The sequence below is a fragment of the Perognathus longimembris genome, unplaced genomic scaffold, assembly GCF_023159225.1.
Source record: "Perognathus longimembris pacificus isolate PPM17 unplaced genomic scaffold, ASM2315922v1 HiC_scaffold_5318, whole genome shotgun sequence".
NCBI classification, from domain to species: Eukaryota; Metazoa; Chordata; class Mammalia; order Rodentia; family Heteromyidae; genus Perognathus; species Perognathus longimembris.
In genome coordinates this window covers 1-116,637 of record NW_025960732.1, presented here as the reverse complement: position 1 = coordinate 116,637, position 116,637 = coordinate 1, and the positions used below count along the sequence as shown (strand labels likewise).

General features: G+C 52.4%; 6 protein-coding genes across 10 annotated transcripts; 2 read left to right on the top strand and 4 right to left on the bottom strand.

The window, feature by feature from the left end:
- Positions 1-7,319: 7,319 nt before the first annotated feature.
- Positions 7,320-39,177, bottom strand: LOC125345114 (serine/threonine-protein kinase OSR1). Its single transcript, XM_048337355.1, has 18 exons — positions 38,804-39,177; positions 30,467-30,579; positions 28,917-29,025; positions 27,213-27,354; positions 25,050-25,105; positions 23,438-23,547; positions 22,328-22,429; positions 19,657-19,790; positions 16,723-16,771; positions 15,633-15,698; positions 15,394-15,516; positions 14,859-14,891; positions 14,066-14,212; positions 12,366-12,430; positions 11,853-11,905; positions 11,277-11,345; positions 9,710-9,774; positions 7,320-8,990 (listed from the first exon to the last, which is right to left on the bottom strand). The coding sequence occupies exons 1-18, from the start codon at positions 38,871-38,873 to the stop codon at positions 8,916-8,918; spliced, it is 1,581 nt and encodes a 526-aa protein (XP_048193312.1). The 5' UTR covers positions 38,874-39,177; the 3' UTR covers positions 7,320-8,915.
- Positions 39,178-44,004: 4,827 nt separating this feature from the next.
- Positions 44,005-47,629, bottom strand: LOC125345116 (myeloid differentiation primary response protein MyD88). 3 transcript variants are annotated; one of them, XM_048337358.1, is made up of 6 exons: positions 47,115-47,629; positions 46,746-46,880; positions 45,454-45,634; positions 45,240-45,331; positions 44,523-44,718; positions 44,380-44,391 (listed from the first exon to the last, which is right to left on the bottom strand). In XM_048337358.1, exons 1-5 carry the CDS (start codon positions 47,566-47,568, stop codon positions 44,564-44,566), a joined length of 1,017 nt encoding a protein of 338 aa, XP_048193315.1. In that variant the 5' UTR covers positions 47,569-47,629; the 3' UTR covers positions 44,380-44,391; positions 44,523-44,563. The 3 variants fall into 3 exon arrangements, with proteins under 3 accessions (XP_048193314.1, XP_048193316.1, XP_048193315.1); XM_048337357.1 differs by having other exon boundaries at positions 44,005-44,718; XM_048337359.1 differs by lacking the exon at positions 47,115-47,629 and adding an exon at positions 46,971-46,992 and having other exon boundaries at positions 44,005-44,718.
- Positions 47,630-49,243: 1,614 nt separating this feature from the next.
- Positions 49,244-58,484, top strand: LOC125345115 (3-ketoacyl-CoA thiolase B, peroxisomal-like). Its single transcript, XM_048337356.1, has 12 exons — positions 49,244-49,479; positions 49,699-49,792; positions 51,554-51,611; positions 52,884-52,963; positions 53,384-53,426; positions 55,445-55,543; positions 55,768-55,848; positions 56,380-56,570; positions 56,666-56,845; positions 57,462-57,517; positions 57,603-57,748; positions 58,141-58,484. The coding sequence occupies exons 1-12, from the start codon at positions 49,291-49,293 to the stop codon at positions 58,214-58,216; spliced, it is 1,293 nt and encodes a 430-aa protein (XP_048193313.1). The 5' UTR covers positions 49,244-49,290; the 3' UTR covers positions 58,217-58,484.
- Positions 58,485-58,621: 137 nt separating this feature from the next.
- On the bottom strand, positions 58,622-86,957 carry LOC125345117 (deleted in lung and esophageal cancer protein 1-like). The gene is made up of 37 exons (XM_048337360.1): positions 86,583-86,957; positions 85,291-85,441; positions 84,121-84,231; positions 83,412-83,620; positions 82,920-83,140; positions 81,932-82,010; positions 81,373-81,460; positions 74,269-74,442; positions 73,722-73,858; positions 73,382-73,474; positions 72,871-72,961; positions 72,430-72,592; positions 71,938-72,130; positions 71,544-71,602; positions 70,913-71,084; positions 70,487-70,580; positions 69,974-70,104; positions 69,704-69,862; positions 69,489-69,628; positions 69,129-69,282; positions 68,589-68,699; positions 68,290-68,420; positions 67,709-67,891; positions 66,464-66,534; positions 65,266-65,417; positions 64,694-64,812; positions 63,753-63,823; positions 63,099-63,304; positions 62,886-63,002; positions 62,665-62,790; positions 61,645-61,739; positions 61,435-61,519; positions 61,125-61,325; positions 59,840-60,001; positions 59,462-59,615; positions 58,963-59,086; positions 58,622-58,871 (listed from the first exon to the last, which is right to left on the bottom strand). Exons 1-37 carry the CDS (start codon positions 86,955-86,957, stop codon positions 58,751-58,753), a joined length of 5,223 nt encoding a protein of 1,740 aa, XP_048193317.1. The 3' UTR covers positions 58,622-58,750.
- Positions 86,958-91,035: 4,078 nt separating this feature from the next.
- Positions 91,036-107,853, top strand: LOC125345118 (1-phosphatidylinositol 4,5-bisphosphate phosphodiesterase delta-1). 3 transcript variants are annotated; one of them, XR_007209704.1, is made up of 16 exons: positions 95,652-95,754; positions 98,198-98,362; positions 100,473-100,701; positions 101,809-101,938; positions 102,256-102,487; positions 102,857-103,058; positions 104,441-104,585; positions 104,742-104,891; positions 105,021-105,179; positions 105,307-105,466; positions 105,592-105,708; positions 106,387-106,565; positions 106,938-107,070; positions 107,153-107,302; positions 107,445-107,587; positions 107,622-107,853. XR_007209704.1 is itself a non-coding variant. In XM_048337362.1 (15 exons), exons 1-15 carry the CDS (start codon positions 91,069-91,071, stop codon positions 107,528-107,530), a joined length of 2,274 nt encoding a protein of 757 aa, XP_048193319.1. In that variant the 5' UTR covers positions 91,036-91,068; the 3' UTR covers positions 107,531-107,853. The 3 variants fall into 3 exon arrangements, 2 of the variants coding, with proteins under 2 accessions (XP_048193319.1, XP_048193318.1); XM_048337362.1 differs by lacking the exon at positions 95,652-95,754 and adding an exon at positions 91,036-91,105 and having other exon boundaries at positions 107,445-107,853; XM_048337361.1 differs by having other exon boundaries at positions 107,445-107,853.
- Positions 107,854-115,028: 7,175 nt separating this feature from the next.
- Positions 115,029-116,087, bottom strand: LOC125345120 (CTD small phosphatase-like protein; the record flags this gene model as incomplete). The annotated part of the gene is given in 3 exon segments (XM_048337363.1): positions 115,029-115,215; positions 115,870-115,991; positions 115,993-116,087. Coding segments are annotated over 3 exon segments (344 nt in total), but the record flags the coding sequence as incomplete, so codon positions are not given.
- Positions 116,088-116,637: the final 550 nt, after the last annotated feature.

Genomic DNA, 116,637 nt, shown 5'->3' with positions numbered 1-116,637 from the left:
GAACCACAGCTCCATTTCTGGCTTTTTAGCCGTTTATGGGAGATCAGAGTCTCCTAGACTTTCCTGCCCAGGCTGGCTTGGAACCTCAATCCTCAGATCTCAGCCTCCTGAGTAGCTAGGATGACAGGCGCGAGCCACTGGCGCCCTGCTGAGACGTTTTGTCGATTTTTCCATTAACCAGCAAAAGTCTGGAAGCAGGACTGTGGCTCAAGTGATAGGAGTGTCAGCCTTGAATGCAAAAGCCAAATGAGGGGTGCGGTCCTGAGTTCAACCCTCACTACTAGCTCAAATAAATAAGTCTATTATATATTTATATATTATATTATAAGTTATTATATTTATATATGCTTATGTATTTGAGTAAATATTTACAAAATAAGAATATTCACTATTTACAGAAAAATAAGAAACGTGAACAATTTGTAAATGGCCTCGAGGCATGTGTTTGCTCACGACTTACCTGTTCCGTGTCTTCTGGGTTGATCTAGTGAGTCTCTTCGATCTCAAAGTTGTCAGAACCCAGATAACAAATTGGTCATCCTATAAGAAGTTAAAACACAAGAGCATAAGCCAGCAGAGGTCTAAAGCATGAAAAGTTATTCTAGGTAAATATTAAGAGAGATCTGGCTAAGCATGGCTGGCTCGCGCCTGTCATCCCAGCTACTCAGGAGACTGAGATCTGAGGTTCGTGGTTCAAAGCCAGCCTGGCTAGGAAAGTCCAAGAGATTCTTATCTCCAATGTACCAGCAAAAAGCCAGAAATGGAGCTTGTGGCTCAAGTGGTAGAGCACCCGCCTTGAGGGAAAGAGCTAATGGACAATGCTTAGGCCCTGATTTCAAGCTCCAGTATGTAAAAAAAAAATTACATATAGATATTAGTTTACTTCTTTTTTGCCAGTACTTGGACTCAGGGCCTGGGCACTGTCCCTGAGCTTCTTTTTGCTCAAGGCTAGCACTCTACCACTTGAGCCACAGTGCCACTTCTGGCTTTTTCTGTGTATGTGGTATTAAGGAATCGAACCCAGGGCTTCATGCATGCTACGCGAGCCCGCTACCACTAAGCCACCTTCCCATTGTACTTTACTCTGTGCTATAAAATGCTATAGGATTGGACAGAGGATAGTGCACACACCATTAAAAATAGCATTGCCCAAAAGAGTCGTGAGCAAATGCATTTTTTTTCTATCAAAGGAAATTAGCTTTCTTTCTGTGAATCTGGAGAGAATTGTTTTTTCTGAAGGGTTCCTGCCTAGGCCAGGTGGCTTGGCCCTTGTGAGTTGCACTTTAGTGACATCCATCCTTTTCTTGAAGACAGACGTCCTGGGAGGAGCTCCTTGAATTATAGTTCCATCCTGTTAATTCAGCAACATCCTCTGCAGATGGTGAACCCGAGCTCAGCCAATGGGAATAGAGGGGCCTGAGCTCAGCCAATGGGAGCAGAGGGACCTGAGCTCAGCCAATGGGGAGCAGAGTAGTTGAGCTCAGCCAATGGGAACAGAGGGCCCTGAGCTCAGCCCATGGGAGCAGAGGGACCTGAGCTCAGCCAATGGGAACAGAGGGACCTGAGCTCAGCCCATGGGAGCAGAGGGCCCTGAGCTCAGCCAATGGGAGCAGAGGGACCTGAGCTCAGCCAATGGGGAGCAGAGTAGTCGAGCTCAGCCAATGGGGAACAGAAGGACCTGAGCTCAGCCAATGGGGAGCAGAGGGACCTGAGCTCAGCCCATGGGAACAGAGGGACCTGAGCTCAGCCAATGGGAGCAGAGGGGCCTGAGCTCAGCCAATGGGAAGAGAGGGACCTGAGCTCAGCCAATGGGGAGCAGAGGGACCTGAGCTCAGCCCATGGGAGCAGAGGGACCTGAGCTCAGCCAATGGGGAGCAGAGTAGTCAAGCTCAGCCAATGGGAAGCAGAAGGACCTGAGCTCAGCCAATGGGAGCAGAGGGAGCTGAGCTCAGCCAATGGGGAGCAGAGGGACCTGAGCTCAGCCAATGGGAACAGAGGGCCCTGAGCTCAGCCGATGGGAGCAGAGGGACCTGAGCTCAGCCAATGGGAACAGAGGGCCCTGAGCTCAGCCCATGGGAGCAGAGGGCTCTGAGCTCAGCCAATGGGAGCAGAGGGACCTGAGCTCAGCCAATGGGGAGCAGAGTAGTCGAGCTCAGCCAATGGGGAACAGAAGGACCTGAGCTCAGCCAATGGGAGCAGAGGGGCCTGAGCTCAGCCAATGGGAACAGAGGGACCTGCGCTCAGCCAATGGGGAGCAGAGGGACCTGAGCTCAGCCAATGGGAGCAGAGGGACATGAGCTCAGCCAATGGGGAGCAGAGTAGTCGAGCTCAGCCAATGGGGAGCAGAAGGACCTGAGCTCAGCCAATGGGAGCAGAGGGACCTGAGCTCAGCCAATGGGGAGCAGAGTAGTCGAGCTCAGCCAATGGGGAGCAGAAGGACCTGAGCTCAGCCCATGGGAGCAGAGGGTCCTGAGCTCAGCCAATGGGAGCAGAGGGACCTGAGCTCAGCCAATGGGAGCAGAGGGACCTGAGCTCAGCCAATGGGAGCAGAGGGACCTGAGCTCAGCCAATGGAGAGCAGAGTAGTCGAGCCCAGCCAATGGGGAACAGAAGGACCTGAGCTCAGCCCATGGAAGCAGAGGGCCCTGAGCTCAGCCAATGGGAGCAGAGGGCCCTGAGCTCAGCCAATGGGGAGCAGAGGGGCCTGAGCTCAGCCAATGAGAGCAGAGGGCCCTGAGCTCAGCCAATGGGGAGCAGAGGGGCCTGAGCTCAGCCAATGGGAACAGAGGGACCTTAGCTCAGCCAATGGAGAGCAGAGTAGTCGAGCTCAGCCAATGGGGAACAGAAGGACCTGAGCTCAGCCCATGGAAGCAGAGGGCCCTGAGCTCAGCCAATGGGAGCAGAGGGACCTGAGCTCAGCCAATGAGAGCAGAGGGCCCTGAGCTCAGCCCATGGGAGCAGAGGGACCTGAGCTCAGCCAATGGGAGCAGAGGGACCTGAGCTCAGCCAATGGGGAGCAGAAGGACCTGAGTTCAGCCCATGGGAGCAGAGGGACCTGAGCTCAGCCCATGGGAGCAGAGGGACCTGAGCTCAGCCAATGGGGAGCAGAGTAGTCAAGCTCAGCCAATGGGAAGCAGAAGGACCTGAGCTCAGCCAATGGGAGCAGAGGGAGCTGAGCTCAGCCAATGGGAGCAGAGGGACCTGAGCTCAGCCAATGGGGAGCAGAGTAGTCAAGCTCAGCCAATGGGGAACAGAAGGACCTGAGCTCAGCCAATGGGGAGCAGAGAGACCTGAGCTCAGCCCATGGGAACAGAAGGACCTGAGCTCAGCCAATGGGGAGCAGAGGGGCCGAGCTCAACCAATGAGAGCAGAAGGGCCTGAGTTCAGCCAATGGGAGCCAGGAGACCTGAGCTCAACGAATGGGAGCACAGAGGTGGGGCCTGCTAGGTTAAGGATAAAAAGGAAGCAACCTGCTCTCCATTGCTTGTTTGCCAGGTTATTGACTGTTTCACAGGCTGCAGAAGTAAATTTTGTATTGTCAAGTTCCTTTCAAATTGGGGTCCTTGTTCCTATACGACACCCCAACATCCTGAGCTGTATCTAACATAGGTTCAACCTTCCCACCTTTGCACAAACCTTTGGCTATTCTCATCCCCTCTCCCCCCACTATTACAAAAAATTATGTATTAGGGTTCTTTCATAATGTCACACAGCTATTTATTATGTTTTTGTCAGTCAGAGGGCTTGAACTCAGGGCCTGGACATTGTCCTTGAGCTTATTTTAGTTAAAGGCTGGCACTCTATCACTTGAGCCACAGCCCCACTTCAAGATTTTTAGTAGTTAATGGAGATAAGAGTCTCACGGCCTTTACCAACCAGGCTGGCTTTGAACCACAGTTCTCAGATCTCAGCCTCCTGAGTAGCTAGAATGACAGGCGTGAGCCACCGGCGCCTGACCCTTTTGATTTTCTTTTAAGGGTTGTTTGATTTATTTCCAATCACAGTTTTATTCTGAGTTGTTCCTTACCTCTTTGTAAAGCAGTCTCCCAACTGACTAGACCCACAAGAAAGAGTATCTGTCTTTATTCTATAATTCCTTGCATTGGCCTCAGTCCATTTCTCCTGGCAGAGGCCAGGACTTGAACTCAAGTCACCCAGGGCCCGGCACTCAGTGGCTGGTGTTCTACCAACTGAGCCATGCCTCCAACCCTCAAGAGTGTGTTTTTTTAAGTACGGTTTTGCTTTCTATCCATTATGGGAAATCCAGGCGGTGTGCTCACTTCCAGATGGAGCAGCCTTCTGCTGCGACCATCCAAGAGGTGTCTTGCAGGCTTGAGCCAGCTGTACCTGATTCCTTCCTCAGGCTTCCACCTCCCCACCACCTCAGTGTCCCCCACCTCCCAGGGTTACCCCAATACTCAGAGGGTCTTTGAGACACCCCCCCCAAGGTCCCCAAGTCCTGATTTGAGACACTCACATATCCCTAAAGGCCAGCAAGTGCTCGTTTCCAGGACTCTTGGGAACAGAAGTTCTGGAAGCAGAACTTCTCAAGGGTTCTATGCCTGTGGTTCTGTCAGGAGTTGGGGGAACCCTGGCCGTGGCCAGTGTGAAGTCAGATTAAGGCAAATGGTGCAAGGAAACTCCTGTGCCTTTGTGCCATTTTCCTGCTCCTGGAGCCATGTCCAGCCTTCTGCAGGATGTCCCACCCCCTCTGAGGGAAGTTCTGCCATTCTTCCAGCTACTATCCAATGGCCCACAGCATGGCTCCCTAGTTCAGCTAGTGTGTGAGCCAGAGGTGCTGACAGCTGTGGGGCCATTTAACAGGCAGAACCTGGAGGAAATGGAGGAACACCAGGAGAGAGAGAGAGAGAGCGAGAGAGAGCACTGTTCTGTCCAGTGAACACCAAGATGGTGAAGGCTTGCTCCTTCAGTATTATCTATCCATCTTATATGTATGTATCCATCAATCTGCTCACCTATCCATTCATCTATCTGCCTATCTATCCATCCATGTATCTATCATGTCTATCCATCTATCTTTCCACCTATTTATTCATCCACTCATCCATTTCTACCTTTACCTGCCTATCCATCCGCCTATCACCCATCTCTATATCTGTCGATCCATCTGTCTGTCCACCTATCCATTCATCTATCTCTACATATTTCTGTCTATCCATCTACCATGTATCTGTCAGTCCATCTCTCTGTATCCATCCACCTATCTATCCATTCACTTATCTCTACATCTACCTATCAACCCATCTATCTATCCATGTATTTATCATCTATCTACCCACCTATCTCTCTCTTTTTTTTTTTTTTTGGCCAGGCTTGTCTCTGAGCTTCTTTTGCTCAAGGCTGGCGCTCTACCACTTGAGCCACAGTACCACTTCTGGTTTTCTGGTAGTTTCATTGGAGGGAAGTCTCAAGGACTTTCCTGCCCGGGCTGGCTTTGAACCACGATCCTCAGATGTTTCCTGAGGATGACGGGCGTGAGCTACTGGCACTTGGCTTATATGGTGATTTCCAGATGTCCTAGGCAAGTTACAGATACATCTGCAACCATTCCACAGTTCATATCCCCAACTCCTGGAACCAAAGCATAGATCCACACCGTCAAAGACAATTTATCCTTTATTGATTAAAAATGAAGAAAACATGCAGATTTAAAAAATACAATGTCCAACAAAACAAAACCAAACAAAAAAGCCGGGGTGTGGGGGGGGGGGAGTGGAATATTTTACAATGCTCATTATCTAGCGTTCATCTTGAGGAGTCTCCTGGTATGGCTACATCATCATCCTAGCCTCTGGGTGATCAACTATTACGGGCTGGCTCTAGGGCTCGGGTGGAAATAGAAGCAAAAATAGGAAAAAATTAAAAAAACAAAACCCACTCATCAAGAACGAGCAAAGGTTTCACAAATAGCATTGGCACATTTTCCCTTGGTGCTTCGAGTCCATTCTTACTCCAGCCATCAAGAGAGCGTGGGGGGACTGGGGGCTCCCAGGTGACAGGCTATCCCACCTGGGCAGTTCCTGGCTGCTTGCTTTTCTGGGCCTCGCTGAGCCCAGGTAGCAGAAGTGAATGTACCTCCTGCATATGCGGGGGGTACGTTAACACTGTGCCAGGCTTAGCAGCCCACGCCTGCAATCCCATCTACTCAGGGAGGCTGAGACTTGCAGGGGGTAGTTCGAAGCCAGCCTGGGCAGGAGAAATCTCATCTCTAATAAAATCACTAGAAAAAGCCAGAAGTGGGGAGAGTGCTAACCTTGAACAAAACAAAAACACACCTCAGGCACAGCAGCACCTAGGCCCTGAGTTCAAGCCCCAGGACTGGCACCCAAACAACAAACCCTATACTCTATACACTAACGAGCCACAAGTCTTGCTCTACAGAGGGCACGCTGCCTCTGACCCACACCTCGTTCCTACTGGCTAGGCCTCATCTCCTCTACCCCACCAAGACAAGGAAAAGGATTTTCCTTCTACCTCACTCCTCAGCCCCACTGGGTCTCTCCAATCTCCCCTCCCTATCCTGAACGGATCCCCCATTTCTCCCATTCTCCCAACATGCCTAGGCACCCAGAACAACTCTCGAAAAGTCCCTAAGTACAGGTTCAGAATGAGTGAAACCACAAACAGGTAAGTCACGTACAAGGAAAGCTTTTAGCTTTTCCTTTTTTGAATTGCTTGAACGTAGGGCCTGGGTGTTGTCCTTTAGTGTGTGTGTGTGGGGGGGGGGGGGCGGTGGCGGCTCAAGGTTGGGCCCCAGCTCCCACTTCTGGCTTTTGGGGTGTTTCACTGGACTTTGAACCGCGGCCCTCAGACCTCAGCTTCTTGAGGAGTGAGGATTACAGGCATAAGCCACGAGCAGTGTCCAGCTTCAAGTGAGTTTCAGGTTCATGTCCAGCACAGAAACCAAAACAATTAGAAACCAAAACAAAAACCCAGCCCCCCTCCCCGCCCCCCAACAATCTTGTTCATAAGATCAACATAGTAAAGGGCTCAAGTGATTCTATTAAAGGCAGCTCTTCCCTTTTCGTGGGCCCGTGGGCCCATTTTTAAGGCCAGATAAAAGAGTACCTCATTCATCTATAAAACTTGGTCAAAGAGGGTATGGTTATTAGCAGACTACGAAACAGGAGGAGGGGAAAAAATAATCATAAACCTCACAAGAATTATTCACATATTGCATTACAAGTGCTCTTTAAAAAAACCAACTAAAGAATAATTTATATTATTTCTGTAGAAAAAAATCAAACGAACACTAGCTAAAATCTAAATGTCAGGGCACATGTGGCTTTCCCCCCCCCCCCCTCTGTCTGTCGTAAGTCGGGTTCGGTGGGCTGAGACACCCCCACTCCAGAGTCAGTTGCTGGAGAGGGGGCTGAGGGGCGAGCCTATAGTCCCGGCCCAGGGCGAGTCTCCTTTATTGCTGTAGAAATCTCAAGCCTGCACACACAGTGGGCCCGAGGATGGGAGGCCTGGCAAAGGAACTTCCCGAGGACGATCAGAGGGTGGTTTTTTTTCCTTCAGTTTGTTTTTCCTTTTGGTGCCCCTCCTGGGGCTTGAACTCGGGGCCCTAGGCACCGTTCCTTAGCCTTGCTGCTCAAGGCTGGTACTCTACCACTTGAGCCACAGCGCGATTTCTGACTTCTCGGCGGATCAGGAGAGAGTAAATGGTCTCTTGGATTTGTCTGCCTGAGCTGGTTTTGAACTGCGATCCTCCTGTGTCTCAGCCTCCCCGAGTAGTAGCTAGGATGACAGGCGTAAGCTACTGATGGCCCAACTACATGCTGTTTTGCTTTACCTTTGAAAAATGCTTCCCCCTTAGGAGTTTTTGTTTCCTGGTTCAGAAAGTATCCCTGGCCACATTTCCTTTTTTGTAGAAGCTATTCCTTGATGTCTTTTTGTGCAAGGAAAAAACAGACAAACCCAAAACAACAATGATCAACAACAACAACAAAAACCCTTTTGTGAAGGATCTGAGGAAGGCTGAAGTGTGTCCTATTCGGATGTTTTGCAGGAGCTGAGGTTAAGGCTTGGCAGCCCCTTTCTGGAAGAAAAACAGCAGAGGGGGGTGCCTGAGAAACAGCTCCGGCAGAAGACAGGAACCATGGCAACAACAACAACCCAACAACGATGACAACAAATAGGTTTTAGGCTGCCTCCAAAGAGAGGTTGTGCTTTTTTTTATCGCCCCCCCCCAAAAAAAAACCCCAAAGATTGCTAGAATTCACATTAGGTACAAAGCAACAATAATAAAATAAAAATTACATACACAACCAAAACAAAACAAAACAAAAACCACAAAAAAAGCCCCAAACCACGAATCAAATTCTATGGGCTCCAGCTGAACAATCAACTTTGTACTAACACTTCAGTGGGCAGATATATTTCCCCCGGAACGTTCACCTATCCTAGCCCTTGCCCCCCGAAACATCCTGGCAGGTGTTGGGGAGGGGGGCCAGTGGGGTTGGTGGAAACAATCCAATATGGCCACCCAAAATGGCCACCCAGGTATTCCACAGGGGGAGGCCATGGCTTGAGTAAGGCAAGAATGAGCTGAGATTCGTCCTTGGCTGGGCCTTGAGGCACACGGGGGGGGGGGGGGGGGGGGGGGGGGTCCAGATCGGGGAGAGACCGGAAGGGCCGACATTGTAGATAGAAGGTTTAGTAACGGAGAGCTCTTGAGAGGGAATGGTGTTTTGTTTTGTTTTTCCTTTCTCAGTGGGATACAAGGGGGAAATGATGGCAGGACCAACAGAAAGATGAAGGCAGTCGAAAGCTCTCGGCCAGGAGGTTGGTGGCTGGATTCTTTGGCAGTAGTGGATGGAGGCCAAGAGAAGCAAACACAGAGATCCCAGCAGGTGGAATCTGTCGGCCGCCTCTGGGCGGGGCGGCTGGGTTTTAGCTGAGGCTGAGCTGGGCGAATCCTATTAGTTTGCTATCATCCGGGATGTCCGAGCCTTCCACGCCTGATGCCTGAAGAACCAAAGGAAATCACACGTGACAAGGATGACTCCCTCCTGTCCTCCCAGCTACTCAGGATCAGGAGGCTGGGGGTCCTGAGGACCGCAGTTCAAAGCCAGCCCAAGTAGGAAATGTCTGTGAGAGTCTTATCTCCAAGGAACCACCAGGAAGGCAGAAGTGGCGCTGGGGCTCAAAGTGGTAGAGCACTAAGCTGTGAGCACGAAAGCTGAGGGAAAGTATCCAGGTTGTGAGTTCAAGTCCCAAGACTGCCACCAACCAACCAACCAAACCTGATCATAGGATTCTACCAAGAAAGGCAGTGGGCAAAAAGGCCCCTGGGATATAAACAGGAAGCTCATGGCGCTTCCTAGAGAGAAGACATTGCTGGAATCATACTGCCTCATAATTTCTCATTGTGTGTGTGTGTGTGTGTCTTGTCAGTCCTAGGGCTTGAACTCAGGGTTCGTTCGGCACTACGCCTGAGCTTTTTTGCTCAGCGCCACTTCCAGTTTTATGGTGGTTTCTTTGGAGATGAGAGTCTCACAGACTTTCCTACCCAGGCTGACTTTGAACCGCAATCCTCCAGATCTCTACCTCCTGAGTAGCTGGGATGACAGGCGGGAGCCACCGGTACCACTGTACTTTGTCTCCTGGGAACATGAAGGCTGATGTGTGGAGTCTACGGGAGTGTAAAAGGGTAAGACGGCTGATCAGGGAGAGAGGAGGAATACCAGTTTGAAAGTGACAGATCGATTTGATTGAGGTTCTTCCACAATTTTCTGCAAATTAGCTGCCACTGTAATCATACAAACAAAGCAAGCAATGAATGAGAAGCGAAGTAAATTCACCTTCAACATATTTCAAAGCTGAAATGGTGGCAATGAACAGGCTAGAATCGAAGTGGACACCAACAAGATGCACCCACTAGTTCCCACATCCAAGCACCACCTAAGTTCATCTACTAGCTATATAATTAAATCCCCCTCCCTTCCTTCCTTCCCTCCCTCCCTCCCTTTGCTTCCTTCCCTTCCCTTCCCCTCCCTCCCTCCCTTCCTGTCAAAGACTGGAACTCAGTACTTGATGCTTTCACTCACTGGCTAGGACTCTAATCAACTGAGCCATGCCGTCTCACTTGTATTAGTAACTGCTAAATCGGTCTTGATGTAGCTAAGACAAGAGGTGAGGGAGATAGGATTTGTCTGCGAATGGACCAAAGGACCCCAGGCTGAGCCAAATAGGACCTGTGGCCTGTTCTTACAATCTAAGAAAAATGATTTAAGATGGTTTTAACTGACTTGAAAATAGTTTCATGTAGCTGGGTGCGGGTGGCTCATGCCTGTCATCCTAACTGCTCAGGAGGCTGAGATCTGAGGATCGTGCTTCTAAGTCAGGCAGGAAAAGTCCTTGATGCTCTTACTTCCAATGAGCCACTAGAAAACCGGAAGTGGCGCTGTGGCTCAAGTGGAAGAGCGCTAGCCTTGAGCAAAAGCTGCTCAGGGACAGTGCCCAGGCCTTGAGTTCAAGCCCCAGGACCAACAAAAACAAAAACAAAAAAATGAATCCTTAATCCCTTGTGTATCACCTTTATAATAATTAAAAAAAGAAATAGTTCCTGTAATCCCAGCACTCAGGAGGTGAAGGCAGGAAGATCATGGAAGAACTCCAGGCCCACACGGGCTATGTAGAGAGACCTGTCCACCATCTAGTCTTTCACAAGAAAGTTCAGCTGACCTGTTGGAACTTGGTTCTTTTTTCCATCAGTAATATGTACTTGGAGCTTGCCTGAATCTTTTCTTTTCCTTTGTGCTTTTTGAGGAGATTTATTTCTTATGTCTACTCAGTTCTATGTTCCACTGGGTATACCAAAAGAGCTAAGAGATGGCCACATTTCAGCTGTTTTGTTTTTTGCTTTTATGCTGCTCCTGGGGCTTAAACTCAGGGCCCAGATGCTGTCCCTGAGTTTTCTCACTTAGGGTTAGTGCTCTACCACTCCAACCACAGATCCACTTCCAAACTGTTTTTCTTTTGTAGTGGTTCATCAGAGATAAAAGTCTCACAATCTTCACTGCCAGGGCTGGCTTTGAACCATGATCTTCCAGATCTCAGCCTCCTGAGGAGCTGGGATGATAGGCAGGAGCCACTAGCCTTGGTCGTTTTTTTGTTCTGAAATAAAGAACTATCCTCAATACCTTTCATTTCAGTCCAGCAGGCCCAGAACCATTCTATCTACTCAGTGGAATAAACCTGGCTTTCTAGAAAAGAAATGCCCAGTGAGGAAGGAGGAGAAAAGGTAGTTACCGATGACTAGGTCTCGTCCGTCCACCAGGCCGGCAGAGATGAGCTCCTGAGAGACACCCTCAGCTGTATCTGCAAGGACAAAGAAAGACCTTCTAGGTCTTTTGTACCCACGTCACTGGGACCTCCAGCGCCAGCATGGCTGACAGCATACACACCACACACACACACACACACACACACACACACACACACACACGGCAGTTTTGGGGGCTTGAACTTAAGGGCCTGGGCGCTGTCCCTGAGCTCCTCAGCTCAAGGACAGTGCTCCACCACTTTGAGCCACAGTGCCACTTCCGGTTTCCTGGTGGTTTCATTGGAGATGAGAGTCCCATGGACTTCCCTGCCCTGGGTTAGCCTTGAACTGTGATCCTCAGATCTCAGCCTCCTGAGTAGCTGGGATGACAGGCGTGAGTCACTGGTACCTGGCTTCAATGTTTGTTTTGTTTTGTTGGTTTTTTTTTTTAAATCATCCTTTATAAGCAAAACATAGCTAAGGACTAAATCCTCCACATTTAATTAAGAAACAGATTAGAAGGTATTTTTGACTTCCAGTCTTTTTTTTTTTTGACACCTTACCTCTCCCAGGAGTAAATTCAAATCGAATATCATTGAGTTCTTTCTTAGAATTCCTGTAAAGGAAGAACAAAGCAAAGTGAGAATTTCTGCAGAGTCCACCACCTTCCCTCTTCCTACATCCACCAGAACTCTGTGCCTGCAAAGTCCCCATGGCGCCAGAGATGCCGACATCCGGTTGGATGCTTTCTCTAGGGGACGGGGACCCCACACCCCAGCATTCACATGCGATGTACTAGGAGCCTTGGAGCTCTAGGCTTCCACTGATCAACGGGAAATCTCGTGCGCCAGCGGCTCTGAGGACCGCAGTTCAAAGCCAGCCCAGGCAGCAAAGTCCCCATGAGACTCTTATCTCCATTGAAACCACTCCACAACCGGAAGTGGAGCTGTGGCTCAAAGTGGAAGAGCACCAGCCTTGTGCAAAAGAGCTCAGGGGCAGCGCCCAGACAGGCTCTGAGTTCGAGTCCCACGACTGACCAAAAATAACAAGCAGAATCCCCCAGAATGGCTATTTACCTTAATCTTAGTACCAGGCTAATAGGGACCTTGGCTTCCTGAGGACCTGCTCCGGGAGACAGCGCCTACAACGCATGGAAAAGTCCAGTCAGTCCCTGGAACGCTGAGTGTGGAGGAAACCGAGAATCAGCCGAGTGCCGGGTGTGGTGGCTCACACCTGTCATCCTAGTTCCTCCAGAGGCTGAGAGCTGACAATCCTGAGGATCATGGTTCAAGGCCAGCCAGCCCAGGAAGGAAAGTCTGTGAGACTCGTTTTATTTTATTTTTGCCAGTCCTGGGGCTTTGGACTCAGGGCCTGAGCACTGTCCCTGGCTTCTTCCCGCTCAAGGCTAGCACTCTGCCACTTGAGCCACAGCACCACTTCTGGCCGTTTTCTATATATGTGGTGCTGAGGAATCGAACTCAGGGCTTCATGGATATGAGGCAAGCACTCTTGTCACTAGGCCATATCCCCAGCCGTCTGTGAGACTCTTATCTCCAATGAAATAGCAACAAAGCTGGAAGGGGAGCTGTGGCTCGCGTAGACATTTCCTGCTAAGAGGACAGACACACTCAAGAAGCAACAAAGCAGCAAAAACTGACTGCCGGCGGGGGGGGGGGGAGGGGGGCTGGAGGCATGGTTCAGCTGGTAGGGCACCTGCCAGTGAGTGTAAAGGATCCGATGGAGAATTCCAGTCCAGATCTCAGATGGGGAAAAAAAAAAAAATCTAACTGCCAGCCTAATTAGAACGCTAACTCCCACACCTAAGTAAAATATCCTACACAGCCCTATTGACATTTTCTTCTTTTTGAAACCCTAGTCCTTGTCATCAAGAGTGAAAACCAGAAGCTGGATTTCTTACTGAAATAAATTAGCCCAAGCCACACACCGGTGGATCACGCCTGTTATCCCAGCTATGTGGGAGGCTGAGATCTGAGGATTGTGGTTTGAAGCCTCTCCATAGGTGAAAGTCCAAGAGACTCTCATCTCCAGTGAGCCACCATAAAACAAAACAAACAAAAAATCAAAAAAAAACAGAAGTAGAGCTGAGCTTCTACACTCCAGCCTTCAGTGAAAAAGCTAAGGAACAGTGCAGGCCCTGAGTTCAGGCTCCAAGATCAAGCTCCAGTATCACACCCACCCCACCCCCCAAAAAAAAACTGATAGAGGGAGTGAATATGATCACCATATACATGTGTGAAAATGGCATGAAACCTTTTATTGTGCACAATATATACCCCCCACGTCCCCCCCCCCCAAAAAACCTGGCAGTGTAGCACATGGCCATAAAATGGGTAAGGTCTAAACTAGCTGTCCCCCAAAATTCCATTCAACCTAAAGTTCTAGCCCCCCTCCCCTTTTTTGCAATGGTCCTAGGGCTTGAACTCAGGGTCTGGTTGCTGTCCCTTAGCTCTTTTGCTTAAGTCTAGTGCTCAACCACTTGAGCTTCTGGCTTCTTGGTGCTTCATGAGAAATAAAATGAGTTTTGTGGACTTTCTTGCCTCTGCTGGCTTTGAACTCCGATCCCCAGCTCTCAGCCTCCTGAGTGGCTAGGGTGACAGGCGTGAGTCCTAGGCGCCTGACTGAAGACAGGATTTCAAAATCCACCACAAAACCCAATGTGCCAGGGCTGGGTTGCCCGTGGGCGTCTGACTGAGGCCTCCCCGAGAAATATGATGATGATAATGATAACGATAATGATGGAGTGTGTTCACAGTACCTGGGCCGGCCGGGCTGGCTCTGCAGGGGGAGGGAGGGAAATGGGGGTTGGCTGTGGAGGTGTCTGCCCAGCTGGCTGAGGTAGATGAGCAGAGATCTGTTCTGGAACTTGGAGCAAAGTACCCATGGCATCTGCGGACGCGAAGAGCTACAAGAGAGTCACAGGGAAACAACGCTGTCTGAAGGGGCAGGGTAGGCGGCTGCTAACAGCCTTCCTGGGGGACATTTTCTCTATGTGCCTGGTCCTGGGGGACTTGAACTCAGGGCCAGGGGAGGAAGGAGGGAAAAGACAGAATGGGAATCATCATAGTCAGTGGAGATGCTATGAAATGAGGAAAACTGAGAAGATGGGTGGGGTTGGGAGGGATGGGGGAGAATGATGGAAGGGGTTGAAGTCCTGGGGTGGATTCCTCAGCACCACATACACAGAACAAGCTGGAAGTGGCGTTGTGGCTCAAGTGGTAGAGCGTTAGCCTTGAGCAAAAGAAGCTCAGGGACAGTGCCCAGGCCCTGAGTTCAAGTCCCAGGACTGACAAACGTACGCGCACGCGTGTGTGTGTATACACACACACTAGATGTATTATGCAATTACATATATTATTTATATTATACACATTTAACATGTACATATGAGTATATCATGCATTTATATATAAAATATATTATACATTAAACAAATAACACGTGTACATAAATTATCTGTACATTATATCTTATATTAAATATACATGTAAAAAATCTAGTTTTGAAAGCACGTATGCTTTAACTAGGATCCAACAATGGCCATTACTTACCTCAGAATTGGATGTTTCTTTCACTCGAGGAGACTAGAAAAGAACAAACAGAAAAGGCCCTGTGTTCATAACTCGGAGCTTGGGTCACACAGACCCAGCTCTGAGGAACCGCAGGTAATGGGGAAGGTAGACCGCTCCATTCCCATCTCATTCGTACAGTAACTCCTACACAGCTCTGGGGAAAGTTCTGCAAAAGCAAACTGAGATCCCTTGTGGTGGTTGTTTATCAAGTAAACAGAGGGAAGTTTATTTTGAGAGTGACAAGCAAGCCATGGAGGGGAACGGGGGAAGCTCTCGCTCCTGGGCAGAGGGCTCCATGGAGGAGGGGGGCAGGGGTGTGCTCCTCAATGGCCTCCTTGGGGTTCTGCAATGAGCCCCCAGAAAACCCGAAGTGGAGCTGAGGCTTGAACTCAGGGCCTGGGCACTGTCCCTGAGCTCTTCTGCTCAAGGCTAGCGCTCTACCATTGGAGCCACCGCGCCACTTCCGGAAGACACAGGAAGTTGCAGCCTGAGTGTGCAAGTGAACACAACTTACCCTGAGTTGGGAGATGGCCGCTTTCCCCTCCTCACTTTCTTCATCAAACTCGTCATCACTCCACTCCCACCCTCCGTCCTCTGTCTTGTGGAGTCGGCCGCTGGAGCCTGGCACCCTACGAACCTGCCCAGCACAAAGAAACACAGGGGGCTCAGGGGCAGCAAGCCCATGGCTGAAAAAGGAAAAAAAGAAAGAAAGAAAGAAGAAAACGGAGGAAACCCTACCCACCCTCCCGTTACCTTTTTAGATCGTTCCGAAATGGTAGGAGCTCTCTGTAGTATTTTTTCTTGAAGAAATTCTTTATTCTGGGGGGGTGGGGGGGAATCAGAATTTTATTCACATAAGAGAACCAAACTAAAATTCCCCATAGAATATTCCTGACAAGTGTTAATAAAGAGAATGGGGAAAAGTTCTGTTCTACTACCCAGAGCCCTTTTGTACATTACTACTAAAGTTTTTTTCTTATTGTCAGTCATGGGGTTTGAACTCAGGTCTTAAGCGCTATTCTTTAGCTTTTTCACTCAAGGCTGGCACTCTACCACTTGAGCCACAGCTTCACTTCTGCTTTTTGCTGAGTATTTAAGGGTCTCCTACATTCATCAATCCAGGCTGGCTTTGAACTCCTATCCTCAGATCTCAGCCTCTGAGTACTTCGGATTATAGGCATGAGCCACTAGCACCTAGCTGATCATTTTTTAACTGTATTTTTTTTTGTGTGTGTGTGTTTTCTTTTTTGGTACTGGGGATCGAACCCAGGACGTTGCACTTGCTAGGCAAGCGCTTTGCCCCTGAGCTACATCCCAGCCCTAGCTGATCATTTTTGTAATGGCAATAATTATTCCTGAGATATATTTAATCTCACTGAATGCACACAAAATAAAGCTAGTAAATTCCAATGCAACTATCGTAAGTGCCAAAGATGATATACATAATGGCCTCCAGCCATTATTTTATCCCCTATCCTTCTAAACATAACTATCTTAAGAAAGGCAACATGTTGGGTGCTGCTAGGTAGCTCGTGCCTATAATCCCATGTACTCAGGAGGCTGAGATCTGAGGATCAGAGTTCAAAGCCAGCCCAGGCGGGAAAAGTCTGAAAGACTACTTCACACCATCCAATTAACAAGCAAAAAGCTGGAAGTGGTAGAGCATTAGCCTTGAGCAAAAGACGCTGAGAGACAGTGCCCTGGCCCTGAGTTCAAGGCATACAGGCGGGTTCACGCACACGCACACAGAGACACAGAAAATGGCAAATCATGAGTAGCGGACATAACAGGAAGCCTTAAAGAATATCCTATAAACATGTGTAACCAAGCTGCAATTCCTTACCTTTGCTTTCTGGAAAAATTTGTGCCTTAACAATTCTGCTGCTGTGGGTCTAAAATCAGAAAAGAAAGTTTGCACAGTTAATTCAAGTGTTGTGTGAGTGTCCATCTTCACTGGGAAAACCAGTTCAGGAACAGCAAAGTAAAAAATTCAGTGTACGCCACTTCCTTTCACCCGCTGAAATACAAAGGGGAAGGTCATCTTTATACAGGACATGGAGAAGAGTAAGAAACTCAAATGGGTATGTTCGAAGAATTAGAGATTCCTTGAAAAAGTCACCAGTCAAATGCTGATTCTGGAAGAGTCATTTCCTAAGGGCTTACAAAGTATTTTCTACAAGAAGTTAAATCTAAAAGTTTTAGCAAAGCATAAAAATGTGTTTAAACAGAACTGCTTCGAACTCAAGGCAACTACCAATTCTTTAAAAAAAATAAGATTTTACAGTTGAGTGTCAGTGTCTCATGCCTATAATCCTAGCAAGTCAAGAGACTGAGATCTAAGAACCATGCTTCAAAAGCAAACCGGAGAGACTCTTATTTCCAATCAATCAGCAAAACCTGGAACTGGAGGCCCAAGTATTGAGAGTGGAAAAAGCTTATACAAGAACAGAAGACCCTGTGTTCAAGCCCCGGTACCATCACAAATGTTCACACACACTAAAAGCCATTCTCCATCCCGACTGTGCTGTCTCATTTCATCTGAGCAAATTCATCATCATCAACTTTACCAGATACTAAAGCAACAGCGCTCACTCTGGTTGGGAGGCGTGCCTCAGTGGTAAAGCGCCAGCCAGTAGGTCAAAGTGTCAGACACTGAGTTCAAGTTGAGAATTAAAACTTGAAAAAAGAAAAATCACTCCGTATAAGGAATTACACCAAGCCGGGCGCTGGTGGCTCACACCTGTCATCCTAGTGATTCAGGAGGCTGAGACCTGAGGGGCTTGAACTCAGGTACCTGGGAGCTGTCCCTTAGCTTTGTTGCTCAAGGCGGGCGCTCTACAGCTTGAGCCACACCCCTATTCCCAGACTTTTGTGGATTAACTCGAGATAAAAGCCTCTCAGATTTGTCTATTCCCAGCTGGCTTTGAACCTGGATACTGAGCAGCTGGGATGACAGTGGGGCCCTCAGGTGTTTGCAGGCATGTTGCTCATCTTGAGTTTGTCTGTGGTTTTCTCATTTATAGAATCAGAGGAAGAGCACTGCCTAGACCATGAGCTCTTCATACTGCATCTTCTCAGGAGATATGGACATACAGGAGGGTACATTACCCCTCAGTATTAATATTAGGATAAATTAATATTAGGATAATATTTTAATATGCAGGTATAATACAATAAAATATATGAAAGACATAAACATTACTATATATTAATGCTCTGATATAAATATTATTGTATATATGCATGAACATATAATAGAAATATATAAAATGGTAATATATACATTTATATATTACATAAGTAATTTTATATATGTTACTTATATATTTAATAAATTATATTATACATTTGTGCTTTATATGCAATTTATACATATTAATTTATATAATCTATGAATTTATAGTCTATTATATCATATATAATATGTACATAAAGCATGCCGTATATACATACACAATATAGTATATAGAATCATGTAAGTTGTGAATTATAATTATAACAAATTCTGTAAGTATAGTATTATATAAATATTTCTTATGATTATATATTCTCCCTTAACTGTGACCATTTTAGTGGCAAAGGTATTTTCTTTTTTTCTCTAGTTTATGGCTTCCTCTGATTTCTGGTATGCAAGGATCTTTTTTGAAACTTTGTTGTTGTTGTTTTTGTTCCTGACAATCTTCAAGTTATTTCCAGCTAGAAGATATGTTCTTTTTCCTGAACTAAATTGGCAGGCACAAGTGTTCCCTGTCTTTGAGTTTTTTTGTGTGTGTGTCATTTACTCAGAAACAGGGGGAAAAAATGTTTTTTTCCTAGATACATACATAGCAACTTTGCTGCCTGAGTTTCTTACCCTTTCCAATATTTCCAACAGTAAATTCTGAAGCCCCATTACATATACTAGAGACATGATCAAAGTTGTCAAAGGCTTTGACTTTTCTTGACCTTTAGAGAAAACAAAAATTAAAGAATTTTTAGTGCTAAGAAACTTGTGGGGCGTTGGGGGCCGGTGGCTCCCACCTGGCATCCCAGCTACTCAGGAGGCTGAGATCTGGAGGATCACGGTTCAAAGCCAGCCCCAGGCAGGAAAGGCTGTGAGACTCTTTATCTCCAATGAACCACCAGGAAACCAGAAGTGGCGCTGTGGCTCAAAGCGGTAGAGTGTCAGCCTTGAGCAAAAGAATCTCAGGGATAGTGCCCAGGCCCTGAGTTCAAGCCCCAGGACTGGCACAAAAACAAAAACAACATCTACTCATGACTCAAGGATGAAACACTGCACTGGGTGATCCAAACAGTCTACAATGATGCACAATAGACATACAAATGTTTGCTTCTATTTGATTATTTGTGCTGGTACCAGAGTTTGAACTCAAGGCCGAGGAGCTGTCCCTTAGCTTTTTCCCTCAAGGCTATTGCTCTCCCATTTGAACCACAGTTATACCTCTGGCTTTTAATTTGGTGGTTAACTGAACATTAAAAAACAAAAATCTCATGAACTTTTCTCCCTGGGGTAGCTTCGAACTAACATCCTCAGATGGCAGCCTCCCGAGTAGTGGATGACAGGCAGGAGCCACCAGCACCCGGTTTTGTTTTATTTCCCCACCCATCTCTAAAAATATTTTATTTACTTATATCCTTTTTTGTTCTTTTTTTAAAAAGTTGACAATTCAATGCTGGTGCACGTGTACAAATAATGCTCTGTGTTTATATGTATGTGTATGATCCTAGACTTCCCACGTTTGATGGACAAAAAAGTCAAACACTTCTCAGATTTTACCTTTTCTCTGGATCCTTTTGAAGGCACAAGGAAATCATTTTCCTAAATGATTTGCCGTATTTTTTCAGCATTTCTTTATCTTGAACACCAGTCTCCAAAGAAGGAGGGTCGTTCTGCAGTGTCAGCATTAAGACCTGTAGGGATTTTCAACAAAGTTATAAACTTCTGATGAGCACACAAGGGTTCACTAAGTGCTATGGTCAAGATTTTCAGGATGCGTAAATCCTCCTTTCCAATTTATAAGCACTCGGTTTAAATTTTTGCCAGTCATGGGCTTGAACTCTGGGCCTGAGTGCTATCCCTGAGCTCTTCAGCTTAAGGCTAGCACTCTACCACTTGAGCCATAGTACCATTTTCAGTTTTCTGGTGGTTAATTTGAGATCAATCTTATGGACTTTACTGCCTGGGCTGACTTTGAACCATGATCCTCAGATCTCAGCCTCCTGAGTAGCTAGGATGACAGGTGCGAGCCACTGGTGCCCAGCTTTTTTTTTTTCTGTAAACTTTTACTTTAGCTACTCAGGCGGCTGAGATCTGAAGACTGTGGTTTGAAGGCAGCCTGAGTAGAAAAGTCTGTGACACTCTTATCTTCAATTAACTGCCAAAAAAGCAGGAAGTGGTGCTGTGGTGTTAGGGCTAACCTGAAAACTGGAGTAACTAAATATGTTTTAGTGTTAAAATTATAACAGCTTCTAAATCCTGGTGATGACTCCATGATAGAGGGCTGCACCCCCACCTGTGAGACTAGTTTCTTGTAATTTGACATTTAAAAATGTAGGGAGCACTTGTTCACCTCTATACCTAGGTAGCAACCATGGTAACAGACAGTAAAAAATGACCATAGTCATAGCCATGGTAACTGTCAGGTTGGTTTACTTATGATTGAGTACTGGATTGTTTTAGCCTGCTCAAGCTTGCTTAGTGGTAATGAGAAAACATGGTCGCAATTGTTAAAATAAAGTTGGTACTAGGTCAGCCTGACCGCAATATTCTGCTTCTGTAAACGGCTTGCTTAACCCATTTGTGACTTGCTCTACCCCCTGCACTAACCCTCTGCATCAGTGCTACGTGACCACCTGTGGTCAATTCCTGATATCGAGGCCAGTTCCCGCTATCAAAGCCAAAATAGATAACTGAAAGGGGAGATAGCCAATAGAAATAGGACAAGACTTGCTTGCTAAATGCCATCCAATCAAGTATCTGCCAAGTTGGAAATACCCTGCCCCTGTTGTAATCCTAATAAAAACCCTGCCTATCTGAGGGTCGGGGATCTCAATCGAGATCCGCTGCGTCAGTGACGGTTGGGAGTCGAGGCTCGAGGTTGCAATAAAGACTCTCGTGTGTTTGCATCGGTATCGGCTCCTTGGTGGTCTTTTTTTTTTTTTGGCCAGTCCTGGGCCTTGGACTCAGGGCCTGAGCACTGTCCCTGGCTTCTTCCCGCTCAAGGCTAGCACTCCGCCACCTGAGCCACAGCGCCGCTTCTGGCCGTTTTCTGTATATGTGGTGCTGGGGAATCGAACCTAGGGCCTCGTGTATCCGAGGCAGGCACTCTTGCCACTAGGCTATATCCCCAGCCCTCCTTGGTGGTCTTTGGGGACCGGAAATCTAGGCATAACAGTGGCTCAAGTGGTAGAGGGCTAGCCTTAAGTAAAAGAAGCTCAGAGACAGTACCCTGAGTTCAAGCTCCACGACAAGTACCAAAAAAAAAAAAAAAAAGTTTAGCTGAATGTCATCTTATCTACTAAGGATGCTGAGATCAAGGTTTGAAGCCAGTTTGGGCAGGAAAGTCCAGGAGATTCTTCTCTCCAATGAACCACCAGAAAACCACAGTAGAGCTCTGGCTCAAAGTGGTAGAGCACCAGCCTTGAGCAAATAGAGCTCAAGGATAGCACCCAGGCCTTGAGTTCAAGCCCTGTGACCAACACCACCAAAAAAAAAGAAAAAACATAAAGACCAGAGCAAAGTAAGTTGGTAGCCTTGCTAGCTTTACCTATTTCTCCCTGTGCTTCCTTCACTTCTTGTAACGTGGCTTGTTTGTTGTTTGGCCCTCTACCACTTGAGCCATACTTCCTATCTAAAAGATTTTTTTTCACTAGTACTGGGGAATAACTTCTTTTCTGGTTAACTGGAGACCATTATCTCATGGAAAAGTCCTGCCTGACCTAGCATAGAACTGAGATCATGAGATCTCAGTCTCCTGAGTATCTAGGATGACAGGCCTGAACCACCAGCACCTGGCTTGAGTTTGTTGTTGTTGTTTTAAATATGGTGAGAGGGTTCTAGTTTCATTGTATTTTTGTGCCGGTCCTAAGCCTTGAACTTAGGGACTGGGCACTGTCCCTGAACTTTTTTTGCTCAAGGCTAGTGCTCGTTGCTTGAACCACAGCACACTTTTTGAGCAGTTAATTGGAGATAAGTCTCATGGACTTTCCTGCCTGGGTTGGCTTTGAACCACGATCCTCCAGATCTTAGCCTCCTGAGTAGTTCAGATGACAGATGTGAGCCACCAGAGCCTTGCTCATAAATTGTTTTCACATGTTTAAATTTATAAATTTACACACACACAGCCAAAAAAAAAAAACTAGAGGGGAAAAGGATGCTATGGGTAAGATAGGCAAATGAAGAAAGGCTCCAAAATAAAGCTGGGTCTTGAGCTAAGGTAGAACCTTACCTTCATTGGTGGATATTTGTGATATGGAGCTGCCCCTGTGGCTAGTTCAATGGCTGTGATTCCAAAACTCCAGATATCAGCTTTGAAATCATAACCTCGAACCTGCAAAAAACAGAGAAATGTGTGTAGTAACTTAAACAAAACAAAAGGCACTTTTAAAAGGAAGAGAAAAGAGAGGTTGAGCTCCTTGTGTATTCTGGCTCATTAGATCCTTGTTAGTGGTATAGCTGGCAAAGATTTCCATTGTGTAGGCTATCTTTTTTTGGTGCCATCCTAGGGCTTGAACTCAGGGCCTGGGCACTGTCCCTGAGCTACTATTCTAGTGCTCTGCCACTTTGAGCCAAAATTCCACTTCTGACTTTTTCCCCCCCCCCTAGTCATGAGGCTTGAACACAGAGCCTCAACTCTGTCCCTGGCTTCTTACTTTTTGCTCAAGGCTTGCACTCTACCACTTGAGGCACAGCACCACTTCTAGCTTTTTTTTATATATGTGGTGCTGAGGAATTGAACCCAGGGCTACATGTATACGAGGCAAGCACTCTACCACTAGGCCATATTCCCAGCTCCTGACTTTTTTTTTTTAAATAGTTAGTTGGCCCTGAGTTTCACAGGCTTTACTGCTGGGTCTGGCTTCAAACTGTAATCCTCAGATCTCATTCTCCTGGGTAGCTAGGATGACAGGCGTGAGCCACCAGTGCCCAGTCTGAGGATGAATTTTTTTGGTTGTGTTTTAAGAGTAACTAAAGTTTGGGACTGGGAATGTGGCTTAGTGGTAGAGTGCTTTCCTAGCATGCATGAATCCCTAGTTTCGAATCCTCAGTACCACATACACAGAAAACCCAGATGTGGTGCTGTAGCCCAAGTGGGTAGAGTGCTAGTCTTGAGCAAAAGAAGCTCAGGGACAGTGCCCAGGCCCCGAGTTCAAGCCCCAGGATTGGGGAAAAAAAAAAAATTAGGGAGAGAAAATAGTTTCAACCAAGGAACACATAAATACCTACATAACAAGTGATCGTGACTAGGATTTTTCAGGTTCCTAACAAAAACTTCAACCATTAAGAAAAAATATATATGATATATATACATACATATATATATTTAAAATCAGAGTACCTGTTCCATCACTTCTGGTGCCATCCAGCAGGGGGTGCCAACGAAGGTCTTTCTAACTTTATTCCTTGTAATATCACCTCCGGTTGCTAAGAAAGCACTAACCCCAAAGTCTGGAATCAAATGCAACAAAGAGCATGGCATTCATTATAAGATATTTTTAATTGTTATTATAAAGGTGATGTGCTTTATGATGGTCTAAGCAGAAACTGCTCCCTGTAGGCTCCTGTACCAGGGAGCCTGGCTGTCAGATACAGGGCTTTGGGCAAGTGACTGGCACTGATTTGTTCATCGCTTGATTGACTCAGAATCGTGGCATCACTAAGAAGTGGTAAGGCCAGGCGCTGTTGACTCACACCTGTTGTCCTTGCTACTCCAAAAGACTGCAATCTGAGGATGGAGGTTCAAAGTCAACCCAGGCAGGAAAGTCTGAGACTCTGATCTCTAATGAGACATCAATAAAGCTATAAATGGAGCCGTAGGGTTCAAGTGATAGAGAGCTCAGCCTTGGGTGAAAAAGCTCAGAGACGGGCTGGGGATATGGCCTAGTGGCAAGAGTGCCTGCCTCGGATACACGAGGCCCTAGGTTCGATTCCCCAGCACCACATATACAGAAAACCGCCAGAAGCGGTGCTGTGGCTCAAGCGGCAGAGTGCTAGCCTTGAGCGGGAAGAAGCCAGGGACAGTGCTCAGGCCCTGAGTCCAAGGCCCAGGACTGGCAAAAAAAAAAAAAAAAAAAAAAAAGCTCAGAGACAGCGCCTGGGCCCAGAATTCAAGATCCAGGAGGACCAGCAGAAAAAAAGAAAAAAAAAAGAGAGAGCCTAGTCAGAAGTCTAGGTTATTGAGGATGTGCACTAGGAAGACAGTTTGTGCCTTGCGCCTTCATACTCCTGCTTTCTGGCTGCCATGAGCTAAACAGTCTGCCCTACTGTACCATAAAAGCCTGTTCCTGCCACTACAATATTCTGCCTAAACTCAGGCCCCAAACAAATTGTCCAGCTACCTTGGGGGAGGAAAAAAAAAGCTCCTCTGAAACTAGGAGTCCAAATCATTTTTTCCTCAAGTCCTTTATCACAGCCAAGGAAAATCAGGCTGAGACAATATTGAAATGACAGCATTAAACAGACAAGGTGCTAGTAAATAACATAAGCAACCGAGCGCCAGTGGTTCACGAATATCATCTTTCCTACTCAAAAGGCTGAGATCTGAGAATCCCATCAGCCACCAGTGCCTGGCTAAGTTTACTCATCCTGAAGGAAATATTTCCTTGTCACTAACCAATAGCTCACACCTGTCATCCTAGCTACACAGGAGGGTGACATCTGAGGATCACAGTTCAAAGCCAGCCTGGGCACGAAAAGTCCCCGAGACTCTTATCACCTATGAACCATACACAAAGCAAAAAGTAGTGCTGTGGCTCAAATGGTAGAGCACCAGCCTTGCGTGAAAATGCGGAGGGACAGTGCTTAGGCCCTGAGTTCAAGCCCCAGGACAGGTACCAAAAAAAAAAAAAAAATCCCACATCTTTCTGGTTCTTGATGCTCCTAAAGTGGTACTCCACTGGGGAAGTGTTACTGATTATTGAATCAGAATGGAAAGAGATATGAAGTATTACCTGCGATCTGTACTGAGCCATCCTCTCCCAGAAGAATATTTCCGGCCTTCACATCTCTTTAAGTCACATACAAAGAAATAAAACAGTTACACATCAAAAAGCATCTACTCTTTAGCATAACGTACTTTAAGCACTGGTTATTCTATTTATTTATTATTGTTGGCTGTGGGGCTTGAACCCAGGGCCTGGGAGCTGTCCTTGAGCTCTTTTGCTCAAGGCTAGTGCTCTACCACTTTTTGAGCAGTACCATTTCTGGTTTTCTGGGGGGTTCACTGGAGATAAGAGTCTCATGGAGAGTTTCTTGCCCAGGCTGGCTTCGAACCATGATCCTCAGATCTCAGCCTCCTGAATAGCTGGATTACAGGTTTGAGCCACTGGTGCCTGCTATGTTTTCTTTTTTATGAAAAGACAATCATCACATCAGGAATATCTACAACTATAACATTTATGCTGGTATAAAACATATGTCAAAGGACTCACACACAAAAAAGGTAACAAGTGATTTCTTTTGGAGTAAGACATAAAGAAGATGTTTTTTGACACTATTTTTTAGAAGAGTTTTAGATTTATTAAAAAAAATTGAGAAGATACTGAAGAAAAATTCCTACGTATATTCTACTCAGTTTCCTCTATTAACATCATATTCTATGATAATTCTGTTAAAATTAGTGTGTCACTATGAACTGAAGCCCACAGTTTTCAGATTTCTTATTTTCTTTCTCTTTATTGTTATCATTATTATTTTTTTTGTCAGTTGTGGGACTTGAACTTAGCGCCTGGATTTTGCCCCTTGGCTTTTGGACTCAAGGATGGTGCTCTTACCACTTCAGCCTCAGCTCTACTTCTGGTTTGGGGGTTGGTTAATTGGAGATAAAGAGTAGCTCAGACTTTCCTGTCCAGGCTGGCTTCGAACCCCGATTCTCAGATCTCAGCCTCCTGAGTAAGCAGGATTAAGGGCATGCACCACCAGAGGTCTGGATGGTGTTTTTGTTTTTAAAGTAAACTACAAAAGTGCCATTTTCTTCAAATCAAAGGCACATGGAAGCAATACACTTTCGCACAGCTGAGACAAAGAAGTTAAGTTTTGCCATATACCACTTTGAGCTGTTGGAAAACTTGCAGCCATGTTTAGGCAGTATCTATTGAAATCAACATATCTTAAGTTTTTGTCTTTCCTAAAAGATAGTAATCTGGCATTTGGGAGGCCTTGTACCTTGAGTGACTATTTTTCCTGATTTCCCCCAGATAACCAATCCGAATGGGCTAGCCTTTTCGTTTTATTAGTATTTCTTTTTTTGGTGCCTGTTCCAGGACTTGAACTCAGTCTCTCATTTGGCTTTCTCCTTGGAGGCTGGAGCTCTATCCCTTGGGCCACAGCTCTACTTTTGGCTTTATGCTAGTGAAATGGAGAGAAGAGTCTGTCAGGTTTGCCTGGGCTGGCTTCCAGGGGTGATCCTCAAGTCTCAGCCGTCTTGAGGATTACAGATGTGAGCCACAACACCAGTGCCTGATCTGATCTGTGTTTTTTCCCTTTTTCAACCCAAAGTATAGTCAGTAGAACAGCCCTCAAGAATCAAAGCTGAAGACCCGCAGGAAGCTGAGATCTGAGGATTACAGTTCAAAGCCATCTTGGACTTTAGGAAAGTCCTTGACACTCTTATCAGCAATGAACCAACAGGTAAGTGGAAGTGGCGCTGTGGCTCAAAGTAGCAGATTGCTTGTCTAGCACGCATGAAGCCCTGGGTTTGATTCCTCAGCACCACATACACAGAAAAAGATGGAAGTGGTGCTGTGGCTCAAGTGGTAGAGTGCTAGCCTTGAGCAAAAAGAAGCTTACGGACAGCGCCCAGGCCCAGAGTTCAAGCCCCAGGACTGGTACACTGCTACTCATGAGGCTGAGATCTGAGGATCTCGGTTCAAAGCCTGCTGGGGCAGGAACGCCTGTAAGATTCTTGTCTCCAAAGAACCACCAAGAAGCCAGAAGTAGAGGTGTGGTTTAAGTAGTAGAATGCTAGCCTTGTGCACAAAAGCTAAGGGACAACACCCAGGTCCTGAGTTCAAACTCTAGGACACGGGGACACACACACACACATACCAGCAATAACACAACTCAGAGGAAAGACAATACAAAAAGGAATGCAAATGGTCTCAAGGCTTCCATACCTGTGAATCTGCCCATTTTTATGCAGGTATTCCAGCCCTTCTAAGACTTCTCGAAGTATTGTAGCAATGGTAGGCTCATCTAGGACTCCACTTTTGTGTTCCCCCTTGGCCACAATGTGCTTAATAATATCCAGAACCGATCCTGAGACACACAACAGAATTCACTATAAGAAAGGAACTGCCCCAAGCTTATTTAGAGCTGTTTTGGACTTAACACATCAACACTCTGCTAGGACCGATCATGAAAATCCAACTTTTCACTATGAAAATAATTAAGACAAGAATTATGGCTGGGTGCTAGTGGCTCAAGCCTTTCATCCTAGTTACTCAGGAGGTGGAGATCAGAGGATCAGAGCTCAAAGCCAACCCAGACAGGAAACTCTATGAGACTCTTATCTCCAATTAATCACAGGAAAAGCCAAAAGTGGCGCTGTGACTCAAGTGGTAGAGCAGTAGCCCTGAGCAAAAGGACGTCAGGGACAGTGCCCAGACCAAGTTTAAGCCCAGGACCAGCAAAAATAAACAAACAAAAAAAGCCCCAGCAAGTAAAACAAATTTCCTTTTCACAGAAGAATGCCAGTTTTTAGATGTGAAAGAAATAAAAACCAACATATTTTTCTTCGGTAAACTCTGTTTTTTAAAAATTGTTATTATAGTGGGCTGGGAATACGGCCTAGTGGTAGAGTACTTGCCTTCTATACATGAGGCCCTGGGTTTGATTCCTCAGCAACACATACGGAAAAAGCCAGAAGTGGCACTGTGGCTGAAGTGGTAGAGTGCTAGCCTTGAGCAAAAAGAAGCCAGGGACAGTGCTCAGGCCCTGAGTCCAAGCCCCAGGACTGGTAAAAATAAATAAAAATAAATAAAACAAAACAACTCAGGAGCTGGGGACTGGTGGCTAATGCCTATAATCCTAGCTACTAAGGAAGCTGAGATCTGAGGAGGGCAGTCTGAAGCCAGCCCAGGTAGGAAAGTCTGTGTGACTCTTATCACCAATAAACCACCAAAACACTGAGATTGAAGCTGTGCCTCAAGTGGCAGAGTGCTAGCTTGGATTAAAAATGCCTGGGGGGCTGGGAATATGGCCTAGTGGTAGAGTGCTTGCCTCCTATACATGAGGCCCAAGGTTGGATTCCTCAGCACCACATATATAGAAAAAGCCAGAAGTGGCGCTGTGGCTCAAGTGGCAGAGTGCTAGCCTTGAGCAAAAAGAAGCCAGGGACAGTGCTCAGGCCCTGAGTCCAAGCCCCAGGACTGGCAAAAAAAAAAAAAAAAGCCTGGGCCCTGAGTTCAAGTCCCAAGATGGGTGCATACACACCTATGCACACACACACAAGATACACCCAACAGCCAATGCTTCTTGATGTGACACACACAGTACTAATTGGGCAGCCTCACATATACACACACAAAATTCTGCTCCCAAACAAATTTAACTTGAATGTAAACAAGCCTTTTCATCTCATGTTCAGCATGCAAGAAACAGAGCAAGATAGGGCAGGTTTAACTTCACCAAGAAGTAACAGAGTAAGGCAGTTCATGGAGTTCCTACCTCGGGAGGGGGAGAGGGAGAAGTCATCCTTAATAAAGAGGTTTAAGAGGCTTAACGATGCTCACCATAGCTTTGCCAGCAGCTCTTGAATTAAGAGTCTTCCTATCATCGCAAAGTCCATTTTAAACATTTCAATCTACGCCCACACTCACCTCCACTGAGCAGTTTCATGACAAGCCACAGCTCATCTTTGACCACAAAAGACGTATAGTAAGACACAATATTAGGGTGATGACATTGGCTCATAGCTTGAATTTCTTTCTGCAAAGAAAAAGAAAGAAAAAAAAAGTGGGCTGAGTGCTAGTGGCTCATACCTGTCATCCTCGCTGCTCAGGATGCTGAGATCTGAGGATCACAGCTTGAAGCCAGCCAGGGCAGAAAAGTCCATGAGACTTTTATCTCTAATTAACTACTCAGAAAAAGCTGTAAGTGGCGCTGTGGCTCAAGTGGTAGAGTGCTAGCCTTGAGCAAAAGAAGCTTAGGGATAGTGCTCAGGCCCTGAGTTCAAGCCCCAGGCCAGGAAAAACAAACAAACAAACATGGTAATCCATTCCATACCAACACAAATCACACACCACAAATTAGTGAATTGAGACTTGGGGGTATTCAAGACTATGCCACACTTTTCTGGGATTCCCTGATCACTTCAAGAATAGCTGAGTGAGGGATGGGCAGCGTGGCTCAGGTGGACAACCAATGAGGGATGGGAGGCGTGGCTCAGATGGACAGCCAATGAGGGAAAGCATCAGGTACCAAGTCTAACTCCTAGTCTTAGACAAATAATAATAGTAACAGTAGTAGTAGTAATGGCTAATCAAAAAGAAAAAATCTCTTCATTTCCCTCAGTCTATTCTGACTCTACTCCTTGCAATAATGACCCTAGTAAATCTTGTATTTTATTTTTGCCAGTCCTGGGGCTTGAACTCTGGGCCAGGCACACCCTAAGCTTTCTAGCACTCTACCACTTGAGCCACAGCTCTCCTTGCAGCTTTTTGTGGTTATTTGGAGGGAGGAGTCCCTTGGATGTTCCTGCCTGGGCTGGTTTTGAATCACAATCCTCAGATCTCAGCCTCCTGAGTAGCTAGGATGACAGGCTACCGGTGCCCAGCTTTGTCCTTTCTTTCCATACACATACACTCCATACACATGATATTTTTTTCCATAGGACCAACTGTGGAAAGGTGGCCATAATACCAAGTGCTTAATAAATGCTGTTTCTCCTTTTTCATCTTCTCCACCTGAAAACATATTCTTTTATGGCTAAACTCTCATTGACTACATTTTATACCTTTCCAAGTCACCACCAGGCTTCTGCACTAAAAGCTAAGTAAACACCAAAGAAAAGGAAGCAGGAACTTGAGGAAGTATTTGCCTATGGACATAGTCAAAGGGGATTTCAAGAGATAAGCTATGTACATATAGTAAGGAATGGATATTAAATATAAGACTCTAGCCAGGCGCCAGCTGCTCATGCTTGTCATCCTAACTACTCAGGAGGCTGAGATCTGAGGATCATGGTTCAAAGCCAGCCTAGATAGGATAGCCCGTGAGATTTTTATTTCCAATGAACCATGGAAAAGCTAGAAATGGAGCTGTGGCTCAAAGTGGTAGAGCGCCGGCCTTGAGTGGAAAAGCCAAGTGAGAACACGAAGCACCCTTTCCCCACAGACACAACACAGACGGCTGCGTGAGTGCTGAGTACCAGGAGTTCATCCATGCTGGTCTGGCATTTCTCAAGGTTGATCCGCTTGATGGCCACTTTCTCCTTTTTAGGTGTGCAGTAAGCTGCTTGCACCACCGCGGTTGCTCCGCTTCCTAAAAATGAACACGTAAGCAGGTCAATACGTAGATGAATAGATGTTAAAAAAGGGCATTTAAAAAAATTGTCAAAACAAAAATCCTGTCACATTTTAAACAAGTTTTTAGTTGTTGTCAGCTACAGCTCCATTTCCGGTTTTCTGGTGGTTTCATTGGAAATATGAGTCTCATGGATTTTCCTGCCCAGGTTGGCTTCAAGCCATGATCCTCAGATCTCAGCCTCCTGAGGAGCTAGGATGATAGGCGTGAGCCACCAGTGACCGGCACTAAAAATAATCTGACACATGTTATGAAAGGGTATGGGACGATGGGTGCTGGTTCACGGTTGGAAGCCAGAAGACAAATCTGAGAAACTCTCACTTTCTTATTAACCAGCAAAAGCTGGAAATGGAGGTGTGGCTCAAGTGGATGAACACTAACTTTGAGCACAAAAAAAAGCTAAGGGACACTACCTACCAGGCCTTCGGTCAGGACCCAGTACTGGGGGGAAAAATAAAGAAGAAAAGGAAAAGAAGAGGGGAAGGGAAGAGGGGTAGGGAAACAGAGGGAAGAGCACTAAACAGTCCTAAAAAATAAATTACCATGACAATTAAAAGCTTACAAAAGTAGGACAAGTGATAAATACTAAGTCTAAATAGGGTAACTGCCTGCTAAAATAGAAAACTTAAATAGGATCGAGTCTTTCAGGAAGTGGCGCTGTGGCTCATAGTGGCAGAGTGCTAGTCTTGAGCAAATAGCTCAGGGACAGTGCCTAGGCTCTGAGTTCAAGCCCCAGGACAAGAAAAGAGCCAGAGGGGGGAGAGAGAGAGACACACAGAGAGAGAGAGAGACAGAGACAGAGAGACAGAGAGAGAGCGAGCAAGTAGTATCAAATATAAGCTTCTAGACAGAGAACAACTAGAACAGCTGTCTGCTGGCCAGAGGTCGTTAGGAGTGTGGGGAGAGGGTGCAGATGTGGGTATAAAGGTATTACTGTAGCCTAATAATGAACTTCTGTTGTGTGTGGTTTAGTAAGTTACATGAAGCTACACATGTAATAAAAGTGATCAAAAAAGGGTAGGGGGACTAGGAATGTGGCCTAGTGGTAGAGTGCTTTTCTAGCATGCATGAAGCCCTGGGTTCGATTCCTCAGCACCACATACACAGAAAAAGCCGGAAGTGGCGCTGTGGCTCAAGTGGTAGAGCACCACCAGCCTTGAGCTCAAGGACAGTGAAAAACCAAGTTCTGAGTTTAAGCCCCATGACCTTGAGCAAAAAGAAGCCAGGGACAGTGCTCAGGCCGAGTTCAAGCCCCAGGATTGGCAAAAAACAAAACAAAACAAAACAAAACAAAACAAAAAGAGTCCCACAGAATTTCCTGTCCAGGCTGGCTTTGAACTGGGACCTTCAGGTCTCTGCCTCCTGGGTAGCTGGGAAGACAGCCGTGAGCCACCGTGCCTGGCCTCCAGGACCTATTTTAAAAATACAACCACGCTGGGGATATGGCCTAGTGGCAAGAGTGCTTGCCCCGTATACATGAGGCCCTGGGTTCGATTCCCCAGCACCACATATACAGAAAATGGCCAGAAGTGGCGATGTGGCTCAAGTGGCAGAGTGCTAGCCTTGAGCAAAAAGAAGCCAGGGACAGTGCTCAGGCCCTGAGTCCAAGCCCCAGGACTGACAAAAAAAAAAAAAAAAATACAACCACCTCCAGCCTTGGCAGACTCAAACCCCACTCCTACCTGCTTTCCTCTCCAGCATCAAACATGGTGCCTATCACATAATAGGACTTCAATAAATACTGGTTGATTAATCAAGTAGTGGGATTGTTTTCAAGGAAAGTATTTTACTTGCTTGAGGCAAAACAAAACTTGTCAAGTCTTTCCCCCCCTAGTATATATTAACTGTACAAGGGGATTTCACTGTAATAGTCCCGTGTAGTGAAAGGATAGTTATTGATCAAAAACATCTTGTCTAGGGCTGGGGATATAGCCTAGTGGCAAGAGTGCCTGCCTCGGATACACGAGGCCCTAGGTTCGATTCCCCAGCACCACATATACAGAAAACGGCCAGAAGCGGCGCTGTGGCTCAAGTGGCAGAGTGCTAGCCTTGAGCGGGAAGAAGCCAGGGACAGTGTTCAGGCCCTGAGTCCAAGGCCCAGGACTGGCCAAAAAAAAAACAAACATCTTGTCTAGACCCAGGACCAGTGCCAGGAATCCTAGCGACTCAGGAGAGAGAGTGAGATCTGAGGGTCTGTGGTTCGAAGCCAACATGAGCAGAAAACTTGGTGAGACTCTTATGTCCCATTCACCAGTAAAAAGCTGGAAGTAGAGGTATGGCTCAAGTGGTAGAGCGCCTACATTGAGCAGAAAGCAAAGAGTGCCAGGCTCTGAGTTCACATTCTAGTAGTGGTACAAAAAATAAAAATGAAAAAAGAAATATAGCTCAGTCTCGACACATTGCCTCATTACTCCCAACATTCACAAAGCAATGTATGTCAAATAATGTAACAAAGGAAACAATGTAACAAGGTAAGACCATTGTTGGCCTGGAAGCTAGAACTCCACAATGTTTCAATACCTCTTCAAATGAAATTGAAGTTAACCAATTGCTGGGTCAAATGAAGTTATTGGCTTTTAGTGCCATATTTAAATTCCAATTCTAATCTGAGAGCTAGCTGAGCCTTCTCCTCCCGCAGAGAGATTTGTAATCCTACACAGGAAGCTGAGATCTGAGGATCAAAATTAGAAGCCATTGGGGCACTGGAGCAGATAAAGCACCTGAGACTTTTATCCCCAATTAACCACCTAAAAAGCCCAAGTGGAGCTGCAGCTCAAGCGGCAGAGTGCTAGTCTTGAGGCTAAAGAGCTAAGGGACAGCACCCAAGCCCCACAAGTGACAAAAAAAAAAGATGAATTCCATGTAATGTTCATCCATCCAGTGATACTATTCTTTGGGCTGGGAATGTGGCTTGGCAGTGCAGTGCTTGGCTAACAGGCATGAAGCTCCGGGTTTGATTTCTCAGTACCACATACACAGAAAAAGCCGGAAGTGACGCAGTGGCTCAAGTGGTAAGAGTGCTAGCCTTGAGTAAAAGGAGCTCAGGGACAGTGCCCAAGCCCTGAATTCAAGCCCTACACACACACACACACACACACACACACACACACACACACACACACACACACACACACACAGACAGAGACACACAGACACACCCACACATACATACACACACACAAACATAAAATTTAAAAAAAAAATGCCAGGTTATGACTCACCTGGCTTTAGCAAAAGCAACTCACTGGGTCAGGGTTTTATGTGTGAATGTTCAAGCCCCAGGCCTAAGGCTAGAACTCAGGAGCTCCCGGTGTTGATTGGCTCTCGCACTTGAGCCATGCCTCCACTGCCAGCTTTTGGTTGGCTAGTTGGAGGTGAGTCCCTGGGACTTTTCTGCCTGGGGTCATTTCAAATTGCTATCTGTAGATCTTGGCTTTCTGACCAGCCAGTGTCCAACATGACTCAAAAGTTTCACTCTCCTTTTCCCTATTTTGTTTTAAATAACGTTTTTCTACAGTAAAAAGTTTTGTCTCCTGGAATTCCCTTACAACTGATGAAATGACAACAATCCAGACTGTGCCACAAAAGCAGAAGTCATCGAATAAAGCCCACCTGGGAGAGTCTCTGGAAAGGGGATGCAACTCAGCTTTGCCAAGAATCTGATACAAAAGAAGACCGAGAGAGAGACAGAGACAGCAGACAGAAACTAACTGAATGAATGAATGAATGAATAAAATAGGGAACACAACATTGAAGATAGAGAAGGACCAACTATCTTACAACTTGTCAGATGCCAATGGCGCACGCCTGTCATCCTAGCTACTTAGAAGGCTGAGATCTGGAGGACTGTGGTTCAAAGTCAGCTGGGGCAGGAAAGTCTATGAGACTCTGACCTCCAATGAACCACCAGAAAACCAAAGTGGAGCTGTAGCTCAAAGTGGTAGAGGCCCTGAGTTTAAGCCCCATGATTGACAAAAATAAATAATTAAGCAAATAGACAAATAGGGAAAAAGTATCTTCTCAGACCATTGTATTTGTTTCCAAATGTGATCCTTATTTGATATAACCCTATGAAACAATTGGTCTAATGTCTGCCTCAATGACAATGTTACCTAAGAGGAGTCTTCTAATCATAGGAGAAATAAACTATTGGTCATCATTCTATTAATAGAGCATGAAGTGCTTCACATTTCTGTTGGGGCTAGAAGTGAGCCTCTAGCTGAGACTAGAGGAAGCTTTATTTACACAGCACAACTTTAAACATGAAAACGTGTAGCTAGTGGGGTGCGGTTTCTCATGCCTCCTCTCAGCCTAGCTACTCAGGAGGCTGAGAGCTGAGGATCATAGCTCAGAAGCCGCCATGGGGAAATGAATCCAAGACATTTGTATCTCCAAATGACCAGCAAAAAGCTGGAAAGGGAGGCATGGTTCAAGTGGTAGAGCACCAGCCTTGAGAGAAAATGCTAAGCAAGAGTGTGAGGCCCTGAGTTCAAGCCACCCACCCACCCACCCACCCCACCCACACACACACCATAATCATGATAAACTAAGCTAGTGAAAATAAATTAATAAAGTAAAAGCAGAGGATTGCAAAGTAGAGACTAAAGCTAGTAGGCTGCCTTTGCTAAAGCTATGCCAATCACACCACCTTTTGGGGAGAGGGAGTGGGGGGGAAGCTTCATTGGAAGTTTTTATGCTTTTTCTAAACCCAATCAACAGTCAATATTTATAGCAACGTTTCAAGACAAGACAATGAAAGCCACCATGCAAAGCAGCCCTTCCATGCCAGACTGGTTCTCATCTCTGCCATCATACCATAGAACTGGCAGTTCCCTGGTGGAGAGACAGCAGGGCCTTGTAGAAGTGCCCTATACCACAGCTAAGATTAAAATCCTTACATAGAAAAAAAAAATCCTTACATCAAGCAAAAGAGAAAGGGAAAAAAAAGCAGCCATGTTCCAATAAGAAGTAAAAATCAGCTTTGTTCTCTCTCTCTCTCTCTCTCTAAGCTGGTAGTGGCAAAACTGACACTCTACCACTTAAGCCACACACAACTGCACTTCCATTTTTTTTAGTGGTTAACTGGAGGTAAGAGAAACCACAATCCCCAGATCTCAGCTTCCTGAGTAGCTAGGATTAGAGGCACCATCCACCCACCCCCAGCTCCAAATATTTAATTTTTACAAGATTTCTAATTGTGACTGGGAATGTGGCTTAGTGGTAGAGTGCTTGCCTAGCATGCATGAAGCCCTGGGTTGGATTCCTAAGTACCACATACACAGAAAAAGCCGGAAGTGGTGCTGTAGCTCAAGTGGTAGAGTGCTAGCCTTGAGCAAAAGCAGCTCAGGGACAGCGCCCAGGCCCTGAGGGGTGGGGAGGTGGGGGGGAGGGAGAATCTCAGGGATAGCGGCCTCAAGTCCCTTAACTGACTCCTCAACAAAACATAAGCACAATCAAAGGAAACCAACTCAAATAACTACAGGCTATATGATGACACTTACATGACATGTTGTGAAAGATCTGATCTACAGAGACAGAAAGCAGATTTTATGGGGGGAGGGGGTGAAGTCGCCCAGGGCAAGGGGTGAGAAAAGGGAGTTGCTACAAACAAGTGTGAGGCATCATTTTGGAATGATGGAAATGTTCTAAAACTGGCCTGTGGTGATGACTGAACAACGTTGTCCATTCACTAAACAAACAAACAAAAAAAATCACTGAGGCTGGGAAGGTGGCTTAGGGGTAGAATGTTTGCCTAGCATGCTTAAGAACCTGGGTTCAATCCCTTGGTACCACAAAAAACAAAAACAGATTTCTAGAAACAAAAATGAGATTTGTGGCCAAGCACCAGTGTCACAAGCCTCTAAGCTTCGCTGTTCATGAGGCTGAGGATCATCGAAGCCAGCCAGGGCAGGAAAGTCTGTGAGACATTTATCTTCAGTTCACCAACAAAAAGCCAGAAATGGAGCTGTGGCTCAAGTGGTAGAACATCAGCCTTGAGTGGAAAGAGCTAAGTGACAGTGTCCAGGCCCTGAGTTCAAGCCCCAGTACCAGCATCGAAAGTAAACACACACATACAACAAAACAACTCTGGGGGCAAGATGGTGGTTAAAGTAGACAATTCTTTTCTTCTTCCAATACACAAGAATGTCAGCTGCCGGCTGTGTTTAGCTAAATCCACCTTTTTTTTTTTATTTTTAATGTCTAGGGTCACTGAGTTACTGTCCAGCCAATACTCCCATCATTCCCTGCCCTCGGGCTCCCCTCAATCACTGCCCTTCAGAATTCCAACCGTGTTTGTACAAGTTTTTGCTTTCTGCCGATTGGTATTCCTGGACTCCCTTCAAATCCACACACCGTGCACAGAGCAGCCACACCTATGGGATCATGTCACATCCCTCCCTGACTGGAACCCTCCGATGACACACTTGAAAGAAAATTCCAAGCTCTTTACCAAGACTAACTGTGGCGCTGCCTCAGATCTCCATCCACACAAACACACATCAAGCTCTTTGCCTTCCCCAGGGCTTTTGCCTTTCCTTATTCCTCTGTGTGTGTGTGGGGGGGGGGGGGGATTTTTCCTGGTGGTGGTTCACGCCTATCATCCTAACTACTCAGGAAACTGAGATGTGAAGATCATGGTTCAAAGTCAGCCTCAGCCGAGAAGGTTTGTGAAACTCCAATCTCCAATTAACCAGCAAAATAAATAAATAAATAAAAATTCTGGCAGTGGCAGAGGGCCAACCTTCCCTGAGTTAAAGCCCCTATATCAGCACAAACATAAAAGAAAAAAAAAAAAACTTCCCCAGGCTCTTAAATAAAACTCTTTTCTCATTTTTCAGTGCTCAACTTAATATCAGTAAAATGATTTTCCTTGAAATCCTCCTCAGTCTTCAGGTTTGCCCTATTTTAGTTTCTTCCTTCCACCAGCCCAAACCACATCCTTTTAATCCTGGACTTTACTTTGAGGCAGTACTTGGGGCTTGCACTCTGGGCATGAGCACTATTTCTGTAATGTTATCACTCAAGTCTGATGTTCTACTACTTGAGCCACACCTCCACTTCCAGCTTTTTAGTAATTCATTAGAGAGCAGAGATCCATGGACTTTTAGCCCAGGCTGGCTTCAAACCATGATCCTTGGGATCTCAGCTCTCTGGAGTAGCTGGGATTACAGGCATGTGCCACTGGGCCCCTGGCTACTTAATAACTGCCCAGCCTCCCTGAGAGTTTTCAAAGGACCTTCCAGGCTCAGGGTGGTGGTAACCTACAGCTCCCTTGGCTCTGCCATGTCTGCACCCCCTTTGCTTGGTTGGGGTCACTTCAGGGGTTCTCTGCATGGGTGCTCAAAGAAACTGAAAAGCACTCTGCCCACCCGCATTTCACTCATGAACCCATTTTGCACAACACCCTTGCCCTGCACCTTACACTTTCTTCTATAGGCCATTGATCACACTCATAATCCCCCCACCCATAGGCCCCGTGGATCACAGATTTCCCCTGCACCCACACTTTTCTTTATAGGACATGTCTGTCGCTCCTGTGTGTTTGATCACCTATCAAACAACCCTCGCAAAAGGCCTGCAACTTATCGCAGATCTCACTCCATTTCATCCATAACCCAGGTTGTTACTCCTGTTCTATCAACACCCACCCCGCCCCCTCCACCCACGGGTCCCAATGGACCACAGCGCCCCCCCCCCCCATTCCATCTATAGCCCACTTCGCGAACTGTCACTGGCAAAAGGCTTGGCCTCGCCCAAGCTTAAAGACTTTTCTCTCTAGACCACGTTGGTCTGGTCACTCGTGGCGCGATCACCAAGCAGGCAGGCAGGTCCCACAAACTTCCACTCAGAGGGAAGAGAGGGTCCCCTCGACTCGCCCCCCCACCCAACCCCAAGGGGGAGGGGCTTCGAGAGAGCCCTCCCCCCAAGAAGCAGCACGGGGTCACCCCCAGGATCGGGGTCCCCTCCACCCCCTCGCCCCGCCCCCCACAGCTCCCCCACCCGGGGGGGAGGGGCTTCAAGAGCACCCTAAAGAAAAAAGCATGGGGTCGCCCCGAGACGCCCCTTTCTCCCCAGCTCCTCTCCGGATGCGGGGAGGGGAGGGGATCCCCGTCCCCGCCTCCCGCGGTCCCTCCCCCCACGCCGTACCCTCATTTCCCCCCGGGTCCTCCCCTTAGCTCACCGATCACCTCCTGCAGTTCGTAGTCGTCCCGGTTGATGGACCAGGGCAGGGGGGCCGAGTCCTCGGTCATGACGGCCGCCGGAGGTGTCCCTCAAGCCGCGCGTCTTCCCGGCGCCAACCGCCTCGGGCCGCACCGCACCGCGCCGCGCCGGGCCGGGCCGGACCGGGCCGGGGGAGCCGCGGGGTCACCGCGCCGGCGGAGCGGCGGGCCTGGCCTGCGAAGCCTCCTCGTCCCGCGCCTCCGCTCTTCTCCTTCCCACTCAAGCCTGGACTCCCGAGCGCAGGCTGCCCGTGGCTCCCAGCCGCCGCCGCCAAGCAGATTCACCTCAGGCCCGGCCCCTCGGCCGCCGTCCCGCCCTCTCCGCCCCGAGCCCTCGGCGCACAGCGCCCAACTTTCCCTGCTCTCCCACCACCTGCCGGCCGCACGCAGCGCGCTGACGTCACCGCGCCGGAAGGGCGGACACGCCCCCTCGCCGGGAGGCCCTTCGGGTCGCCATCTTAGGTGTGGCTGGATACACGGCCAGCGGGTAAGCCGTCCTCTCGCGGACGGAGGGGGTAAGATGGGAGGTGGAAGAGAAGTAGCTCTTAGGAAGAAGTTCCTCTCGAGTGTTTCTGAGCGTCAGAGCAAAGCCAGCAGCCTCCCGCGCGGAGGAGTTTCCGCCACACTAAACATGGCGGCACGCTCGTGATTGGGCGGGAGGGGCGGGACCGCTCGGTAACCGCTGGGGCTCCTCCCCACTGCGGCCTCTGGCGTCGCTGTCATTGGTCAGGCTTCAGGTGGGGCGTGACGGGTCATAGGCGGGCGCGGACGTCAATCAGGAGTTACTCCCGGGCTCCTTTAACCTTCCGCCCTGTGGTGACGTCACGGCGTGAAGCGTCACTCCCCGGAGACGTGCGGACCCAGAGCCGAGGGGGTGTGGAGCAGCCTGTGGAGGGGAGACGGGGAACCACCGCCAACCAGGGTCAGGATGGGGGGGGAAGGGGGAGCAGGTGGTGGATTGAAGGGATAAGGGGCTGACCGGAAGTCGCCCGCGTGACGTCATCGGCGCCGAGACGGAAGTGCTCCACAGCGCCCTCCCCAGGACTGGGGCGCCTTCCGCCAGGCGCAGCTTCGGCTCCAGAGGTCGGATGAAAGCCCCCGAGAGTGGAGGAGTTCGGGGTGTGTGTTTGGCGACCTCGAAAACGGGAAGGATACACACTATGGCAGCCACAGCCTTGCTGTAGAAGTTGGTTTCAGCCATGAGTGTATCAGGTGCCTACATATATATATATTTGTAATTATACTTGTAATATATATAAGACATGTAGTAACATAATAATAATGTCATATACAATATACAATTATATGTAAATTCCCACAGAGAAGACTGGGAATATAAATAACAACACATAAAACAAATGTATAATAATATATCTTTTTTGGCTGTCATGGGGCTCGAATATATAATTATATATAACATATTTGTATATATATTCCCACAGAGAAGACAGGGAATATATCTAATAATGGATAGACTGGCACTATATAATAAATAATAAGCATTAATACATATATAATTATATATAACATACAGATATAAGTTCCCACAGAGAAGACGGAATATATAATGCAGACTGAACATATGTTAGTTATAAATAATAAACAATAATATACTATTACATACACATATTACATATATAGTATGTATAATATAATAATATAAGTAATAAACGGTAATATTACATGTTATATAATATATGACAAGCTTATATATGTGTATACTCATATATACATATAAATTCCCACAGAGAAGACTGGGAATATACATAATAGATAATAAACAATAATATTACATATATTTAATTGTAAATGACATGCATTTATATATATATATATATTCCTACAGAGAAGACAGAATATGTACAGTAACATATAGGGGTTGGGAATGTGGCTTAGTGGTAGAGTGCTTGCCTAGCATGCATGAAGTCCTGGATTCAATTCCTCTACACATATACAGAAAAAGCCAGAAATGGTGCTGTGGCTCAAGTAGTAGAGTACTAGCCTTGAGCAACAGAAGCTCAGGGACAGTGCCCAGGCCCTGAGTTCAAGCCCCAGGGCTGGCAAAAAAATTAAATTTAATTTAAAAATGTGTATATATATATATAATATAGAAAGAGCAATTGGGAATATATAGCAATAAGTAATAATATTCATATATAATTATACATATGTATGTAAATTCCCATAGAGATGGGAGACATCTCAAGAGATGAGAGACATCTCATGTGTAGAATGACATCTTCATTGCCATGCCTTAGAGATAAAACCTGGGATTGTTGGGCAGAGTAAAGACCATGGGTAGACTTTTAGATATTGCCTTTCACTCTCTGGAAATTATGTGCATAACCTGGAGTCTGTGACTGACACATGTATGTCCTTTAACTAATGAGGAAGGCTGAGATCTGGAGAATCATGATTTAAAGTCAGCCCAGGCAGGAAAATCTGTGAGAGTCTTACTCCCCAATGAACCACCAAAAAGCCAGAAATGGAGCTGTGACCCAAAGTGGTAGAACACTAGCCTTGAGTGAAAAAGTTCAGCAACAGTGCCCAGGCCCCGAGTTCAAGCCGCAGTACCTACACACAAGAAGGAGGAGGAGGAGGAGAAAGAGGGAGAGCTTTGGGTGTGAGGTCTTTGGAAATGAGTTTGATTATTGACTACCAAAAAAGAACCAACTGTGCCCAGAATACACTTGTACATGTATCCAAGAACACCAAGATCTATTATTTTGTTTTTTTGGTTTTTTTTTGGCCAGTCCTGGGGCTTGGACTCAGGGCCTGAGCACTGTTCCCTGGCTTCTTTTTGCTCAAGGCTAGCACTCTGCCACTGGAGCCACAGCGCCACTTCTGGCCATTTTTTTTTATATATGTGGTGGTGGGGAATTGAACCCAGGGCCTCATGTATACGAGGCAAGCACTCTTGCCACTAGGCCATATCCCCAGCCCCCAAGATCTATTATTTTATAATGGTTAAGTAAAGAAACCACACAAATTAAATGTAAAAAGAGCTCTAAAATGTAGGACGGGTGAGCTAGGCTCATACTTGTCATCCTAGCTACTCAGGAGCTTGACATCTGAGAATCACAGTTCAAAGCCATCCTGGACTGGAAAGTCCATGAGACTCTTTATCTCCAACCAACTACTAAGAAGCCGGAAATGATGTTGTGGCTCAACCAAGTGGTAGAGTGCCAGTCTTGAGCACAAAAGCTCCTGGACAAGTGCCTAGGCTCTGAGTTCAAGCCCCAGGAGTGACACCAAATTTAAAAAAAAAAAATGAGATGGAATGAGTCAAGAAGAGGTTTGAGCTCAGAGAAGAAAAAGTTCTGAGGGCTCACACACCTGTCAGCCAGCTGTCGTTTCCCTTGGTTTTTTGTTTTGGTTTCCTGAAAATGAAATGTTGGGCTTGCTTGTTCACTTCCCTAATCTGCAAGGTGCACGAATTTAACCCAGCACTTTCTCAGCACAGGGCTCTAATAGTTCCTTCTGCCTAGACACAAGGAAGAGCCATGGTGCACTCCAAGTGAACCCTGATGATTCTATCTGCCCCAAGCTACCTTATCATTCTACATCAATTATTCTGCTTTTTAAACATTTTTTCCTTACACACACCCTGGTGGCATGACTATGGCTTGAACTCAGGACTTGGCCACTGTCCCTTAGCTGTTTTACTCAAAGCTGGTGCTCTACCTCTTGAGCCACAGCACCATTTCAGGCATTATTTGTGCTGGTTAATAGGAAATTCGAATTGCACTGATTTGTCTGCCCAGATTGGCTTCAAATCTGGAACATCATATCTCAGTCTCCTGAGTAGCATGGATTACAGGTGTCCCATAAACCTGTAATGCTTTTTGCCCTTACTGGGGCTTGAACTCTGGGCCTGGTGCTCCTTTCTTGGCTTTTTCACTCAATCGTGATGCCCTCCCACTTGAGCCACACATCTGCTTCCAAGTCTCCTCACTTACAATAATTGTCCTCGATACTTTCTTGGCATAAGTTGAAGCAGTGCACTGCAGGCATTGGTGGTTAGGCTCAGGAAGCTGACCAGGTTTGGGAAGATGACCAGGTTCAGTCTTGTAAAGACAGGGACATTCCAGGAGCCCAGAGTCTCTCCTTCCACTTGGCACACATTTCCTTTGTCTTTTTTTTTTTTTTTCCATTTGTCAAATTGCCCCCTCACAACATCTGGGTTGTGGTGGCTCACGCCTGTCATCCTAGCTGAGATCTGAGGATCACAGTTCAAAGCCAGCCTGGGGCAGGAAAGTCGTGAGAGACTCATCTCCAACAAACCACTCAAAAAACCAGAAGTGGAACTGTGGTTCCAGCGGTAGAACACTAGCCTTGAGCAAAAGCAGCTCAGGGACAGAGCCCAGCCCAGGTCCTGAGTCCCACAACCAACCAGTTTTTGTTTTTTTTTTAAAGATGCTTTTGCTGGATCCTGTGAACTAGCTAAAAATCTCCCCCACCCCTGTTGTATCTGTACCCTTTGATCTGATCTGTTCTCTGCCATAGTCCTTTTGCAATCGCCTTGTTTCTGGGAGGAAACTTGGGGAGGGGGGACTGGTGTCTAAAAACTAGATTCTAGGCACAAGTTGTGACTCAAGGAATAAGTAGGATGGATCTGGGGAGCAGGCTCCTAAGCCAGATCTGACAGCAGCGTCACCCAGGTATCTAGAAAGTTCTGCCAGTTCCATAAACCAAGCCATCCACAGTGCCAGGCTGTCCTACCTGGCCAGTGGTGTCCCATCTTACCATTTCCAATTCCTTAGTGCACGTGCGCACGCACACACACATACACACACACAAAATAGAACAGCCTTTATTATAAACCTAGGATTTAGAAAATTGATATGCAGTTCTCAGATCTCATGGATGTCATCATGAAGCATATAAAATGGATGTAAAAAAAGACATATTCCAAATTGCTTTAAAATACCCAATATACAAAGGAGGGAGGGAAGGGGAGAGAGGGAGGGAGAAAGGAAGAAGAGGAAGGGAAGGGTAGGGAAAGGAAGGAAGGAGAGAGGGAGGAAGGAGGGGGAAAGAGAGGAAAAGGAGAGGGGAGGCAAGGAAGGAGGGAGGGAGGAGGGAGGGGCGGATGGAAAAGGGAAGGGAAGGGAGGAAAGAAGGAAGGAACAAAAGGATGGAAAAGGAGGGAAGAGAGGAAGGGAGGGAAGGAAGGCCAGAGGAAGGAGGGAAAGAAGCTGTTGGGGCTCACTCTGTGTGTGAGTGGTGGCACAAGGAGAAAGCTTTTCTCCTGACATTGCCAGGGAGAGACCATGGCCGCTCAGATAGAATGGACACACTCAGGGCCCAGGCCCCTTTCTACATTGGGTCTGACCGTGCAGTACTCATTATCCCCTGGACATCCCCAATTGCTCAGATCTGTCCGTAGATCAGGGGTCAGAGGCTGGCAGGGGTCTGTATGCCAACAAGAGGAGGAGCTTGGCGGGCCAGGCTTAGGGAGGGATCCACCCCGAGGATGAGAGCGAGGGGGCCTAGGTTCCTCCTACATACACCCTCTGAACCCCAAAATGGTCTCTCCAGGGCACCCCTGAGACAGTTCCTGCTGTGATCGCACAGAGCTCCACTCTGATTTTCCCTCCTTGCTCCTCGGGTGCAGCTTGGAGCTGCCAGGTCTCAGAGAAATAAAAGGTGAAGGGGAGTAAGGCACATTTAGGGCACCCCTATGGTTCAGGCCCTCCTCCATGGTCCAGATGCCCCCATTAAGGCAAGGACAAGGCCTTGGCCAGGCGGGTCCAGAACCAGGACTTGGTGCATGGGTTGGTGTAGTCACAGACGGTGATGAAGCGGAGGATGCTGGGGAACTCCTTCTTCATGGGCTTGTACTTGATGGGGATCAGACGTTTCTGATGTGCACCTACGGGCAGGGGAGAAGGAAGCCACCATCAGACCCCTGCCTGGACACAGGCAGCCCTAGAACCCAATGGGAGGGGGGCAGAACTCGCCCTCCAGCAGCTCAGCCTCTGTGGCACGTGCTTACATAAAGAGACACACAAGTGTGCTTATTCTCACATGGCCAAAGACCTCCAGCATCCACGCTGGGCACTGGTGGCTTGCACCTGTCATCCTAGCTACTCAGGAGGCTGAGATCTGGAGGATCGTGGTTCAAAGCTAGCCTGGGCAGGAAAGTCTGTGAGACTATCTCCTATACACTACTTAGAAAAAGCCAGAAGTGGTGCTGTGGCCCAAAGTGGTAGAGCACTAACCTTGAGCACAGAGAGGCTCAGAGACAGCACTTAGGCTCTGCGTTCAAGCCCAGGAGGGACAAAAAGATCAAGTAAAGTAAAATAGAGGAAGGCATCTTGGGACAGTTGGGGGTGGGGGGGAGGGAACTAACCGGATCTACTGTTCTCTAGCCTGAGGTAGGCTTCAGTTTACCTGGAGAGAGGCTGAGTGCAAATTTTGTCTGGAAGTCACACTCCTTGCTCTGTAGGTAATCATCTGAGACCACCACCACCATCCGGCGGCATCTGGAAGGAAGCAGGCACTGTGGTGACTTCATTTAGTGTAGGCACAGCCTCCTTGAGGGCTTAACACATCAGGGAGCTTCACACACCTGTCCACCCCACCCACCCCAACCCCCCCAGGTAACCTCTTCTCGATGAGTTCACTGGCGATGGACCAGACACAAGTGCCGGGAAGCACATCGCGGTCTGACACGCACAACTTCAGCCGGTGGTCGGTCTGCTCCAGCTGCCGGATCATCTCCTGCACAAACTGGAGGTCATTGGGGCAGTAGCAGATGAAGGCATCGAAACACTCTGGTGTTTGTCCTGGGCGGAAGGGCGCAAGGTGGGGAATGGTGAGACCTCTGCACAATGTGGGCACCCATGGTTCACGCCAGTCATCCCACCTACATGGGATGCTGAGATGTGAGGATCAAGGTTCAAAGCCAGCCGGGGCAGGAAAGTCCTTGAGACTCTCTCCATCTCCAATGAATCACCAGAAAACCAGAAGTGGCGCTGTGGCTCAAGTGGGTAGAGTATTGCTAGCCTCCAGCATAAAAGCTTAAGGGACAGTGCCCAGGCCCTGAGTTCAAGCCCCACCACCAGTGGGAGAGTGGGGGATAACTCCACAGAAATGTGAGGATGATGATACCAACTAGAACTCAGGGCCTGGGCGCTCTCCCTGAGCCTCTTTTGTGCTCAAGGCAAGCACTCTACCACTTGAACCACAGCCACCACTTCCAGCTTTTTCTGGGGGTTCACTGGTGATAAGTCTTATGAGCTTTCCAGCTTGGGCTGGCTTTGAACTGCAATCCTCAGATCTCAGCCTCCTGAGTAGCTAAGGATAACAGACATGAACCATGGGCACCAAGTGTGTGTGTACACTAGGACTTGAACTCATGTGCTGGGTACTTTCCCCTTGCTTATTTATTTATTTACTTTGCCATTCCTGGGGCTTGAACTCAACTCGGGGCCTGAGCACTGTCCCTGAGCTTCTTTTTGCCCAAGGCTAACACACTCTACCACGTGAGCCCACAGCGCCACTCCAAGGCTGCTTCTTCTGTGTATGTGGTGCTGCTTTAGGAATCAAACCCAGGGCTTCCTACAAGCACTCTACCACTAAGCCACAGCCCCAACCAGCTTATTATTGTTGATTATTGTTATTGGGCAAGTCTGGCACTCCGCCACTTTGGAACCCACACCTCCACTTCTGGCTTTTTGGTGGCTCACTGGCCACAGAGTCTCAAGGGCTTTTCTGCCCAGGTTGGCTTCAAAATCCTGAGTGGCTGGGGAAGGCTCACAAGGGTGAGCCCCCTCTCCCCCAGCATAGGCTCCCATCAGTCTGGGGAAACTGAGGTTCCCCCATCATGAAAGTTGGCTTTGCCAAGCTCTCTTCCCCGGACCCTCCTAGCATGGGGATCCTCCCCACAGCGCTCACCCAGCGGGTCGTCCAGGGTGGTGATGCCCGTCAGCTCCTCAGTCCTGGGGACGCTGCTGTCCACCCGAGCCACCTGCAAGGGCTTCTCAGTCTCCAGCTGCTGTTGCTTCCGAATGTACTTGTTGCAGTCCTCCACTGCCGGGGAAGGAGGCAGTGGCTGGCTACCCCCCAGGGTCCATCTCCCCACCCAGGTTCCCCCCAGTCCGGGGGTCCTGTCCCACTCACTAACGCCCGGCCCCAGCTCCAGCAGCACCGTCCTCCCGGCCCAGCCTGGCCAGCAGGCGGCCCACTGCAGTGTGGCTGGCCACCCCTGGGGGGGAGGGTCCATCTCCCCACCGGGGTCCTCGGGGGTCTCCCGGGCCCACTCACCCACGCCCGGCCCCAGCTCCTGCAGCACGTCCTCCCGGCCCAGCTTGGCCAGCAGCCTCAGCAGGCAGCCCACCGAGGCCCCGGGCCGGACCTGCCAGGCATCCAGCAGGGCGGCGGTGGGGTTGGGCCGCGTCTCCAGCTGCCGGATCTCCAGGTACTCGAAGTCCATCTCCTCGGCCAGCGCCGTCCAGTCGGCGGCCACGGGCGTGCGCGGGTTCAGGTGCAGGGCCAGGCGGCGGCGCACGCTCACGTTCAGGGCGGCCAGGGGCAGGGCAGCCTGGGCCGGAGTCAGCGCGGGGCCCTGGCACAGCGACGGCGACGACGGGGCGGGGGGCTGGCTCAGCGCGGGGTCCGGGGCTGGGGTCAGCGCGGGCGAGGCCGCGGTCGGGGCCGACGCCCGCGCCCTCGTCAGACCCCGGGACACAAACCCCGCGCCCGGGTCTCCGGCGGCCATGGCGCCTCGCCGCGGTGCCCACCCGCGGGTCTCCCCGGGCTTCCTGCTTCCTCGCCAGGCACCCGGCGCCGGCCACGCCCCCTCTCGCTTTCCGCGCGGGAGGAGGAGGTGGAGGCGGCTCCGCCCCAAAGGCCGTGAGCGGCCCGGCCTGGCCCAGGGAGAAGCACCTCAGCAGGCCACGCCTTAAGTGGGGATCACCCAGCTATGAGAGTCATATCCGGATGTGGGAGCCCAGAAAGGCCTTTTCATGCCTTCAAAAAAGAGGATCTGAGCCCCTGGGCTGCTGCTCACACCTGACACCCGGCTGCTCAGGAGGCTGAGATCTGGAGGATCACGGTTCAAAGCCAGCCCAGGCAGGAAAGTCCATGTGACTCTCACCTCCAACAAAGCATCTGAATATTGGAAGTAGAGTCGTGTGGCTCGAAGTGGTAGAGTGCCAGCCTTTGAGCAGAAGAGCTCAGGAACAGCGCCCAGGCCCTGAGTTCAACCCCCATGATTGACAATAAAAAACACACAAACAAAAGGATCTAGTGTAGGGGTTCAGGAATGGAGGGAAGGCGAGGTGGGTTATAGCAACCACCCTTGATCTTCAGGAGCTTGATGGGGTTCAAGGTGTCTCATTCGTGTGTGTGTGTGTTTGCGTATCTGTGAGCTGGTTCTGGGGTTTGAACTCAGGGCCTGGGCTCTGGCTCTGACCCTCTCTGTGTTCAAGGCTGGTGCTCTGCCACTCGGGCCACAGCACCACTTCACCCTTTTCCGAGTTTATTGGAGTAAGACTCTCACAGACTTTCCTGCTGGGGTGGCATTGAGCAGCGATCTTCAGATGTCAGCCTCCTAAACAACTGGGATGACAGGTGCGAGCCCTGGGTGTCTTTGTGAAGACCCATTGTTTGTGCTACTCAGAGGCTGCATATTGCTTTGCCCTGGGACAGACAGACTGACCCTGTTAAAATATTGAGGTCCTCAGGTTTGAGAACCAGCGGAGCCTGGGGCCAACTAGGTGGGAGGGAACAGCATGTGGGGGAGGGCAGAGAGGGGGGGGAAATCCACTTATCACAGCAAAAGCAAGGGATGTGATCTTAGGAAATCCGGCCCACTCATTGGCAAGGGGACCCCCCACCCCCCCCAGGGCGGGAGATCCAAACTTTGGGGGGCAGGGAGTGACATGGTCCATAAAGAAATGTGCTCCTGGCCTGACTTCTGTACGCCCTCTCTGTACAATCGAAAAATAATAAATAAAAATTTAAGAAAAAGAATGAAAAACTCTGAGACTTCGCCCTTACCCCTCCCTCCACCCACCCCCACCCCCACCCCCCTGTTAAGGATGACTCCGAAAGTTGGGGTTACCAGTCAGCATTCTGGGCGGGGATCCAGGCAAATTCACCCGTGGATCAGCGCCCCCAGGCGGAGCCCTGAAGCCGGACTTTGGAGTGTGTAGCGGCCGGAGGAGGGGGGCGTGGCCTCGGGCAGCTCCTCCTTCTGATTGGCAGGAGGCGGTGAGAGGGCGGGTGGGGTCTCGGGGGTAATCATCGCCTCGTTCTGATTGGTTGCCTTCGTCGAGAGGGGCGTGGTCTCGGGCAAGCCAGCGCCTCCTCCGGATTGGTTGCCGTCGAGGAGTGGGTGGGCACCTTCGGGCCGCGGCGGTTGTGCGCACGCTCGGGCGAGGGTTTATTATTTCCGGGCCCCAGAAGTGGGGCGCAGGAGAAGTTGGGGGCGTCGTCCATGGAGCCCAAGGCGGCCATGTGGAGGCTCCAGGTGGTGATGGGACATCTGTCCCGCCGACCCGACTCGGCTCCCGCGCCGCAGGCCGCGCCGTGCCGCGGGGTCTCCGCGCAGGCCGCGGCCGGGGACGTGGTGGTGGTGCACGGCCGGCGCACGGCCATCGGCAAGGCGGGCCGCGGGGGCTTCAAGGTGCGGGGCCCCGGGGTGGGGCGAGGGGACCCCGGGGCCGGGCGGAGGCCCCAATCGAGGTCTGCCCGGGTTCCTCTCCTCCCCCGAGGAAGGCCTGGGGGAGACGGACCCCCAGGTTAGGGTGGCTCGGGTTGGTTTTTTCTTTTTATTTGAGGGGTGCAGATGAGAGCGGGGTTCACCTCTTTTCTGTGTCCCTCCCCCCTACCCCACCCCCGGCAGGACACCACCCCCGACGAGCTCCTGTCGGCCGCCATGACCGCCGTGCTCCAGGATGTGAACCTGAAGCCGGAGCAGCTGGGAGACATTTCCGTGGGTGAGGCGTCCCCCTGAACCCCGATCCCGTCCCCCACCCACTCCCAAGTGCAGTGTCAGTGCCTCCCAATGTCCAGTCTGGACCCCAGGCCCCAAGCCTGACCCAGCCCGCAACTCTTCATTGCCCGCCCCCCCGGAAAAACAGGAGAGCCCCGCGGTGGGCTTTCTGAATCCGAGGGCGCAGGACGCTCTGGGGTCAGGAGAAAGAGTGTGTGTGTGTGTGTGTGTTTGTGTGTGTGTGTGTTTGTGTGCACCAGTACCAGGGCTTGAACTCCTCAGGGCCAGGACTCTTGTCACTTAGCTTTACTATCTTCCAAGGTTGGTGGTGCTCTACCCCCTGAGCCACACCTCTACCTTCTGATCTTTTGCTGATGAACTGGAGGTGAGAGTTCTCATGGACTGTTCCTTCCCCAGGCTGGCTTGGAAACCTCCATCCTCAGCTCTCAGCCTCCTGGGCAGCTAGGATGATAGGCGTGAGTCCAGCAGGAGGCACAAGAGATGCCTTGTCATTCACATGGATTGACATCCTGTTTAGGCCAGGGTGGAAGAAGGGAGACAAGACACAGAAAAAGGGCTGGGAATGTGGCCTAGTGGTAGAGTGCTTGCCTCACATACATGAAGCCCTGGGTTCGATTCCCCAGCACCACATATATAGAAAACGGCCAGAAGTGGCGCTGTGGCTCAAGTGGCAGAGTGCTAGCCTTGAGCACAAAGAAGCCAGGAACAGTGCTCAGGCCCTGAGTTCAAGCCCCAGGACTGGCAAAAAAAAAAAAAAAAAAAACACAGAAAAAGCCATCTAGCCTAGCCTTCTCATGATCACATGAAGAAACTGACGCCCAGAGAATTTGCCCCACAACCAGGACAGGAATTCAGCCTTTACCTTCAGTCCACCACTGTGTCCCATCCTGCATTGCTTCCCTTGAAATATGAGCTGGCTGCATGCCAGTGACTCAGGCCTGTAATCTTAGCTACTCAGGAGGCCGAGATCTAAGGATTGTGATTCAAAGCTAGCACGGGCAAGGAAAGTCCATGAAACTCTTTTCTACCAGAAAACCAAAGTGGCACTCAAGTGGTGGAACACTAACCTTGAGCTGAAGAGCTCAGGGACAGAGACAGTGCCCAGCCCAGAGTTCAAGCCCTGTGACCAACAGAAAAAAGAGAAAGAAAGAAATATAACAGGCTGGTCGCTGGAGGCTCATACCTGTCATCTTAGCTACTCAGGGGGCTGAAATCTGAGGACTGAGGTTGAAAGCCAGCCTGGAAAGGCAAAAAAAAAAAAAAATCGATAAGACTCTTTATTTCTAATTAAACACCAAAGTAGCACTGTGGCTCAAGTGGTACAGTGTCAGCCTTGGGCACAAAAGCTCAAGGAAGTGCTTGGGACCTGTGTGTGGGGGGGGTATACACACACACACACACACACATACACACACACGCGCGCGCGCGCACATCTCATTCCCCTCATCCTTGGCTCAGGTCTGTTGGCTGTCCTGTTCTGTGCTGTGTTCTCATGTTATCTTAAGGACAGGCCACCTGCCCTGTATGCATTTTGGGGGGCGGGGGTAGCAAAGTGTAGGGGTAACTGTAACCGAAACTCTCCTACCCCAGGGCTTATGTGTGTGATCAAGACAGGTTGTTGTGTGGGGCTGGCTCCCCACATTCCTAGAGAATGATCTGGAATATCTCTGTCTGCTGTTCACATCTGTAACTTCAATGTTCAGAGCACTTCTGTAGCACTGAATAAGGCTTTCTTTGTTCATAGGTAACGTGCTTCAACCTGGAGCCGGGGCTATAATGGCCAGGATTGCTCAGTTTCTGAGGTAATCTTGCCTACTTCTCCCTCTGAATTGGCCACTGTCATTTTTGAGCAGATTCCAGCCCCCCGAAAACCCAGAATGAGATGGCTGGGGGTTCGCACCTGTCATCCTAGCTACTCAAGAGGCTGAGATCTTGAGGATCATGGTTCAAAGCCAGCCTGGGCAGGAAAGTCCATGTGACTCTTATCTCCCAACAAATCACAGAAAAAGCCACGAGTGGCGCTGTGGCTTAAGCGGTAGAGCACCAGCCTTGAGCAAAAAGGAGCTCAGGGAGAACACTCAGACCAAGAGTTCAAGCTTCAGGATTGGGGGGAAGAAAAGGGGGAGGGGGTGAGTTCATGGAGGAATCGTAGTGGGAGGCAGATATCAAAGCAATCAAAACAATCCTTGGGATCGTGTTCTATGGACCCAACCTTTCCCCTTCATTAGAAGGGTAGGGAGAGTTACTGGGCCCTGAGCCAAAACACACAGGGCTGGGAGACTGGAGGAGAGGTTGACAGTCACGTGACTGTACACAATGCTAGCTTGGCTGTCTACGCCACGACTGGGTAGCCTCTGCTCCCATGTCAGATAAATAACCAGACACACATGCTGATCAGCCACCAGCCTTGGGGGTGGGTTGAGCAGGCCGCATACCCAGACCCTCAGCAGGAGTTTAGGGTTGGGGCAAAACCCAGGGCAAATGCACCCTGACAAACATGGCATTCAGTACCTGTGTGCCAAGATGGAGAATGAGTGGATTCTCCTTCCTTTTCCTCCCTCTCTCCTTTCTTTTACTTCCTTCCTTCATTTCTTTCTCTCTCTTCTTTTCTTCCTCCTTCCTTTTTTTTTTTCCTGGCTGGTCCTAGAGCTTGAACTCTGAACTCCGCATCTAGGTGTTGTCCCTGAGCTCTTTTGTTCAAGGCTGGTGCGCTACCACTTCTACCACTTGGAGACATCTATGGCGCCACTTCCGGTTTTCTGGTGGTTCATTGGAGATAAGAGTCTCACAGACTTTCCTGCCCGGGGTTGGCTTTGAAACTCGATCCTCTAGATCTCAGCCTTCCCAGTAGCAAGGATGACAGGCATGAGCTACGGTACCCAGCTCTGAAGACTGTGATGTTGCTTTGGGATGGCATCGTCTCCTAGGACTAATGGCGGCGCACCATGTTTGGGAGCCCCCCCCCCAAACCTATGGGATCTAAGGACAAAGCCCCCGCACAGCTCTTTGTCCAGATGGGGGCAGGGAGGGAAGGAAGGGCAGAGATGACAAGGCCATCCCTTCTTCTGTCCCAGCGGCATCCCTGAGACCGTGCCTCTGTCCACCGTCAACAGACAGTGCTCCTCAGGCCTGCAGGCCTTGGCTAACATCGCAGGTAAGACCCTGACCCTGCAGGGCTGGCTCAGCGATTTGCCGTCTGTTGGGCCAACAAGAAGCATTATTGATCATTTGTTTGTTCCTTTTGTCAGTCCTGGGGCTTGAACTCAGGGCCTGGGCACTGTCCCTGAGCTTTTGCTCAAGGCTAGTGCTTTACCACTTGAGCCACAGCACCACATGCAGCTTTTTCTGTGTACATGGTGCTGAGGAATCGAACCCAGGGCCTCATGCATGCTAGGCTAGCACTCCTAAGCCACCTTCCCAGCCCCCAGAAAGCAAAGTGAAGAAGACCTTGCAGGCAATTCCTGGGTCCGGCTTCCACGGGCCCCACCTAGACGACAGGTGGGGGGAGGGGCTCCACGGCTGGCACGACAGACCCACCGAGGCCCCGGAGGGTCACGGAACACTTTTGTTGCAGGTGGCATCAGAAATGGGTCTTATGACATTGGCATGGCCTGTGGGTAAGAATTCCTTCCAGTCGGGAGCTTATTAACCACCTGCGATCATCAAACTAATTTTCCTCCTCCTCCATTCTAATGGATGATGATTTGGGGGTTCTCCCCGAGCCCCGCCTCCCCCTGCTTGAGGCAGCTGCTGGGGAGTGGGCGCCCACAAATCCCTCCACTCCCGGGGGGGCTCAGCAATGACTCAGCATTGTTGGGAAGGGCACCTTGACCTCAAAGCTTTGTTTCCTGGGAAGGTTGACAACATTGGTTTCTTCAGTGATTTTTTAAATTTTATTTCTTTGGTTGTGGGGCTTGAACTCAGGGCTCAGGCTGTCCCTGAGCTTCTTTTGCTCAAGGCTAGCGCCTTACCACTTTGAGCCACAGCGCAAACTTCCAGTTTTCTGGTGATTCCTTGGAGATAGGAGTCTCATGGACTTTTCCTGCCTGGGCTGGCTTTGAACCGCAACCCTCCACATCTCAGCCTCCTGAGTAGCTGGGATGACAGGCGGGAGCCACTGTTGGCTGATGGCCAGCCGAGGTTTTTTTTCAGGAAGTACCGCTGGCCTCTGGCCCATTGTGGCTGACAAGACCAGGGCTCTTCTGACCTGTGTCTTAGTAGGAAGACAGCCAAAGTCTACACAGAGGGGGTTGTCTGAGCCTCGTTGTCCCTCGGGTTCTCTTCTCCCTGGGGAAAGCATTGTAGGTGCCGAGAGGAAGAGTTGGAACCTTCCATGAGTTTTCCAAGGCTTTGACTTTAAGGCATGATGCTAGGAGATACATCACAAGGTTCCTGGCTCTCATCCATCTTCCTAGCTACCCAGGAGGCTGAGATCTGAGGATCTTAGTGTGAGGCCAGGGCAAGCAGGAACATCTGGAAGAGTGATCCCCAATAAACTACCGTGGCTCAAGTGATCTGAGCCTTGCGAGAAAGCGAAGAGACAGATTCCAGTCCCTGAGTTCAAGCCCCAGCATTTAAACAATAGAAATAAAAAGGAAAAAGCGTCCCTGGGCGTCAATAATCCTGAAATCACAGCTTGATGGCGCCTAAGAGCTTGACATGTCTCTTTGCCCGGAGCGTCTGTTTGGAATTGAGTCTGGAGGCCAGAGGCCCTCAGGGGGCAAGGGTCACAGTCCCAACCTTTGCCTACTCGGCTGTCCCCACAGATGGATTAAGTGGGTGACTACCACAGATCACCCTTGGGGCCCGGCTTCTATGACACCCCGTTGAGAAGGGTATTGTTGCCTGAAAAACAGTTCCATCTAGTGATTTGGGTATCCACACACTCAGTGAAGCCCATGTATGTGGTAATCCTTGCCTATCCAGGGGCTGGAATTCAGGGCCCGGGAGCTGTCGCTTGGATTTTTCATTCCAGGCTAGTAGGGTTCTACCACTTGAACCATGCTGCCGAATCTGGCTTTTTTACTAGTTCCTTGGAAATCAGAGTCTCCTACTTGCTTCCTGCCTGGGTGGGCCTTAAGCTACACCCCTCAGATTGTGGCTGAGCGGCTAAGATGACAAGCGTGAACTCCCAGGGCCAGGCCCTTGAGGCCCTAGGCTCCGCCCCCCTGTACTGGACACCACCATCTCCTCATCCCTGCAGGTCAGGGCCCCCTTGTCTGCGATCTGGGCTCACTGTGTCCATGTAGATGATCTGTCTCTTCTCCCTCAAACTGGGCAAGGCGTGTGCCCTGTGCCCTGTTCAGGGGCCCTACCAGGCTTTCCTCTAGACAGTTGCCAATTGGCTGGTATAGCAGTTGGCCCCACCCCCAGAAACCCACACAATGTCCTAATTGGTCCTGGATGTAGGGAGAGGCCTGTGTCCTGATTGGTCCTGGACACAGGGAGAGGCGGGGCTCGGGCCTGGCTAGGACACAGACCTGCCATGCCGTGCCCTGTCTCTGCCTTGTAGCCGACCCTCTGCTCATCCTGAGGGGCTCCCTGGCTGTTTGCCGGCCCTGGCCACACATGGGGCGGTGCCTGGCTTGAGGGGCAGCATCCTGGTTGGGCTCAGGTTCTTCCTTTTGCTTCTCAGGGTGGAGTCCATGTCCATGTCTGAGCGAGGGAATCCTGGCAATATTAGTTCCCGCCTGGTGGACAATGAGAAGGCCAGAGACTGCCTCATCCCGATGGGGTGAGTACCAGGCGGAGCTTCCTTTAGAAGCTTCCAGAACCCCTCATCTCCCCATAGAAAAGCACTAGTTCCCCACACCCTTGTCACCTCCCGAGGCTTCACGCTGTCCCCATGGCTCAGATCAGACTTGGGGACGCGGGAGGTGCAGGCTGAGGCCGGCAGCTGGGCCCGGTCCCTGACCACCTCACACCTCACGCCCGCCTGGGGCGCTGCTTTGCTTCCAGAATCACCTCGGAGAACGTGGCTGAACGGTTTGGCATCTCGAGGGAGAAGCAGGATGCCTTCGCGCTGGCCTCCCAGCTTAAGTGAGAGCTGAGGGGGTCGGGGATGGGGACAGGGATGGCTCTGTTGTGCTGTGTAGGATTTTCCACCAGTACGGGGACGGACTTGAACTCAGGGTCTTTGCTCTGGCTTGGCTTTTCCACTCCAAGGCCGGTGCTTTACAGCATGGACCACGCGTCCACTTCCAGCTTTTTTCTGGTTCCTCACGGATTTTCTTGACCCGATCTTAAGATCTCAGCCTCCCGAGGGGCTGGGGTTACAGGCGTGTGCCACCAGTCCTGGGCCGCCTTCTCTCCTTTGAGGTTTGGATCAGTCAGGAGCAGGAATTGTGGGGCTCACAGCCCTGGTGGTCCAGGAAGGCGTCAGGTTGGGGGGGCCCCCTCCGGATTCACAAGGGCAGGTGGGGGGTCCCAGGCCTCTCCCACAGCTGCTCTGTCCCCACCCCCAACTGGCCTGCCTTTCTCTGGAAGCCATGGTGTGCAGGCTTCTGGTAGTGGGGAAGGTAGGTGGGTGGGCGGAGTCGGCCTGACGGTGTCTGTCCATGGTGCTGACAGGGCGGCCAGAGCCCAAAGCCAGGGCCGCTTCCGCGCTGAGATCGTGCCCGTGACCACCACCGTCCTAGACGCCAAGGGCACCCCCAAAACCATCACCGTGTCTGAAGATGAGGGCATCCGCCCCAACACCACGCTGGAGGGCCTGGCCAAGCTGAAGCCGGCCTTCAAGGACAAAGGTTCCACCACGGCCGGTGAGCCGGGGCGGGCCTGGCTGGGTTGGGCCTAGCTGCCCTCCCTCCCCCCTACCACCTCCTCACCTCCCCCTTGCCCCTCCCCCCCCCCCCAGGAAATTCCAGCCAGGTGAGCGACGGGGCAGCGGCCGTGCTGCTGGCCCGCAGGTCCAAGGCGGAGGAACTGGGCCTCCCCATCCTCGGCGTCCTGAGGTCGTTCGCGGTGGTCGGGGTGCCCCCCGACATCATGGGCGTGGGACCCGCCTACGCCATCCCCGCGGCTCTGCAGAAAGCAGGTGAGACGGCTGCGCCCCGGCCTGGCCCCGGCTCCCCTCCGGGGCGGCCCTACGGGTGCTGCCTGGTGAGGTGCACGCTACGCGTGGGGCCTCCTCACCCACCCTCTGGACCCCTAGGGCCCTGGGCCTGTGCTGGGGCAGAGCCTGGGGGGCACCCCGAGTCCTGTCCACAATCCTCCCACCCCCCCCTTTCTTTTTTTTGGTGCTAATCCTGGGCCTTGAACTCAGGGCCTGAGCGTTGTCCCTGAGCGTTCTTGTTCAAGGCTGGTGTTCAACCAGTTGAGCCACAGTTGCATTTCTGGCTTTTTTTCTTTTTGCTGGTTCCTTGGAGGTCAGGGTCTCACAGATTTTCCTACCCTGGTGGGCCTCGAACTGTGATCCTCAGACCTCAGCCTCCTGAGTCGCTGGGATTACAGGTGTGAGCCACAGTGCCCGGCCACTTCTTCCATTTGGTGTTTAACTGGAGATAAGGGCCTCACAGAGTTTCCTACTCTTCCGGGCACTGAGCCCGTGACCCTCGGATCCTAGCCCCCTGAGTAGCCGGGATTACAGGTGTGAGCCACGGCGCCCAGCCCCATCCTTCATTTTGAGCTCAGGGTCTCTCCCTTGCGTGCAGGGCTGACGGTGAATGACGTGGACATCTTTGAGATCAACGAGGCCTTCGCCAGCCAGGTGAGCCTCTCTGTCCCTTGTGTGAGGCCCTGGGCGCTCGCCGGCCTGTGGGGCAGCAGCCTCCATCCGCTGTGGTTCCTTGCAGGCCCTGTACTGCGTGGAGAAGCTGGGGATTCCCCCTGAGAAGGTGAACCCCTTGGGGGGCGCCGTGGCTCTGGGCCATCCTTTGGGCTGCACCGGGGCGCGCCAGGTGGTCACGCTGCTGAACGAGCTGAAGCGCCGTGGGAAGAGGTGAGGCTGTCCCCGAAGTGGAATCTCAAGGGCCAAAGCCCACTGTTCCCTTAACCGGGGAGAGGAGGCCAGGGCCCCATCCTCCCCAAGCGCCTAGCCATGGCCTGCAGGGGGCGCCCGTCACCCAGCCATGGCCTGCAGGGGGCGCCCGCCACCCAGCCATGGCCTGCAGGGGGCGCCCGTCACCCAGCCATGGCCTGCAGGGGGCGCCCGTCACCCAGCCATGGCCTGCAGGGGGCGCCCGTCACCCAGCCATAGCCTGCAGGGGGCGCCCGCCACCCAGGCTGTGCCAGGAGGCGGGTGGGGTCCCCAGTCCTGTACCCCGACAGTGATGGGGAGCTGGGTGGGGGGGGGCCAGGCCTGGGCCCCGCTGACACCGAGGCCTCCCCCAGGGCCTACGGCGTGGTGTCCATGTGCATTGGGACCGGCATGGGGGCCGCAGCTGTCTTCGAGTACCCCGGAAACTGAGGCCCTGCCGACTACAGGAACGATCCACGGAGCCCGTCCTCTTCGGGTGGGGCTGGGGAAATGGAAGCACTTAATCTAATTGGGAAAATGTGAAGGCAGGTGGCCCGGTCCACAAGGGGGGGGTCGCGTCTGGGGTGGTCCCCACCAGGCTTTGTCCATCGGGGCACACGTCAGTGTGGGGGAGCCCAGGGGCCAGGGTGTGGTGGGGGAACAACAGGCACCCGGATGAAGGCCGCCCTGATGGAATAAATGTTCTAGATCATCCCGACGGCCCTGCTTTGTGGTTATTAATTTATTTTGTGAGAGCCATGGGTTTTTCTTGTAGTCTTTGTCTCTGCTCTTTCTTCTGTGGGCGCCATTTTCTTTGTGGCATATCCGGGGACCTCAGAGGCAGAGCCTGGGCCGGGATCCCTCATCCTTGACATGAAATCCGTCTCCATTCCCAGACTGGACTAAGTCCCTCCACCCTCTGCCCAGCCGGCCTGGGCCTCACCCCAGGGCTGTGTCCCTCCCCGCAGCAGGGCAAGACCCAGGTCAGAATGGGGGTGCCATGTATTTCTCATCATACGATCCCTGGCCCCGCAGTCTCAGGGTGCAGGCTTTCTCTCCCAGCAAGCCATCCACCACCAGGGTGGACTCGTACAGCTCACTGTCCCTGGTGGGGGAAAAGAGGGGGGTCACAGGAGTCGGGGCCACAGCCCCAGGCCCCACGGACAGCGCCCAGACAGGCCCCAATTGGCTGTTACCTGGCAGTGAAAAACACCTGCAGGGTGACAGAGGTTGGGGGTGCGTTGACAGGCCTGGCTTCCAGCCGCCCACTGCTGGGAGAGACTGCAAACACCTCTGCCTCCTTCCTAGCTTCCTTCTGCCCTGCAGGTGGGGACAGGAGGGCAACAATGGGCCAAGCCACTCCTCCATGTGTGTCCCACGAGATAGATTTTTTTCCCCCCCAGTTGGTTGTGGGTCTTGAACTCAGGGCCTGGACACTGTCCCTGAGCTGTTTCACTCAAGGCTAGCGCTCTACCACTTGAGCCACAGCACCACTTCCGGTTTCCTGGTGGTTCATGGGAGATGAGAGTCTCATGGACTCTCCTGCCTGGGCTGGCTTTGAACCACGACCCTCCAGATCTCAGCCTCCTGAGTAGCTGGGATGACAGGCGTGAGCCACCAGCACCCAGGATCACCAAGGGAGTCAGGGTCCAGAGTCCTTTGCAGGCAGGCAGGGCCCCCCCATCACCCACGCACCCATCATCACGGCCCAGTAGCTGGGGCAGGCGCTGCGGTTCAGCAGGTGGAACTCGCGCTCCCTTCGCTGGTTCACGAAGCAGGTGCCGAAGTCCACCCAGCTGGTGGACAGCTGGAGTTCAGGCACGGCCACCGTCGCCCGCAGGGGCACCATCTACGGGGGACATGGCCTTAGCGATGTCTCGCTGTGGTGCCACGCATGGACTTTCCTGCCTGGGCTGGCTTTGAACCGCGATCCTCAGCTCTCAGCTTCATGACAGGCGTGAGTCATGAATGCTGTCCTGGGGCTCTTCCCGCCCACCCCACCTTCCTGCTGGGCTCCTGGGACTGGGCGAGGGGCCTGGGGGTGGGTGAGGACGACAGGAGCCTGGGACTGGCCTGTGTGGTCTCATTGGTGAACTCCAGGAGCAAGTTCTGAGTGAACACCATCTCCTTCTCTCCATTCGGCCTCTGGATGATGTCCACGCCCGGCAACATCTGGTCAGCCGGAAGCCTCTGATAGGACAGCAGCTCCAAGGACAATCTGAAGGACACGCTCACCTGAGCCCGGGGTGGGGGGGCATAGGATACAGATATGAGGGCCAATATCTTCACCCAAACAACAAAAACCAGCCGGGGAGCTCCCCCTTCCGGTGCATCTATTCCATAAACACTGCTGGACATTGGCTTCATGTTTCTCTTTCTTCCTAAAGATTGTTCGATTGGTTGGTTGTGGGACTTGAACTCAGGGCCTGGGTGTTAGCCCTGAGCATGGTTTGTGCCTGCTAGGTGAGATAGTGTGCGTTTATATGATGTCTTCCCCTCCCCCCCCCTGCCCCGAGGGCCTTTCCATCTCCCCAGAGCTTCTAATGGCAGATTCAGGGGGGGTCTCCTGGGGAGACCCCTCCTGTGCCTGCGCTCTGCCCCCCCCCCAGCTCAAAGGGAGAGAGAAAGATAAGAGAGAGACAAAGACCCAGGGGCAGAGAGAGGGAGGGAGCAACAGAGGCAGGAGAAAAAAGTAGAGGAAGAGAGGGGAAAAGAGAAAGAAGGAAAGAAGATCTGGGGAGAAATAATAAAGACAAAATGGGAGAGAGATGGAGAGAGGAGTGAAAGAGAGAGGGGACAGAGAGGAGAGGCAAGGCCGAGAGAAAAGGAAAGAGACAAAGATGGACAGAGAAAGAGGAAGAAAAAGGGATAAAGAAAGGGAAAGAGACAGAGAAAAGTCAGAGAAGATAAAGACAGACTCAGAGACTCAGAGATACCAAGATAGAAGTACACAGAAACAGCAAGGAGGAGGAGGGGGAAGAGAGAGAGAGAGAGAGAGAGAGAGAGAGAGAGAGAGAGAGAGAGAGAGAAAGCAACTGAGAGGAAGGAGAACAGAGAGACAAGAGACACAAATTCCTCAAAGGAGTGGACAGAAAAACTCAGAGACAGACTGGGTGCAATTCTAGAACCTTCTTGAGCCTGCACTGTGTGGTGTGTTCATACACAGATAAACTGCACTGTGTGTAGTGCTCATGCATATGTAAATTGTGCTGTGTGCTATGTCCCTGCGTAGGTATGTAAGTTGCACTGTGTGTAACATTCGTGCATATGTAAATCGTGGGGTGGGGCATGCTGTGCGTATGCAAATTGTGCATGGCATGCTCATGCCTATGCAAATGACATGGGCGTGGTCTCTCACCTCCATGTTCTCCTGGGCAGGCAGTGCCAGCAGTTTCCCTGCCAGGGGCCTCCTGCCACTGGCTCTGCCGCCGCCCAGGCCAGCGTGGGCTTTGTCTTGAGAGATGGTGAAAGGGCTGGAGACCAGGATGCGGAAGTGTTGTGGGATATCCGTGGTGTTGATCAGCCTCAGGTGACGCGTGCTCAGCAGTTCGCTCAGCACCTGTGTGGCCACGGGGGGGGGGGGGGGGAGGGGAGGGAGACACACATCACCAACCTTCTCATTGTAGGGGTTCAGGGGAGGGTCTCACAGAAGCGGGCCGCATGCTCACCCCAGCGCAGGCCTCTTTGGGGATGAGATCGCTGGCCTGGCATCGGAATTCCAGATGGCCGCTGGAGTCCAGTTTTATGCTTAACCTGCCAGGACAAGGACGTGGAGGCTGGGAGCTTGCCCAGTGGCTCCTGCTGGGCAGCCATCCCTGGGGTGCTAGCTAGGAGAGGGGAGCAGGGTGGGGGGCAGGGAGGTGCAGTGGTTCACTCACTGCGCCCGCCTCACGGAGCCATGCATTTCCAGCCTCAGAGGGTCCACGTCGAAGTCCTGCAGGCGACGGACCCGCCCTGGGAGCTCTCTATCCACCTACAATCCAGCACCTAGTCATCCATCCATCCATCTCCCAATCATCCATCCAACACCCAGTCATCCATCCATCATCCATCCATCCATTGTCCATCCATCTAGTCATCCATCCATCCATCATCCATCATCCATCCATCTAGTCATCTATCCATCCATCATCCATATCTATCCAGTAATCCATCCATCATCCATCCATCCATCATCCATCATCTACCCATCCATCATCCATCCATCATCCATCCATCCATCCATCCATCTATCCATCATCCATCCATCCATCCATCTATCCATCATCCATCCATCCATCCATCTAGCCATCATCCATTCATCCATCATCCATCCATCCATCATCCATCCATCCATCCATCATCCATCCATCCATCCATCCAGTCATCCATCCATCCATCTATCATGCATCATCCATACATCCATCCATCATCCATCATCCAATCATCCATCCATCCATCCATCTATCCATCATCCATCCATCCGTCTATCCATCATCCATCCATCCATCATCCATCCAGTCATCCTGGATATCCATCCATCCATCATCCATCATCCAGTCATCCATCCATCCAGTCATCCATCTGTCCATCCATCATCCATCTGTCCATCCAGTCATCCATCATCCATCCATCCATCCATCATCCATCCGTCCATCCAGTCATCCATCATCCATCCATCCATCATCCATCCATCCATCCATCATCCATCCGTCCATCCAGTCATCCATCTGTCCATTCATCCACCACCCAGTTATCCATCCATCCATCACAGAGAATCCCTGGTGGTTCCTGGGTGTGCGCAGGCAGAGTGACTTCCGGTTTCTGACTGGGGTCAGAGGTCAGGGGTCAGCGCCAGTGGAGACTGGGGTCAGGGTCACCGTCTGGGAGGTGGCTGGGGGGGGCGCGGAAATGCTCACCTCATTGTCTAGGCTCATGAAGCCCAGGGCGTAGCCTGTGCACTCCACCTTGTACTCCTCGTCGGGGCCCAGCCTCATGGGGGTGAAGGAGACGTGGATCGTGCTCCTGCCCCCAGCAGGGACCACCTGGCCAGGGGTAGGGACGAGCCTTGGCATCGGTGGGTGGGGATCCCCTCCAGGCATCCCCCACGCCCACGGTGGCGCCGTTCTGCGCAGCTCACCACCTGCCGTGGCCAGATGGAGTACACCTGGTCGGTGGGCACGCCCTCGTGGTCCTTCAGGATGACGGAGATGATGGGTTCCATGGCCCTGGCCGGGGCGCTCGAGCTGCCTTCCACCTGACGCGGGAGGAGAGGGCCCGGCCGTGGCTCGATCGTTCCCAGCCCCCCCCTTCGTGTCCCCCCCCCATGCATCCGCCCCCCCCCCCCACTGACCGACAGCGATGCGGCGTGGCTGGACTCCGAGAGGTCAGAGGGGCTGCTGGAGGGCCAGGCACAGCTGGCCTCCGAGCTCTCGGAACGCACCAGCTCGTTCCCCGTCGCGTCCAGGAGGGGGAATCGAGGCCCGTAGAATACCAGCAGCTCCAGCAGGTGCTCCCTGCTGTGCTCCGGGAGGTAGGTCTCCCAATCCAGGCGGATGTCTGCGGCAGGGGGGAGGAGGAGTGTGGGGGGGGGTGGGGGGGTCTCCCTAAAGTCCCCCTCCCATTGCCCCTCCCCCGACTTTGTGTTGAGAAAGGCCTCTCCCTGCCTGGCCAACAATTCTCAGGACCATTGTCTTTTTATTTCATCCACCCGTGGTGGGACTTGAACTCAGGGCCTGGGCGCTGCCCCTGAGCTTCTTTTGCTCAAGGCTGGTGCTCTACCACTTGAGCCACAGCGCCACTTCCGGTTTCTCTGGTGGTTTCATTAGAGATAAGAGTCTCACGGACTTTCCTGCCCGGGGCTGGCTTTGAACCGTGATCCACCAGATCTCAGCCTCCTGAGGAGCTGGGATGACAGGTGTGGGCCTCCAGCGCCTGGCTTTGGTCCTGAGGGGTTCCCCTCAGTATCCAGGGCCACTTGGACTCCTGGGGTCCCCCAGTGTCTCACCACAGGGGCTGGAGTTATTCAGGCGAATGGTTCGCGTGATGGTCTTGCCTCCGGAGACCTGGGTCCCGAACCTGCAGAAGGACAGCAGATTCCACAGGGCCTCAGAATGCTGGCCGGCCCCGACCCACAGATTCTGGGGTGACTGAGGAGGACATTCCCACAAGCTGATCATTCGGAATATAGCTTATTAAATCATTAATATTCCTAGCCAGGCATTGGTGGCTCAGGCCTGTCATCCTAGCTACTCCAGGAGGCTGAGATCTGAGGATCGCGGTTCAAAGCCAGCCCTGGCAGGAAAGTCCGTGAGACTCTCATCTCTCATGAAACACCAGAAAAACCGGAAGTGGCGCTGTAGCTCAAGTGGTAGAGTGCTAGCCTTGAGTAAAGAAAAGCTCAGGGACAGCGCCCGGGCCCAGAGTTCAAGTCCCAGGACCGACAAAATAGAAAACCCCCACACCTGTCAAATCTGCAATCAATCACATTTCCCACAGATTTAGGGTACCCACAGGGAGAGGCCCCAGGAAGGGGCTTAGGTTACAGGCCGCATTGGCCATCCCTCAATGTCCTGTGTTGGAGGCTTTCATTCTGCAGGGCTTAATGGGCTGTCACTTGGGCTTTCTTTTTCTGTGTGTGCTGGTCCTGGGGCTTGAACTCAGGGCCTGGGCGCTGTCCCTGAGCTCTTTCGCCCAAGGCCAGCGTTCTACCACTTGGAGCCTTCTATGGCGCCACTTCCGGTTTCCTGGTGGTTTCATTGAAGGTAAGAGTCTCAGGGAACTTTCCTGCTCCGGGCTGGCTTTGAACCGCCATCCTCCAGATCTCAGCCTCCTGCATAGCTGGGTTGACCGGGTGTGTGCACCGTGGGTGCCGGGCCAGGGCCTCATCCTGTGGGTGTCACTCATGGGGTGTCTCCGGGCCTCAGGGAGGCAGGGTGGGGGGGGCACCTGATGATGGGCTCCTTCTGGAAGTGTCCCAGCGTGTAGTAGGAGGTCCTCATGGAACTGATGGGGCAGCCCACCACCGCCATGTGCACTGGGATGATTGTGGGGGGCAGGTCTCCCACCTGGAAATACAACTGGCCTTGTCACCCCACCACGCCATGCTGCCAGGGCCCCACCGAACCCGAACCACCATCTTCTTCCTGCCACGGAGCACTGGCTCAGGGCTGCCTGCCCCGGAACCCCTACCCTGCCACCTGCCCGCCCCTTCCTCCACACACACACACACACACACACACACACACACACACTCACCAATACTGTGGGGCTTGAACTCAGGGCCTAATATCTGGAGGATGGTGGTTCAAAGCCAGCCCTGGGCAGGAGAGTCTGTGAGACTCTGAGCTCCAATGAACCACCAGGAAACCGGAAGTGGCACTGTGGCTCAAGTGGTAGAGCGCCAGCCATGCGCCAAAGAGCTCAGGAACAGCACCCAGGCCCTGAGTTCAAGTCCCAGGATTGGCAAACAAACCCAAACACCAGGGGGCGCCAGGCCCGGCTGCAGTGGCCTCGCTTACCATGCAGGTGAGGTTGTCCCAGTACTCGCCCCACATGCTGGCACAGGCCGTGATTTTAATCCTCAGCTGCTGGTAGGCTCCCAGCATGCCCTGGGACGTGTGAGGGAAGAAAGCAGCCCCCTTCCCGTGGGACAGCATGTTCTCCATAAAAACTGGGAGAAGGGATTCAGAGAAATGGACAGACGACTCATTATTAATTATTGTTGTTGTTGCCAGTCCTGGGGCTTGAACTCTGGGCCTGGCCGCTGTCCCTGAGCCTCTCTGTGTTCAAGGCTAGCACTCTACCACTTGAACCACAGCGCCACTTCCGGCTTTTTCTGTGTCTGTGGTGCTGAGGAATCGAACCCAGGGCCTCATGCATGCTAGGTGAGCGCTCTACCACTGAGCCACATTCCCAGCCCTGGATGAGTCTTATCTCCAATGAACTAGCAAAAAAGAGCTGAAAGTGGAACTGTGGTTCAAATGCTAGCCTGGAGAAAAAATGCTTTGGGGAGAGCAAGCAGGCTCTGAGTTCAAGTCCTAGTAAATACACACACACACACACACACACACACACATCGAAACAAAACAAAAAATCAAAACCAGGTAGTGCTGGTCATTCACGCCTGTCATCCTAGCTCCTTAGGAGGCTGAGATCGGGAGGCTCGCAGTTCAAAGCCAGCCGAGGCAGGAAAGTCTGTGAGACTCTTCTCTCCAAGGAACCACCAGAAAACCGGAAGTGGCACCATAGATGGCTCCAAGTGGTACAGCGCCAGCCTGGAGCAAAAGAAGCTCAGGGACAGCGCCCAGGCCCTGAGTTCAAGCCCCATGACTGGCAAAATGAAAAGTCGGGGAAAACTGTCAGGTAGACAGTGTTTTGAGGACCTTTCTGGGAAAGATTCTGAGAGGGGGACCTCAGGGACCAAGGCCCTCGCTCTCCCCCTGGTAACTACAAAACCCCAATCAGGGCTGGGGATATGGCCTAGTGGCAAGAGTGCTTGCCTCGTGTACATGAAGCCCTAGGTTCGATTCCCCAGCACCACCTATAGAGAAAAGGTCAGAAGTGGCGCTGTGGCTCAAGTTGGCAGAGTGCTAGCCTTGAGCAAAAAGAAGCCAGGGACAGTGCTCATGTCCTGAGTTCAAGTCCCAGGACTGGCAAACAACAGCAACAACAACAAAACCCCACAAAAACAATCATTCCCATTCTGGGGGTTCTCACCCAGCATCTCCCGTTTCGCCAGCCCTTCTTGGATCCGCGGTGTAGTTAGCAGGGCAGGGGACATATCAGGGCTTCACAGATGAGAGACAAAAAAAAACATAGCGTCAGTCGGGTTGATAGGGCACACCTGTCATCCCAGCTACTCGGGAGGCTGAGATCTGGAGGATTGCAGTTCGAAGCCAACTCTGGGAAGGAAAATCCAAGAGACTCTTATCTCCAGTGAAACCACCAGAAAACCGGAAGTGGCGCCATAGATGGCTCCAAGTGGTAGAGCACTGGCTTTAAGCAAAAAGAGCACAGTAGCTCTCCTAATATTCTACTCTTGCCTGCCATCCTTCCTTCCTTCCTTCCTTCCTTCCTTCCTTCCTTCCTTCCTTCCTTCCTTCCTTCCCTTCCCTTCCCTTCCCTTCCCTTCCCTCCCTCTCTCCCTCCCTCCTCCTTCCCTCCCTCCCTCCTTTCCTTTCCTTCCCTTCCTTCCTTCCTTCCTTCCTTCCTTCCTTCCTTCCTTCCTTCCTTCCTTCCTTCCTTCCTTCCTTCCTTCCTTCCTTCCCTGCCAATCCTAGGGCTTGAATTCAAGGCCTTTGTGCTGTCCCTGAGCTTCCTTTTGGCTCAAGGCTAGTGCTACACCATTTGAACCATGGCTCCACTTCGGCTTTTTTGGTGGGTCATTGCAGATAGAGTCTCATGGACTTGCTTTCTTTGGGCTGCTTTTGAACTGTAATCTTCAGACCTCAGTCTCTTTATAGGCATGAGCCATCAGCACCTCTTTTCTGTGTGTGTTCTTGATACTCCCTTTTTTTGTTCTGTTGTTGTTTTGTCCATACTGGGACTTGAACTCAGCACCTAGGCGCTGTCAATGGGACTCTTTGGCTCAAGGCTGGTGCTCTACCACTTGATCCACAGCTTCACTTCCGATTTGGGAGTGGTTAATTGGATGACCAATCAGATGGAGGCCCCAGGGATACATGCCCAGGATGGTGACCAATCAGAACATAGGCTACCAGGGACACCTGCTCAGAAGACTCATTCTGAAATCCATCTCGGGCTGGGAAGGTGGCTTAGTGGTAGAGCGCTTGCCTAGCACGCATGAAGCCCTGGGTTCGATTCCTCAGCACCACGGACACAGAAAAAGCCGGAAGTGGCGCTGTGGCTCAAGTGGTAGAGTGCTAGCCTTGAGCAAAAAGAAGCCAGGGACAGTGCTCAGGCCCTGAGTTCAAGCAAGAAGAAGGAATCCCTCCGACTCACAGGGGAGCTTTCCTGCTCAGGCTGTCCTCGGGGCTCCCGAAGTTCTCGAAGTTGAGGATGAAGGGGGTGCGGATGGGGCAGTGGTTGGTCAGGATGAGATAACCATGCACGTGTGTCCTCAGAGGCACCGTGGAGCCGAAGTCCAGGTACAGCTCCTCCGGGGGGGCAGGGCTCGGCTTGGCACTGCAAACAGACTCCGCGTCATCGAGGGGTCGGATATCGGCTGCTCAGGCCTCGTGGGGCTAAGGAAGAACCTCCCCCCCCGCCCCCCGCCCCCCGCTTGTGATCCCAGCTACTCAGGAGGCTGAGATCTGGAGGATCGCAGTTGGAGGCTAGCTGGAACAGAAAAGCGGATGAGACTCTGACCTCCAATAAATGACCAGAGAAAGCAACACTGTGTGGTTCAAAAGGGTTAGCGCGCTAGCCTGGAGTCAAAGCTCAGGGACAGAGCCCAGGCCCTGAGTTCAAGTCCCAGGACTGGTGCACGCGCACACGCACGCGCACACACACACACACACACATTGGTACCACAGCTCATTGTTAGTCCTTTCTGTCATCACTCCTGCTCGGGACTGACTCACCGTGTCTCAGGGTCCTCCATGGAGATGGTCATGGTCACTTCCAGTCCCCGAGGCTTTCCGGAAATGCCCAGGACCAGGAGTTTCTTCATGCTGGACACGTGGCACGGGAGGGCGAGATCCACCAGCTCTTCCTACAAACCCCGCCCACCCCACCCCCCCAAAAAAAGAGAAAGAAACACGAAACACGGTGGGCACCGGTGGCTCGCGCCCATCATCAAAGCCACTCAGGAGGCTGAGATCTGGAGGATCGTGGTTCAAAGCCAGCCCCAGGCAGGAGCATCCGTGCCCCTCAGACTCACTTGGGTGTAGGCGGTAAACTCGAAGCTGAGCTGGCGCTCTTCGCTGGGGCTCAGCATGCCACGTCTGGGGGTGACGGAGGCTGAGCACAGGGCCGCCTGGTTCCCCAAGAGCTGGAGCGGGGGGGGGGGGTGCAAGGAATGGATGATGGGTCAGTTGCGTCTTATGGGGCTCCCAGAATGCACCCTGCCACCCCCCTGGCAGACAAGATGGCTGGCGGCTCAGACCTAGCTTCCTACTCAGGAGGCTGAGATCTGAGGATCGCGGTTCAAAGCCCTGTTCATTGGCGATCAGAGTGTCCTGGACTCTCCTGCCCAGGCTGGCTTTGAACCTTGATCCCTCCAGATCTCAGCCTTCTGGGTTGATGGTGGGCTGATGGGTGTGAGCTTTGTAGGGGAGGTCATTGAGGGGGGAGGGACGGGGCCATGGGGGGGACGAGGGCTACCTCGACGGCTGAATCTCCGGAGTGGCTCGGCTGGGGCTCTCCCGCCTGAACCACGCCTCCCGCCCCCCCCCCCCCACCACCCCGGGAGTGCGCTCACCTTGCCCCAGTGGAAGCGGGTGGGCAGGAGGGTGCCGTTGATGAGCAGGATGGGGGTCTTCGTGGGCACGCCCAGGTACAGGTTGGCCACTTCCACGTGGCTGTGCTTCAGGTACACGTGCGGTGCCTGGACCTCGGCGTACACGGGGAGGTAGCTGGAACGCAAGATCCCCTGGCTTTGAACCCGCGATCCTCGAGATCTCAGCCTCCTGAGTGGCTGGGATTCTAGGTGTGAGAAATGCCACCTGGCTCCATGCTTGGTGTTGATTCTGGGCACTGGGGGGGAAGGGGGGCTCATCCTCCCCCGCTCCCCACACCCACCCCCCACCCCCCCCACTCCACGCTGGCTGCACCCCGATACCTGCAGGCTCCGTTCTCCACCTCCAGCTCCAGCACTGTCTGCAGGCGCTGGGAGCGTAATGTGTCCAGGCGGATGGCCACACTACACTCCCCCAGTGGGGGCAGCTGACCGCTGGAGGGCTCAATGGCCAAGGGGGACACCTGGGAGACAGAGGCCATTAGAGCCGGGGTGTGTGCTGGGGTGTGCAGGTCCCCCGAGGCAGCCCCAAGACTCACCTCCTCCAGCCTCTCCTCCAGGAGGACCTGGCTCTCCCGCAGGTGCCAGACGGCCGGCAGTTGGCTGACGTTCTGGATCTGCACGGTGCTGACGGCTCTCTGCCCCAGGCGGAGGAGGCCGAACTGGACGGCTGAGACGTTGATGACCAGAGAAGGCCCCTGCAGAGACCGCCCCCCCCCCCACACACCCCGGGTTGGGGCCTGGTCAGTGTGCTAGCCTGGGGACAGGCCCACGGGGGGAGGGGGGGTCCCCCACTCCACCAACCGCACCTTAAAGGCCGCCTCGATGTGCAGCACCACGGGGGTGGGTGAGTCCTTGATCTTGCACATCAGGTCCTTGCTGAGCGGGCCCGGGGTGCCGCCCGTGAGGTTCAGCTCGAACTCGCCCACCTCGTTGGATTCTGGGATGGAGAGGTGGGCAGGGGAGGGGAGGGGAGGAGGAGGAGACAAGTTGGGGTCCCAGCCCTTTTGTTTTGTGTCAGTCTTGGGGCTTGAATTCAGGGCCTGAGCACTGTCCCTACCACTTGAGCCACAGCGCCACTCCAGCTTTTTCTATATATGTGGTGCTGAGGACTCGAACCCAGGGCTTCATGTATAGGAGGTGAGCACTCTACCACTAGGCCACATTCCCAGCCCAAGGCGGGGGGGGGTCCTGGTTTTTCTCCTCTTTCTCCTGCCAAACCCCCCTCCCCCCGCCCCCCCAGGCCAGGGCTGGAATGTATTACAAGGTACCCGGAACCCCATCTCAAGCCCCCCCTTCCCCCCCTCAGCTGACAGACCCACCTATAATGCCGCAGCAGGGCTCCACTTCGATAATGTGGCAGTCGCTTATCTTCCCCCACAGGTACCGGATGTGCGACTTGCTATTGTTCCACATCTGGAACAACACCGCCCCCCAATCCATGGGGAAAGGGGGGGAGCGATGTGCTGGTACCAGGACTCAAACTCAGGATCTGGATGCTTTTCCTTGGCTTCAGTCCTGGGGCTTGAACTCAGGGCCTAGGCACTGTCCCTGAGCTTCATGTATAGGAGGCTAGCACTCTACCACTTGAGCCACAGCGCCACTTCCGGCTGTTTTTCTATCTATGTGGTGCTGAGGAATCGAACCCAGGGCTTCATGGATACGAGGTGAGCGCTCTAACCGCTGAGCCACCTTCCCAGCCCTGCCTTGGGCTTGGGCTTTGGCTTTCTTCAAGGCTGCTGCCCTACCTTAAAGGCCTTCTTCACCGTCATGCCGATGTAGCTCTCTCCCGGGAGGATGAGGGCGTACGGGTCCAGGAGCACCTGGAACGGCTCCGCCTGGCCCTTGGCCTCGATCTCCAGCACGATCACGTTGTCCACACAGTGCGGCCGGTCCTCCAGGCTCTCCGTGTCTTCGGAGCTGGGCGTGACACAGTGGGGAGAGAACCCCTGTCGTACACACACACACACACACACACACACACACACACACACACACCGCCTCTACTCTTTGGGCCTTCTGGGAAAATCCAGTGTGAGCCAGGAGGGGCTGGTGGCTCACGCCTGTCATCCCAGCTACACGGGAGGCTGAGATCTGAAGGATTGCAAGTTCAAAGCCAGCCCCGGGCAGGAAAGTCCGTGAGACTCTTATCTCCAATGAACCCCCAGGAAACCGGAAGTGGAGCTGTGGCTCAAGTGGTAGAGCGCCAGCCTTGAAGTGAAGAGCTCAGGGATAGCGCCCAGGCCCCAAGTTCAAGTCCTGGGATCAGCAGCAGCATGCTGGGGAGGGGGGCGGGAGTCTCATCAGCTCCTCCTGCCCAGCAGTCTTCCCCCGGGAACCCCACTCCAGGCAGGGGAGAGCCCTTCTGGGCCAGCTCACCTCAAGGGCTCTGGGATATCTTCTAGAACCATCTGTAGAACACTGTGGTACAATCTCAGCTGTAAGAAAACAACAACAACAACACCTAGAGACATCAAATCACCTACCTGCTAACGGCGGGGCTGCCCAGAAAAGGAAGAGGAAAAGGCTAGAAGCCAGAGTGTCCCAGCTGCTTAGGAGGCTGAGATCTGAGGATTGTGGTTCAAAGCCAGCCCCGGGCAGGAAAGTCCATGAGACTCTCATCTCCAATGAAACCACCAGAAAACCAGAAGTGGCGCTGTGGCTCGAGTGGCAGAGCGCCAGCCTTGAGCTGAAGAGCTCAGGGACAGCTCCCAGACCCCAAGTTCAAATCCCCAGGATGGGCACCAAACGTTAACACAGTCACCAACTGAACCTCGTAAGGAGAGAAGCTCAGGATGAACTCGTGGTCCGAGTGGGGGCTGAGGTTCCCCTTCTCCGGCATGATGGAGAAGGCCGTCTCTTTATCCGGGTGGCATTTGATGTTTTCCATACTATAGGTTTCTCCAGGCATGAGGGGCTTCAGGTTGGGTTTCATGATCTGCCAGTGGAAAGCCAGCTCCACGTGCCTGGTGGGGGAAGCAACCATGGCAGTGGGTAAGAGACTATTTGCCTAGTGGCCAAATCTGGAAGATCCTGGAAAGTTCTAGACGATTCTGGAAAGTTCTGGAAGGTTCTAGAAAGCTCTTCTAGCTTGGCCAGGCTCTGCTGGTGACCATGTTGAGAGAGAGAGAGAGAGAGAGAGAGAGAGAGAGAGAGATCCCTCTTTCCCCACTGGAAGGAGTATAAGCCTGCCACCTGGCTGAGGTGTAAGGATGGTGGTTCGAAGCCAGCCCCGGGGAGGGTGGGAGAAGTCTGGGAGGCTCACGTGGCGTTCCTGATGATCAGGAGTTTCTTTGCCGTGGTTTGGGGGTTCTCGGGCTCGAAGCGGATGAAGTGCTGGGCGGTTAAGTCCATGAGCTCCCCGGGCTCGGGTTCGCTTTTCTCGCCAGAGACGTAGATGAGGTCCAGGGCGACCAGCTGTCCAGTCCCTAACCCAAACACGGGGGGACGAAGATGGTAGAGGCGCTCTACCACTTGAGCCGCGGCGCCACTCCCGGCTTTCTGGTGGCTCATGGGTGCTAAGAGCCTCACTCGCTTCCCTGCGATGGGCCGGGTGCCCGGTGGCTCACGCGTGGTCATGCCAGCCACTCGGGAGGCTGAGCCCTGCAGGGTCGGGGTTCAAAGCCGCCTCAAGGCAGGAAAGCCCGTGAGACTCTTTATCTCCAATGAAACCAGGTTTTGGGGTGCATGGGGGGATGACACCCACCCTTAATCACCAGCTCCTTGACCTGGCAGTTGTCGCACACCACGAGGTAGGTCTGCTCTGCCTTCCCCAGGGCCGTCGGGAGGAACAGGACCTGGAGGAGAGAGAGAGAGAGAGAGAGAGATGGGACACCCCCCCACCGCACCCCCAAATCTCCCCGATCCCCCAAAGCTCTTCCTCGTCTTCTATCTGCCGTCTCTGCCCCCATTCCCATGAAACCAAGAGGCTCGGTGGAAGCCTCGCCCCGGAGCAAGGCTGGCGGGAGTTGATGAAGAGCAATCTCAGAACGAGAGCAAGGAGGGGCTGGGAAGGTGGCTCAGTGGTAGAGCGCTCGCCTTGCGTGCGTGGAGACCCGGGTTCGATTCCTCAGTCACCACGTCCATAGAAAAAGCCGGAAGCGGCGCTGTGGCTCAAGTGGTAGAGGGACAGTGCCCAGGCCCTGAGTTCAAGCCCCAGGCCTGGCATGAAGAAAGGGAAGGAGGGAGGGAGGACACAGATGGCCAGCGCTTATTACCTCCAGTAATATGGCGAATCCCGGTGCCAGCTCAAACACAGAGGGCATGACTCCGAAGGGCGGCTGCTCCACGAAGCCACTGATGGCCACAGCCTTTGGGAAAGATGGAAGAAACTGGGTGCAGAGGGGGGGCTCGCTACCTCAGGAGGAGGCTGAGATCTAGAGGATCACGGTTCAAAACCAACCCCTCAGGGGCAAGGAAGTAGCAAAGGAAGGAAAAAATAGCCCAGGGCCTTGAGTTACACCTTGTTCGGGGCTATGTATGTTTCCACGGGTGTGCCATCATAGAACACAGGTTGCCTCTTTCCTTGGGAGGGCAACCATGTACCCCGCCACTCACCCGGAAGCAGGGCGGTGGCCAGCTCCTCTTGGGCATGATGCAGAATTTGCCCAGGCTGAAGCCCACGTTCTTGCAGACGAACCGGGTCATCTTTATGCCCCCAATGAGGCAGTAACCACAGTCCAGCACTGGTGACACTGCAGCCAGATTGCGGGGGGTGGGGGGGAGTGGGGGGGAGAGATGTGTGGCTCGCTATCCACATTCAGCATCCCAGAATGCTAGGTGGGGGGGGGTGCTGTCCCTGAGCTTCTCTACCATTCAGAGCCATAGAGCCACGTCAGGGCTTTTCCCAAGGACTCAGAAGGCTGAGACCTGGAGGATCACGGTTCAAAGCCAGCTCAGGGAGGGAAGCCTTGGGAGACTCTTGATCCCCAATCAAACACCAACAGTAACAACCAAGCCAGGGATAGGCACCCAGGCCCCGAGTTCAAGTCCCAGGACAGGCTGCACGGAGTCATTTCTTCAGGATCCAGCTGGAAGGCAGGGGGGGGGTACCCCCTGATCTCAAGGGAACCCCCCCCCTCCGCCAGCTCCCCGGGACACTCACGGGTCAGGACCGGAGGTGGCCGCCGGGCTTGGAGGGGAATCACCAGGGTGTGTGCCGACTGCGTCTCCACCAGGATGAAGTCGTCGAAGTCTCCCAAGCAGTCGGGGATGAACTGGACCACGTACTGACAGGTCATTCCGGGGGCCACCATCCCTCCTTTCCCAGGGAACATCCCTGCGGGGGGGGGGGTGGTGGGGGTGAGGAGGGGGTGATTGTGACATTAAAAGGACAAAGAAAATGGTGGGGTTTGCAGGCTGGGCACACCAGGGGGACTGCACACGTTGTTATCCTAGCTCCTGGGGAGGCTGGGATCTAGAGGATCTCCATGTGAGGCCAGCACAAGGCAGGGAAAGCCTGGAGGCTCTTCCCCCCCCACCCCCCCGCGACCCCAATGGCAGCATCAGAGAACCGGAAGTGGCGCCATAGATAGCTCCAAGTGGGAGAGTGAGGAAAGGCAGGCAGGGCCCAGGCTGGGTGTCAGCGCCCCCTCCTGGCCATCCAGGGAAAAGCAGGCTCCATTCAGGATCAAGAAACTCAAGGGGGAGGAGGAAAGATGGCGCCGAAACAATAGTGAGGAACCCCGACTCGCACCAACTGAATAGCGAGCTGGGAACTACAACACCCAACACCCCACCAAGAACCCAGCAAAACCAGCAGCCAGAAGCAGTGGAGAAACGCAGGAAAACAAAAAGGAGCAAAAAAGAAGAACCAAAAACCTACACGGAGCCGGAGAATCTCCGGGGCACCCTCCCCCCACCAGCCGACCCTGGCCCAAACAGGGTCAGGCTGGGAAAGGGGAACCCGGCAATCGGCAGACAGGCTGCCAGGAGCGCAGAATCCATATAGCGGGAGACCCCACGGACACAAGGCAGGGTGCGGACCAAGACACACACCGGCAGCGACGAGAAGTTCGGGTCCACACCGGGTTCGGACAAGGGAACCCAGCGCGCCAGAAAGAGGGAACGGGGGAAGCCACCACGACACTTCGCCAACCCCCGAAGGGCCAACGGCTGCGCGGGACACACACACAAAGCAGCAAAAGTGAGTCCCCCATAATCCCTTCCCCCAACGGGAGACCCAAGCCCGACAAAGAAGCTAGATCTCCCTTCCTCCCCCTCCCCACTCCCGTGGGAACAAAGAAATCCCCAAATCAGGCAGGAAGCTCCCATCAGGCGCTGGGAAGCCAGTCTAGCAGGGGAAGGGCGGAACAGCCCCAAGCCCCCAAAGGTTCCTGAACTGGCAGAACCGGCCCCGTCCCCTTCCCAACAGGGGCCGGGGGACGGCCAGCAGTGCAAGCCCCACCCGAGGCGCCTAGACCTTGCGGACTCTTACAACTAAAATCACAGGCGCTGGTGGGCAATACATGCCCAGCAGGGTCACCTGAGCCTGATCTCGTTCCCCCTCCTCGCAGCGGAGGCGAGGTCTGAGGGTGCTAACCCACACCCGGACAGCCGATCCCACTGGGCCCCACACATACCGCCCCCCCCCAACGGACTCGCGGGAGGGCGCAAACACAACCCAACAACCCAGGGCTCGCTCTGGGAGGCAGACCCCGCTAAAGTGCCTGTTGTAGGGGTCTCACAGTGCACAGGAGGGCGGGGCCCCGGCGAAAGCGCCCGCTCTGGTAGGCGTGCCCTACACCGGTGGGCGGGGCCACAGCGACAGCACCTGCTGCTGTAGACACGCCTACACAGAAGGGAGGGAAGAACTACACAGACCTCCAGATGCGCAAATCACAAAGAAACATAACACAGTTCATCAAAGGACAAGCCACCTCGCCAGCTCCAAAAAGCAGCTCGACTGAAGAGGAGATGGAGACTAAAAAAGCAAATGAGGCCATGTTAACAGGAATGATCGAAAGCGTCAGAAATGAAATCAGAAAACAATTCCAGGAGTTTAGAGCGGAAATCTGGAAGGACACCCAGGAAGCTAAGAAAGAAATGGAAGCAAAACTGGATACAATGCAAGCCTCGTTTAAAGAAATGGAAGCAAAAACGGATACAATGCAAGCCGCCTTTAAAGAAAATCTCCACACCCTGAGAATTGAAATGCATGAAAAAATAGATTTAAAATACAACTCTTTAAAGGAAGAAATTTCCACGATCAGAGCTGATATGACAACCATGAATAGCTCTCTGACATCCATAAACTCCGCAATTGAAACCATAACACAAAGAGTTGACCATATGGAATCCAGAATCTCGCCTGGACGATGAAGCAGCTGACAACAACCAGAAAATGACCACACTCCAAGAAAAGGTGAAGCTTCAGGGAAGATTAATCCAGGAACTAATGGACAAAGACAAGAGATATAATCTGCGCATAATTGGAATAGAAGAAGGAGCCGAATATCAGAGCAGAGGGCTTAACCATGTCCTCAATAAAGTTATTGCAGAAAACTTCCCCAATCTCACAGGGGACCCCATCCAGGTAACCAAAGCCTATAGGACACCTGGCAGGCCAGACCCCAGGAAAACCACCCCAAGGCACATAATATTCAAGACTACAGACCTCAAGATTAAAGAGCAAATTCTGAATTCAGCCAAAGCGAAGAAGGAAACTTTTTTCAATGGGAAGAGGATTCGAATAACATCCGACTTATCCACACAAACTTACCAAGCTCGAAGTGAGTGGAAGAACACTATCCAAGTACTCCAGAATAACAATTTACAACCTCGGATCAAATATCCAGCGAAACTGGAGTTCACATTCGAAGGGAGAACCAGATCTTTCCACACCAAAGAGGAGCTAAAGGAGTATGTGAATAAAAAACCAGCCCTACAGCGAATATTAAGAGGGGAAGCCCACCCAACAGAGATCGTAAAAGACACACAGACAGAATCAGAAAGAAACTTCAATAGCCAAAGTCCAGCAGAAAGACCAGCTCACTAAAGACAAGAAGAAAAAAAAAAAAACAGGAAAAAACAGCCCAACAAGAAAATGGAAGGAGAAAAAACACCCTTATCCTTGATCTCTTTAAATATAAATGGCTTAAACTCCCCGATTAAGAGGAGCAGACTGGCAGAATGGATTCGCAAACAAAAAGTTGACATCTGCTGTCTACAAGAGACCCACCTTACAGCAAGGGACAAAAACAGGCTTCGAATGAAAGGATGGACCAAGATCTACCAAGCAAATGCACCCACCAAAACGGCAGGTGTAGCCATTCTGATCTCAGACAAGCTGGACTTCTCTTTAAAGTCCACTCAAAAAGACAAAGAAGGACACTACATATTAATACAAGGAAAAATCCAGAATCAAGACATCACGGTGATAAATGTATACTCACCGAACAAAAGAGGCCCGACATATGTCAAGCAAATTCTCACAGAATTACAGAGCAAGATAGATGCAAACACAATCATAGTGGGTGACTTTACTACTCCTCTCTCTCCAAGAGACAGATCCAACACCCAGAGGATTAGTAAGGGAGCTGAGGACCTAAATAACACCATTTCCCAAATGGATCTAACAGACCTATATAGAACCTTCCACCCTACAGAGACCCAATACACCTTCTTTTCAGCAGCCCATGGATCATATTCCAAAATAGACCACGTCATAGCCCACACAAAGAACCTCAGCAAATACAAAAGTATTGACATCATCCCATGTATTATATCTGATCACAGTGGATTAAAGGTAACCCTCAACAACAAAGGATACACACTCTTGGAGGCTAAACCCCACGCTGCTATCCAACACTTGGGCCACAGATCAAATTAAAGATGAAATCAAGGAATTCATAAGCCACAATGACAAAGAAAACACATCACAAAGAAACCTATGGGACACAGCTAAGGCAGTACTGAGGGGCAAGATCATTGCACTCAGTACCCACATTAAAAGAATGGAAGCAGAGCAGGTGAATACCCTCACGATGAAACTAAAACAACTGGAGAAACAAGAAATGACAGAATCTAAAACGACTAGGAGGGGAGAGATTACAAAGATTAAAGAAGAGATAAATCTGATTGAAAATAGAAAGACCATTCAACAAATAAATAAGACTAAAAGCTGGTTCTTTGAGAAAATAAACAAAATTGACAGGCCCCTTGCAAGACTCACAAAAAAAAGAAGAGAAGAGACTCATATTCGTAAAATCAGGGACTCCACAGGAAAAATTACGACAAGTACACACGATATTCAAACAATCATAAGGAGCTATTTCCAAAACCTCTACTCAGCAAAAAACAATAATTTTACAGAAATGGATCAATTCTTAGAGAAGTACAAACTGCCCAAACTGAACCAAGAAGAAATAAATCAACTAAATAAACCAATAACTTACAGTGAGATACAAGAGGTAATCAAGAACCTCCCTACTAAGAAAAGCCCAGGCCCAGATGGATTCACCAATGAATTCTACAAAACCTTTAGTGAGGAGCTAATTCCAATACTCCTCAAACTCTTCCGCGAAATAGAAACGGAGGGAGAAATCCCAAACTCATTCTATGAAGCTAATATCATACTCATCCCCAAACCAGGCAAAGATCCAACAAAAAAAGAGAACTACAGACCAATATCACTAATGAACACAGATGCAAAGCTTCTCAATAAAATATTAGCTAACAGGATCCAGAAACTGATTAAGAATATCATACATCATGACCAAGTAGGCTTCATCCCTCAGTCACAAGGATGGTTCAACATCCGTAAATCAATCAATGTAATTCACCACATAAACAGAACTAAAATCAAGAATCACATTGTTATCTCAGTTGATGCCCAAAAAGCCTTCGACAAAATACAACATCCATACCTATTAAAAGCTTTGGAGAGAACAGGAATAGATGGAACATTCCTCAAAACAATAAAAGCCATATACAACAGACCAACTGCTAATATCATATTAAATGGAGAGAAACTTAAATCATTCCCCCTAAACACAGGAACAAGACAAGGATGCCCACTCTCCCCACTTCTGTTCAACATAGTGCTGGAATCCCTAGCCATAGCAATAAGGCAAGAGGAGGACATCAAAGGGATCCACGTCGACAAGGAAGAAATCAAGTTATCCCTATTCGCAGACGACATGATCTTATATCTCAAGGACCCAAAAAACTCAGTACCCAAACTCCTACATCTAATAAACCAATTTGGCAAAGTAGCAGGATACAAAATCAATCCACAAAAGTCAGCAGCTTTTCTGTTCACCAGCAATAGACAAACAGAAAAGGAAATTATGGAAACAATTCCATTTACAGTAGCCAAAAAAAGAATAAAATACCTAGGGATCAACTTAACCAAGGACATGACGGACCTATTCAATGAAAACTACAAAAATCTAATAAGGGAAATCAAAGAAGACACAAGGAGATGGAAAGACCTCCCATGCTCATGGGTAGGCAGAATCAATATAGTGAAAATGGCCATATTGCCCAAATTGTTATACAAATTCAATGCAATACCAATCAAAATCCCAGCCACATTCTTCACTGAAATAGAGAAACCAGTCCATAAATTCATATGGAACAGCAAAAAAACCTAGAATAGCCAAAGCAATTCTAGGCAAAAAACATAGTGCAGGAGGTATCACCATACCAGACTTCAAGCTCTACTACAAGGCCATCATAACAAAAACAGCATGGTATTGGTATAAAAACAGATCGGAAGACCAGTGGATTAGAATTGAAGACCCAGAAACAAAACCGCACTCTTACAGCCAACTGATATTCGACAAAGGAGCTAAAGACATACAATGGAATAAACATAGCCTCTTCAACTACTGGTGCTGGGAGAACTGGGCAGCCATATGCAGAAAACTCAAAGTAGACCCAAGCCTATCACCATGCACCAAGATCAACTCAAAATGGATCAAGGACCTCAACATCAGACCTGAATCCTTGAAACTACTGAAGGACAGAGTAGGAAAGACACTAGAACTTATAGGCACAGGAAGGAACTTCCTGAATAGAGTCCCAGGGGCACAACAAATAGGGGAAAGACTCAACAAATGGGACTACTACAAATTAAAAAGTTTCTGCACAGCTAAGGTCATAGCCACCAAAATAGAAAGACAGCCAACGATATGGGAAAGGATATTTACCAGCACAGCAACAGACAAAGGCCTGATATCTGTCATCTACAGAGAACTCAAAAAACTAAGCCCCTCCAAGCCCAATAAACCTATTAGGAAATGGGCAAAAGAGCTAAAGAGAGACTTCACAAGAGAAGATATAAAAATGGCAAAGAAACACATGAGGAAATGCTCAACATCCCTGCTAGTAAAGGAAATGCAAATAAAAACAACCCTGAGATACCACCTCACCCCAGTTAGAATGGCCTATACTCTGAACTCAGGAAACAACAAATGCTGGAGGGGGTTCGGGGAAAGAGGAACCCTTCTCCATTGTTGGTGGGAGTGCAAATTAGTACAACCACTTTGGAGAACAGTATGGAGGTTTCTCAAAAAGCTCAATATAGTCCTACCCTATGACCCAGCCATACCACTCCTAGGCATCTATCCTAAACAGCAAACCCCAAGATATCAAAAGGACATTTGTACTTCCATGTTTATTGCGGCACAATTCACAATAGCCAAAATTTGGAAACAACCCAGATGCCCCTCCACAGATGAATGGATCCAAAAAATATGGTACTTATACACAATGGAATACTACATAGCGATTAGGAATGGTGAAATATTGTTATTCGCAGGGAAATGGTCAGAACTCGAACAAATAATGTTGAGCGAGACAAGCCTAGAACACAGAAAACAAAGGGGCATGATCTCCCTGATATATGACTGTTAACAAAGGGCGATGGAGAGACAGTAGAGACCAAGTCTGTGAACACTGTATATGTGCTTGATACATTGTAAATTGCATATGGGTCTACCTGACCTAGACAAGGGATGGAAAAACAGGTTGTAAGATATCACAAGAAATGTACACACTGCCCTACTATGTAACTGTACCCTCGTTGCACAACACCTTGTAAAAAAAAATTTTTTTTTTGCTTAATTAATAATAAAAAAAATTAAAAAAAAAAAAAGAAACTCAAGGGGGCTTCTCTCTCTCTCTCTCTCTCCCCATCAGGGGGCAGACAGACCAAGTGGGAGCCTTTGAGCAAGTCTAGAAGGTTCCTGCGCATTCAACTCACCCAGCCCCAGAGCGAAGTAGGGTGTGCAGGGCGGGAGGACGCGCAGGTAGCGGCTAGCCGAGGTGGTGTTCTGCAGGGCGATGGTCATCTAGGCCAGGGGAAAGGAGAGGGTCTTGTATACAAGCAGTTTGGTTTTTCTGGGTGGTTTCCTTGGAGGTTAAAGAGTCTCACAGACTTTCCTGCTCCAGGCTGGCTTTGAACCGTGATCCTCTAGATCTCAGCCTCCTGAGGAGTTGGGATGCCAGGCGGGAGCCACGGGCAAATGGCCCACACTGGTAACTTTTGAAACCAGAAAACAGGGGTGTGGTGGTGGAGATGTGGGGATAGCGTGGACTGGCTTTGGGACGATTCCATGGAGGATCACGGTTCAAAGCCAGCCAAGAGAGGAAAGCACATGAGACTCTTATTTCTAATTAATCACCACCCCCCCCAAAAAAAGCAAAGAGTGGAACCATGGTTCAGGTGGTAGAGCACAAACCTTGCACAAAAGAAGCTCAGGGATAGTGCCCAGGCCCTGAGTTCAAACCCCAGGACTGGCAAAAGAAAAACAAAATTCTACCTCATAAACCGGTCCAATTTCATAATCTGTGAAAAATACCACTGAGGGTTTGGCTAGAAAGACGGGTGTGTCCGCACAGCTGTAGGAGGAAACAGAGGTGAGAGGTTGTGGGGAATATTATTCAGTCCTAAACAAAAAGCAAATGAAATCGTTCACAGTTAGAACAACAACAACAACAACAAAAGACAGGAGTATTACACAGCTATAGATAAAAAGAAAGGCTGACTTGGGGGGGCTCACGCCCATCATCCCAGCACCTCAGGAGGCTGAGATCTGAGGATCGTAGTTTGAAGCCAGGCTAGGCAGGGAAAGTCTGTGAGACTTTTATCTCCAATGAACCACCAAAAAGCCGGAAGTGGCGCTGTGGCTCAAGTGGTAGAGCGCTAGCCTTGAGCAAAAGAAGCTCAGGGACAGCGCCCAGGCCCTGAGTTCAAGCCCCAGAACTGGCACAGAAAGGAAAAATAAAAGACAAAGAAAGGATGTTATACAGTTTAAAAAGAGAGAGAGAAATATTGGTTATAAGCAAAAAGAAAAATCACATAGTTACGATGAAAAAGAAAAAAATACATAGTGATTTATTAATGGGAAACTATAACTGATGGAAAAATAAGAAATGGAATATATATCTTTTTGTTGTTGATTGTGGGGCTTGAACTCAGGACCTGGGTGCTGTCCCCGAGCTCTCTGGCTCAAGGCTGGCGCTCTACCACTTGAGCCACAGCACCACTTCCGGTTTTCTGGTGGTTCATTAGAGTTAAGAGTCTTATGGGCTTTCCTGCCTGGGGCTGGCTTTGAACTGCGATCCTCTCAGATCTCAGCCTCCTGAGTGGCTGAGGTGACAGGTATGAGCCACAGGTCCTGGTACCTGCTATGTCGTGACATTGCTATCTCGTCTCCCCAATTCTAGGCCAGTCCTGGGGGGCAGGGGGGGCTTTTCCCTCTGAAGGGTGCACAACCTTTCTGAAACGTTAGGGGATGGAAAATGTACCTGTGTTCTGGGTTCGATTTTAGGAAGTCTCTGGTCAGGACAGGCGTCTTTGGGGGAAAGATGAGCGATTTGCCTCCCTGTGGCGTGTTAGGAGGGAAGAACCGGGGGTTCCTGAGGAAGTGGTTTCGGGTCTCCATGCTGGCCAGTAGGCACCGCTCCAGCTTCCTCTGGGACATGCTTAGGTGGTTCATCCACTTTTTATTCTTGGGTAGACCTGTTTTCTTTAACACACACACACATACAATAAAGAGAGAAAGAATCCAGCACTGGGAATGTGGCTCCGTGGGTAGAGTGCTCACCTAGCATGCATGAAGCCCTGGGTTCGATTCCTCAGCACTACAGACACAGAAAAAGCCAGAAGTGGCGCTGTGGCTCAAGTGGCAGAGTGCTAGCCTTGAGCAACAAGAAGCTCAGGGACAGTGCCCAGGCCCTGAGTTCAAGCCCCAGGACTGGCACAACAATTAAAAAAAAAAAACAAACCCAGACACTAACCTTGGGACTTTCTTTGTTCTCCCTCAGTTTGGCCTTCGGGGTGGAGGCCCTCACGGAACTTTCCATGGTGTGGTCAGACTCCTCCTCTATAGACAACAGAACCTTCTTCTCCTGGGAGGAACTTTCTGGCTCCTTCTCTCGTTTTCTCTTTGGCTTCGAAAGCTTCTGGCAGCTAAATTTCAATTTTGAACACAGAGGATAGAAATTGCCTGCGGTGCCAAGGAAGGGAAAAAGTGAGTTATTGGACCATTGAGAAGACGTGAGTGTGTGTGTGTGTGTGTGTGTGTGTGTGTGTGTGTGTGTGTGTGTGTGCCAGTCTTGGGACCTCCCTCCTGTCTCCCCTAACTTTTTTCCTCATGTCTGGTGCTCTACTACTTGAGCCACACCTCCACTTCTGGCTTTTTTTGTGTGTGCTGATGAATGGAGTTAACAGTGAGATACAAGGACTGAGGTTCAATGCCAGCCCGGCCAGGAAAAGTCCATGAGACTCTTTATCTCCTGTGAAACAGCAATAAGCCAGAAGTGGAGCTGTGGCTCAACATGGTAGAGCACTAGCCTTGAGGGAGAAAGCCAGGTGCAAAAGCACAAGGCCCTGAGTTCAAATCCCAGGACTGGTACGTTAAAAAACAATAGGCCTATCAGGAAGGACATGATAGGAAAGCGAGCCAGGGTCTTTGAGGCTGGGGTGGGGGTGGGGGTGGAGCACTACCTTTAGGAGCGGAGCAAAATGGCACAGGGTCGGTGTAGTAATCCTCAGGGCAGATCAGATTGTGTTTCCTCAGCAAGCTACTGTCCACGCACCACCGGAAGATACTCTTCACTGCATGGAGACAAATGAAGGGGTGTCAGGCTCACGCCTTTCATTCCAGTGACTCAGGAGGCTGAGATCTGAGGATCGAGGTTCAAAGCCAGCCTGGGCAGGAGAGTCCAGGAGACTCTTATTTCCAATGAAACCACCAGAAAACCAGAAGTGGCGCTGTGGCTCAAGTGGTAGAGTGCTAGCCTTGAGCAGAAACCGCTCAGGGACAGTGCTCAAGCCCTGAGTTCAAGCCCCAGGACTGGTATACAAATAAAGTCATAAACTTGAGTGGGGAAAGGAACCAATATTGATTTCCTGGTTTCGAAAGCTATGTGCTGGTTAATTTATGTACTTATTTGTTTAGTTGTTTATATTTTTGTGCAACTCAGTACTGGAGTTTGAACTCAGGGTCTCATACTTCTGCTTAGCTTTGTCGGCTTGAAGCAGGTGCTCTACCATTTGAACCACATCCCTTATCTCTGGCCTTTCTTGCTGGTTCATAAAGAGTCTCCTGGATTTTCCTGCCCTGGGCTGGCTTTGAACTGTGGACCTCAGATCTTAGCCTCCTGAGTAGCTGGGATGACAGGTATAAGCCACCAGTGCCAAATTTCTGAGCTGGTGGTTGTTAGTGGGTCATGGGTTTTTGGAGATTTAAAAAAATGTAAATGCCAATGGCTTTCCCAATTTTCAGCAATAAATAAACAAATAAATAAAGGAGTAAAAAATAAAGAGTGGGCTGCTAGTCTTCAGTGACTCACACCTGTCATCCTAGCTACTCAGGAGGCTGAGATCTGAGGATCCTGGTTCAAGGACAGCCCAGGCAAGAAAAGTCCAGGAGACCTTTTTATTTCCAGTTAAGCACAAATAAAAACCCGCCGGAAGTAGAGCTGTGGCTCAAGTGGTAGAGCACCCAGATTTGGGTGAGTGAAAAGTACTCAGGGACAGCACCTAGGCCCTGAGTTCAAAGCCCCAGGACCGACCAGCAAAAGAAAAAAAAAGAAAAGAGCCAGTGGTGAATGTGTTACAGCATTCATCTTTGTGGGAAGCCAAGGCTACAGGTAGTCACTCTCCTGCACACACCTGGGGGCAGCTTGACAAGGGGTTCCAGAAAATGGACTCTGGCCTGGTTCGTGGCTCGCTCTGTTTCAGCCAGGGCCCGGGCCCGAGCCTGGATGATATGTCGCTCCAACATCTCCACCTCATCCAGTCGCTGCTTGTACAGCTCCTGAACCTGCCAGGAGGTGGAACAAATGTGCAGAGATGTGCTGGAATGATAGAGCTTACCTAACCTTTATGTTTTATGTTTATTTCTTCAGTGCCAGGGCCTGGATGTTGACCCTTAGCTTTGTTGCCCAAAGCTGGGCTGGTGCTCAACCTCTTGAACCACAGCTCCACTTCTGGCTTTTGGGTGGCTGCTTAGAGAGGAGGGTCTCTTGGACTTTTCCTGTCTAGGCTGGCTTTGAACTACCATCCTCACATCTCAGCCCTCCTGAATAGCTGGGATGACAGGTGCAAGCCTCCACCGCCTGGCTATTCTCTGTATATCAGCCATGGTGCTTGGACTGGGTGCTAGCTCTTAGGATTTTGGTTTGGTTTTGCTCCAGGCTGGTGCTCTACCGCTTGGGCCACGTCTCAGCTTCAGGCTTTTAAAAAACAATCTGGTTAATTGGAGTCTCACAGAGTTTTCCTAGCCAGGCTGGTTTTGAACCTGGGCTCCCCAGATCTCAGCCTCCCTGAGTAGTGAGGGTGCCAGGCCTGAGCGTGTTTAGAGCTGAGTGGCTGTCCTGCATTATGGGGATGGGGGGAAGGGAGACCCACTGAGGCAGGCCAGTGGGCTCGGGCTCATCCACTGAGGCAGGGCATGTGGGCCTGGGTTCATTCACTGAGGCAGGGCGCGTGGGCTGAGGGCCTGTGGGCCAGGCTGACCCACTGAGGCAGGCCCATGGGTCCACTGAGGCAGGGCCTGTGGGCTCTGGGCCTGTAAGCTTGGCTCCGCCCCTGCGACCCGGGAGCCCCACTCCTGACTCCAGGTGCCCTGGCCCCGCCCCACGCCCAGTCCTCAGCCCAGACCCCGCCCTGCTGCCCAGGGCCCCTCCCCTGGCCCTGTCCCATGCTCCAAGCCCTGCCCTATCACCCAGGGCCCCGCCTGCACGCTCCCGGCCCCGCCCCATTGCCCATGGCCCCGCCCCCTGCTCCTGGCCCCGCCCCGCCCCGCCGCCCATGGCCACGCCCTGTTCCCGGGCCCGCCCCCTTCTCCAGGCCCCGCCTCCATGGCCCCGCCCCCTTCTCCTGGCCCCCCGCCTCCCATGGCCACGCCCCTGTTCCCGGACCCGCCCCCTGCTCCAGGCCCCGCCCCCGCCCCAGCGCCTCACCTGCTGCAGCTGCTCCACAAACTGCTGGAGGCGGGAGTCGCGGCTGCCGCGCGCGCGGACCAGGCTGGCGCCCAGGTCCTCGCCGATCACCGGCACCGAGTACAGGTTGCGGAAGACGCAGGTGAGCAGGTGCGACACGTCCTGGCTGCGCCGCGAGGCCGGGCGCAACCGCAGCATCTGCGGCTCCGGGGCCGGCGACAGCGACAGCAGCCCCAGGCGGCGGGGCCGCGCCAGCAGACCCTGCTGGTACGCCACCGAGTAGGTGGTGGACGGCAGGGAAGACTTCCGGGGGGACGGGCTGGAGCTGAGGGTGTCGACATAGTCATAAACCTGGGACTCCGGCTCCTGGGCACTCCCGGCCTCCGCGGGCTCCATGGCAACAGAGAGACGCTCAACGCCGGCGGCAGCGGCGGCTGCGGGACGGGCTGCGTCTGGCCACGCCCCCGCCCCAGGCCACGCCCCCTCCACTGGTCCCACCTCTTGTCATCGCCCATTCGCAGGCCCCGCCCCCGTCCCTGGCCACGCCCCTCCCAGGCCCACCTCGATTACTGACCACGCTCCCTGTCCATCACCTTCCTGGCCCCGCCCCGCTCACGGCCCCGCCCCGTTCGGCCCCGCCCCCCGTGGGAGGGGCTGTCATTCATAATAAACTCCCCGTTTGGGGACATTCTAATGTAGTTCTTGATTGATTGTCTCGATGAGCCAAGCGTATTTCTCCGCCTTTGTCAGCTGTGTCTGCATTCACGGATACTGTATGAAGAGTGACTTTATCATGAACGGATTCCTTATCACTTGGATTAGCACATTAAAGTAAAAGCATGCTTCTCGTTTTCTTTTCTTTTTTTCTTTAATTTTCCTTAAATTTCTTTTTTTTTTAAACTGTATTTTTTTGTCTTTTCTTTTTTGGTACTGGGGATCGAACCCAGGACGTTGCACTTGCTGGGCAAGCGCTTTGCCACTGAGCTACATCCCAGCCCTTTTTTTTTTTTTTTCTTTTTTGAACTCAGGGCCCCGGGGGTCCCCGAGCTGTCTTGCTCAAGGCTAGTGCTCTGCCATTTGAATCACAGCTCCACTTCTGGATTTTTGCTGGTTCATGGGAGATAAGAATCTCTTAGCCCGGCACTGGTGGCTCACACCTGTCCCCCTAGCTACTTGGGAGGCTGAGATCTGAGGATCAAGGTTTGAAGCCAAGCCAGGCAGGAAAGTCCCTGAGACTCTTTATTTCCAGTGAACCAACAGAAAGCCAGAAGTGGACCTGTGATTCAAAGTGTAGAGCATTAGCTTCAAGCAGAAGCTCTCAGGGATGGCACCTAGGCCCTGAGTTCAAGCCCCAGGATGAACAAAATAGGCATCTCCTCATTTATCTGCCTGATCAGACTCGAACCTCAATATCTCAGGGTCCGAATTAGCTAGGATGACTGGGGAGTGCCACTAGTGTCTGGCCAAGGCCTCTTATTATCATTTTTTTTGGTTTCATCTTATTTTTTATAATTTATTTATTAATTAAACAAAATTTTTTGACAAGATGTTGTGCAGAAAGGGTACAGTTACATAGTAGGGCAGTGTGTACATTTCTTGTGCTATCTTACACCCTGTTTTTCTGTCCCTTCCCTAGGTCAGGTAGACATATATACAATACACAGTGTACCAAAAACATATACAGTAGCCACGTGGCCTACGCCAAAGAAAATTCGCCTAGGGCTTTAAATGTAATATCGACATTAGACGATATGTTGACAGTAGTGTTATATGAATGTACATACATAGCTTTTGAGCTATTGTGATCCACTGAGAGGTCAATTTTTGACCTTTATATGTTGAGTAGTTTGTTTGGTTTTAGTTACATAATGTAGGGTCGCTGACCCAAACCTGTGGGAAATACCATTTGACAAGAAGTTTTTGGTTTCACAGACCTGGTCTCTACTGTCTCCCTCTCCCCCCACCTTAACAGTCATAAATCAAGGAGATCATGCCCCTTTGTTTTCTGTGTTCTAGGCTTGTCTCACTCAACATTATTTGTTCAAGTTCTGACCATTTCCCTGCAGATACCAATATTTCACCATTCCTAATCGCTATGTAGTATTCCATTGTGTATAGGTACCATATTTTTTGGATCCATTCATCTGTGGAGGGGCATCTGGGTTGTTTCCATATTTTGGCTATTGTGAATTGTCTTATATCATTTTTAAATTGAGTATTTGTGTGTGGGTGTGAGTGTGCTAAGGCTGGGGCTTGAACTCAGCTCTTCATGCTTTTGCTTGGCTTTTTTGCTCAAGACTGGCACTCTACCACCTGAATCACACTTTCCACTTCGTTTTCTCATGGTTCATTAGAGATAAGAGTCTTAGAGACTTTCCTCACAGCCAGGGCTTTGAACCTTGATCCTCGGCTCTCAGCCTCCTGAGTAGCCTGGATGACTGGCATGCACCTGGCTTAGCTCCTCCCTCTGGTTTGCATAACCCCACCCACCCTCTGCTGCCTGACACCTCCCAGGCCAGGGGAGGGTGGTATCCTAACTTCCTCCATTCCCTCCCATGGCCATTGCTGTCATTTGCTTCCCTGTGTGTCTCCATCTTTAATTCTCTTTCCTTTGTGCTAGCATCTGTCTGCCTCCTCCATTCATCCCTGATTCTGCCATACTGGGCATCCACTCGTTGACTATGTGACTGAATGAATGAGAGAATGAATGGCTTGAGTCACCTTTGCAACCCATTCATCCACCTTACCATCTCCGTGGGACTTCCTCCTACACAGAGAATTTCTTTATTCTAGAACCCGTTCTGCAGATCACCAACATTTCTGTTTGCTTATCTGTGGCTTCTCACCCGTGTGTGTGTGTGTGTGTGTGTGTGTGTGTGTGTGTGTGTGTGTATCATGGGGCTTCTTGAACTCGGGGCCTGGGCACTGTCCCTGAGCTCTTCAGCTCAAGGCTTGCACTCTACCACTTGAGACACAGCAGCACTCGTGGTTTTCTGGTGGTTCATTGGAGCCGAGGCATCTCACAGATTTTCCTGCCTGGGCTGGCTTTGAACCACAATCTTCCTCCTATCCCAGCCTCCCTGAGTGGCTGGGATTACAGGCAGAAGCTGCCTCCCTGGTTGTTCCTCTTTGGGTGGATCTCACCCATTGGGGGGGGGTGTATCTCAGCTGTTTGGGCATCTGTCCCTATCACCCCTGCCCCCTCCCTGAGGTGGGGGGGAGCACCTCTGTCTGTCTGTCTGTCTGTCTGTCTGTCCCCTGTGTGGGTCCCTCCTGGAACCGTGGGGGTGGGGGAGGCGTCCGATTCCATGTGGATTTATCTGGGTTTTCCCAGGGTGTCCAGGAAAAGGAAGGGGAAGGCCTTATCTCCCACCGTCAGCTCTGCTTCCTGGTCTGACTGGTTATCTTCCCTTTGTTTCTCTTGCTACCACCAAGCACCCTCTGTGAGTCACGGGGACCTCAGCACCGCTTGGAGAGCTGGAACTAAGGGAGGTCACTCTGGCACCTGGCCAGAGCTAGGCTCACAGAGGGTGGCACATGGTTGTTTCGTGTACAAGGCCTCTTGTTGGGCCTCCTCCATCTGACTAACACACGCATACGCACACAAGCACTTAGGTGTGCAAGCAAGCAGAGGCCTGGAAGGGCTGCAGGTCAGTCCCTGAGCGGGGTGCGGTCCTGTCATCTCCCATGCCCGGCTGAACCTGCTTGCTCAGGCTTGGCTCTGACTCAGTGGCTCTCACCTGTCCTCTGACAACCTCTAGGTCAAGGTTGGAGGCTTTGGCGCCTCTGGGTAGGGCTAGAAGCTCCAGGAGAGTCGGATTAGCCTCACACTGTATCATCCTGGCTATACAAGAGGCTGAGATTGGAGGTTGAGGGTTCGAATCCAGCCCCCCACCCGGGGCCGGGTGAGAGAAAAGCTCAGAGCTAGCTGGGATTTGCCAGAACCCCCCTCCCCCATTGCCTTCCTCCTCCAGCTCCAGGCCACGGGTGGGGTTGGGGTGGAGGAAGCCAGGGTGACCACTGAGCCCACAGTAATGACAGACAGGGCCCCCGTGGTTTTGTGGGTGGCGCCCGCCAAGTTTCTAACTTTATTTCTGGCCCGGTGTGGGTGTGGGCCCAGGTCCCAAAAGCTGACAAATCTTCCAGATTTTTCCAGCTCCTCCCCACGGCCTCCCTCCCTCCCCCCTGCCCCCCCCCCCACAGTCTTCCCCGCCCCGTCCTCCTTCACCACAACCACCACCACCAAGCAGTGGGCGTGGAGAAGCCCCGGGGTTGGCAGGGGCCTGGGCCGGGGCGGGGCAGCGTCTCAGGTCCACCCCTGGCCTCCTTCCCACCTCCTTCCCCTATCCCCACCCCCCACCCCCCATCTTCCCCAGAGCGCCGGGCCTTGCTGGAGCACTTGGAGCGGTCCCCACCCCACCCCATCACCCCATCCCCAGGACCGACCCCCCCCCCTCCCAGTCCACCACGTCGGCTGGTCCTCCTGCCCCCCACCCCCCTCCTCGGTATGGACGCCGCCGGCGGGGACTTCCTGACCTTGCACGGTGAGTGTGCGCGGGTGTGCGTGAGTGTGTGACACCAGCAGCCTGCCACGACCTCGCAGGAGGCTGGCTTGATTGGTGCCTTTTTGTTTAGGGCCGGGAAGAAGCGAGAAGGACGATCAATCTCAGCTCCCCGCTCTGTTGTGGGAAGTGTGTGTGTGTGTGTGTGTGTGTGTGTGTGTGTGTGTGTGTGTGTGTGTGGTGGGGAAGGGAAGAGGCCTCCAGGACTCCCCCCAAGACCTGGCTTGGGGGACAGCGGGGAGATAGATGGGAGGGTGATATGGATCTGAAGATACTTTCTTTTTCTTCTTCTTCTTCTTCGGTGGGCTCCCTGTAATCAAGAGTGTGGAGTTTGCACACGGGAACACCCGATGTGACCTGATATGGTTCTATGAAGACGGGGGGGGGGAGGGTGCCTGGACTATGGGGAGGTGGGGGGGTCAGGAGGCTGGGGTGTGGGCAGGGTTGAGGGTGTAAAGAGAAGGGAGCAATGGAGGAGTGGAAATGTGGCTGAAGTTTGTCTCTGATCTTATTATAAACGAACCCACCCCCTAAATGTGGCCACGCCAGGGCTGGAAGGATAACAGAACCAAACTAAAACAAATAGTTACTGTTTCTGTATTTTGGGGGGGACACTCAGGTTGGGATAGAATTGGGGGTTCCTGGGGCATCTCGTGGCTCTGTCTTGTGTCCAAGCCTTTGCTTCGTGTCTTTGTCAGAGCAGTGGAAAACAATGACTCCTGATAGTACAGTTTTGAGGTACAGGCTGGCATTGCCTTACTCCAGGGGGGACTCCTATGTCTATTTGGGGGGGGGGTGTTAATGTTTAGACCCTTTCTTGTCTTGCCACACTCCTCTACTGGTTTAACAAGCTCTCATTCTCCAGTAGGACGGGTGTGTCAAGTAGCTCACCCCTGTAAACTCAGCCCCTCAGGCAGCTTCAGATGTGTGTGTGTGTGTGTGTGTGTGTGCATGGCTTATGTGGTGAAACACCAACCTTGAATGGAAAGGAAAAAGCCAAACAAAGTGTGCAAGGCCCTGGATCCAAACCCCAGTAGCAGCACACATACACACACACACTAAATTAAAATAAAATGAAAGAATGAGTCAGGTGTCAGAGGCTCACGCCTGTCATCCCAGCTACTCAGGAGGCTGAGATCTGGAGGATCCCGGTTCAAAGCCCCAGGACCAGCACAATAAATAATAATACGAATAGCAATAATAACAATAAGAATGAGTAAGAATGAGGAGTTTTCCACTCCACTTTCTGTAGAAATTTACTCATACTCAGCCTCCAGATCTGGCAGTCGTATTTGGCAGTCTCTGGCCCTGACCTGATTCCCAAAGGCCCCAAAGAAACCAGTAGCAGCCATGATTTTCTCTAAGGCTTGGGTCCAACTCAGTCAGGCCGTCTCTACCCCCTTCTCGAACTTTCTCTCCTCGGTGGGGCGGGGGGGGGGGGGGCGCAGAGGCAGGTATAGGACTTCAGGTAGATGAGTGGGAAAGACAGACAGACAGATGAGAGAATCACAGTGGAAATCTCAGCTTCTCTCTCCCTGTCCATTTGTGAGCTTTGTCTGTCTACATTGGAGAATACTGCTTGGTTTCTGCCTCTCCTCCTCCTCCTCCTCCTCCTCCTCCTCCTCCTCCTCCTCCTCCTCCTCCTCCTCCTCCTCCTTCTCCTCTTCCCTTTCTCCCTCCACCTCCTTCTTCTTCTTTTTGCTTGAACTCAGGGCCTAGGCACTGTCCCTGAGCTTCTTTTTGCTCAAGAGCTAGCGCTCTACCATGTGAGCCACAGCGCCACTTCCAGTTTTTTTTCTGTGTATGTGGTGCTGAGGAATCAAACCCAGGGCTTCATGCATGCCAGGCAAGCACCCTACCACTAAGCCACCTTCCCAACCCTCTGTGAGACTCTTTGTCTCCAAGGGACCAAGCAAAAAGCTGGACATGGAACAGTGGCTCAAGTGGTAGAATGCTAATCTTCAGTGAAAAAGCCCAGGCCCTGAGTTCAAGCTCCAGGGCCAACACATAGACAGACAGACAGACAGACAGACAGACACAAATTAGCTCCAGTTAAAGAAAATTAGAGATGGAAGAGTGGCTTCTGGGTTATCTAAATTCTCTCTCTCTCTCTGTCTGTCTGTCTGTCTGTCTGTCTGTCTGTTGGTCCTGGGGCTTGAACTCGGGGCCTGGATGCAGTCCCTGAGCTTTTTCCACTCAAGGCTAGCGCTCTACCAGTCAAACCACAGCTCCACTTGCAGCCTTTTGCTTGGTCCTTGCAGACAAAGAGTCTCAGATTTTCCTGCCTAGGGCTGACTTTGAACCTGGATCCTCCAGATTTCAGACTCCTGAGTAGCCGGGATGACAGACGTGAGCCACAGGTGGGCTTGGGCTTGGAACAGCTTTTGTGTGTGCCTGCGTATCGTCTTGTCCACTTGCTCCCAGGGTGCTCAGACCCGGGGCTTGGTTATTCTTGCTGCGCTGGTCTGCATAGAAAACTGGCTTTGCCAGTGACTCACCAGCACATAGGGATTTTTTCTTGTGTGTGTGTGTTTTTTTATTTTCCCAGTAAAAGCCAAGAGGGGAATGAGTCAGGCCTCTGTGGGTAGGTGTCTTGACCTTGGTGAGCACTAGAGATGGAGTCAGTAATTAATTACTGGGTTAGCCTACATGAAAGGCTTCATTGTTTCCAGCAGTGTGGTACAAAGTTGCAAGGAATGGGTCTGGTGTCTCTAGCCCTGCCAGCCCTGGTAGGCATGAATGAATGGCTCCTTCTTCACTTCAGGATTTGCTTTTTAATTTTTTTAAAACTTTATTTAAATTAAAAAATTCCTACTGCTTGCAGGGCCAAGGGCCTCACACTCTTGTCTAGCTTTTTTCTTTTCCTTTTTTACTCGAAGCTGGAGCTCTACCCCTTGATCCATGACACCTCTGGCTTTTGGCTTTGGGACTGGTTCATGGGATCTAGAACAGGCTCTGGGATTTGTCTGTGTTCCCTGCTGGCTTCGAACCGCGATCCTCTCAGTCTCCTGCGTGGTTAGGGTTGCAGGCCTCAGCCACCAGCTCTGATTGACTATTGTTATTATATCCTTTGCATCCGTTAAAGCTTGGGTGGGGAAACTGAGGGAAGGAAACAAGTCTCCCCGGGGTTCACCAGTAAAGTGACAGAAAGTTGACTTAGTCGAAGAATTCAGAGATTTGGGGGTCTCAGCTGCCCGGGCCTCTCTGATTCTTCACCAAACTTTGAGAGGTCCCATGGTGATCTCGGGGGTGGGCGCTGCCCCAGCGCAGTCCTGCCTGCACCCCGATCCCGCCTGTGCCCCGGTCCTGCCTGCACCCCGATCCCGCCTGTGCCCCGGTCCTGCCTGCACCCCGATCCCGCCTGTGCCCCGGTCCTGCCTGCACCCCGATCCCGCCTGCACCCCGATCCCGCCTGTGCCCCGGTCCTGCCTGCACCCCGATCCCGCCTGCACCCCATCCTGCCTGAGCCCCAGCCCGGCCTGCACCCCAGCCTGCGCCTCCTTTGCATTGCCGGTGGGGAGAGGCGGGGTCCCGGGTCCCCGCAGTGTCACTCCGGGGTCCCGGGCTCTCCCTTCCCCTCCTTCCCCCCCTGCAAACCCCCATCGGCTTGCGGAGTGCGGCTCCGGCCAGGGTCCAGCCCGCCCGCCCGGCCACCCCGGCCACCCCGGCCGCCCCGGCCGCCCGGCCTCAAGTTTGGCCTCAGGGTGTGCGGAAATCTGCCCTTGGCCCGCCCCGCCCGCGTCCCGTCCCCGCCACCGGGTTGTGATCCCGCCTTTCCTCGCCGGTGTTCAGCTCTCGCCGCACCTCCACAGGCCACGCCTCTCCGTGGGCGGCCACGCCCACCCGGGATGGGCTCTGTCCTGTGATAGGTTCCGCCCTTCATTAACTGGCCACGCCCCCCAGAGCTGGCTTCCCGTCTTCTAAGTCTGGTTCCGCCCTCTCCGGAAATGGCTCCGCCCCCTCTCGGGCCGACTCCGCCCCCCAGCTCCCTGTCCGGTCTGGCTCCGCCCCCTCCGCCATTGACTGTCACTCGGGGACCGGCCCCGCCCCTCTCGGACTGACTGTCACTCCCGCGCTGACACCCCGTCCCGAACTCCACTTCCTCAGTCTGGCTCCGCCTCCTCGGTGTGGCCCCGCCTTCCGGTCTTGGCCCCGCCCCCTCAGGCTCAGATTTCTTCCTGCGCCCCGCCTACAGGGCCGCAGTGCTGTCACTCCGGGCCCGGCCCCGCCTTCCGGGCTCTGGCCCCGCCCCCTTAGGCTCAGATTTTTTACCCTGCGCCCCGCCTACAGGGCCGCAGTGCTGTCACTCCGGGCCCGGCCCCGCCTTCCGGGCTCTGGCCCCGCCCCCTTAGGCTCAGATTTTCTTCCTGCGCCCCGCCTACAGGGCCGCAGTGCTGTCACTCCGGGCCCGGCCCCGCCTCCCGGGCTCTGGCTCCGCCCGCCGCCGCCCTGGCTCGCGGGCTCGGAGGCGGCCCCGGCCGGGCTGGGACCAGGACCCGGACCCGGACGGGGACGGGGCGCGCTCGCCATGCAGTGCCTGGGGCTCCGGGGCCGCAGCCGCAGCCGCTCCCGGGAACTTTTCCTGCAGGAGCAGAGCCTCCGGATGGCGGCGCTGAACGGGCAGAGGCTGGGTAAGGGGCGCGGGCCGGGGCGGGGACCCCAGATGCCGGCAGGTGGAGCGCGAAGCGCGCGGACCCCCCCCCCCGGGGCCCCCGCTGCTCCCGGGCCTCGCATGACGGGGGCCTCGGTCCTGCCGGGGATCCCGGGGGTGGGAGGGGTCTGTGGCCCCTTCTGGGTCACCCCAGGATCTCGGTCCTTCTTGGGGGGAATCCGGGGGGTGGGGGGGTCCTGTGGGTCCTTCTGGGTCACCCCAGGGCCCCCTCCCGTCCTTGTCCCCACCCCCCCCAGGCTCCCTTGGCTGTGTAACTGGGATGCAAATGCAGAATGTGGGTGACAGGGGGGTGACCCCGGGGTGACAGTGGCTTTGTCACTCACGGGGAAGCGGGCGTGTAGCTGCTGTCTACCTGCACTCGCGTGTGGCCCAGTGTGTGGCATTGTGGGGCTGAAGCTCTGTGTGGGTGTGTGAAAGAGAGAGCGTGCATGCACACGTGCACACGCGTGCACCAGACCTGGGTGCTGTCCCTGATCCTTGTTGGGCTCAAAGTTAGCCCCCTGCCTGCCACTTGAATCACAGCTCCATGTCTGGTTTCCCCGTGGTTCATTGGAGTCTCAGGGACTTTTCTGCCCTGGCTGGCTTCGAACCCCCCGATCCTCAGGATCTCAGTGTAGATGACTTGAGTGAGCTTTTAAAATCCGGGCCTGAGGTTCTCTCAATGGTCTTTATTTGCTCCTGGCTGACACTTTATCTATAGAGCCACACCTCATGTTTTGGCTTTTTGCTAGAGATAAGATTCTCTTGGACTTTCCTGCCTGGGGCTGGCTTCAAACCACCAATCTCTTATCTCTCAGACCACAGTGTAAGCAGAGATTGCTGGTGTGAGCCCCTTGCACACTTGGCAAAAATAAGTCGGTCAAATGGTGGTTTCACATCCTTGACCCTTGTGAATGAGCTGCCTGCTTCCGAGTCCTGACTCCTCTGGCTTACAGACAGCTTCCTTGGGCCTCAGTTTCCTTATCCATACAGCGGGAATTGGTGACCCTGGGGCTGGCGGAGGGGGAGGTGGGGTAGGGGATTAAGTACCTGTGCTAACCCTGGCACTATCTGATTCCAATAGTAGTTATTATAATGGAGGCTGTTATGATCTTGATCACCACCTGCAAACATGGTAAATGCTGTGTGCTTATGGGCGTACGTGTGTGTCTCCTTCTGTCCATTGTGCATTAGTTAAGAACATCAGCAGGGCATCTTAGCTTCCTCCTGGTACCATTTTGTTGTTGTTGGTGGTGGTGGTGGTCAAGGGGTTTGAACTCAGGACCTGGGAGCTGTCCCTGAGCTTCTTCAACTCAAGGCTAGCGCTCTACCACTTTGAGCCACAGCGCCACTTCCGGTTTTCTGGTGGTTTCATTGGAGATCCGAGTCTCATGGACTTTCCTGCCCCAGGCTGGCTTTGAACCACCGCCCTCCCTGAGTGGCTGGGATGTCGGGCGTGAGCCGCTGGTGCCCGGCTTGCCTGGCACCTTTCGTGCCCTGTCTGTGAGCCATCTTGTTGTGGGCTGTGATTGCCGGGAGATTTGTCCGGTTTTTAGGTCAACCTGGGGCCACTGAGCTCCTTCCACAGACAGGGTAAGGGACAGGGAAGCGGGGGGGGGGGGGGGGATCCGTAAAACGATCGGTGCAGGGAACTGAGCCAGGGTGCTCTGTGTGAGTGTGTGTGTGTGTGTGTGTGTGAGAGAGAGAGAGAGAGAGAGAGAGACAAGAGACTGAGAATGAATGTGTGTGAGAAAACAGCTTAGGAAATCTCAGAAATCGAGACTCTTTGCAGCCATGGAGGGCTCTTCTCTCTGCTTCCTGTTGGGAGTGTGGGGGGCTCCTCTCCCCATCTGAGCCATCAGCCACGGGCCCAGGGTGAAAGGGGCTGCAGGGGGCTGGCAGATGGAAAAGAGATTTCTCTCACTTTCTTTTGGGTCAGTGGTGGGGCTTGAACTCAGGGCCTGGGCGCTGCCCCTGAGCTTCTTTTGCTCAAGGCTAGCGCTCTACCACTTTGGGCCACAGAGCCACTTCCGGTTTCCTGGTAGTTCATTGGAGAGAAAGGTCTCATGGACTTTCCTATCTGGGCTGGCTTTGAACCCCGATCGTCCGATCTCAGCCTCCTGAGGAGCTGGGATGACAGGCGTGAGCCATCAGCACCTGGCTAGTATTATTCTACCATGTGTATGGTCACCTCAGCTGCCAATCAAACAACTCCCTAGAGAAGGCAGGGTCCTGGGGTGTGGGCTAGCCTGGACACGAAGGAGGGGGACACCACAGAGAACCATGAGTGGGGTCTAGAGAGGGGCCAAGGGCAGACATGAATGGGGCAAGTATCCCCTCCCTCCATCCCTCCCTCCTTCCTTCCCTCCCTCCCTCCCTCCCTCCCTCCCTTCCTTCCCTTGCTGACCGTGTTGCCCCCCTAGGCCTGCAGGATGACCGTGACCTCCAGGCCCTGCTGAAGGGCAGCCAGCTGCTGAAGGTCAAGTCCGGCTCCTGGCGGCGTGAGCGCTTCTACAAGCTCCAGGAAGACTGCAAGACCATCTGGCAAGAGTCGAGAAAGGTCATGAGGACCCCGGAGTCCCAGCTCTGTGAGTGCACTGCCTGCCCCGCCCCCCGCCCCGGGGAAGTGGGGGTGGGATGTGGGGTGGGTGTAGAGGCCAATCACAGGCCATGATTGCAGATGGGGAAACTGAGGCCTGGCCTGGTGGGAGCCTAGGAGTCTCTCCGCCCCTCCCACCCTGCCCAGGGTCAAGAAATGAGGAGCTGGGTCTTGCCTGTCATCCCAGCTACTCAGGAGGCTGAGATCTGGTGGATCACGGTTCAAAGCCAGCCCAGGCAGGAAAGTCCCTGAGACTCTCATCTCCAATGAACCACCAGGAAACCGGAAGTGGTGCTGTGGCTCAAGTGGTAGAGCGCCAGCCTTGAGCTGAAGAGCTCAGGGACAGCGCCCAGGCCCTGAGTGTCAGTTTTAGTGTTGGTGCCAAAATGAAAGAAGGGAGAGAGAGAGACAGACAGACAGACAGACAGACAGAGAGAGAGAGAAAGGTGGGTGGCAGGTGGGGTTGGTAGCTCGTGTCCAGATGTCCAGGTGTGATCTCCGCCCACAGCCAAGCCCAAAGTCCAGACGCAGAGAGGGCACTTCCGGAGGTGTCACAGGGCAGGTCTGTGGGGTGTCATTCCCAGGGGCAGAGTCTCCTTGGGCCTTCAGGCTTGGGACATCAGGGTGGAGTTGGGCTCTTGCGCTCTCTCTCTCTCTCTCTCTCTCTCTCTCTCTCTCTCTCTCTCACACACACACACACACACACACAGACACACGGAGGCCACTGGTGGGGGTGTGGTATTTGCTTGATTGACGATGTGGATCTGAGGGCCTTCTGGAAGCTTCTGGAAAGATCCAGGGATCCAAGGCTAAGTGAATGTACGAAGAGTGAAATTTAAGGAGAAAGAATGGCTGATGTGTATCTTATCCATGTTTCGATTGATCTATTTATTTATTTGGTGCCGGTCCTGGGGCTTGAACTCACAGCCTGGACGCTGTCCCTGAGCCTTTTGGTTCAAGGCTACCACTACCACTTTGAGTCACACTTCTACCTCAGGCTTTTTACTGGTTAATCAGAGCTAAGAGTCTCGTAGACTTCGCTGCCTGAGTAAGAAGAAAGAGTAAAGAAGGAGAGCCGGGAGCTGGTGACTCACGCCTGTCATCCCAGCTACTCAGGAGGCTGAGATCTGACGATAGTGGTTCAAAGCCAGCCCAGACAGGAAAGTCCAGGAGACTCTGATCTCCAATAAACCACCAGAAAACTAGCCACAAGCGGCGCTGTGGCTCAAGTGGTCGAGTGCTAGCCTTGGGCGAAAAGAAGCCCAGGGACAGTGCTCAGGCCATGAGTTCAAGCCCCAAGAACCACATTAAAAAAAAAAAAAAAGGTAAGATAGTTTTCTGCGCATGCATCTCAAGGGGGAAACTGAGGCAGGCCGGGCCCTCAGTGACCCAAATGTCCCAAGCTGCCCAAGACATCTGGCTTTTTCTCTCTGGGGTGAGTTGGGAGCTGCAGATATTGGGGGAGGGGGAGGGCCAGAGCCGTGACTTCCTGTTGCATGTGTTTATTTATTTATTTAATCATTTTTGGGTCATTATTACGTTTTTCCATCCTGGTGGAGGGCAGCTTTAGCCGCGCTGGGTTAAAAGGCCTAGCGGGACACACAGAAGAGATTAAGCAGAGATTTGCGCTGTGTTCCAGATGGCTTGGGGAGCCCTGAGGCCCCCCCCCCAAACCTCCTACCCCCCCCCCAGCCAGGAAAGCCTGCAGCCTAGATTGGGCACACTCCTCCCCCACCACAGGCCTTCCTACCCCTGCCACTCGGCCATCAGGATGGGTTAGACTCAGAGAAGGACAGGAGGGTATTAAGCCAGAGTGCCTCTATTTTGTTATTTATTTAGTGAGGGTGTGTGTGTGTGTCAGTCCTGGGGCTCGAACTCAGGGCCTGGGCGCACTGTCCCTGAGCTTCTTTTGCTCAAGGCTGGTGCTCTACCACTTGGAGCCATTTCCGGTTTTCTGGGTGGCTCATTGGAGATGTGAGTCTCAGGGATTTTCCCTGCCCAGGCTGGCTTTGAACCGTGGTCCTCAGATCTCAGATCTCCTGAGTAGCCGGGCCGACAGGCATGTATCACAACGCCCGTTGAGCTCCTTCCTCCTGCAGTCTCCATCGAGGACATCCAGGAAGTCCGCATGGGGCATCGCACCGAGGGCCTGGAGAAGTTTGCCCGGGATATCCCAGAGGACCGCTGCTTCTCCATCATCTTCAAGGACCAACGCAACACACTGGACCTCATCGCCCCTTCCCCGGCCGACGCCCAGCACTGGGTTCAAGGCCTCCGCAAGATCATCCACCACTCGGGCTCCATGGACCAGAGGCAGAAGCTGCAGCAGTATCCTACCCGGGGCTCTGCCAGTGTGGGACGGAGCAGACCGGAAGCAGTGGCTAGATATCTTCAGTGACGGATGATAAGGATATGGATATTGCTTTGGGGGGTTGGTTGTAGGACTTGAACGCAGGGCCTTGGTGCTGTCCCTTAGCTTTATTGCTCAAGCCTGGTGCTCTACTGTTGGAGCCACAGCTCCGTGTGTGTGTGTGTGTGTGTGTGTGTGTGTGTGTGTGAAATTTGAACTCTGGGCCTAGGCGCCATCCCTGAGTTTGTTTTTTTTTCTGCTCAAGGTTAATGCTCTACTGCTTGAGTCATAGCTCTGTTTCCGGGACTTTGGGTGGTTTCATTGGAGATAAGAGTCTCATGGATTTTCCTGCCCTGGCTGGCTTTGAACCACAATCGTCAGATCTCAGCTTCCTGTGTAGCTAGGCTGACAGGCGGGAGCCACCGGCTTCCCCTCTCCCCTCCTCTCCCCTCCCTGCCACACTATGAACCCAGGCCGGCTTCAAACTTCCTTTCCTTCAGCCTCAGTCTTTTAAAAGACAGAATTACAGGCGTGTACACCCCACCCAGAAGTTCTCTCTCTTTTTTTTTTTATGACTAGTTTATGGACATATAATTCACAGAATCATAAAATCAATTCAAGTGTGGGCTCTGTCCCAAGAAGAGTCATAGCTGGGCTGGGCATGTGGCTTAATGGTAGAGTTGCTCACCTAGCACGCATGAAGCCCTGGGTTCGATTCCTCAGCACCACAGACACAGAAAAAGCCGGAAGTGGCGCTGTGGCTCAAGTGGTAGAGTCCCAGCCTTGAGCAAAAAAAAGAAAGAAAGGAAAAAAGCGCAGGGACAGCACCCAAGCTCTTGACTTTAAGCTCCAGGACCAGCATCAAAGAAAAAGGGAAAGGAAAAAGGAAATATTTTCCAACATTGAAAAGGTTTTGAAAGCCAGCAAATGTGGGGTGTGTGTGTGTGTGCCATTTTGTGGTCCCTGCAGGTGCATTACCAAGGCAAGCCAGTAGGAGGCAGTGTCTGCAGCCAGTTCTGGTTGGGTTCTTTGGGGGGGGGGAAAACCACAGGGATTTTCTAGTTCTTTCCTTCATCCTGGCCCAGCTGGATCCATTCCTGCTTGCGGAAAGCCGACAAGAACAAAGACAACAAGATGAGCTTCAAGGAGCTGCAGAACTTCCTGAAGGAGCTGAACATTCAAGTAGACGACAGCTACGCCCGCAAGATCTTCAGGGTAAACCAAGTCACGCCCTGCTCATGTCACAGTGTGTGTTTCTGTGTGTATGTGTGTGTGTGTGTGAATGCTTGCTGAGCCACTTGTTGCTTGCTTTTTTGTTTTGCCAGTCCTGGGGCTTGAACTCAGGGCCTGGGCGCTGTCCCTGAGCTTCTTTTTGCTCAAGGCTAGCACTCCACCCTTTGAGCCACAGCATCACTTCCGGCTTTTTCTGTGTCTGTGGTGCTGAGGAATCGAACCCAGGGCTTCGCGCATGCTAGGCGAGCGCTCTACCACTGGGCCACCTTCCCAGCCCCTGGTGGCTTCTGGCTCTGCAGGAATGTGACCGCTCTCAGACCGACTCTCTGGAGGATGAAGAGATCGAGGCCTTCTACAGGATCCTTACCCAGCGGGACGAGATTGACCGCACCTTCGCCCTGGCCGCTCAATCGGGAGACACGCTCTCCGTGGACCAACTGGTCAACTTCCTGAAACACCAGCAGAGGGAGAAGGCGGCCGGCCCCGCCCTGGCCATCTCTCTCATCGAGCGTTATGAGCCCAGCGAAGCTGGTAAGGCTTCAGGGCTGTGGGAACTGGGGGATCCCCCCCCCTGCACCCCCGAAAAGAAAGGCAAGGGTGGCTCACGCCTGTCATCCCAGCGACTCAGGAGGCTGAGATCTGAGGATCGCAGTTCAAAGCCAGCCCGGGCAGGAAAGCCTGCGAGACTCTTATTTCCCATGAACCACCAGAAAACCGGAAGTGGCGCTGTGGCTCAAGTGGTAGAGCGCCCAGCCTTGAGCTGAAGAGCTCAGGGACAGCGCCCGGGGCCCTGAGTTCAAGTCCCAGGACTTCCCACTGAACCATTGATCTGCAGGCAGGAGGGGAGCTGGGGTACCCACCCTGAGGGTCCCCGGTGGGGCCTCTTCTCCTTCCTCCCAGCCAAAGCCGGCAGGCACATGACCAAGGACGGCTTCCTCATGTACCTGCTGTCGGCGGACGGCAGCGCCTTCAGCCTGGCCCACCGGCGCGTCTACCAGGACATGGGGCAGCCTCTCAGCCACTACCTGGTGTCGTCCTCGCACAACACCTACCTGCTGGAGGACCAGCTGGCCGGGCCCAGCAGCACAGAGGCCTACATCCGGTGAGAGCCTGGGAGGCTGGGGGCGGGGTGCTGGGAGGTCCTGGGGGGCCTCTGGGAGTCCTGGGGGACACTTGGGGTGTCCTGGGAGTCCTGGGGGGGCCTCTGGGAGTCCTGGGGGGCACTGGGGGGCTGGGGGGTCCTGGGGGGCCTCTCAGAGTCCTGGGGGACACTTGGGGTATCCTGGGGAGCCTCTGGGAGTCCTGAGGGGCACTGGGGGGTCCTGGGGGCCCTCTGGGAGTCCTGGGGGACATGTGGGGGGTCCTGGGGGGGCCACTGGGGGTCCTGGGGGGCCTCTCAGTCCTGGGGGACACTTGGGGTGTCCTAGGGTGCCTCTGGGAGTACTGGAGGGCACTGGGGGGTCCTGGGGGGCCTCTGGGAGTACTGGAGGGCACTGGGGGGTCCTGGGGGGCCTCTGGGAGTCCTGGGGGCCTCTGGGAGTCCTGGGAGACACTGGGGGATCCTGGGGGGGCCACTGGGGGGTCCTGGGTCCTCTCAGAGTCCTGGGGGACACTTGGGGTGTCCTGGGGGGTCTCTGAGAGTCCTGGAGGGCACTAGGGGATCCTGGGGGCCTCTGGGAGTCCTGGGGGACACTTGCAGGGTCCTGGGGGTCCTGGGGGTCCTCTGGGAGTCCTAGGGGCCTCTGGGAGTCCTAGGGGACACTTGGGGTGTCCTAGGGGGCCTCTGGGAGTACTGGAGGGCACTGGGGGGGTCCTGAGGGGCCTCTGGGAGTCCTGGAGGGCACTGGGGGGTCCTGGGGGGCCTCTGGGAGTCCTGGGGGCCTCTGGGAGTCCTGGGAGACACTGGGGGGATCCTGGGGGGCCACTGGGGGGTCCTGGGGTCCTCTCAGAGTCCTGGGGGACACTTGGGGTATCCTGGGGGGGTCTCTGAGAGTCCTGGAGGGCACTGGGGGGTCCTAGGGGCCTCTGGGGGACACTTGGGGGATCCTGGGGGGCCACTGGGGGGTGGGCCTCTCAGAGTCCTGGGGGACACTTGGGGCATCCTGGGGGGTCTCTGAGAGTCCTGGATGGCACTGGGGGATCCTGGGGGCCTCTGGGAGTCCTGGGGGACACTTGCGGGGTCCTGGGGGTCCTCTGGGAGTCCTGGGGGCCTCTGGGAGTCCTAGGGGACACTTGGGGTGTCCTAGGGGGCCTCTGGGAGTACTGGAGGGCACTGGGGGGTCCTGAGGGGCCTCTGGGAGACCTGGGGGGCACTGGGGGGTCCTGGGGGGCCTCTGGGAGTCCTGGGAGACACTGGGGGTGTCCTGGAGTGGCATTGGGGGGGGGGTCCAGGAGCTCCTGTAGGTCTAGTGTAGGTAGGGGGTTGGGGGCAGGAATTACTGTGGGGAGGAGCGGGGTGTCCTGACCCCCCGTCTGTGCCCCCAGGGCTCTCTGCAAAGGCTGCCGGTGTCTGGAGCTGGACTGCTGGGATGGGCCGAACCAGGAGCCGATCATCTACCACGGCTACACCTTCACCTCCAAGATCCTCTTCTGCGACGCGCTCAGGGCCATCCGGGACTACGCCTTCAAGGTGGGGGGGCTGCCCCGGAGGGGGGTGGGGGTGAAGGGTGGGGGAATGGGGGTGAGGAGCAAGGGGTGGGTGTGGGGAACGAAGCGTGTGGGCGGGGGGTGTGTGTGTGCTGTTCCCAGGGCTGCTGACGCCTCCCCCTGTGTTTCGGGGTACCAGGTCTCCCCGTACCCTGTCATCCTGTCGCTGGAGAACCACTGCAGCCTGGAGCAGCAGCGGGTGATGGCCAGGCACCTGCGGGCCATTCTGGGGCCCATGTTGCTGGACAAGCCGCTGGACGGGGTGACCACCAGCCTGCCTTCCCCCGAGGTGCGGGGGGGCGGGGGGGGCGGGTGTCAGGGGGGGACTGTCCTGAAGTGGGGGCGCAGAGGGCCGAGGCCGGATGGAGGATGCTGACCCACTGCCCTCTGACCTCCACCTCCCCCCTCCCCACCCCAGCAATTGAAGGGGAAGATCCTGTTGAAGGGGAAGAAACTCGGGGGGCTGCTGCCCCCGGGAGGGGCCCCCGGCTCAGAGGCAGCGGATGTATCGGACGAAGATGAGGCCGCCGAGATGGACGACGAGGCTGTGAGGAGCCGAGTACAACATAAACCCAAGGTGTGAGGGGGTAGGGGCTGGGGGTTGGGGGGGGCGGCGCTGGGGTCACCCCCCTTGTACCCCAACACTCCTTGTACTCCTTTGCCTTTACTGGCTCTAACCCGGGCCTCCCCCCATGACCTCTAAGGAGGAAAAGGTCAGATTGGCTCCGGAACTTTCCGACATGGTCATCTACTGCAAGAGCGTCCATTTTGCGGGGTTCGCCAATCCTGGGCCCAGCACGCAGGCGTTTTACGAGATGGCGTCCTTCTCTGAGAACCGTGCCCTTCGGTTGCTCCAGGAGTCCGGTGAACCTCCGCCCTGTCCGTGTTATGTCTGTCCATCTGGGCCCGCACCCTTGGGGATTGGGGGGGGGGGGGGCGGGACTCACTCCTCTGGGTCTAACCCTCCCCTTCCCCCTCCCCCCCTCTAGGCAACTCCTTCATCCGCCATAATGTGGATCACCTGAGCAGAATCTACCCTGCCGGCTGGAGGACGGACTCCTCGAATTACAGCCCGGTGGAGATGTGGAACGCAGGGTGTCAGATAGGTATGGGGGTGTGGATGGGGTGGGATGGGGTGGGGTGGCTGGAAGGGTGGTTGGGGGAGCAGGGGCGCCCTGGAAGGGGGTGGGGTGTTGAGGGTTATCTTGAGCCCCAGATGTGCAGTGAGTGGCTTTGGAGATACTGAGGCAGGGCCCCCTGGGCTCAGTTTGGACATTTGGGGTTCACGACCAGTGAGTCGGCACCAGTGAAGACACAGCGCCCACGTCTGGCTTTTTCTGAGCCATTTATTGGAGATGAAGCGTAGTCTCCTGGACTTTCCTGCCCCGGGGCTGGCTTCGAACCACGATCCTTACGATCTCAGCCTCCTGTGGAGCTGGCATGACTGACGCACGTTGAGCCACAGGCTTCCGTGAGACTTACCTCTGGAAAACCAGCCGAAAGCTGGGAGGGGAGGTAGGGCTCAAGCGGTAGAGCACCAGCCCTGAGTAAAACCAAACCAAACCAAACCAAACCCACACCAGGACAGTACCCGGGCCCCGAGTTTGAAGTCTTTGGTAGCCACAGAAAGAAATGGAACACATGGTTAGTGTGGTGGGCCCAGAGATTGGCACATGTTAGAATCACATGGAATCCTGCCTCAGTATACCCTGAGAAGACCCTCCCCCCTCCCAAAGATCCAGGACCCAAAGGCCCAGCCCGTGACTCTCTTGTCTTAATTCCAGTGGCCCTGAACTTCCAGACACCGGGGTCGGAGATGGATGTCTACCAGGGCCGCTTCCAGGACAACGGGGCCTGTGGGTACGTGCTGAAGCCTGCTTTCCTGCGGGACCCCAGCACCACCTTCAACTCCCGCGCCCTCACGCAGGGGCCCTGGTGGGCCCCGAAGCGGCTGAACATCAGGGTATGGCTAGATTCCTGAGGGATAGGTGCCCTCTGGATCTTTCCTTCCTGATTTACTTATTATTATAATGATTATGTGTCGGTTATGGGGCTTGAATTCAGGGCTGGGGTGCTGTCCCTGAGCTCTTTGTGTTCAAGGCTAGTACTCTACCAGTTGAGCTACGGCGCCACTTCCAGTTTTCTGGTGGTTTCATTAGAGATGAGTCTCACGGACTTCCCTGCCTGGGCTGGCTTTGAACTTCAATCCTCAGATCTCAGCCTCCTGAGCAGCTAGGATGACAGGCGTGAGCCACCAGCACCTGGGCTATTATTACTATTATTATCTTTAGTCAGCACTTTTTAATTATCATCTCTCATTTTCCCCCGCTTTCAGGTTATTTCTGGACAACAGCTGCCCAAAGTCAATAAGAATAAGAATTCTATTGTGGACCCGAAGGTGACCGTGGAGATCCACGGTGTGGGCCGGGATGTGAGCAGTCGCCACACTGCAGTGGTCACCAATAATGGTAACGTGCTGGGTCGGGGCTGGGGGCCGGTGGGCTGGCTGGGGGTGCAGGGCTGGCTGGCTCTCATGGTCCCTGTTCCCAGGCTTCAATCCCTGGTGGGACACGGAGTTTGAATTTGAAGTGGCGGTGCCGGAGCTCGCCTTGGTACGATTTGTCGTGGAGGACTACGACGCCTCCTCGAAGAACGACTTCATCGGCCAGAGCACCATCCCCTGGGGCAGCCTGAAGCAGGGTGAGTGTCCGCCAAGAAGGCAGAACGAACAGGAGGAAGGAAGGGTCTGGCAAGATTGAGGATGAGGCCTAACAGTGCCTCCACTGAATCTGCCTGGAGTGACCAGCACTTTTGTTTTTGTTTTTTGTGTTCTTTCTGCCAGGTTACCGCCATGTCCATCTCTTGTCTAAGAATGGGGATCAGCACCCGTCAGCCACGCTCTTTGTGAAGATCTGCATCCAGGACTAGAACTGAGGACTCGGTGGAGTTTTCCCTGACTGAAGCAGGCCTTGCACCCGCAGTTAGGACAAGGATGGTGTGATCGTGGATCCTTATTGAGGGCAAGGATGGTGTGATCCCAGACCCGCATCTAGGGCAAGGATGGTGCCCCTGTGGCCGCCTCTGGCGTGGACAAGGCTTCCTCTGAACTGCCTTCAGCTCTCTCGCACCGGACTGTTGGTTGCTTCTTGAGGGTGTTCCAGGGCTGTCATTCATTCCGTTAGGAACAACACTGCAATCCTCTCCATCCTCCGCCGGCTTGTAAGGCTGAGGGTTTTGATTAAATAAAATTTTTTAAAAAAATCACAGTGGAGGGCTGGGAATATGGCCTAGTGGCAAGAGTGCTTGCCTTGCATACATGAAGCTCTGGGTTCAATTCCTCAGCACCACACATATAGAAAAGGCCAGAAGTGGCGCTGTGGCTCAAGTGGTAGAGTGCTGACCTTGAGCAAAAAGAAGCCAGGGGCCAGGGACAGTGCTCAGGCCCCACAAGTAGCTAAAAAAAAAAAAATCACAGTGGAACTGGACACCGGTGACTCCCGCCTGTTGTCCTGGTGTCTCAGGAGGCTGAGACCTGATGATTTTTGTTTTCAGACCTGCAGGGCCAGATGTACCTGAGAGACTTATCTCTGGTTATCCAGAAAAAAAGAAAAATAGAGTTAGGAGTGGAGGTATGGGGAAGGTTGTAGAACATTCACCAGCCTTTGGTGCAAAACAGCCCCAGGGAGCATGCAAGGCCCTGAGTTCAAGCCCCTATATCAGTATAAAAGAAATTAATAATCACTGGATGTCAGTTGAACACGCCTGTCATCCTAGCTACTCAGGAGGCTGAGATCTGAGAGGATTGCAGTTCAAAGCCAGCCCTGAGAGGAAAGTCCATGAGACTCTTATCTCCAATGAACCACCAGAAAACCGGAAGTGGAGCTGTGGCTCAAGTGGTAGAGCACCAGCCTTGCGCTGAAGAGCTCAAGCGGGAAGAACCCCTGGGAGGTTGGGGGGAGGGTGTCCAGCTCCCAGCTGAGCTCCGAAGAAGCTCAGCTTCTTTGTTCCCCTTTCTGCCATTTCCATTTGGCCATGTTGGGGAATTCCTCCTCCCATCTCCCAAAGATATCTCAGAGGAAGTCAAAGTCTGGGAGATAGAACTGGGGACACACGTAAGAGGGGGATGACATGGGAAGGGGGTGGCTTATGAAGCCCTGAATCCCGATTCAAGCAGAGGCACCCCCCCCCCCCCAATCTGTGCATCTCCCATGTAGAGCGCATCTCCGGGAGCCTCCATTTCAGGCATTGCTCACTGGGATGGGGCCACAAGCCAAGGGACTGCGTTCACCTCCTTGTGGGTGGGGACCAGGCCACAGCCCAGTGCATCATTCGTCCATAGGACAGGCTCTCAGTGGCCACTGAGCTGATGGTGTTGGGAACCCTGCTGTTACCCTTGGCTGGCCACCAGCTTCAGCTTGTCCTGAGCCATCTTGGGTGCCCTTCTGTGTGTGTGCCAGCCCTGGGATTTGAACTCAGGGCCTGGACCTTGTCCCTAAGCTCTTTTGCTCAAGGATGGCGCTCTACCACTTTGAGCCACAGAGCCCCTTTCATCTCTTTGCTGGTTCATTGGAGATCAGAGTCTCATGGACTTTCCTGCCCGGGGTTGGCTTTGAACTGTGATCCTCAGATCTCAGCCTCTTGAGTAGCTGGGAGGACAGGCGGGAGCCACCAGTGCCCACCTGTCCTGGTGCCCTTGATGGCCTGCAGGTTCGAGGGACCTGTGGGACCATGGCAGAGCTCGGGCTTGGGGGCGGCTGGAAGCTGTTGGTTTTTTGTCTGGAGTCTGCTGGATTTCTGTCCCCTCACCTTCATTCAAGGCCTTGTAGATCACTGTGTCCCCAGGGGACCCCCCCCTCGCTCTGTCACCTCAGTGAGAGAGCCGGCTCTGTTCCCATGGTACTTTGTGCCATCTTCTCATAGGACTGGTTCTTTGTGGGGGGGGGGAGGGGGAAGCAAGAGAGGGCCGGGTGCTGGAGGCTCCCGCCTGTCATCCCAGTGACCCAGGGGGCTGAGATCTGGAGGATACTGGTTCAAAGCCAGCATGGGGCAGGAAAGTCCAAGAGACTCTGACCTCCAATGGAAACCACCAGAAAATTAGGAGTGGGGCTGTGGCTCAAAGTGGGGGGGGGGTGCCCGGGCAGGAGTAGGTGGCAACAGGGTGGTGTGAGGGAACACCAGGAAGGAGTAGGGTGCCTGGGGGAGGAGTGGGGGCTCCGTGGAGCAGCTAGGGGCCCCGGGGAAGAGTGGGCGGCTTGGGGAAGCAGTGGGAAGCCCAGCCGGACGCCCACCGCCCCCCCACCTTGGGCACCGTGAAGTGAAGCAGAATGACCACCAGAGGGCGCAGTGCCACACTTTTATTCATTTATTATTATTGAAATCAGGTTAATTTTTTCAAAAAAAAAAAAGAAACAAAACCACGGCGAACTCCACAGCCGAAGGCCTTTCGCCCCGGCCCCCCCCCCCCCCGGGAGTGGGGCATCCAGGGCGCGTTTCCCACGCTGCGCTGGACACGGACATTTTTAAACCTTTAATTTTTAAAAATCACATTGAGAACCACGGAGACCTGGAGGCCAGCACTGCGTGGGGCGAACACAGCACCCAGGGACCAGGGCCCACGCCAGCCAGCCCGGCCCGGGCGCTGGGTGCTGAGATGGGTTTCTGTTTATTGAATTAGAACGCCATCTTTAACATACAAGGCCGTAACATGTGACCAGGTGACAGATTTACGCGTACTTATTTTTTCATTTGTGCCAGTCCTGGGCCTCGAACACAGGCCTGGATGCTTAGCACTCTACCCCCCCACCCCCAGGCGCAGGGCCATGGCTGGCGTTTGTTTATTCTGCTGGCTCCTTGGAGATCAGAGTCTCACAGACTTTCCTGTCCCAGGCTGGCTTTGAACCGTGATCCTCTAGATCTCAGCCTCCTGAGCAGCTGGGATGACAGGCGTGCACCGCCAGCTCTGGGCTGTGGAGTTGTAACCTCACACTCAAGTCAGGCTTTTCTTTTGGCAAAATGAAAGAAAAAAAAGTGAAGAGTATTTTGGTAACTGTTGGAAAGATCTGGCACAGAGAAGCTCACAGGCTTCTTTAAAAACAATACCCGTATTGACCTTAGAAAAATAAAATCCCTCGCGCTTTCTTTGCCCTATGTTAGAATTCTAGTGCTTCACTTTTACAAGTAGAGTGTGTGTGTGTGTGTGTGTGTGTTAGAGAGCGTTTCTAAATTTATTTTGGTGATGTACATCAAGGAGAATCCCAAGGGCTCAAACGAAAAAAAAAATGGCACTTCGGCATTCATGGGGGTGCTAGTGCCCCTCACTCCAGCCCAGTGCCAGGTCTGTGGGTGACAGGAACCAGCCCTTAACACACACACACACACACACCCCGCATCAACAGCTATAAACTGAGTTAGATCAACTCGTATACAATTCTACACTTAATGGCATTTTAGGGTCTGGCTAAAAAAATACTTCCTAGGCTCACTTTCCCCCTGGAATATTCTAGCATTTCAATCCTCTCTGCACCCCCTCCCCTCACTTCCATATAAGAGGGCGGGAGGGGCATGGGTGAAGACCTTGACGTTCTCCCTGTGGCTTTATTTTGTGTAGGTATCAGGTTGTGGGACTTGAACGCAGGGCCTGGGTGCTGTCTGAGCTTCTTGCAACTATGTTCTATTTATTTATTGCCATTCCTGGGCCTTGAACTCAGGCCCTGAGCACTGTCCCTGGCTTCTTTTTGCTCAAGGCTAGCACTCTGCCACTTGAGCCACAGCGCCACTTCCGGCTTTGTCTATACATGTGGTGCTGAGGAATCGAACCCAGGGCTTCGTGCATGCTAGGCGAGTGCTCTACCACAAGGCCACATGCCCAGCCCATCTCTGAGCTGCTTTTGCTCATGGCTATTGCTCTACCACTTGAGCCACAGCACCACTTGCAGGTTTCTGGTGGTTCACTGGAGATCAGAGTCTTGTGGACCTTCCAGCATGGGCTGGCTTTGAACCACAGTCTTCAGATCTCAGCCTCCTGAGTAGTTGGGATGACAGGCGTGAGCCACCGGCACCTGGCTGGATATCAGTATTTGACTCCAGCATTCAGGGTGTTTAAGGCCGTGTGGGGAAGGGGGCAGGGTGTCATTAAATAACAGTTTCTGAAACACCACGTTTGTGGCACGTACCGCTTGCTGTCTGTGGTGCTGCCTAGCGAGGGGCGTCCCTGCCTCTCCTGGCATTGTGGTGACTGAATATTATTTCTCTTTGGTCCTCAGACCCAAGTCCCAGAGGAGGCTTGTGGCTGGCAGTGGGTTCGAGGGTTCTGTGCGTGGAAGCAAAGCAAGAAACTTTACCTTCGACCCTCGTTTTGCCTGTGTTTGGTGCCAGGACTGAGACTTGAACCCGGGGCTGCGTGTGGTGTTCCCGCCCCAGGTTGGCTTCCATTTCCAGCTCTTTTTTGTTTAAAAAATAAAATGTGTTGGCTCACCGGAGAGGAGAGTCTCGCCGATTTCTCTTGCCCGAGCTGGCCTCGAACTATCATCCTCAGATCTCAGCCTTCCTGTGTGGCCAGAGCCCCGGCCCGGACCACCCCACCCCACCCCACCCCACCCCACTCCCAAATGTCAAGTCTCATCAGGTCCCACTGAGGAGTCTGGCTGAAGCCCAATGCACCGATGATGAAGGCAATGGTGCGGGAAGACCCAAGCCGTCAAAGAAGAAACAGATCACTGCTTTAGACAAAGAATCCCAAATGGGGGAAATGAGTGAAGAAAAGGAGATCCTGGAGTGTGTGTGTGTGTGGGGGGTGGTTGGGCAGGGGAAACTGAGGCCAAGGAACCTTCCTGTCAAGTGTGAAGCGACAGGCCTTCCACAGCTGGTGGGCTCATACACCTGTCCTTCACTTCCTCCACAGGCTGAGCTTCCCAGGGGGAAAAGACCGGGAAGTGGGAAGCCGACTGGGGCCGCCAGCTGTGGGGCTGCCCCGCAATCATGAAGGCCAGCTGTGGACGTGCAGTTACCACACCCCGCCACCAGGAGGCGCGCTTGCACAGCCTGCTCGTCAAAGGCCGGATATGGAAGTGCAGTCATAACATCCCACCACTAGGCGGCGCGCCTGCACACGCCTGCTCGTTAAAGGCCGGATGTGGGCATGCAGTTACAACATCCTGCCACCAGGCGGCGCGCTCGCACAAGCTTGTTCATCAAATGCCAGATGTGGATTGCAGTTACAACACCCCGCCACCAGGCGGGGGCGCAGAACATGCCTGCTCATCAAAGGCCAGATGAGGACGTGTAATTCCTGGAGGCCACCACCAGATGGCGGGCTGACCCACACCTGCTCAAAGGCCAGATGTGGACTTGTGATTACAGCATCCCACCACCAGGCGGCGCACCCCACCACACCTGCCTATGGCCAGGTCTCAGGACAAGCATCTTCAGCTAATCAGAGGCCAGCTGTAGAGGTGCAGTTACAGCACCCTATTACCAGGCGGCGAGCCCAAACGCCTCTGCTAATCAAGGGCCAGATGAGGACGTGTCATTACCAGAGGCCACCACCAGATGGCGTACTGGGGCCACACCTGCTAATCAAAGGTCAGATGTGGACATGTAATTACAACATCTCACCACCAGGTGGCGCACCCACCACACCTGCTGCTGGACAAGCATCTTCAGCTAATCAAAGGCCAGCCGTGGGAGTGTAATTACCGGAGGCCGCCACCAGGTGGCGGACTGGGCCACACCTGCTCATCAGAGGCCAGCGGTTGACATGCAGTTACAGCACCCCGCCACCAGGGGGCAGGCCGGCTCTTTCATTTATTTCATTTGTTGGCCTTTGTGCCCCCCCCTTGGTTTTTCTGGGTCAGGATGAAGGGGACGGGGTGGGCTGTGCCAAAAAGTGTGCGCATGAGCCGTGAGCGGGTGTGAAGCCGTAGGCACGTGGGCATAGAACAGTTGCAGAGCCACCCGGATCAATCCCATGAGGCACCGTAGCTTATCAGCAAAGAAAGTCAAATTAACAACAATAATATTAATAATCATCATCATCCCATGTGTACCCAGTTTTGGAAAGAGTTAAAAAGAGAAGAAACGGGCAGGGTTGCTGGATTATATACAGAAGGGATTGTTGTTGTTGGCAGTGGGCTTGAACCCATGGCCTTATGTATTTACTTGGCTTTTGTGTTTTTGTTTTTGCTCAAGGCTGGTGCTCTACTATTTGGGCCACGCCTCTACTTCTGGATTTTGCTGGCTGGTTGCAGATGAGAATCTCATGCCCTTGATCCTGCCTAGGCTGGTTTTGAACTCAGGGCCTGGGTGCTGTCCCTGAGTTTTTCTACCCAAGGCTGCTGCTGCGCTATCACTTGAGCCACAGCGCCACTTCCGGTTTCCTGGTGGTTTCATTGGCGATCAGAGTCTCCAGGACTTTTCCTGCCCCGGGCTGGCTTTGAACCGCCATCCTCAGATCTCAGCCTCCTAAGTGGCTAGGATGACAGGCCTGAGCCCCCAGCAGCCTGCTAGACAGAATTCTTTAACTCACTCCCTTCCCTGACCAGCCGCTCACCTGTGCACACTCGCTTGGACACACACACACACACACACACAACACACGTGCCATGAGGTTCTAGAAAATGGTCCCCTCCGTCATCTTCACGAGCATCTAAGCAAAAGAAACGCCTGGAAGATGTCTGGAAAGAGGTTGTATAGAAAAATTAACTCTGCATAAAATCACATTCGACAAGGCACTTGGTCCAGCGGGAGAGTTCTGAGTTGGGGGTTCGAGGCCCCAGGAGACCAGAGAGGCCTTGTGCTTTGAAATCAGGGCGGATGGGAGCACGCGGGAGAGATGAAGACTGTTACGGTTACTGTTGCCGTCGTTGTTGTTGCTTTCCGCTTTTCCTTTCTTGCTGTGGTTTGAGAAACGCGAGTCCGGCGAGCCGCGCGCTCTACGCGCCCCGGGCCGAGTGGATTTGCTTTTTATCTTCTAAAAAATCATTGTCTATTTTTTAAAAAATATTTTTCTTTTCTTTTGGCCGGTCCTGGGATTTGAACTCGGGGCCTGAGCACTGTCCCTGGCTTCTTTTTTGCTCAAGGCTAGCACTCCGCCACTTGAGCCACAGCGCCTCTTCTGGCCGTTTTCTGTATATGTGGTGCTGGGGAATCGAACCCAGGGCTTCATGTGTAGGAGGCGAGCTCTCTTGCCACTAGGCCATATTCCTAGCCCCAGGGTTTTTCACTTCTATTCAAGGCCTGGCGCTTTCCCACTTGAACCCTGGCTCCGCGTCTGGCTTTTGGGTGCACCCCTGGGCTGGCTTTGAACCGTGGTCCTGGAATCTCAGCCTCCTGAGCAGCTGGGGCCTGGAAGTTGCTTCCGTGCCTGTTTTTGTTGCACACATCCAAATGGATGTGCCATGGAGCCTGGTGGAGGGGGTACAGCGGGGGAGAGGGGATCCCCTGAGTGGAACGTTCTGGAATGGCACAGCTGGGCCCAGGGGGCGGGGCGCTACCTGTCGCAGAGCTTGTGGAGCACGGGGTACACGTCGTCCTCTTGGCTGAGCCCCTCAAAGAACGGGATGAGGTCCAGCAGCTCCGTGTCGGCCATGTCGTCGAACCAGGACTGGACGGGCACCCTGGGAGGCGGCAGAGAGCCGGGCCCACCGTGAGGCGCGTGTGGCAGCACACGCCTGTAATCCCGGCCGCGCGGATGAAGGCCACCCCCAACCCCAAAGATGGATCTACAAGGGGGAACCCCAACAGTGCCACAATGGATCCCTGATTCCTGGGTCTCTTTTCTTTTCTTTCTTTTAAAAGAATGAAAAACCTTTGTGTTCAGGTTCAAGACTGAGACTCGAACTCAGAACCTGGAGCTTTGCTCTACCCGCTGGGCCACGCCTCCATGAAACCCCTGCCCATGAAGTCTGTTCTGTGCCTTCGTTTCTTGCCCAGGAAGAGCCGGGGAGGGGGAAGCTTTCTGGGATACAAAATGGTCCCCCCCGCCCCCCCCCCCCCCCAGTGACTCGTCCACCCCAATTTGACTTTGCCACTGGGCGCTGGTGGCTCCCGCCTGTCATCCCAGCTCCTCAGGAGGCTGAGATCTGAGGATCGCGGTTCAAAGCCAGCCTGGGCAGGGAAGGCCCTGAGACTCAGCTCTCCAAGGAACCAGCAGAAAAAGCCCGAAGTGGCGCTGTGGCTCAAGCGGTAAAGCACCAGCCTGGAGCTGGAGAGCTCAGGGACGGGCGCCCAGGCCCCAGGTTCGAGCCCCGCCCTCCCCCGTGGTACCCACGGCGTTCTCGGGGTGGAAGGCGTAGGAGGCGGGCGAGTTGTCTACGATGATGACCTGGCTCAGCTCGCGGCCCAGGCGGCTCAGGTCCTTCACGTAGCTGCCACGGTGGAACACGCAGGACTCCCCTGAAGAGCCGGGCGCGGAAGACGCCCCAGCGGTCCAGCAGGTCGGCCACGGGGTCTGCGTACTGCACACCACAAGTCTTCCTTTCTATCAGCCCTGGGACTCGAACTCAGGGCCTGGGCGTTGCCCCTGAGCGCTTCTGCTCAAGGCTAGCGCTCTACCACTCGAGCCACAGCGCCACTTCCGGTTTCCTGGTGGTTTCCTTGGACGTAAGAGTCTCACGGACTTTCGCGCTCGGGCTGGATTCGAACCGTGATCCTCAGATCTCAGCCTCCTGAGTAGCTGGGACGCCAGGCCTGGGCCACCCATGCCAGGGTGCGGGCCACATTTCCCGGCGCATTGCGCTCATTGTTGTAGGCAAGAATAAGGCCTGGGCCTGGCATCCCAGGCTGAGATCTGGAGGATCTCGGTTCGAATCCAGCCTGGGGCAGGAGAGCCCGGGAGACTCTTACGTCCAATGAAACCACCAGGAAACCGGAAGTGGCGCTGTGGCTCAAGTGGTAGAGCGCCAGCCTTGAGCAGAGAGGCTCAGGGACAGCGCCCAGGCCCTGAGTTCGAGTCCTGGGACTGACAGAATTTCAAAAAGACATGACATGAGAATGATAAAATAAATAGAATAAAATAGGATGACAAAAATAAAGAAATA

Excerpts from the sequence above, each read along its gene's own strand:
- LOC125345117 (XM_048337360.1), bottom strand. The coding sequence starts at position 86,957 with ATGGAGCCCGCGGAGGCCGGGAGTGCCCAGGAGCCGGAGTCCCAGGTT. Across the intron at positions 68,421-68,588 it reads AGTTTACCGCCTACACCCAA|GAAGAGCTGGTGGATCTCGC; the intron begins GTGAGTCTGAGG and ends CGGGGTTTGTAG. Across the intron at positions 61,326-61,434 it reads CCAAAGAGGCCTGCGCTGGG|GTGCTGAGCGAACTGCTGAG; the intron begins GTGAGCATGCGG and ends GTGGCCACACAG.
- LOC125345116 (XM_048337357.1), bottom strand. The coding sequence starts at position 47,568 with ATGGCCGCCGGAGACCCGGGCGCGGGGTTTGTGTCCCGGGGTCTGACG. Across the intron at positions 46,881-47,114 it reads GGAGCTGGGGCCGGGCGTGG|TGGAGGACTGCAACAAGTAC; the intron begins GTGAGTGGGCCC and ends CTTCCCCGGCAG. Across the intron at positions 45,635-46,745 it reads CACCCTGGACGACCCGCTGG|GACAAACACCAGAGTGTTTC; the intron begins GTGAGCGCTGTG and ends CCTTCCGCCCAG.
- LOC125345114 (XM_048337355.1), bottom strand. The coding sequence starts at position 38,873 with ATGACCGAGGACTCGGCCCCCCTGCCCTGGTCCATCAACCGGGACGAC. Across the intron at positions 27,355-28,916 it reads CATGAAACTGCTCAGTGGAG|GATCGGTTCTGGATATTATT; the intron begins GTGAGTGTGGGC and ends TGTGTGTCTCAG. Across the intron at positions 12,431-14,065 it reads AGCCAGCCCGGCCGGCCCAG|GCGCTGTCTCCCGGAGCAGG; the intron begins GTACTGTGAACA and ends CATGCGTTGTAG.
- LOC125345115 (XM_048337356.1), top strand. The coding sequence starts at position 49,291 with ATGGAGCCCAAGGCGGCCATGTGGAGGCTCCAGGTGGTGATGGGACAT. Across the intron at positions 53,427-55,444 it reads GACATTGGCATGGCCTGTGG|GGTGGAGTCCATGTCCATGT; the intron begins GTAAGAATTCCT and ends TTTGCTTCTCAG. Across the intron at positions 57,518-57,602 it reads ACGAGGCCTTCGCCAGCCAG|GCCCTGTACTGCGTGGAGAA; the intron begins GTGAGCCTCTCT and ends GGTTCCTTGCAG.
- LOC125345118 (XM_048337361.1), top strand. The coding sequence starts at position 95,652 with ATGCAGTGCCTGGGGCTCCGGGGCCGCAGCCGCAGCCGCTCCCGGGAA. Across the intron at positions 102,488-102,856 it reads TTATGAGCCCAGCGAAGCTG|CCAAAGCCGGCAGGCACATG; the intron begins GTAAGGCTTCAG and ends CCTTCCTCCCAG. Across the intron at positions 107,071-107,152 it reads TGCAGTGGTCACCAATAATG|GCTTCAATCCCTGGTGGGAC; the intron begins GTAACGTGCTGG and ends CCCTGTTCCCAG.